The sequence below is a fragment of the Nuphar pumila genome, chromosome 14 (assembly GCF_984573655.1).
Source record: "Nuphar pumila chromosome 14, dmNupPumi1.hap1.1, whole genome shotgun sequence".
In the NCBI taxonomy this organism is placed as follows: Eukaryota; Viridiplantae; Streptophyta; class Magnoliopsida; order Nymphaeales; family Nymphaeaceae; genus Nuphar; species Nuphar pumila.
Window position 1 is genome coordinate 7647434 of NC_143262.1, and position 144179 is coordinate 7791612.

At 38.2% G+C, this 144179-nt stretch overlaps 3 protein-coding genes, 1 non-coding gene and 1 pseudogene across 9 annotated transcripts; 1 reads left to right on the top strand and 4 right to left on the bottom strand.

The window, feature by feature from the left end:
* Positions 1–6179: 6179 nt before the first annotated feature.
* Positions 6180–19964, bottom strand: LOC149816235 (Pentatricopeptide repeat (PPR) superfamily protein). 2 transcript variants are annotated; one of them, XM_089986545.1, is made up of 13 exons: positions 19464–19964; positions 18655–18818; positions 18052–18129; positions 16768–16847; positions 14869–14953; positions 13954–14373; positions 12380–12487; positions 12125–12192; positions 11898–11985; positions 11747–11818; positions 8165–8218; positions 7980–8073; positions 6180–6606 (listed from the first exon to the last, which is right to left on the bottom strand). In XM_089986545.1, exons 1-12 carry the CDS (start codon positions 19918–19920, stop codon positions 7993–7995), a joined length of 1755 nt encoding a protein of 584 aa, XP_089842671.1. In that variant the 5' UTR covers positions 19921–19964; the 3' UTR covers positions 6180–6606; positions 7980–7992. The 2 variants fall into 2 exon arrangements, with proteins under 2 accessions (XP_089842671.1, XP_089842672.1); XM_089986546.1 differs by having other exon boundaries at positions 6380–6582.
* Positions 19965–23686: 3722 nt separating this feature from the next.
* Positions 23687–65528, bottom strand: LOC149816236 (uncharacterized; annotated as a pseudogene). Its single transcript, XR_016427754.1, has 6 exons — positions 65059–65528; positions 62341–62764; positions 60588–60930; positions 58979–59620; positions 58701–58879; positions 23687–24044 (listed from the first exon to the last, which is right to left on the bottom strand). The product of XR_016427754.1 is annotated as an uncharacterized LOC149816236 (transcript).
* A 197-nt stretch (positions 65529–65725) lies between these two features.
* On the bottom strand, positions 65726–65828 carry LOC149816237 (U6 spliceosomal RNA). Its single transcript, XR_016427779.1, has one exon. It is a non-coding gene; the product is annotated as a U6 spliceosomal RNA (small nuclear RNA).
* Positions 65829–77338: 11510 nt separating this feature from the next.
* Positions 77339–119181, bottom strand: LOC149816238 (uncharacterized). 3 transcript variants are annotated; one of them, XM_089987216.1, is made up of 9 exons: positions 119011–119070; positions 118545–118630; positions 116774–118320; positions 114461–115829; positions 113944–114223; positions 113527–113634; positions 113145–113423; positions 78565–78708; positions 77339–78033 (listed from the first exon to the last, which is right to left on the bottom strand). In XM_089987216.1, the coding sequence occupies exons 3-9, from the start codon at positions 118257–118259 to the stop codon at positions 77845–77847; spliced, it is 3855 nt and encodes a 1284-aa protein (XP_089843342.1). In that variant the 5' UTR covers positions 118260–118320; positions 118545–118630; positions 119011–119070; the 3' UTR covers positions 77339–77844. The 3 variants fall into 3 exon arrangements, with proteins under 3 accessions (XP_089843342.1, XP_089843340.1, XP_089843341.1); XM_089987214.1 differs by lacking the exon at positions 118545–118630 and having other exon boundaries at positions 119011–119181; XM_089987215.1 differs by lacking the exon at positions 118545–118630 and having other exon boundaries at positions 116774–118361; positions 119011–119136.
* An 18159-nt stretch (positions 119182–137340) lies between these two features.
* On the top strand, positions 137341–143862 carry LOC149816239 (transmembrane 9 superfamily member 3-like). 2 transcript variants are annotated; one of them, XM_089986583.1, is made up of 8 exons: positions 137341–137714; positions 138139–138179; positions 138284–138869; positions 138966–139103; positions 139193–139349; positions 139447–139931; positions 143181–143425; positions 143530–143862. In XM_089986583.1, exons 1-7 carry the CDS (start codon positions 137551–137553, stop codon positions 143398–143400), a joined length of 1791 nt encoding a protein of 596 aa, XP_089842709.1. In that variant the 5' UTR covers positions 137341–137550; the 3' UTR covers positions 143401–143425; positions 143530–143862. The 2 variants fall into 2 exon arrangements, with proteins under 2 accessions (XP_089842709.1, XP_089842708.1); XM_089986582.1 differs by having other exon boundaries at positions 143181–143862.
* The last annotated feature ends 317 nt before the right edge of the window (positions 143863–144179 follow it).

Genomic DNA, 144179 nt, shown 5'->3' on the forward strand with positions numbered 1-144179 from the left:
TTTTATTATTATACTGTCGCTCAACGGCGACAGTCGCCGGTGCCGGTGACCAGCAGCAGGGTCACCCCACGGTGACCTGCGTTTCTGGTCAAAACCGGAGCACACCCCGCGCAGCAGGAAGCGGGGTGTGGGCCCATAACCCAATGTTGGGTCCGGCGGGGGTTTTCCGGCGAGGCGGCATACCAGACGGCGTCACTGTAGCAGTGGCCCTGCATAGCAAACAGAAAACACGCAAGGCGTACCTGAAGCGGCCATTGAAGGAGGTTGGAGGTCGTCAGAGAAAGGAATTCTTCAACTCAGCCTGTCCGCAGCCACCACAAGCGCACGCCTCCTTATGCAGACGGTGAGTCGACCTCTTCCCTCCTCAAATTTTTGTATTCTCGCTCATGGAAAGGGTTGTTCATGAGACCCTTTTATAAGCCACGAAATGGGAACGGTTGATTAACCGTTCCCTCTGTTTTCAGGTTTAACGGAAGGAACACTTCATGTGGGAAGCGTTACCCACATCGTGGGTAACCACCACCAACGTGGTGGTTTAACCCAACACCGTGGGCTTAGGGCTTGTTTAGTGACCCGTCTCCAGCATGATTTGAGATGACACATCCACAAATCACGTTAGGGCAACCAAACATTGGATCTGGCAGACACGCAGAATGTGCATCCACTGCATCTCTGGAATGATGTTTTATTGTTCCACACAACCCCTTATTATAACGAGAACAGGGACGAGGGGGCATAAAAAAAATCGGGTGGTGGGGGTCTCCCTGACCCTTTCATTCTCCCCCCCCCCCCTTACTTTCTTCTTTCTTCCCCTTCTTTGTCTCTCTCTCTCTCTCATGTGCAGCGGCCGACGGCAAGGCCAATGTTAGCTCTTTCTCTCCACCCCTTTCTTCTTTCTTTCCCTTCTTCTCTCTTCCCTCTTTTTTTGTCACTCCCCCTTCTTCGTTTTTCTCTGATTAGGGTTTTGATTATTTTTTATCTTCTTAGGTTTTTTTAAATAATTAGAGTTTTTCTTTGATTTTTATTAATTAGGGGTTTTTCTTTTATTTTTATTGATTAGGAGGGTTTTCTTTGGTTGTCTTTGATTAAGGTTTTTTTCTTTGATTTTTTCTTTGGTCTTCTTAGAGTTTTTTAATAATTGAGTTTTTTCTTTGATTTTTATTGATTAGTGTTTTATTTTTATTTTTACTTAATGGGGAATTTTTCTTTGATTGTCATTAATTATGGTTTTTCTTTCATTTTTTTATTAGGATTTTGATTTTTTTCTTTAAATTTTTTTGGTTTATTTATGTTTTTTTTGTATTTTAGGATTTTAAGATTTATTTATGGTTTTTGTATTTATATATAAAAAATATGAATTCTTATTTTTTCTCAAATTACCCAAAATTTAAACTTTTTTTTTGTACTTGAATCCAGTTTGAAATCCATATTTGGGACTAAAATCTATAACTTTTTTATAAGCTTTCATAATTAGATCCAATATAACTCTGATTAAAGCATTTATATATTAATAAAATATCAATTTTTACTTTTTTCAAATTACCTAAATTTTAAATATTTTTAATTTTTAGATCTATTTTTGAAGTTAAACTCCATAATAAATATGTTAAAACACTCATATGGTTGGGCGGATCGAGTAGTATGATTCAAAACGAAGTTATCCAACCCATAATTCATATGTGTTCAAGTAAAAATCAAACACTGACACAACGAATACTTGTTTGAAAATAACATTGACCGTATTACAATTGTTATAGAGCTGATGTGTTATGTCTGTTATGTTCTGTTGTTCTGTCCAATCTTGAACGAGCCGCCAAACATACCTTAATGAACAAAGTCGTGGGCTTAGTTTTTATCAATGAACCGACCACACAATAAATTGTAAGAGAACGTTCAAAAAGATCTCCACAAAACTTGGCCAACCAGGAAAAATCACCCACCTGATTTCAACCCTAAAAAGAATATACTTGATATGGTTCTCAAGTAGTAAAAAGATGTTTGTTAAGGCATGTTAATAATTGAAAAGGTCAAAAGAATTTGGACGCTTTCATCTCTCGGGGGATGGTTCTCCAATATGAGTATCAGCAAACATATACCCTAAGGGGCAGTTCGTTTCCATAGAATCTTTTTCTCATGTAGAAAGCGATTCTAAAAGCCTGAAATCTCATGTTCAAGATTCGAAATCATGGCAACCTGTGAATCTCACGGGTTGCCTTGGGATTTAGAATCCGAATGATTTAAAATCATCCAAATGCCGTCGAGTTGAGGCACACCGGAACTTACCTTAATTCTTTTCAACAGATTTTTTTTTACAGAAAATATGTCCTGATTCCTTTTTTAGGCAGACCCCTACCAGTTATACAATCATAGGGGGTTCGAACTTGTTATGTCTCAACCCAAGGTGACGTGCACTAACTACTCCTGCCAGACAAGCAGAGCGATGGTAATTCTTTTTATAATTAGGAATCATACAAAATACACGTCTCTCTCTCTCTCTTACTTTTGGAACAAAGAAATTTTGAATATTTTTTGGATTAAGAGTCTCAATACCATTTATTTTGAGAAAGGTTCCATCCGTTGTAGAGACACAAGATATTTTTTAATTTATATATATATATATATATATATATAATGAGACACATAGTGAAGTGGTACCGGCTTGGACCAGATATTCTACTGAACTGAATTCAAAGGGATTTGGTAAACAGTTGGATCCAACTAGTTAGCCAGGTATGATTTGGCTTTATGTTTAAACATCTAAAGTTGAGATTGAATCTGAATATGCCTCTATCATCTTTGGTTACACATAAATGTGAATCCAATTAGGGTAAATAGCTAATTGAATCTAGATTTGTAAATGTTTTCTTTATCTCATTCCTGACCTAAAACTGAATCTGATTAGACTAACATCCGGTTATGTCTATCCTGATATGACACACACAACACAAGCATACAGAATTGGGTGTTGAGCGGGTGAGATGGTCCTGAGCAATGTTGTCTGTATCGGAATCGGACCTGTATCGTTTGGCCAACTATTCAGGTGTATCGTCCGATACTCAAGTGTATCATTCTGAATGGGCCAAAAAAATAATTAAAAAATATTGTGTCAATCAGAATGTGACACATGTTAAAATAATATTAAAATAAAAAAAATTAAGTTATTTTTGTATATTTATTCAAAATACCTGATTCACGTTATCAATTTTCTGGCGATACTATAAGTGTCAGCCGATACGCACGAATACTGACAACACTGGTCCTGAGGTGAGGGCTTGTTCAAGTGGGAAGGGAAGGGAGGCAAGGAAAAATGGATAGAGGAGATGAAGACTTAATTTTACATTAATTATATTCAATATGATTCAAATAATGACAATTATGGTGGGTATGAATTTGGACAAAGAGAAAGTATGATTTTTAATTATTATGTACCAATTTGAATTACAGAAATAAATTACTTTTTTTTTTCAAATGACATTAACGAGATCACAACAACGGGATGGCAGTGGATCGGGGAAATGGCACGGGGATGGAGGTTAAAATCAAAACCCTTGCAAGGATGGAATTACCCTTTCCCCCGTCCTACCTCGTCCCCATCTTGCCCCGCCCCGCCCCGCCCCATCCCCAATCCTTCTTTAAGAATGGCAATGGACCGAGGGAAAACGGGCCCCGCCCCACCTTGCCCCATTTGGACCGGGGATGGAGGACATAAAACGGAGATGGAGAGCAGGATTTTGAGACGGGGTGGAGGTGGAGACCTTGTCCCCTGTCCCCGCCCCGGTCCACTGCCATCCTTATGGGTCATCTTTATCATTACTAGAAAACAGTCCGTTCTGACCTTACGGATGGGTCAAATGGTGGCCAAGAAACATGTATATATAGACACCTTAAACTCGAACCAATTTATCATTGTTGAAGATCTAAAAAATATAGATGATATTACATCAAATACGATTTGCTTGTGGATTGTTAAATTTTAAAGCTAATGAATAACCTGCTTATATATTATAATTACATGATTCAAAACATATTTCCTATTAAATAAACCACACAGCTCACAATGGCTTAGATACATCATATTTCTATTAATATTTTTTTGAAAACTAGACGATAAAGCAAAAAATTGTATATATTTAAAACAAATTATGCTGTATCTTAATTAAAATCATATAATTAAAAATAGTGAGCAAATAAATACGTCTTATTTGAAACATACAAATAAATAACATGATACGAAAAATTGCCTAATCTTGTTTACCCACCCATCTAGCAAAATAATGAACAATAGAAAAAATAAAAGTAAATTATAGTTAAGAGCTTAAAAGGTGGAAAAATGTTTCGTATATGCCTTATTAAATTGAAAATGTAAAAAATAAAAAACCGCGTACTTACCATAGGAGAGGATAGGCTTGCTTTAACAAAGATTTATCCATTCATCTATTGAAAGAAAGTAAAAGAGAAAAAAAAGAAAGAAGGTAATTTAAATATACTTGCATGAGAAAAGATAAAAAAGAAAACATCCATACAACTTGCAAAAACAACTTACATAGAGACTTGATAAATTCTTGACTATGGACGGTGGTGTCCGTCCATTTTAGACGCTTCAAAGGGGACAAAAAAAAGCGAGAAGCTTCAAAGGGAGATGTATTTGTTTGAGAGAGAGAGACGTTTTGTATTCTTTTAATGAAATCTATTAAACATGTAACTCTTTATCTTGTGCAAAAATTACATTGATGTCAAGTAAGTAGCACCCCTAATTTTTGAAAAATGAAGTACAAACATGTCCAAACAAATTTGTACTTCACTTCAATAGACACATGGCATAGATGTCCTTTAGGAAAAAGTTATAAGGCTTTCATTTTTTTGCACCTATTGCCCTTGCTCCTGCTTTTATAATATTTAGGATTTAGGATTCATTAACCGCACAATGATTCATGTATTCATTGTTCTTTAGCCCATAAGGCGTCACAATAGTCATTTATTTCTCGCCAAAATAAAGTCGATGATTTGCTAAATACATATGGTCAGAAGAGAATAAATTTTTTTTTGAGAGAAAACCAAAATCATTAAAACATAATAAAACAATACATAAGCAGGGGACGAGGAGTCACCCAAATGAGAAGAGAGAGGAAATGCAAGGTAGGAATAGCAGAGTCCAAAAACATATTCTATTTACCATGTCTTTGAAGGGAGGATTGGGAAAGAGAGATAGAAAGACTTGGTATTCACAGGTGACCTCAACAGAAGGAGTTCTTCCAAAGTCAAAACACCATCCTATATTATCCCACCACATGGTAGCCACATAACGGTTAGAGCCAACCACAACTTGAAATAAATTCGAGAACCTCTGCCTTAATGTTTTTTATCTACACCCAAATATCCCACCAATAAATCGTGGAGCTTCCATCTCCTAACTCTACCTTGATAAATTCTAAGAAAACCGGTAAAACTGTGGAAAGTCCCTTACAAAAGCTTGAACCATTCTTCCACTTTGAGTCATAAATCGATTGTCATGGTCATCCTTTAAGGCACTTGGCTATCATGGTGTCTTCTACGCATATGATTCACCAACATTTTACCATAAATGCTGCATTAGATAGATGTAAGTCTAATACCCAAGTCCACACATTTCATGGGCATAGTGATTGTCTTCCAACATACCAAACTACTAGTGTTGGCTTCCTTCTTACCAGTCCAAAGAAAAGTTTGAAAGGTTCTCTATAATAGAAGAGCATAAATTCATTTATAAAAAGCTCAACATTTTTTTTTGACAAGCATTTTTTTAAAAGCTCAAGATTTGACAAATCCTCCCAAGTCTGTAATTGTGATCTATCAAGTGCAATGAATAAACTAGTTTTGGAGCTATGAAACCATTTGGCAAGATCATAATACCACAGACCGCTAGGAAGGTGGGATGGGACCTAGGCCGCTAGGCAGGTGATCCAGGTTCAAATTTCATGGGTGTCACTCCTTGAGCAAGACAAAGTGTGGTGACTCCCTGGGGGGCAAGAGGTAAGCCCACAGAGATTTACGCTGCCAGGACAGCAACTGTAAGTACGGCAGGCAGAGGCAGTGCGGCAAGGTCTCTGATCCTGGGGTGGTTCCTCTGTGTAAATATTAAAAAAAAAATCATATTCGGACAGATAATTTATCTTGCACAATTCTTGGAGGCACTACCAACCAAAAAAAAAAATCATGCATTAAGATGGACAATTTTCCAATCAACATTCTAGAAGGCCATAAGACCAAGGATGAGTCATGCATGACAAAGTAAAGCTTATATCAATTCCAGACTCGATCATCATTGTTGTAAAGATGACTTTGACCTCTCAAAAAGTATCACGAACTGCAGTAATCAGGTAAAGAAAACGAAGGGCAGATGTATTCAAACGCAGTTGATGACCTTGCTTTTCAAAAATAAATATGGATTAATCATCTATTAGTTATCTTTTATATACATGTGGATGTGTGGATGTTTGAGGGATGTCTTCCTCGAGAGGTCCTGCAGGTCTCTGCATGACAGCCAAAATCCTGTTACCTTCATCTGCACAAGGTTGTCACTTCGAACTTTCATCTAGAAGGCTCCTGCAGATGTACCATCGTCAAAATCTAAATTATACAAGCAATGTCAATCATTAGGGAGAAGAAGAAAAAAGTGTCACAAGAGCTGCAAATGCCACTGCTCTCACCAAAAAAAAATGAAATTGACATATAAACATACCTAAAAAATGAAATTAACATATAAACAGAGTGCCGAGGAGACGAAGCAAAAAAAAATAGAACTTTAGAAAAGAGTGATTGTGTAACTCCCCAACCATAACTTGGATCGCTTATCAGTTCCACTATAGACAAAGATCAAATGCAGAGAAGTTAATGGTAGTGCAGAAGCAAAAATGTATATTTTCACACTTTAATATGCTCCAAGTAATCTAAAATATCACACAGTCGTAACAAGCATAGTACAAGAAGCATCATCTTGGAAGCACAGAACTGTATGAATTAAAAGTTTTGCTACGGTTCCTGATAACCGGTTGCAATCAATAGTCAATTTGTTAAACATTGGGGGAATTGGCTAAATCCACTTCTTCCATGGAACTGTTCAAGTGGTAGAATTCAGACCAAAATCCAAGAAATTCCTACAAACCGACCTTAGAGAGGGGAAACAGGAAAATGATTTTGGAAGCATTGTCTTTATTTGAGTTACTACCGTTTAAAACAAATTTGGTGACTTGATGTCTATCCTTGTCCCATTCTAACTTACAAAGAATTTGTTGGAACAGTAGCATATTACTCCATGAATCTAAGGTCCAAAATAAGGAATAAACAAGTGTTTCCACTTTCTACCACCCCAGCAATTTTGTTTCACTTAAGCCCTCTTTCACAGCCACATGCAAAATTTTATTTTTGAGTTTCCCCACACCCCCTCCACAACAATTTGTTTTTTTCTAACTTTTACATCTTTGCAGCTAATGATCAACATGCTTCAATCCCCACCTGCTTACCATCAAAGTCTTATGTAGTTGGTTAGAATTTTCGGATGATCCACTCCATTAGATTTGCTTATGAGGCCAACAAACATATTATTCCCTCCACAGATATCATATTTTCCATATCCTGGAGCAACAGCAACCACGCAGATTCTATAGCTCATACTTGGTTTTGTAATTTAGGCTATGTCCTTCCTTGGTGAGACTTGTGACAAAAAGGAAAAGATTCTTCACTTTTACAAGGTAAAAGAGAAGCAATTTTTAAATATGTTCACCCACAAGAAATTGACTTAAAATACATCCAATTTCATGCCATTTTGTGATGAACTAGCATCCAGCAGTTTAATTTTCAAAGCTAAAAGACAATATTGTCATCCTCTAATGCCAAACATTCTAAAACTTAAACCAGTCTTGTGACTGAGAGTCCAACCCTCCAATCAGAAACATCATTGTCAACAACTACAGAAATCTCAGAAAAGAATACAAGAATATTACCAGATAATGCAATCTACACAAGTTCTGCAGAGAATGATTGAGAACTGAGAAGCCTCTCCAATTCATCATTTGCCTCAGCTTGTTCCCTCCATCGCTATAGATACATCAAAATGTTATAGGAAATTGTGCTATGATGCAAAGCTATAAACGGTAATGCAACTTTTGTACACATAATTCTAACAAACCTGTTCAAGATTTTCAATCTCCATGATGCGCTCTATTTGTTCTGCAATACCTTCCTGCATATCGGAAATGGGCAGATGAACTTCTTGAATACTTGAATGAATTACAAGCAGTAAGTGTTAAATAATGTAACATAATTTCATATGTAATTTCATAGTTTTAGTTTACTTTTATAGTTTAGTTAGGATTAGGTTAGTTTATTTAACTAAGTTAGGTTTCTTTTACTTTTTAGTTTCTTTTTGGACATAATAGGCTTTATGCTTTTTTGACCAAAGTCAAAAAGAATAAAGTAAAAGAGAGAGTCGTTGGACCCCCAACGGCTCTATTTAGAGCCGTTGGGAGCTCAACGACTCCCTCATTCCCTCTCTCCCTTGTATTATAAATATGGGGTGTTACCCCCTTGTAATTCATGCTTTTGTAGGGTGTGTTACCCATTCAATAAATATATTTTTCTTCTCTCTTTTGTATACCCTTTTTCGGGTATTGTTGTATGAACCCTTGTGGTTCTTGTATGTGATCCTTTTTCGGTATTTTGGTTGAAGCTATTTGAAGCTTCGTTTGGTGAGGATTCAAGAACTCGTCTTCTTACATGGTATCAGAGCTCGGTTGTAATCAAGCAACTCTTATCGGTGTATCAAGAAGCATGCCATTCAAAGGTTAGGAAGAAAAGTGACATTCTTCTCAAGTATATGTGAAGTTGTTTTCATGCAAAAGCTTGGAGGAGCACTCGTACTCACTATTCTCAGTGGAGTACATTTTTTTTCCTCTCTTCCTCTGCTCTTCTTCTTCTCTTTTCTTTGCCATTTCAAACTTAACGATTCAAACTATGTTACATGAGCTTCAATTATGAAGCACCTTATATGAGGAAAGGGGTTGTGGGGATTAGTAGATGGGATCGATTTAGAACCTAAACTAATGCTTACAAAGGTTAAGGAGAGAAGGAAATACCTCTTACAGAGGTTGAAAAAACCAAAGTCATTACCACTTATGAGAGAAAGTGAAAAGAACGGAGAATGGGACACGCCAAGATTATGTCTTGGCTCATAAGTAACGTTGACATCAAGAAATGTTCAAGCCTTGCAAAATTTGAGCATGCCAATGATGTTTGGGATTATCTTAAGAGAATGTATTCTCTTAAAGATATTGCCCATATATGCAATTTACAAAACCAAGTTTGGAATATGGTTCAAGGGGACAAAAGTATTAGAGAATCCTACAATAGTTTGTCCGAATTATGGGAAGAGTTAGCTCTTCTTGAGCCAAAGTGGCATTGTCCACAAGACATTAAACTCTGCCAAAATCAAATTAATGCGGAGCACTTTTTCAATTTATTAATGGATAAAGATCGGAATTTAAATCTACCAAGTCCATTCTTCTTCATCGAGAGAAGATTCCCTCAATAGAATACACAATAGAGGAATTGAGCATGGAGGAGAATATGCTCAATAATAGAATCATCAAGAGTGTCAGTGACTCGATTCTAGCCATATCTATACCAGGAAACCATGTACGTACATACATACCTCCAAATTATGGGAGGACAAATGATGAGAGAAATGAAAATAAGTTTCAGAAAAGAAAAGTGATTTGTTACTATTGTCGAGAACCGAGACATGTAAAAACCTTTTGTCCAAAATTGAAGAAACCATATGAAAAGAAGGTTGCTTATGTTGGACCTTCGCAAGAATCAAGTGAACCATCCATTGGAAGCATGTCCTTAACCCAATTGGTGAAAGCACTGCAACCTCTGCTCAAAGGAGTATCTTCATCCACTAGAACCGCAGTATCTTCCGTAGGCATCTCTGATCCTGGTAAATCTCTTTGGCTCCTTGATTTAGGTGTTTCATTTCACATGACACCAAACATTGATATGTTATCTCAATGTTATAACTCAAATGGATCAAATGTTTTTACTGCTGATGGAACATCTCTTGAAATCAAGAGTAGGAAATTTTGAAAAAGGTTTTCAAAACTCAAAAAGATTTTGTTCTATTTTGTAGTATATGTTTCTAGTTGATATATGTTCCTATTTTTTAGTATATTTTTCTAAAGCACATGGTTTCTCTAAACTTTTTCGCCTGGAATATTGAGTTGACAATATTAAAAAGTTTCTCAAAACACACTTTGAAATGAGTGATTTGGGTTTTCTAAAATTCTTTCTTGAAATAGAAGTTGCTTATTCTTCTAGAGGCTATTTACTAACTCAATCTAAATTTGCTCTAGATATTGTTAACAGGTCTGGTATCTCAGATGAACGTCTGGTTGACACTCTCAAAGTTGTAAATGTCAAAATGAAGATTGATGATGAAGAACCACTTGAAAATCCAACACCTTACAGACAACTTATCGGGGCACTGTCTTATCTTTCTATTACAAGACCTGACATTGTGCATGTCGTTCACACAATAAACCAATTTAAGCATGCTCCTACCACTGTACATATGGGAGCTGTGTTACGCATTATTAGATATATCAAAACTTCTATCTTTTGAGGACTTTTTTTATCTGCTTCTTCCTTTTTAGATTTAATTGATTATACTGATGCAGATTGATGAGGTGATCCCAATGATCGACACTCAACTACTGGCTTCTATGTATTTTTAGGGGAATCATTGGTCTCTTGGAGGTGCAAGAAGCAACAAAAAGTCTCTCTTTCGTCAACTGAAGCCGAGTACAGAGTAATGACCACAACTACCATGGAAGTAGTCTTGGTAAGGCGATTGCTTCATGACATGGGTATTAGGAGTACAGGAACATCACAGTTATGCTGCGACAACAAAAGTTTTATTTACATTGCCAGCAATCGAACATTCCATGAACATGCTAAGCATATCGAGATAGATTGCCACTACGTACCAGAGGAATTTCTACACGGCACCATTGATCTCCCATATGTCTTCTCTGAATATCAACTGAGAGACTTCTTTATCAAACCTCTTGTTGCTCACCGATTTCACTTTCTCTTGGACAAACTTTCGGTTGTTCAACCGTAAGTTTGAGAAGGAGTGTTAAATACAACAACAACAACTACGCCTTCATCCCAAAAGGGGGAGTGTTAAATAATGTAACATAATTTCTTATGTAATTTCATAGTTTTAGTTTACTTTTATAGTTTAGTTAGGATTAGGTTAGTTTATTTAACTAAGTTAGGTTTCTTTTACTGTTTAGTTTCTTTTTGGACATAATAGGCTTTATGCTTTTTTGACCAAAGTCAAAAAGCATAAAGTAAAAGAAAGAGTCGTTGGACCCCCAACGGCTCTAATTAGAGTCATTGGAAGCCCAACGACTCCCTCATTCCCTCTCTCCCTTGTATTATAAATATGAGGTGTTACCCCCTTGTAATTCATGCATTTGTAGGGTGTGTTACCCATTCAATAAATATATTTTTTCTTCTCTCTTTTGTATACCCTTTTTTGGGTATTGTTGTATGAACCCTTGTGGTTCTTGTGTGTGATCCTTTTTCGGTATTTTGGTTGAAACTATTTGAAGCTTCGTTTGGTGAGGATTCAAGAACTCATCTTACAGTAAGCATCTAAAACTTTATAGAGCTATTGATAGCAAATAAGTTATATAATAATACTCACAGAATTATTCACTGCTTCAGCAGCGAGAACATCAGAGTCCATCTCCACTTCAATTTCAATCATTGATGAAATCTGACCAACCAAAGCCAGAGTATCTTGAAACTGTATGATGATTGAATTTAGAAGATGATACCTCTGCTTAACAACTCACTCTTGCATAGCTATCAATCAGTTCAATTCTTGCCATGAGGGAATTCTCCAAGCTTTCACGTACCCTCCTGAGTCTACTTCGTCGTGCACTGAGGAGTGTCTTAAAAGATTGAGATTTACAAAATTAAACCAGCAAAAGGCAATCTACTTGGAATGAAGGATTACTAATTAAAAAATACTAAGCCATACTAAATTCAGATAAAGTGCTTAATGTGGCTTAGGAATTACCGATAAGAAGCCTCCCCCACTGCAATGATTTTGTTTTCCAACTGGCACATACGAGCTAACATCCAGACCTTAAGGGAAAGATGAAAACATAGCCAAACTTCAGCATCTAATATGTTACTGTAACTAATCTCACACTTATGAGAGGACTACTGTGTGGACTTCATGCAAGCATCACCACTTTATCACCACCTCAGCATTACACATGAATTAGTGAAAGCATTGCAAGTTATGCAATTTATCTACAAGAAATAGCACCTCTTTTTCTGCAGCTTGAGTCAGCTCCTTAATGCGGGCTTGTAGCAAATCATATTGAGATAAAAGTTGTTGCTTGATAGCAACTGCATCAACTGTCCTTTGAGGAAGCTGGAAAGATAGGAAAATATGAGTATCAGATAAAAGATGTGATTTGATAAGAAACAGGTTTTTTCTACCTTAGATTTGCTTTATGAAATATTGTCATCCTATGAGCTGATGAAGCATTCTTTGGAGTCAGCATAAGAATCGAAAACTGAAAACCTCACCACCATCATGCATCATGCATTATTCTCTGTTTCCATGTTTGTCAGCAGGAAAGTTAAAACTGAAGCTTTTAAACACAGTGGAAAGTCCAAGTGAACGGCTATATCACATTTATCATTGGTTGTTTAGTTCCATTGATTACTGTCCAAATAGGTGCCCATGTCAGGCCTCCTTCAATCAAATTGTGAAAACAAGAGGGCTGATTAGGCTCTGGAGGGGAAAAACCCAATGCAAATGGACCACATCCAAGAGATTGATCATAGCTTTGTTTGTTTCACTTGCCAAGGCTTACTTGTGGAGTAGGTTCAGATTACTTTCTTCATGAAGTTGAAGGTGATTGACAAGTTCCGGATATGATATCAACCTATTTTCAGAATATTGGCTACATCTGTGACCACTAGTCCTAACCAATTTAAAGTCACCTTATTGGCTTATTGTTAATACTTGAGGATAACTTTGGTGTTGGGTTTTATTTTCTGGTACAGGTTAATAAATTCTCTTATATGCCAATGGCTAGCTTATTCTTCTATTTTAACCTAAAAACCTTCCCTTATCATGAGGGCTACATTTATTCAAAATCAACTCAATGTTTCGAAATTTAATGAATGTGTCATCTTTAAATTTGAGAATGCCGGACTGTAAGTGGACATGGATGGTGATAGCATTATTAGGTTCCCACTTATGTCACAGGGATACTTCAATTTGCATTCACGTTGTGTCCTTTTATATACTATTCCTAATGGACAAGTGCACAAAAATGGCATGTTCCATGTCCTTTTGTGTGTGTCAGTGTGACATTAGTTCCCACACTAATTCTGAAAGAAAACAGAGAATATCATGAGGCTGACAAAATTATTGACGCACACACTGGTCACCTTCAACTGAAATTGTACTTGGCTTGCATAATGAAGATGAATGCAGTAATATAGTAATATAAGATTGGTGACCCTTCTTTGGAATTGATTTAGCAAGAATTGACATATAAAGCCAACATGTTGACAATGATTTATATTGGATCAAGATTACCCACTGACTATGCAGAACCAGACAAATATCCATCTTATTTTGACTGTAAATTTAACCTATCTTAGTTTGTGATGAAGCATGAAACCTTGTCACAGTTTGGGCCATCTCAAATATGTCACGTGATACAGATAGAAAGAATGACAACCATCGATATTTAAAATATTAAATATGAATTACATAAGTAAGAAAATGTAAAATTTTCAGCCAAGACCAAGAATAGTTTAGTGAAACGAAAACATTATATACATATGCATGCATTCAGATCCAGACAAGATTATACACACCTTTCTCAGCTGCGGCAAAACAATCATGTTCACAGTTGTGCCCAAAAGAAATGAACCAGCAGCAGCTATTGAAATAAATCTAGGCAGTGCAGGATCAATAATGCCTGATGCAGCATCTCCCGTAGCCAGCAAAGCAAGAAGTGGGAAAAGAACAGAAGGGTCACGAAAAAATGAGCCTCCGCCTTTTGCAGGTGCTGTTAGTAACTGTGACTCTATGCCAGTTGCATGGTTCAATAAACTTAAAGGTTCTCCAGGACTATACCCAGGAATGCCTGGAGTAAGTCTAAAAGGACCCATCTCCCGACTTGAATATGATGGTGCTGATAGAGCGATAGTTACTCTCTCCCCCTCTTGAGCAGGAAGTTCAGCTGTTTTAGTGGCAAATCTTTGAGTACGGGCAGTCCCACTAGGTGCCTGAACCTGATATACATACAAAGTCATTAAAAAATCAAGCATAAGTGACTCCACAAAAAAAATATTAATCATTGACCAGAACTGCAAAAGAGGCCACTTGAAATACAAGAGGAAAGGCAGCAATTTTGACAAGGATAATTCAGTTTGTCAGTTTACTTATGGTTAGACACCATGTAGTAACAATATTAAAGTCAGTCAGCTGTGCATCTGGAAACACTTGATTGCTTGACAATGCCAGGAATTTCACTGAAAAGATCATTTCAGAAAGTTCAACGATAAACTTCAGACTTTTTCTAAAATTCAGGTTTCCTCAGTGCTTTATGCATGGTTTGGAACTTTGGGCATATTTTTCGGACATATAAATTCAGACTAGAACCTCAGAGATGGAATGGATGCATGCCATATTACAATAAATAGCTCGGAATGATTCAGGTCAATAATTTTGTATCCTTAACAACTAATGGTTTCATTTACAAATTAATCCAAGTTAAAAATAGATACCACAATTGAGTGCACAGCAGCAGGAATGCTGTTTTTGAGTATCCGCAAGAACCTCAATCCTCTTTCCCATGCTGGAATATCCATGCTGCGATCGGCAGGAGGAGATCCTTAGAAACAGCAAATGTGCTACAATCAACATCATACGCAAAAACTATGAAAGCTATGTTTTCTGAAAATCATTCAAAAGCAATCCATAATTCCATATACAGGGTTTTTTGGTGCCTTGCTCTATACTTCTCAAAAAAAAATTAGATTTTTGGGAAAATACATGGCTTATGTTACTATGGACGTGAACTAAGGCCCTATTCCCTGAGATAAGACTATCACTAGTGAGAGCCCATCTGAATATCCTTACACTTTTCCCCTCCTAATATTTTAAACACTTGAGATATGAGATGGTTGAACTTTTACCATGGTAATATGGGGTTTTTGAGTATTAAAAGTTGAAAGGCTTCAAATCAAGAATTTGATTATGTCATTTTGGTTGCATCTTTCCCAAAATCCATGTTGAGACATTTTTGTCCGAGTAAACAAATGGCCCCTGAAAGAACTATGCCTTTCAAAATGTCTAAAATGATAGGTGCATCATGACTTCATCAAACATCAATAAGAGTTAAAAAAGGAAGGAAAGTTTTCATAAAACAGCCCTCTTACAACTTAGAAACAGCAGATACCATTCAAAATTACAGAAATGAGAGATTTTAATGAACATCTGTGAAGCCAACATTAAGGAATTTAGTTACAATTGAACAGATAGCATGTCAACTAGAAATTCCTAGTTCAACAAGGAACAGGCACAGCTTTGACGAACCAAGAGACTTGAATCTTGAGTTTAGCAAATTTATGGCTTAAGAACAACCATTCACAGACCAGAAATGACCATCCAATTTGTGATTTCTAAGCTAGAAGCCATTTAAAGAAAGGTCTAAAGACCTCTTACTCAGTCTGACTAGTTTCGCCTTTCACTTATAAATCATGAAGGTTAACCAGGAGAATCAGGTTTTGTTTCTTTTTTGCTCCTTTTCCATATAAAAATTACAAACGACAATGGAAAAATGGCTTGCATGGAAATTTTGAAATAAAAGGTGAAGGACTAGTTATCATAATACAGTGATTTTGATTAATGCAAATGCCTAAAATTAAACAGATATATACTTGAACATCATATGGCTATGATCAACATAATAGTCAAATGTGTGAGGTGTGAGACAAACCCATCATCTTCACCAATTAAATCCACACATTGTATTCACGAAATCATTGGAATTCACAACTTACTAATGCAGGAAACTGCTCTTAACTATACACTTACATTTTATACTTGACCAAAATATTCCATATATATTTGCTACGGACAATCTAACACTTGCCATTTTTTATGTTTTGCTTTTTTGGTAAATCTAACCTTACAGATGTGATCTACATGGTCCATTTAGTGGAGAATTGGTTTTTGATTTCACCAAATTCCAAAGTGCATGTGCAGGGTTTTCCAGCAATTCAAAAATCAATGGCTATAAATGCATCAAGATTTAATGACTTAAAAGTATATTTTTTTCATAGTGAAAAGTGCAATCTAAGGATCGATGCCTAACAAATCAACCATGTCGAACACATTTACAGGGTCAGGTTGAGTCAAAACAACTTGCAACTATGAGATCCTAGGTTGATTGCATGTGCAGTCAACCATGACATATATAAATATATCTGTCTATGTGAACACATTCAGAAAACATAGGAGAAGCACATGACATTATGAAATATTAGCTTTGCAACAGCTTATTAAAATTAACAAGGGTAATACCTCTCTATAACAAATGAAAGTATAGATACAGATACTGCTGCAATGCATGAAAAATTCTTAAAAAAATATTAATTGCAGACAAAATTCCAAACACTAACCTAATAGCTTCAGAGTCGATGCTCACAATATCACCAGAAAATAGCTCATATTGATAGCGGCATTTTGAGCAAGAAGCTATCTGCATGAAAGATGTTTATAATTTAAAGAGAAATACTTAAGGCAACAAAAGTGACTCTAAGATAGAGAATTCTTGATGCAGAACTTTTTCTCGTTGTAATCTAGGACCTGATCTGTTGCCATTTTTCCATTAGAGGAAGAGAAGGGGGAAAGAAAGAAAAAGCTTCAGCTATATTGTATAGGACAAAGATATTCTCCATCAATATTACAGTATGGAAGTAAATAAGCATAACGAGGTATAAAATAAAAAATACAGATTTTAATATATGAATAAACAATGGTCCTTAGGATGACTAGATACATATGCAAATGCAAATGTTTTTATTATTAACTGTGAATTATCACTTGGACACCAGTTGTGCTGCAAGTAAAGATTATCTGGCACAGTTTCAAATGAATAAAAGTGCATTGACCTTTTGATTTTTGGAAGGTATTCTAAGATAGGAAGAAAAAGACAAAATTAAAGGCATGGATAGTCAACTATATGAACATTTCTCCTTCCAGACAAAGAGGATCAACTTGTTTTCTCTTGCTATCTGATCATTACTTATTGAATAGTTAGTAGCAGTTTGTAATCTAAATCTGTCTGGGCACTTTCTGGCCTGTGATTTCTAACAATTTAATGCAGTATTCAGGAGGGAAAGAAAGGGATGACTTTCAAGGAAAGTTGATGGCCACCATTAACCACAAATACAGAAGATTCATACACTGATAAGACATCTTAAAACCTCCAAGTCACAGAGAATGGTCATTCCTGTCCATGGAATAAGTCTGAAAATGAGGGGAAAAAAAAGTTTTGGAAATAAACCATCAAATGATCAAAGAGTTTACAGTTTCATTGTGTCATATGACTCATATCCAAAGTGTTCATCTAGGATACTTGAGGCTAAGTGATATAATTGACCAGAAAGCATGTATTGATTTAATACTTAAAAGGATATTATGAGGAACAGGAAAATCATTCTATAGCATGCATTTTCCTTTTTTTACTTATCTTTTACACAAACAACTTATAAAAAATATATAACTTGAAGTACAGAGTCATGATAAAATGTAAAATCGGACATAAACAAATGATAGTGGCTCAGATCACCAAGGAAAAAATTACACTTTGGAATCTGAGAAATGCTTCATTGCATGACATAGGAAGCAGCCTAAATGCACGAACAGGAGTGCTAGAGCAAGAAATACCAAAATATACGCACTTGAGTTCCATGTTGAGGTTGTGCAACAGCAATGGCTATCATACAACTTGGGCATCTTACAACCTTTCCAAAAGGCACCTGCAAAGCCATTCGAATTCTCAGATGATATGAAGAATTTGAAAACATGGTTAGCAGCCAGAAATCCCAAAACATTGAAAATAAGAAATGTAGGCAAATTTCAATATAAAGAAATAAATCAACACTTGATAAGTTGAATGACAGTGTTACCTTCATAAGGAAAACATAAAGCAAAACAGTTGTCAAAACTACTGACGTCATGATATTAGAGTCGAAAAAGGATTTACATATTAAAAAATGTGAGCTTTCTTGAAGAACCACAAGAAGGATGAGCAGAGATAAAATTCATTTAGTACAGTTTTGTCCACTTTGATGGAAGGTTTAAAACGTTTATAAGGATCTATTCAACAGATTAGAAGTCCTTTAGCCAACACAGTGTACACCATCATATTCATTAATAGCTACCGTGGTTTCAAAAAGAAACTCCACAAAATAAATGCAGGCATTACCAAATCAAAATACAACACAAGATTAAAAAATCACCATAAAATTTTCCTAGTAACCAGCACAACATATCACACTTACCTCCTCCCCTGAGAAAACCCCAACACGGGAGACATCTGAAATTGTCTGTATTGCATCAGAGACACGCATACATACTGCCAGACCTTGAACCATACATGCATAAGTCCTAACATCAGGCCTAGGCCACCTCCAACTCTGAACCGAGGATCCTATCTCTTGCATTTCTGTTTTAGAATTACAAAATACACGTCAAATTCAAACCACTGATTTGCATTGTGTCATTATGACTTGCATCAACTCAAAATCACAAATCACAATTTACTGTTTGCGATGTTGCATTACTGCATGGTTTACAAAATTTAAGTCACTAGTCAAATAGACAATTTCATTGCGTTAGTGTTACATGTTTACTAATCAAACAACAAATTCTAATCCATAGATTGCACTGCTGACCACACAAAGCATACAACTTTCAGCATTACACAGTATACATCAAACGCAAAAGGAAAAGTACTTAATATTTCAGGATTATGAAAAGGTAAATCACCAAACATACAAAACCATTATTAATGTTAAACACTGGAATTGCCAACTAAAGTGGAAACTTACTAATCCTCATGCATGATTCACATTGCAAATGCAATTACAACAACTTACGAACAGCACTATCTTAATAAGCGGGTACCGTTTCAATTACAATATACATTGCCCACATATAATACCAGCAAAAATAATGACTCGTTTTCCAATTGCACTACCAACACAAAGCATCAATCTTTCATCATGTTTCAGAATGCCATCGTAATATCCACACACAAGATACGCTAAATCTACTACATAAAAAAGAGAGTCGATAGAAATTACAAGACCTCCTGATTGCCCGCCAGCCGGCTCGACGCTCCGGCGCATTGCCGAGAAGATGGAAATTGCGAGGTCGGTGTTGTTCCTATCCATCGCTGCTGCTAGAATAGCGCAACAATCGGAAGCGCCCACTGTCCTCCCTCCACCATTCTCGGGACGTCTCTCCGCGATGAGGCTCAACGCCTCTTCTGCGTCTCTGGCACCCGAGATCCGCCTCAGGAACTTGTCGTCTAACAAACCGGAGTCGCTGCGCTTTCTGGGCTCGGGACTTCCGGCTTCTACATTCAGTGAAGCTCTGGCATTCGAGTTTCTCGTGGAGGGAAAATGGGAGAAGAAGAAGTTGGTGTTGGTGCGACAAAAATGGTTGGTGTGAGCCCTGGAAGGGACGCTACTGCCATTGGTGGCAGTGGGCAGGGGACTCAGTAGAGAGGAGAGCCTCCCAGAGGTGCCCAAATGAAGGGCCATTTCTTTGGAGGGGTGCCCTAAGGAGGAGAAGGAGGCCTTCTGCTGCTTCTGGTTTTGGCTTTGGTTTTCCTCTTCGTATATAAAGAGATGCGATATGAATGGCTGTCTGTTTGCCAAATGGAAATTGGGATAAGTTGTGATAAAAGGAATAGTTTTTTTTTTTAAGTTACAAAAGCTGAGTAAAACCAATCAGCTATTTTAAAAAAAACCGACCTAGCATTTATCACATTTTAATCGCATCATTTATATGTAAATTATGTTCCAACCTGGTCCTCAAATCATTTAGTTGTTCTTTGTTTAATCAAACTAATTGATTACAATGCCCTCATTGTCGATTTATTTTAACAAAATCCGTAAAATGACATAAAATGAGTTGTTAGGAAAAAACAAAAATATGATTTTACCCTCAGGTGGTATTTGAAAATGTATCCAGATAAAGTAGGCAACTGAGTGTAATAAAGCAAACATTGGCAGGTTTTCAAAAATAGCTTAGGTAGGTTTTTGTAAATTACTCTAAAATTCAAACGCTAACGGCAGGCAGGGCTGTGAACGGGTTGGATATGAATTGGTTTTGGATCAATCTACATCCACATCCATCTAAGATAGTTACAGTGGATTTGGTTTCGATCATATGAAAAATACATTTAAGTCAATCTATGTCCAACTATATCAATCCACATTCAACATGTTTATATTTTTTAGAATTGTATATATATCATAACATAATCAGATATGGTCGGATATAGAGCCAGGTTGGGTTTAACTAGCATTTTCAAAAACCATATTCCATGTCCATTGGGTATTACGCCAGACATCCATATCTTACCCACATTTTTATAGGTCTTTTTTTACAAAAATAATATTTGGTTTAACAATGATTCGTATTTATACTTGAAAAAAATATAATTCGAAATTATACCTGGTTTATATTCAGTTATCCAAATTTAGACACTTGGTAACTGTGCTTCCATTCATTTAACTATGGTTAATAGTTAATAATTTAGAACTGAAACATCTTTATCCTCATTGAGTAAGCCCATTTTACCCTCATTAATCTACTCTCGAGATATATAAGGGTAAACTAACTTTCTTAAAGGTAATCATAAATTCCAATGAAAATAGCAAAGACCAACTTAAGAACTTACCACAAGGATGTTTTTTGTTAAGCATAAAATAAAGGAGGCATGCATATGAATTACCTAATCTTTTGCGTATAAATCTGGATTCTAAAAAAAAAATTGTATACGTTCTTGTAAATAACCCCTTTTCATTTGGTTGGCATGATTATACTATATCCTGGAAATGGGAATGGGTCAGACCAATCTCCTAACCTTGTCAGCCCTAAGTTCTGGGCATGGTTCTATCTGGAAACAGGTATAACCAAGTTTGAGCTGACCAAGTCCACTTTTTCTGATCCATGTTCAGGTTCTTTTTTTATTTTTTTGCTTCATAGATTGCATAGTAGGTCCAACTCACCCTACCTACAATTATCCATCTCATTTACATGAAATCCAAAACACCCAAATGTGGGCCTCACTCAAACCAATACCATGTGAATGGTGCCATTAATCATTTAGGAGTGCATTTCGATCAATTTTCATTACTTAAATGTTAAAATTTAATTGTTTGTAGCTTTCAATATGATATTCACAATGTTGATGATTAATCATGATTTGCAATTTAAACGATTAATCACGATTCAGCAAGGAGTTTGATGGTTTTTTCTGACGATTAATCATGATCTGCCGAGGAGGGTAAGCACCAAGTAACCGTCGAGAATGAGTTTTGCCACTATAGGCTGAGTCATTAGAGTCATCCTGGCAGAGTCACCGAATGGTTTCTCTGTTCAATCGGATCCCTTGACTCAAATACACGTATGGTGATTTGTGAGGTTAGAGATTCTTAGTTGTCAGATCTCTCATCCTTTTCCTATGGGAAACCAACGGGATTGAGTTTGAGCTTTGAAGAACAAAGTGACGCAGCTGGCAGTTTGCAAAGGATGAGAGCTTCTCCTAGGGTCCTCTCACCTATAATTAGGGGTGTCAACGCAGGTCGGGTTTACCCGGACCAAACCCTTTAGGGTCTGGGTATGGTGACAAATAAAAAGACCCGGGTCGAGACCCGAAGGTCTGACTAATACATGGACCCCACTATAGTTTGTGAAATTGTATACCAGACCGCCCAGCCCAGCGGCTGTCATGGTTCCCCGTCCCGCCGGAAAGACAACCGAGGTCCAGGCCTGACCCGAGTTCCAATTAAGACCCACAAAATTTCAATGTAAAAATGATAAAAAAATATTATTTTTCCGGGTATGGTCCAGGTCTGGTTCATATAGTTCTTATCGGGTCCAGGTATGGTTTCTCTTATAGTAGACCTGGGTTCAGACCCAATACCATACACAAAAATCTGGTTCTACCTGAGTCCAAACCCGACCCGTTGACATCCTTACCTGTAATACTCTTTCTTCTGTACACGTGGCAGAATGATGTGGTGAAACTTGACTTTAGAGGACCCAAGGGGTTTGGCATAGTGGGATGTGGCCTAGACCCTGTGAAGGACGGTCTAGGTTCAAATCCCATGGCATCACCCCCTGTGTAAGACAAAGCTTGGTAACTCCTTGGGGTTAAGGGGGTACGCCGGAGTTTTATGCTGACATGGGTAGAGACCGTAAGTACAGCAAGCTGAGCTAGTGCGGTTAGGTCTCTGAACCTGGAGTGTTTTCTCCAAGTAAAATTCAAAAAAAAAAAAACTTGACTTTAGAGTTTTATGTGTGTTACGCTCAGCGCTTGATGGATGGTTCTTGTGCCCGCGAGTGGGTGTTCCTGTGGGTGATGCGGTAGCATCTTTCATGATCATGTTCATTTTTAGACGTCAAAGCATTTGAAATTAGGAGGAAACTAAAACGCCAAAAATATCACTTATTTATGCACAACGTCTTAACATTTTTATCATTACATTCAACCTTTTGCTTTCGTAAATTCTCCATTAAATAGTCGCTTAAATCATTAGGGAGCGTTTGATTCACCGGACGAAGGCCACCCGGAACCTGTGACCCTTTTAAAAATATAAAAGTGGCAACAAAGCGGTCCCGTGTATCAATATCAAATGCAGACAGCACCCGCACAGGAATCAGTCTGTCCTCCCCACCCTCTGGTGTATCCCGAGATTCAAACACACCCATAAAGTAAGTTTTTTTTATAAAAGCAAGCTGGGGTAAGGCAGATCCCTACCAGTTATACAACTATACCATTGGGTTTTGAACCTGCAACGTCCCAACACAAGGTGACGTGCACTATACCATTGGGTACCTTTTGGACTTCTTTCCTTGATGAACCAAGTAGATCAACTCATCGGTCTTTTGTTAACAAAATAAATGTCAAGGGCGTTTCATTCATTTTAATTGATTAAACCGTATCTAACTGATAAATGTTACAGGCGAAAAAACTTCATACAGGAAGATAAGATATGACTATAAATCATGACAATGACGACTGACTCACTTGCCTTCAAAAAATGAGCCTCAAAATGGTAAACAAAACAAACACGAATTGACCAACGGGGGGCTCTGCCTGGCTGGAAGGAACTGTCAGTTCACGTCTCCATGTGGTGAGACGTTGCAGGTTCAAAACCCCAGTGGTACGATTGAACAATAACCGGTGGGGGTCTGCCTAACCCCAGCTTGCCTTTCAAAAGAAAAAAACATGAATTGTGCCAGAATCTTCAGGGATAATTAGGCTTGAAACAGCGTGATTTTGTAAAATTTGTATAGGAACAGCAAAACATAAAACATGCATGCGGTGTAAAATTAATGCCAGAACCACAATCGCTCGTTATACCAGGGGCTACAAAAGCATGAGAAACCGCAAATTATTAAAAATTTGCTTTTATGAACTGCACATTTTACAGACAGCAAATACTTGATGCCATTTACAAGTGTACAGATCTCAGAGTGGCACAAGCCCTCTAAGTATCATGTGCTAATCTCATCCTGCAATAGGATCTCATAAATGTCGGTCCTCAAGTTAAGTTCCTTATCTCGCATTACCTCCTGGAGATCAGCCAGTTCCTTGGCAGTCAAGAAGGAGCTTAGCCTCTGAAATCCATCCAGCCATAGCTTCTTGGACCTGGAAAACCAAATGAAAAAAAAAAAGAAATAGAAAATTCTTCAAGGGCATACCCCAAACAAATGTTTTTGTTTCATAACGTACAGAAAATGAGTATCAACATTTACCCTATCTTCAAAAGCCTGATGAATTTCATATGTTGGCCAAGTTACTTCCAGTCACAGCTTACACACATGATATAAAAAGCACAAAGCCATCACAAATGTTTTGCATAAAAACTATGACTTACCCCCCTTTTTGGATCACTTTATAAATTGTTCCTTGCCATTTATACTTATTTTAAATAGCAAGTTTTGCTGTTTGATCATTTATTTTTATCTTTTCAATGAGATTTTATAAATTTCACCCCCTTTTTCAAAAAAACAGAGGGAGACCTTTATTTTTTTTGCAAGTACATATTTTCTTCCATCCCAACCAGTGTTGTGAAAAGCGTTGAGGCGTAGCGAGGCGCTCCACCAAAAACCGAGGCGAGGCGTAAAGCGTAAGCCTCAAAAAAAAATTTGAAAACTTTAAAAAAATATCTAAAAATACAAATAAATAAAAAAATGCTTTATTGATGAAATTGTCAGAAATATCCACCTGCAAGGGTTAGAGATGAGGTAAAAAAAGAAGAGAAAAAAAAGAGGTGTTGGCGGCAATAGGGTTTTCCCTCTTTTACTTAATATTTATAAGTGTTGTACATAGTATGACATTACACAAGAAGTAAAAACTAATTACAAACATGCCACCGCCCACGCATCCCAAGATGGATCCTTGGAATGTAGTGCGGGTCGGATCCATGATCCAAAACTAACAGCCTCCCTCAAGTTGAGTATGGTCTTTGATCATGCTCAACTTGCCTTTGAGTGCCCAAAACTGATGAGTGGATAATCCCTTGGTAAAGATGTCAGCAACTTGCATATCTGACCGAACATATGCAGGTTCAATTTCTTTTTCTTCCACCTTTTGCCTAACAAAATGTTGATCGATCTCGATATGCTTCGTGCGACAATGAAGGATGGGATTGAAGGCAATATTAATAGCACTCTGATTATCGCAAAGAAGCAGAGGACGAGATTGGTTCTTGTAATTCTTGCAGTAGATGTCTCACCCATGTAACATCGGTTGTTTCTGCTGCCATTGCACGATATTCTGCTTCAGTACTAGATCGCGCCACTGCCTTTTGCTTCTTGCTACTCCATGTTACAATATTATTGCCGATAAGAATGCAATACCCCGAAACTGATCTTCGTTCGTCAGGATCACCCGCCTAGTCCGCGTCTGTGTAGGTGAATATTCGATTCCCTGACATATAAGTTGTGTCCTTGGTGTACATCAAGCCATCTCCAATCATACCCTTTAAATACCGAAAGATCCTTTTTACTCCTTCCATATGTACATCTGTAGGAGCATGCATAAACTGTGAAGCCTGATTGACAAAGTATGCTATGTCAAGCCTAGTGAATGTTAAGTATTGTAACATCCCTACAACTCGACGATACAAAGTAGGATCATGATAAGTAGTGCCTTCTTTTGCACTTAGCTTATGATTTAGAAGGCAAGGTGTGCTAATTGGTTTACAATTCTCCATCCCTGGAGCAAGTAAAATATCAATGGTGTACTTATGTTGGCTCAATGTAATAGTCTCATGTCGACTATCAACTTCCACACCCAAAAAATATCGCAAAGGACCCAAGTCTTTCATCTTGAATTTAGCCATCAGCATAGACTTAACCCAAAATATGTGAACCTCATCACTCCTGGTAATAATGATGTCATCAACATATATAAGCACCCAAACAATAGCTGAATCACTTTTGAATATGAACAATGAATGATCTAGGACACTTTTAGTGAACCCATGATGTTGGATCTCCGTGGAAAAACTCTCAAACCAAGATCGAAAAGCTTGTTTCAAGCCATAAAGAGAGCGTCGAAGTTTACATACCCAATTGGATGAATCATGCATACTATAACCAGGTGGCTGCTCCATGTAAACTTCTTCCTTTAGTTCACCATGCAAAAAGGCATTTTTAACATCAAGTTGACTGAGTGACCATCCATGTTGTAATGCCAATGCAATGATAATCCTGACGGTGCCCAATTTTACGACTGGGTTGAACGTTTCATCGTAGACATTTCCATACTGCTGTGTGAAACCTCGTGCGACCAGACGAGCTTTATAGCGCTCAACACTGCCATCCGGTTTGTGCTTGATCTTGTACACCCATTTGGACCCTACAACATTCTTGTTATCTGGCCTTGGTACAATTTCCCATGTATTGCATTCATGCAATGCTTCCATTTCCTCATTCATCACCTCTACCCAGGCACGGGAATGTACATCATGAAAAGAGGAAGGTTCTGTTTCTTTGGACACTCTGGTTAGAAATGTTTGAAAATCCAAAGAGAAATTGTTATAACTTACCCAACGATCTATAGGATGTCTAATCCGAGTGGAACGTCGTAGAGGAGTCTCATCATTGACTGGAAGGGCTCTACGAGAATAAACAAGACCAGAAAAATGTGAGGATGTTGTTGTAGGAGGAATGTCTTCCATATGTGGTTCCACATCGAAAGCATAGGGTTCATTGTCTGTCAATAAAGATGAATCCTCATAAGGCAACGAGTCATATAAAAGTGAGTCACTGAGCCAAGGATCATAATTGTCCTGTGTATCTGTGGAAGACGAACCCAAAGTGTCAAAATTTTCATCATCAAAAACAACATTTCTAGATACCCGAATTTTGCTTGTATGAGGATCATAACACCTGTATCCCTTATATTCATCTGCATACCCAAGAAACTTGCACTGTACAACTCTGTCTTGAAACTTATTTCTCAATGAATGATCAATATGAACATAACATATACAACCAAAATGATGTAGTTCTTCATATGATGGATGACAATTATAAAGAACAAAGTATGGAGAATTATCTTCAAGGATGGTCATGGGCAACCTGTTGATAACATAAACAGTTGTATGGAAAGCCTCGGTCCAAAGAGAGAAGGGAATACCCACAGTGTGCATCATGCTCAAGGTTGTCTCAACAAATTGCCTGTGTTTTCTCTCAGCTACTCCATTTTGTTGAGGGGTATGAGGGCAAGAAATGTTACGTGTAATGCCATGCTCCTTCAAATATTCACTAAAATCATGAGATATGTATTCTCCCCCCTCCCATCACACTGGAAATATACAACATTGGTATTGAATTGGTTTTGGACTAGTGCATGATGTTAGATTTTGAATCTCCAGGTCCTTCCACGCGTGAGATCTGAAAAAACAGAGAGAGAGAGAGAGAAAAAGGGAGAGAGAAGTTGGGAGAAACCGATACCCCTTCAGCAATAGGGTCGGCTGCTGTGTATTCCTTCATATTAACATGTGATTACAAAATTTTAGGGTACTAAAATACCCCACATTACAATAATCAATATTACATAATGCCATTAATGAAGAAGTGGATGTCACGGGTCCTGGATCTTCAGATCCATGACCCGTAACCAGAGAAAACACTTCTTTTCACCCTCCCTCAAGTTGTGCATGATCTTGAATCATGAACAACTTGCCTTTTAACATCCAAAATCTGTCTTTTGTCAATCCTTTTGTAAATATATCCGCCACTTGATCTGTAGTTCGAACAAAATCAGGCTCAATCTCTTTCTCTTCTACCTTTTGTCTCACAAAATGCTGGTCTATTTCAATATGTTTGGCACGACTGTGATGGATTGGATTAAAAGACATACTAATGGCGCTCTGGTTGTCACACAAAAGAAGTGATCGAGATATCGATTCTCCGACTTCTGTCAGTAGATGTCTAACCCAAGTAGCCTCAGCAGTGGTGGCTGCCATTGACCTGTATTCAGCCTCTGTACTGGATCTGGCAACAGCCTTTTGTTTCTTACTACTCCAAGAAACCAAATTCATCCCAACAAATACACAATAGCCGGATACTGATCTGCGTTCATCTGGATCTCCCGCCCAGTCCGCATCAGAATAAATAGTGATCTCATGTGCACTTTGCTCATTTGTCTTTCGCTTATATGTGAGACCATCCCCAACCGTTCCCTTCAGATATCGTAGTATCCGTTCAACTGCTTCCATATGCCCTTCACATGGGGCATGCATAAACTGAGAAACTTGATTCACCGAGTAGACTATATCAAGGCGAGTAAAAGTGAGGTATTGTAACATACCCACTATGCTACGGTACTGTGTGGGATTATCAAATGGATCTCCGTCTTGAGAGCTAAGCCTTTGATGAAGAACGCTAGGAGTGCTCAAGGGCTTGCAGTCTTTCATACCCGATTTATTGAGAACATCAATGGTATACTTATGTTGAGTGAGAGTCATTTTTTCAGAGGAACTGTCGACTTCAATTCCAAGAAAGTACCGTAGTTTGCCAAGGTCCTTCATTTTGAACCTCTGATTCAAGAGATGTTTGACTTCTTCAATGTGCTCATTGGAACTGCCAGTGATGATAATATCATCCACATATATCAACAACAGAGTAATTGTATCTTCGTTCTTAAATATAAATAAGGAGTGGTCAAGAAGAGATTTCTTAAAACCATACTTTTGTATTTCAAGAGAAAAGCTGTCAAACCAAGATCGAGATGCCTGCTTCAATCCATATATCGCCCTTTTTAGTCTGCAGACATATTTTGTAGGATTACCTTCTGCGTAACCAGTGGGTTGTTCCATGTAAACTTCTTCTCTCAAATCTCCATGAAGAAAAGCATTATTCACATCAAGTTGGCTAATGGTCCATTGGTGTTCAATGGCTAAAGAAAGTATGACTCGGATTGTCCTCATCCTCACAACTGGACTAAAGGTTTCATCATAATCCTATCCTTGCTCCTGTGTAAAACCTTTGGCTACAAGTCTCGCCTTGTATCGCTCTATAGTCCCATCTGGTTTATACTTTATTTTGTACACCCATTTCGAACCAACAACGTTTCTGTCAGGTGGTCTTGATACGACATCCCACGTACCACATTCATGTAGAGCTTCCATCTCCTCATTCATTGCTTCAATCCATCTTCTGGAATTTGATGCTTGAGAGAACGTTGTGGGTTCATCTTCTTTATTCAAGGCTGTTAGAAAGAGTTGAAAATCTAATGAGAAATTTCCATAACTAACCCACCTTTCAATTGGATGGCGAGAACGTGTGGATCTTCTAGTATCAACAATGTTGGATGTTGAGGATGCGTCCATGTCTGAATCAACTATGGTGGGTGACTCTCTTTCTCGTCGAGTGTAGACAAGGCCTTTATACCTTCCTGGATTCAAAGTTGAGTCTGTATTTTCATGATCAATCATTCCATCAGTCGACACAAGTTTCTTATCCTTTTGAATGCAATTTAAGCAAGCATCACTAGCTCCTGAGAGAAGTTCATAATTCAACCAAGGATAATAAGCCTCAACTCTATGTTTTGATTCTGAAGAACTAGTACATCGACAATCAAAATTCAATTCATCGAAGATGACATTTCTTGATATTTTGATGTGCTTGCTCACCGGATCATAGCACCTGTACCCTTTATAGTCATCAGCATAACCCACAAACCTGCACTTTAAAGCCTTGTCCTGAAACTTATGTCTCCTTGAACTGTCAACATGAATATAGCATAAACATCCAAAGACATGCAAATCATAGTAGTTGGGGTGTATACCAAAAAGAGACAAGGAGACTTGTTTTCCAAAATAGTCATGGGGAATCGATTTATCACATGAACTGCAGAATGAAAAGCCTTTGTCCATAAAGTGATCAGAAGATTACTGTCATGCATCATGCTCATCGCACTCTCAACAATATGGCAATGCTTCCTTTCAGCAATCACATTCTGCTGAGGTGTGTGTGGGAAAGACACCTTTTTTCTTATCCCATTACTTTGAAGAAAGTTAGTAAAGTCAATGGAAGAGAATTCGCCTCCTCCGTCACATTGGAAACTTAGGATGTTTTCAGAAAATTGGTTTTTGACAAAGGAATGGAAGTTACGGAACAACTTGAAAGTCTCGGATTTATGTTTCATGAAAAATATCCAGGAATAGCGAGAATAACTGTCAACAAATAAAAGATAATATCTAGTTCCAGACATGGAAGCAACTGGAGCAGGCCCCCAAACATCAGAACAAATAGTCTCAAAAGGTCTTGAAGCTCTTTTATTGATATAATGAAATGGTAAAACATGACTCTTACATAAGAGACAACTAGAACATTTATTTTCATTGACATTTATTCCTAAACTTGACTTGGGAATAAGATTATTCGAAACAAGCTTTTCAATGAAACTACTACTGCAGTGACCTAGACGACCATGCCAAAGATTTGGCTTATTGATTTCAGAGACACTAAAAACACAGGTAGGATTTTCAGAAGACAACGATGATTGGAGCTTCAAGTTTGGATTTGCAGAGCTAACATGTGCTGAAGGATCTTCTTGAAAAACATACATATTGCCTTGTCGTTTTTCTCTAGCGAACGTCTCCTTCGTGCAGAGATCCTTAACAAGAAATTCAACTGAGGCTTTGACATCATCAACAAGTTTAGAAACTGAAACAATGTTTTTCTTGATATTAGGAGCATAAAGAACATTTGAAAGGTTGATGGAAGATTCGGGCAAGGGTATGATGGAGTTTCCAATATGCGAGACAGAGTGGTGTGATCCATCTCCAGTAACTATAATACTTCTACCAATGTAAGGAACAAGTTTTAGGAGCTTACCTGCATCACCAGTAACATGAGTCGCTGCGCCAGAGTCCACATACCAAGTACCTTGCTCATTCTGTTTCAGATTCAATTCTGCTAAGGCTGACAACAACAACTCTTTTACTTCTCCATTGGTCCTTGTACTGTCTGTGCCTCTTTTTGCTTCAGTTTGTGTTGATTTTCCTTTATTTAGGGGATTGAACCAGCAATTGGCTTTGATGTGCCCCCTTTTATTACACATAAAGCAAGTAGGAATTGGCCTCTGTCTTTGTGAGTTGGTATATGAGTTGGGTGTAGGCAATAATCCACGACCGCCATGGCTACTTCTCCCTTGTGCTCCTTTTCCCTTGAAATCATAGCTTCCTCGTCCTCGTGCATAAGTAACCCCTGTAGCAAGAACTTCTTGTGCCCCAGTATGCATAGATGATTCTTCAGAAAATCCCTTTAGATTCATCTCATATTGTAACAATTTTGCGCGCAGATCTTCAAAGTTGGGCAGCTCAGGTAAACATAATAGAGAAGTGACAATCATATGATAGTCGTGTCCCAATCCACTGAGGGTTTGCTGTACCAAATCTTTATCAGAAACTGTACTTCCAACAACTGCTAACTGATCTGTGATAACCTTCATTTTGTTCAAATATTCCATGATGGACATAGAATCCTTTCTTAACATTTGAAATTCTCTTTTAAGAAACATAATCCTGGCCTGAGAAACCTGTGAGTATGTCTGAATTAGTCTGTTCCAAAGTTGCATGGCAGTGCAGTCATCTGGAATGGCTACAAGAACCTCTTGTGACAGTGTTGATGTAATATATGCAACAAGCGCTTGGTCTCTTTTCACCCAAGCCACAAATTCAGGATTTCTAACATATACGGTAGTAGCTTCCCCTTTGCTGTCCCTTTCTTCTTGTGATAGGAACTCAGGAGGAACTGGAATAGATCCATCCAGGTGTCCAGAAAGATCCTGACTCCTAATGAAAGGTATGATTTGCCTCTTCCAAGTCAAGAAATTACCATTATTTAATTTTTCAGACACGAGTTGACTGAGGAAACTGGAAGAAAGAACTGATTGACTAGGAAGTGAATTCATGTTTCACAGAATTAAGAATGTATTCAGCACAATCTGCTCACACCTGCAGTTTTTTTTTTTTTGCAGGAACTAACTCAGATCGATGGCTATCAGACTGCAGAAACTAATTCAGATTGCTGATATGAAACAGAAATTGAATGTCAATCAGATTTCTGATTTGTATATGAAATGGAATATTTGATATGAAAACAAAAAAAAAATGAATGTATCGGCTTGATCAAGGATGCAGCTGAATCAAAATAGGACCCTGCGTGATTAGATCACGCTGCTATCAACAGCAATAAACTGGATATGCTAGTGACAGAATGAGAAATAGGACCCTGCGTGATTAGATCACGCTGCTATCAACAGCGATAAACTAGGTATTTGGGTCGAAAATCTGGATTGAGTTACTCAAGGGATAGAAAAAAGGCTGCCACCACCGAAGTAAAAGATAAATAGAAAGAGGCGAAAAGAAGACTGTGGGAAGAAGAAGTCAGATCTGAATCAGATCTGATTATCTTCAGATCTGATTGATATCAGATCTGATAGAGAAGAAAGGAATGTGGGGAGACAAAAATGGGTCGGTCGTGAACCCCAAAAAAAAATAAAAATAGGGAACGGAGGGATATGTTCTTGACTTAGAAGAAGAAATCGAGAAGGATAGATCTATCGGACGTACCTTTGAGATCGATTTCAGTTTCAACTGAAGCGTGGCTCTGATACCATGTTAGATTTTGAATCTCCAGGTCCTTCCACGCGTGAGATCTGAAAAAACAGAGAGAGAGAGAGAGAAAGGGAGAGAGAAGTTGGGAGAAACCGATACCCCTTCAACAATAGGGTCGGTTGTTGTGTATTCCTTCATATTAACATGTGATTACAAAATTTTAGGGTACTAAAATACCCCTCATTACAATAATCAATATTACATAATGCCATTAATGAAGAAGTGGATGTCACGGGTCCTGGATCTTCAGATCCATGACCCGTAACCAGAGAAAACACTTCTTTTCACATGAAACTGTTTGAACAACTTGAAAACTTCATGTTTGTTTTTCATGAAGTAAATCCAACTAAAACGAGTGTAAGAATCAAGAAAAAGTACATAGTATCGAGATCCAGAAAGAGAGGCAGTGGGCGCAGGACCCCAAACATCTGAGCATATAATCATAAAAGGTTTTGTTGCTCTTTTATTGATACTATGAAAAGGAAGTACATGACTTTTGCATAAATGACAACTTGGACATTTTGACTCTACACTGACTGCGGGTATTAGACCTTTAGCAGACAACTTGTCAAGAAAAACTTGACTACAATGACCCAAACGAAGATGCCATAAGTCTGGCTTATTAAGTTTCAAGACTCTAGATGAAGAACTATGATCTGTGGATCGACTCAAAATGTTGGAAAGGAAGGAGTTGAAGAAGCCACGGCTACATCTTCAAAGGCACATTAGATTCTTCAAAGACGTACATGTTCCCGCGCCATTCACCTTTAGCGAGCGTCTTCTTGGTGTGAAGATCCTTAAGATAAACAGAAGGAGTAAATTCAACGGAAGAATTTGTTTCATCAACTAATTTAGACACACATAGAATATTCTTTTGAATAGCAGGTGTGAGTAAGACTTTTGACAAGGGTAATTGAGATTCAGGCAAAGAAAGGGAGACATTTCCAGTGTGAGATATGGGGTGGTGAGATCCATCTCCTATGACTATAGTGTCATTTCTAGTGTAAGGAGTCAAGTGAGAAATTTTACCTGCATCAGAAGTAACATGTGTTGTTGCCCCTGAATCAATATACCATATACCATCATCATTTTGACGCAAATTCATCTGATTAAAAGTAGTCATAAGGATATTTTGTACGTCCTGTGGAAGAACCTGTCCCTGAGGAGTGCGTGCAAACATCTGAGTTGCCCTCTGCCCTAGCCTCCCTGTTTTGTTCCGGTTCTGAGGATTGTACCAGCAATTTGCTTTAACATGTCCCCACTTGTTGCATAGAAAACAAGTAGGAACACGTCCCCCTCGTGGTACACTGCTTGAGCCAAGGCCTCCTCCAGCTGGTGTAGGTAGTACTCCTCCTTTGTTTATAGTTGTTCCATTTGGACGAGGAGTAAATAAGGCTCTTGTTTGAATAGGCATATGTGCCATCATCACAGGATGAGTATTATCTGACGCGTGTTCCTGACTTAAACTGACCTCATATTGCAAAAGCTTAGATTGAAGATCATCAAAACATGGAAGAACTGAGACAACCTGGAGTGTTGTGCAAAACATGCGATATTCAGGTCCAAGGCTACCTAATACATGTTGTACCATGTCCTTATCTGATACAGGACTTCCAATGGCAGCTAACTGATCTGTAATAACCCTGACATCCCCCATGAACTCTGTAATAGATTTGTTTCTTTTTCGCATGGATTGGAATTGCCACTTGAGTTGCAAAGCCCGAGATTCAGAAACCTGAGAAAAGAAATGAGCTAGTCCATTCCACAACTCGGCAACAGATTAATCATCAGAAATAGTTTGTAAAACACGATCAGAAAGTGTGGAAGTTATGTAAGCAACTAATGTCTGATCCCGTTGTACCCATATGTCATAAGCAGGATTGGTGGTTCGAAGTTGACTCACCTTCCCATCTTCACCTGTTATTTCTTGCATGATATGTGTAGGTGGGGCAGGTGATCGCCCATCTAGATGCCCATAAAGACCATGACTGCGAATAAAGGGTACAATCTGACGTTTCCAAAGTAAGTAGTTATCATGAGATAACTTATGGGTCATAAGGTGAGTAAGAAAACTAGGGTTCAACTTGGAATCCATGGATTATATGAAGAATGAGAAGCCAAAACTGTTCTAACAGTGTATTGAAGAGGAGACAGCAATGTTGTGTGCTGAAAATAATATCAGCACACACGTTATTCAGAGAAAGAGGAAAACAGCAATGCTGCTGTGTGCTGAAAATGATACCAGCACACACGTTACACAGAAAAAAAGATACAGCAATGTTGTTGTGTGCAGAAAATGATATCAGCACACACGTTACACAGAGAAAAAGATACAGCAATGTTGTGTGCTGAAAATGATATCAGCACACACGTGAGAAAAGGAAGCAGCAATGCTGCTGTGTGCTGAAAAAGATATTGGCACACACGTTACACATAAAATAGTAACGTGCGAACCAGAAAAAGGGAAAGAATCAAAAATATTTTGGGGAGAAAACAAAAACTCGACAGACTGAAACAGGATGTTAAGACGTGTGTACCAGAAATATTGAGAATGAGAAGAACCAAAAAAGAAAAACTGGAATGACGTGAAAGATTTATAAGAAAAAAGAGGAAAGAAGCAAAACTGATTAAGGAAGAAGGGACAGAAATAAACCTACGTTCTTTAAGAGCACGTGTTGGTCTTTAGAGGCCTTCTAGATGATTGATTTCTGTGCCTGTGCTCTGATACCATGTCTGAAATATCCACCTGCAAGGGTTAGAGATTAGGTAAAGAGAGAAGAGAGGTGTTGGCGGCAATAGGGTTTTCCCTCTTTTACTTAATATTTATAAGTGGTGTACATAGTATGACATTACACAAGAAGTAAAAACTAATTACAAACATGCCACCGCCCACGCATCCCAAGATGGATCCTTGGAATGTGGTGCGGGTCGGATCCATGATCCAAAACTAACAGAAATAACAACCAATAAGAAATAGAAAATCTCAAATAAGTACTAAAAAATATGAGATTAACATATAAAAGTAACTAAAAACTGATTATATAATTGAAAAATATATGAGATTAACCAAAAAAAGATAAAATATACTAAGAATCTTATTACATAACATAAATAACTGGAAAATATATGAGATTAACCTACAAAAGTTAAAATATATGAGATTATTCTAAAAAATATGAGATTAACATATAAAAGTAAAAAAATGATTACATAACGGGAGAGTATATGAGATTAACCAATAAAAGAAAAAATATATTAAGAAACCGTTTACACAACTAGAAAATATATGAGATTAACCAACAAAAGTTAAAATATATGAGATTATTCTAAAAAATATGAGATTAACATATAAAAGTAACTAAAAAACTGATTACATAACTGGAAAATATATAAGATTAACCAACAAAAGTTAAAATATACTAATAAACTAATTACATAACTGAAATAACTGGAAAATATATGAGATTATTTTAAAAAATATGAGATTAACATATAAAAGTAACTAAAAACTGATTGCATAACTGGAAAATATATGAGATTAACCAACAAAAGTTAAAATATACTAAGAAACTGTCACATGGGTGCGGGTGCAGGTACGGGTGCGGCACTTTCAAAAACCTTGGGTGCGAGGGTGCGGCAGGGCAAAAAATGTATATATATATATATATATATATATATATATATATATATATATATATATATATATATATATATATATATATTTGAAGTTTTAAGAGTTAACATTGTCATAATATCATTCATCATGCATGCAATATATCAACCTAAATATCAATCAAATAATTAAAGCAATTACATAAATCAACCTAAATATCAATCACATAAGAAAAGCACAAAAGAACTAAATTACATACCAAAGTATATCCCGATGAAGTAATGGATCGTAATAATTTTCTTCTTCATCATCAAATGCATCATTAGAAGGAATATTGGGCTCAGCTAAATCCATGTTTGTTATGTTGAAATCATGCTCTCCCTCGAAGTCACACTCTTCTAGGTTTACATCCCAAATTTGGATGTTCTTTGTCTGTGTTACAAACCCAATTTGAAAATGTTAAAATACAATACAAGTATATTTAAATGAAAAACTAAGAAAATAATCAAATAACTAAGACACCAAATTAGTACATGTATTCATCATTGGTTCGCGAAAGTAATCGAAGATTTGAATGAACATATATTAAATTCTTTGCACGCTTGCTGATGAGTTTGTTTTTCTTTATGTTGTGGATTTGAGAATATGTGCTCCAATTTCTTTCACAACAAGATGAACCAGCAGGCTGCGATAGCAATCTTAATGCAAGACGTTAGAGAAGAGGTGTTTCTGATCCAAATTTGGACCACCATGTTATAGGATCTATATCATCCTCTTCTCTCGCGAATAATGTCGGTCCATATCATCTCGAAGATGAAAACTTTTCAAGCTCTTGTGTGACTTGATATAGAAGATATGTTTATGGAAAGTCTTTTCATACACATATTTCTATGTCTTGATAGCTCTGAGTCTAAATTTGGAGGGACACGACCAATACCACCAGCCCGTCACTTATTTGCATAATATTTTGGATTAAGAGAATGTGTCATGCAATGCAAAGAAGTGTTGCTCTTATCCCATCTTCTGACTAAAATTGAATGAATATGATTAAAAAATTTGAATCATCCAATATAAGATTTTTTTCTTCATGCTTGAAAACTATAGCTTGTATTTTTTCAATCATAGTATTCCACATTTCATAAACTCTATGAAGCATGGACCCATCCTTATCAACTTCTCTTAACATTTCTCAAATAGGTTGCGTAAATTGAAGGAAGTATACCACCATGTCCCAAAACTCATCATAAAGAATGAATTTTTTAATTTCTTGAGCGTTGATAGCAACATCAGCACGATAGAATGTCCAATTTTCATCAGTCATCATGTTAGGCAAAGCATTCTTCACTCTTTTAATCATCTTCACCATCACAATGATGGATGCAAAATGTGTTTCAACGACCTTCAACAATTTCAAGTCATAATGCCTATTAAATATAGCATTAGCACGATGGTGGTTAACAACAAAATTTCTAATGCTTTTGACATTTCTTTCTAAATCTTCAATTTATGAACATAAAGCATATGCTTGTAAATTTTCTTCTTCGTTGGGGTTGCAGATGCTCTTTGGGGTCAGATTTAAGTTGTCTGCTACACAGAGAGTCCAAAAAATATGAGGGTACTCACTCTTCAAACTGGAGCGTTGTCTGTAATGATTTGTATCATTTTCTGATCACTCACTTCTTTTATGATTTCTATAAACAACTCCTTCAAATACTCTGCATTTTTATATTCCACAGATGCATCAACTGCTTTCAAGAATATTGTGTCACTAAGCGAACAAGCAATGAAATTGATCAGTGGATGCCTTTGAATCTATGTCACAGGGATTCGGCTAGCAGGGTGTCGCACCCGCGTCGACGCGGGTGCGGCACCAGGTGCGGTCAACCCGATCCTGGGTGCGTCGACCGCACCCAAGATCATTTAGGTCCATTTTTTTTGGACTTTTTTTAAAAAAAAAAATTACCCTATGATATGGGCTGCGGAATTTTTTAAAAAAAAATTCTGCTGACAGCTGCTATTGCTCCTGCCTTTTCAATCCTGATCCTTCTTTTTCGTAAAGGATGTTCTCTCTCCATAATAAATGATAATGATGGTGGTAGCCTTGCTGGCTATTAGTATTCATTGTTCTCCTGACGAGATGGGTGCGCTATCGTGCAGTTGTATATAAAATGAAATTTGAAAAAACCCGCGTAGGGGGAACCCCTGAACCCCCTTTATATATATATATATATATATATATATATATATATATATATATATATATATATATATATATATATATATATATATATATATATATATATATATATATATATATATATTACATTTTTGCCCCTACCGCACCCGGGTTTTTTGAAAGCATCGAATCCCCGCACCCGCACCCATGTGACAGCTTTGAATATTTGTCCATCAATCAGACACTTCATTTTGCTCCCATGAATATTTTTTAATCTCCAGCAATCTCTCGACATTTGCCCTCTCTTCTGCAAGAAGTGTGGTTCGTATTTTTTCTGAACTTGGAAGCGCATAGCCACTCAAATTACAATTTCTCAAGGATGTTACTAAATCCTTCCAATAAGGATTTTTAGCCGCATTAAATGAGTGACAACAACAACAACAACTACGCCTTCATCCCAAAACAATTGGGGTCAGCGATATGAACCAAAAAAGAAATTCATTTTGGGTCTTCCACATGAATCCTTTTCCTCCAATCATTTCTATCCAACGCCATGTCCTCGGTGAGGTTCAAAGCATTCATATCCTTTCCTATCATCTCCATCCAAGTCTTCCTAGGCCTACCCCTACCTCTTTTAACTAATATATTTTCCCATTTCTCCAACCTTCTAACTGGAGCATCATTAGGCCTTCGCCGAATATGTCCAAACCACCGTAAACGATTCTCTCGCATCTTATTCTCAATGGGTGCAACACCTACCTTCTTACGTATCTCTTCGTTCCGAATCTTATCTTTTATTGTATTTCCACACATTCATCTAAGCATCCGCATCTCAGCTACACTCATTTTTTGAATATGATGTCTCTTGGCAGCCCAACATTCCGTACCATATAGTAAAGCGGGTCTAATAGTCGTCCTATAAAACTTTCCCTTCAACCGCAATGGCATTCTACGATCGCACAGCACTCCAGTAGCACTTTTCCATTTCATCCACCCAACCTTTATCCTATGATTTACATCTCCATCAATTTCTCCATACTTTTGAATGATGGATCCCAAATATTTGAAATAATCATTCACCGGTATATCTTGCTCACCAAGCTTCACTACACTCCCATCACTACTTCGTTGCTTACTAAACCGACATTCCATATATTCAGTCTTACTCTTACTCAACTTAAAACCTCTAGCTTTCAATGTCTGTCTCCATAATTCTAACTTAGCATTAACCCCAGCTCTAGACTCATCAATCAAAACAATATCATCAGCAAACAACATACACCACAGTACATTTTCTTGAATTGATCTCGTAAGCTCATCCATCACTATCGCAAATAGGAAAGGGCTTAAAGCATATCCTTGATGTAACCCAACCGTTATCGGAAAATTGGTTGTCACCCCTCCACAAGTGCGGACATTGGTTACTACTCCTTCATACATATCTTTAATTATACTAATGTACTTGAGAGAAACACCTTTCTTCATCATTGTCCACGTGAGAACGTCCCTATGTACTCTATCGTATGCCTTCTCTAAATCAATAAAAACCATATGCAAATCTTTGTTCCTCTCTCTATATCTTTCAATAAGTTGTCTAAGAAGATGTATAGCTTCCATAGTTGATCTTCCAGGCATAAAACCAAATTGATTCTCCGATATCATGACAACCTTCCTCAACCTAGACTCAATCACCCTCTCCCAAAGTTTCATAGTATGACTCATGAGTTTTATACCACGATAGTTTGTGCAATCTTGTATATCACCCTTATTCTTATATAAAGGCACCAAAGTACTCTTCCTCCACTCATTAGGCATCTTATTTGTTCGCCAAATCAAGTTAAAAAGATTTGTCAACCATTCTAAACCTTTCTCTCCCAAGCATTTCCAAGCCTCGATAGGTATACCATCTGGGCCAACTGCCCTTCTTGATTTCATTTTCTTCAAAGCCTCTGCAATTTCTTTCTTTTGAATCTTGCGCATGAAGTCACGATTTATCTCATGAAAAGGAATGGAGAAGTCTCCAAGATCTTGAGCATGACTATCATTAAATAGCTTATCAAAATAATCTTTCCATCTCTCCTTAATCTCCTCATCTTTGACTAAAACCCTTTGCGTTTCATCTTTGATACATCTAACCATACCCAAATCCTTCGATTTCCTATCTCTCATCTTTGCAAGCCTATAAATATCCTTCTCGCCTTCTTTGGTATCCAACTTGTCATAAACCTCCTTATATACCTTAGCCCTCGCGTTTCGAACAACTTTTTTAGCTTCCTTCTTTGCTATCATATACTTCTCCAAATTCTCATTATCACGACTCATACTTAGATTTCTATAACACTCTCTTTTAACCTTAATAGCTAATTTGACATCCTCGTTCCACCATGATGTATCCTTACCTAGTGGTGCACCGCCTTTAGACTCACCCAATACCTCCTTAGCTACTTTTCTCATACCACCCGCTATCTTATTCCACATTGATTCTGAATCCTCCTCGAGACACCAATCAACTTCCTTAACTACCTGCTCTACAAACATTCCTTGTTTAGCTCCTTTTAGTGCCCACCACTTAATTCTAGGATCTATCCTATGTCTATCCCTTTTGCGGCATTGTCTAATTCTAAGATCTAAAATTAAGACTCTATGTTGTGTAGCTACACTTTCTCCTGGTATAACCTTACAATCGATGCAACAACCCCTATCTCTCTTTCTAAGTAGGAAAAAATCTATCTGACTCGTATTAACCCCACTTTTAAATGTTACTAGGTGAGACTCCCTCTTCCTAAACCAAGTGTTTGCTAAGATCATATCATAGGACAAACAAAAATCTAAAATCCTTTCTCCACTTTCATTTCTTTCTCCTATACCATAGCCTCCATGGATATTCTCAAATCCATCTCTACTAATGCCTACATGTCCATTAAGGTCACCGCCGATGAAAAGCTTTTCTCCATAAGATGTCTCTTGTACTACTCCATCTAAATCTTCCCAAAATTGATGCTTAATGGAATCATCTAAACCTACTTGAGGTGCATAAACACTAATAATATTAATAATATCCGTACCTAATACTAATTTAATAAGTAAAATTCTATCACCCTTCCTACGGACCTCAACTACATTATCTATAAACTGACGACTCATAACAATCCCTACTCCATTCCTATTCCTATTTATTCCTGTATACCAAATCTTATATCCCCAAGGTTCTATCACTTTAGCTTTCTCACCTACCCATTTGGTCTCTTGAAGACATAAAATATCAATATTTCTCCTACACATAACATCTACTAACTCTACCAACTTACCAGTTAAAGACCCTATGTTCCAAGTGGCTAACATAATTTTATGGTCTTGGACTAACTTCTTTACCCCCACCCGTCCAACAAAGTGAGGGAACCCTTGCCTATTTGACACCACACCCGGGCGCCAGTGTGACGCGTCGCTTCTGGGCGACGACCTAGCAACCCTTGCACATTTATCACTGCCTCCGGGCCTAGAGAGTATAGCCGCATTAAATGAGTGAACTAGAATAAAATATCTCCCCAACTTTTCTATCCAATTCTTCTCTTCCATATACATTGAATGTTGCATGTATCGTTCATCTACCTCCTACGTTGACTTTTCTTTTCTTTTCAGCATCTTCTTGGTGGCTTGCAAATGGCACACTAATTGCACAAGAATCGGCTATTGTCTTTCTCTTCTCATATTCTTCTTGTATTGTTTTCGCATTGCCTCATCAACTTTTCTGCATCCTGAAATGTCATGTCCTAGTATCTTCAACAAATGAGTCTTCATTCTTGTGTAAGACCCAACAAAATCTTTTTCGCAGAGCTTGCATCGAAATCTCTTGTTTTCACCACCTCCTTCTCCAGTTTTTGCAAATTTATCTAGATGTACCCATAGTGGCCCCACATCATCAATCTCACTACAACTATCAGCAAAACTAGCAGTAGAACTCATACGTTGGGATGAGGATGACGCAAGTCCTTTCCCTTTATCCGCCATTTTTATCCTGAAAATACAAAAAAAAAATGCATTCAAAATTTCAAATCAATATATATATATATATATCAGGAGCAAAGAGGGAGGATCTGCCCCTCTCCTAAAATAAGGAGCAGGGACGGGGTCTCGACCCCCTCCCCTGATGAAAACAGAGGGAGAAGGGAGGGCTCAGCCCCTCTCCTGCCGACCCAACAAAAGAGCAAGAGGGGGGGCGCGGCCCCTCTCCTGCCGAAAACAGAAGGAGCAGGGGGGGCTCAGCCCCTCCCCTGCCGACCCAACAAGAGAGCGAGAGGGCGCGCGCGCGCGGGGGGGGGGGCTCAGCCCCACCCCTGCTAACCCAACAAGAGAGCGAGAGGGAGCAGGGGGGCTCGGCCCCTCCATTTCCGACACAAGAAGAGAGCGAAAGGGAGCCAGAGGGTACGTACCTGCGACGAGAGAGAGGAGGAGCCTAGGAGGTGGCGTCGGGAGGAGAGAGCTCGAGCTGAGCTGCACGGGAGAGGAGAGGAGAGATTAAGGTAAAAAAAAATCCCTAATCCTCCTTTTCATCGGGTTTATTTATTTATTTATTTTTAAGTCTGAAAAGTGGACGAAAATGACCATGGGTGCCGGTGTCGCACGCGCACCCGCGTCGACGCAGGTGCGGCACCTGCTTTGCCGAGTCCCTGTGACATAGCTAAGAAATTGATTACATAACTGAAATAACTGGAAAATATATGAGATTAACCAAAAAAAGTTAAAATATATGAGATTATTCTAAAAAATATGAGATTAACATATAAAAATAACTAAAAACTGATTACATAACTGAAAAATATATGAGATTAACCAACAATAAGAAACTGATTACATAACTGAAATCACTGAAAAATATATGAGATTAACCTACAAAAGTTAAAATATATGAGATTATTCTAAAAAATATGAGATTAACATGTAAAAGTAACTAAAAACTGATTACATAACTGGAAAATATATGAGATTAACCAACAAAAGTTAAAATATATTAAGAAACTAATTACATGACTAAAATAACTGAAAAATATACGAGACTAACCAACAAAAGTTAAAATATAATAATATACTAAAAAACTGATTACATAACTGAAATAACTGGAAAATATATGAGATTAACCTACAAAAATCTTTTTGATTACTTCTCAAAAGTCTTGTTGTAATATATATATATATATATATATATTTGTGCCTCAGGCTTGCTCCTTGAGGCTCAGAGGGCCGCGCCTTTTGCGCCTCAAGGCGCGTTTTTTATAACACTGATCCCAACCTTATCACCACTAGTACCATCATCACCACCACCATTTTTCACCATTAATATCATCACCATTGCCACCACAACACTGCCACTACCATCACCACTAGCACCATCACCATTGCCACCACCACCAACCTTACCATTGACACCACCACCATCCACCACCATCACCACCACTAACTAATCTTCTTTGCTTGTTCATTAAAATTTAAATAGTTGGTGATTGAAACATTCACTTAATTAAAAATAAGGGCAAGTATCTTTATAAAATGTATTTTAATTTATTTGTCTAAATTCATTAAGTATGAGCCATCCAAAGAGGTGGAAATGGCAGCTTGTTAAAATACATGTAAGTATATATACCCAATAGGGGTATTTTAGTCTTTTTACATAGTTGTTTCTAGAAACAACTATTTTAATTAGGTAGATTCTTTTTTATATATTTTACTTTTTATTTCTTGTTATTTTCTCTTTTTTTAAATAGCATTGGGGGTCCCAACAACATAGAGTCGTTGGGACCCCCAACGGTCATAAATATGACCTTTGAGGTCTCCCAACGATTCCATGTTGGAGCCCCCAATGGCCTCTCACTCTTCTTTTGTGTATTTCTCTTGTGCCATAGTGCTTGTTCATTATTGGACTTTGTGAATGATTTTGCACTTGAGTTATATTTTTGCATACTTCATTGCATGGTATAAGAGCAAGGTTGTGCTCTTGATTTTTGTTAAAACTACCCATTGATAGTTTGTGATTTGAAAACTTCTTCCACTCTTTTTGCTCATCCTCTTTCTAAGCCACTATGAAGAATGAGCACAAGATTGATCTCTCTTTCAAGTTAAACGGCACCAACTACATGAAGTGGATATCCGCTATGGAGAACAACCTCAAGGGAAAAAAGCTCTGGGGATATGTGATGGGCTCCATTCCAGAACCACAACTCAAACTTACCAAAATGGGAGGACAAGAAAAAACTCTAGAGGGAAATGTGCGCACTAAAGCCAATTATATATCAAATCATATCTAATAAGGGTTAAAATCTAAACCAGATCTGGATCTTAGAAGGATTGTCCACATGCCACAATAACATATACCATATGCAATAAGGGTTAAAATCTAAACCAGATTTGGATCTTAGAAGGATTCTCCATATGCATGTCTAGATCTGACCAATTTGAAAACCCAATAACATATACCATATCCAATAAGGGTTATAATCTGAACCAGACCTGGAACCTTGGAAGGATTCTCCATATGTGTCTAAATCTTAATCTGACCTATCAAGCAGTATCTGATCATGTAGGATTTAACAGTGCCTAATTCAAAAGGCTCAACCAGTTTGCATCCCTGATGCTGTGTGTCATGAATCAATATTAAATAGTGATGCCATCAATGACAAGCTATAGGATTTAATGATGGCAATTGAGAATTATATTTTCCCAAGTGGTTTAGGTAATTTGGAGAAAAATTAATATGACCAAACCTCTGCTACACATTTAGCAAATATACTCATGCCAGTTTTGCTGTATCTACACCAGTTTAAACTCACCATGGGCACGCATGAATAGCTCTGAAGAAGACACGTTTAGCTGCAGCAGGATTACACACATGAAGTTCATAAGCAAGATAACACTGCCAAAGTATCACTGACTTCTGCAATTTGTCACTTGCCAATGCTCTCTCAAACAATCCATGAATTCTATGCTGCAACCCTGCCTTCCCCAGCTCACTCAGTAGAGCAAAAAGGCAGACAAAAATAGAGGGTTTCCTGAAAAGAATAGCAGATGGCATGGAAATTGTATTGCAGAATAGGATAAATAATAGATGAACATTTAAAAATAGGAAACTAGATAAATCATGCATAAGATGATAAGAAATTAAGAACATATAGTCTGTCTTTGGTGAAATCATACATTTTATGCAAAAAAATGTTTATCAATTATCACAAGGTGCAAGTGGATTGCATTTAATAAATGTGAATCAACAAGCTCTTCAAAGAATCCAGACAAAATTAGTGAATTGAGAGCCATGAGATCTCATAAAACAGAAATTTACTCATGCACGTGCATTTAATCAATAATTCATCAATAAAACAGTAAATCCAATTGTCTGTGTTGTTTTGGGGGATTTTGGTGCCGAAGATTAGGGTCGTTTTTGACCCAGTAATCATCTGGTATAACTCTTAGCCAATGGTAGGGTGTCTTGGTTGAGTTTTGTGCAAGTTTTTTAGTGTCATTGCTGACAGTGACCGAGTTTTCAGCTACTTTCTTGGGGTTTGACAGATATATTGCTTTTGATTAGCTGTAGTTTTGAGGCTGGATCAGTTGAGTATATGTGTTGTGCCCTTTGAGGGTGACTAGTGAATTTGGGATTGATTGAATCTATTGCTTGCTCAGTATAGGCTGTCGGCTTTGTATTGGCACTACTTACAGCATCATAGCTAGTATTTGGTAGTGCCTTTTCAGCATATCAGCACTCATTTTGGTGTTTTGGGTAACTGTTACATTGGCTCTTTGTGGTGATTCGGGAAGCGATTGCATTGTGGGTGCAGTATATTGACATTTATTCTGGTGGTTTGGGTGTTTGTTGCATTGTGTGCTTAGTATTGGTTACATACCTTTGGTAGATCTTGGCAACTTTGTCAATCTGAAATATATCAATGGCTGCTCATTATTGCTGCTGTTCTAGTGCTTCGCTTCATGTTCTTGTGCAGCCTTTTGAATATTGTAGTTGGGGGTTGTGTGAGGTATGGAGAAAGAAGGAACTCAGCTGATAACTGTCAAATTGGATGGGACCAATTATTCATATTGGTGTGATTTTATGCTGGCTGTGATGGAAGGAAAAGGACTCGGGATGGGACAAGTGAGCCCAAATCAACGGGAAAAAACTGACAGTCTGTTGGAGGAATGGAAGAAGAATAATGCCAAAATCAAAGCATGGATTCTGGGGTCTGTAGAACAGAGGATTGCTGTGAATATTTCAAAATATAAAGAGGCAAAGGAAATGTGGGGATATTTGAAACAAGTATACAAGCAACAAAACTGGGCAATAAAATATCAGTTGATGCAAGAACTTCATTTTGTAATCATGACAAAGACATTAATTTAGATCTTTGGCATAAAAGATTAAGAAACCCAACTATATCCAAATTATCTCATTTTCAATTTTTGGAAAAATTTTGTAAAGATAAAAATTTTGTATGTGAAGATTGTATAAAAAATGCAAATGACGCATTTTGGATCTAGAACCTTTGTATCACATGAAATTTTTGAATTAGTGCATTTGGATGTATGGGGCCTCGCTCTCGTTACATCAAAAGGTGGTTATTCGTATTATGTTACATTTATAGATGATTTTAATAGACATACTTGAATTTACTTCCTAAAACTCAAATACGAAGTTTTTTCGTGTTTTAAAATTCTTCATAATCTTGTTAAAAATCAATTTAAAATAAATATTAAAGTCTTTCGCTCCGAGTCTGGGGGAGAGTTTCTTTGAAATGAATTTCAACTATATCTAAAAAATCATGGAATTGTCCATCAAAAATCTTGTCCTAGGACCCCTCAACAAAATAGCATTTCAGAAAGAAAACATCATCACATCATTGAAACTACTATAACACTACTTATTTCAAAAGAAATTCCAAAACAATTTTGGGCCGAAACCGCCCTAACCGCAGTATATTTAATAAATAGAATGCCTTCTCAAACATTGGAAAACAAATCTATTGAAAAACTTTTTAAAATTCCTCTTGACATGAAAAGACTAAAGGTATTTGGTTGTAAATGTTTTGTGCTTCTTGAAAAATATAATAAACTCACTCCTAAAGCTATAAAATGTGCCTTTCTTGGATATGCTAAAAATAAAAAATGATATCGATGTTATGATCAAACAAACGATAAGCTTTATATTTCCAAAAGTATTACTTTTTTGGAAAACGAAAATAGATTTGATTTTGAAAAACCTAAGGAAGAATCTGAATATGCCTTGTTATTTGATTTGCTACCCAAATTAAATAATGAAATTGTTGATAATGATATTGAAAATTTTGAAACTATTAATGACTCAAGTGAAGAAAGAGAATCATCTCATAATCTTCTACAACACTACGAGATAATAAAGAGCATCAATGTGCCCTTAAAAGATATAATCAACTAACAAATGTTGAAGAAACTAGTGTTAGAAGATTGGAACGAATATATAGGCCTCCAAATAGGTTTGTCTCATACGAATCCTTTTCTCCAAACTATAGGGCTTGCCTTTTAGGCATTCATTCGTATCACGAACCATATAACTACAACAAAGCTAAAAACATAAAGAAATGGGTTGAAGCCATGAAAATAGAATTAGATGCGTTACACAAGGCTCATACTTGGGCAATTCAATATCTTCACATAGGAAAAAAGACAATAGGGTGTAGATGGGTTTTTAAAATTAAAACAAAAAGTGACAGGTCTCTGGAAAGATATAAAGGAAGGCTAGTTGCAAAAAGATACTCTCAAAAATATGGAGTAGATTATGAGGAAACATTCGCCCTAGTGGCTCGTATGACCACAGTTAAGGCTCTAGTTGCAGTAGCATCCATTAGAAAATGACCTATATATCAGTCAAATGTTAAGAATGCATTCTTAAATGGGAACTTAAATGAAGAAGTTTACATGTATCATCCCCCTGGTTTGACAAATGAAAATGGCACGGTTCTTCGTCTTCAAAAAACTTTATATGAGTTTAAACAAGCCCCTAAAGCATGGTATGATTGATTTAGTGATACTGTGTTAAAACTTGGATTTAAATCTTGTTATACTGACACTCTTGTTATACTGACACTGCTCTTTTTGTTAGATCTAGAGGTACCTCATTTATCATTCTCATTTTATATGTTGATGATATGTGTGAGAAATCACACCAGAATGTGTTTACGCAGAAGAGAGAGAAAACGTTATGGAGGAGACGCTGACTGAAGATTATTTTCTCTGTATTATGTATTGTGCCCTATATTCTCAATATATACATAACATATGGGTCGGGTCTGGTATGTTATATCAGACCCAAATACAATAAACAACCTAGACCTATCAATGACATAGACACATATGGATCGGGTCCCAGACCCGAATGGGAACAATACACCAATCTCAATACCCTTCCTCAAGTTGTGCATGGTGTTGTACCATGGACAACTTGTTCCTTAAGAACCAAAATTTTACACTTGTAAGTCCCTTGGTGAACAAGTCAACGACTTGATCTGCTGTCGGAATGTAAGTTGGCTCAACTTGCATGTCTTCAATTTTCTGTTGAACAAAGTGTTGATCAATCTCTATATGTTTCGTGCGACTATGATGGATGGGATTGAACGTGATCTCTATAACACTCTGGTTGTCACACAAGAGTGTAGTGGGAAGAACATTTTCTCCTATTTCAGTTAAGAGATGTCTCAACCACGTAGCTTCTGTTGTGGCCGTTGCCATAGACCGATATTCAGCCTCAGTGTTGGACTGTGCAACGGCTCACTGTTTCTTGTTGCTCCAAGTGATAAGATTCCCATCAATAAAAACGCAGTACCCTGACACCGAGCGTCTGTCATCCAAGTCTCCAGCCCAGTCTGCATCTGTATACACAACTAGTTGGTGTTGTTCACCTTTAGTTTTAGCTTAATGATAAACTAGACCATCCCCAAGGGTTCTTTTCAAGTATCGAAGAATCCTCTTAATGGCATTCATATGCTTTGTGCGTGGCTCATGCATAAACCACGAAACTTGATTTACTGCATATACAATGTCTGGTCTATTAAATGTGAGATATTAAAGCATACCTACAAGACACCGATATTGTGTGTGTGGGATCTTCATATACTTCCTCATCCTGGGAACTGAGCTTATGATTAAGCACACTAGGAGTACCAAGAGGTTTACAATCTTTCATGCCTGCCTTATCCAATAGATCCAAGGTGTAATTATGCTGGGCTAGTAAGAGACGTTCACCCTATCTATCAACTTCAACTCCCAAGAAATATCGCAAATCGCCCAAAAATCTTGAACTTCCTACTTAATAGAACCTTTGTGAGTTCTATGTGGTCATTCGAGTTCCCAGTGATGATAATGCCATCCACATATATAAGTAGGAGAGTGGTTACTTGATGATCTCGAAAGATAAAGAGAGAGTGATCCAAATGAGACTGAATGAATCCATGCCTTTGAATTTCAAGAGAGAAACTATCAAACCATGAGCAAGATGCTTGCTTTAACCCATAAATGGACCTTCGTAGTTGGCAAACATGTGTGTTGGAACTATGTTCTGCATAACCGAGAGGTTGCTCCATGTACACTTCTTCTTTCAGACTGCCATTTCTGACATCTAATTGACCGAAAGGCCATCCATAATTGTAAAACAAAGACAAGATTAACCGAATGGTTCCCATTTTGAACATTGGGCTAAAAGCTTCTTCGTAGTCTTGACCATATTCTTGTGTGAAGCCCTTGGCTACTAGCCTCGCCTTGTAATGTTCGATAGATCCATCAGGTTTGTACTTTATTTTATAAACCCATTTAAACCCAACAACATTTTTATCTAAAGGTCTAGGGACAACATTCCAAGTCCCGCACTCATGTAAGGCCTCCATCTCCTCATTCATAGCCTCCACCCACTTGACTGAGTTAGATGTTTGTGAAAAGTTGATAGGTTATCCTGCTTTTCAATTTGAGACATGAATAATTGTAATTTCGTGGAGAAATTATCATAAATGACCCACCTTTCAATGGGATGACGCACCCTCTCAGACTTCTTGGGTAACACATCAAGTCTCTAAGCATTATTCATGTTTCGCCGCGTATAGACAATCCCTTGAAATTTTGTGATATCTGAGACAGATCTAGTAATGATTTGTTTGTCTCGCGGTTGTTCCTTTGTGCTTGTACATCGGTCTCATTCTGCTCAATAGGTTGTATAAGGCTTGGCAAAGTACCTTGTGTTTATGTATGGTCAAATAGCTCAACAACAAGCCATGGCTGGTATCCTTCAACATTTTTGTTGGGCCCATATGTACTCATTAAGACCTTAGTATTAGTCTCATCAAACACAACATTCCTCGAGACCCTGATGCAGTTAGTGACGGGATCATAACAATGATATCCTTTGTATTGAACAACATATCCCACAAATTTACATTTACACGCTTTATCCTGAAACATGTTACACTGGGAACTGTCAATATGAACATAACACACACAATCAAACACATGTAGCTCGTTGTAATTAGGGTAAACTTCAAATAATGTAAAATAGGGAGATTGATTTTCTAGTAATTTCATAGGCAGGCGATTTATGATATACACGGCAGAATGAAAGGCCTTTGTCCATAAACTGAGAGGGATATTGCTATCATGTATCATACTCAATGCACCTTCCACAATATGGCAATGTTTTTTTTCCGCTATACCATTTTGTTGTGGTGTATGTGGACAAGATATGCAACGACTGGTTCCATTATCTTGAAAAAATTCAGTAAATTTCTTTGATAAATACTCTCCCCCACAATCACATTGGAAATGTTGTGTTTTAGACGAAAATTGATTACGAACTAGAGCATAGAACGAGCGAAAGAGCTTAAATACTTCGGATTTATGTTTCATAAAATAAATCCAAGTATATCTTGAATAGCTATCAATGAAGGTAACCTAATGACTTCCAGATAAAGAAGCTTGAGGAGCAGGTCCCCAAACATCAGAATAAATAATTTCAAAAGGAATAGAAACTCTTTGATTTATTGAATTAAAGAGATAACATGACTCTTACACAATTGACATCTAGAACAAAGTGAAGCATCTAACTCAAGATTCAAACTGGACTGCGGAACAAGCCCTCTTGACACAAGTTTTTGAATAAAGGAACGATTACAATGAGCTAAACGATGATGCCAAATTTCTGGCTCATTACACTGAGAGAGACTAAAAACATTTTTAGATAATAATGACGCAGTTGACTGAGTTATTTGCAGGCTTGGGAATTTATCACGAATAGAAGAGGCTTCCTTAAGGACATACATGTTTCCCTGTCGTTGTCCTTCAGCGAGCGTCCTCTTCATGAGAAGGTCCTTGACACATACAGAAGGAGTAAATTCGACCAAAAAAATTAGTATCGTCAACAAGTTTAGAAACAGAAAGAATATTTTTGACAATGTTGGGAGAATGATAAACATCAGATAAAAATAGGGAAGAATTAGGTAATGGAAGAACAACATTTCCAGCATGAGAGATAGGATGGAAGGCACCATCTCCAGTTTTAATACTGGATTTTTCATGATAAGAAACAGGTTTTGAAATCTTACCAACGTCTCCTGTGACATGGGCGGCAGCCCCACAGTCAATATACCAAGTCCCTTGCTCACTTTGTTTGAAGCTTAATCCTGAAAGTGCAGATATGAGGAGATTCTTCACATTGTCTTTTTTATCATCCTTAGATCCTTCCCCTGGCTTTCCTTGAGCAGAAGTCCCAACACCATTGAATCTACTTTTATTATGCGGGTTGAACCAACAATTCGCTTTAATATGCCACCTTTTATTGCATTGAAAACAAGTTGGTACATTCCTGAAGTTTTGGTTCTCCGTAAAAGAATTAGGCAGCATGTTAGGGGTAGGAAGTAATCCACGACCCCCTTGACCAATCCTTCCCTGTCCACGTCCTTTCCGGAAACCTCCATGTCCCCTGCCTGACATCATCCATGTGACTAGTACTTCATGGTTGTTTGAATTTAAAGTCATCTCCTCGCCTTTGATAGAGATTTCATATTATAGCAACTTTGCACGAAGATCTTCAAAACTAGGCAATGAAGGTAGACCCATAGGAGAGATGTGACTAACATGTGATAATCATGGCCAAGTCCATTTAGTGCCTCTTGAAAATTTTGCAACCCACTATGGCTAGTTGATCCGTAATGATCTTGACTTTATTCATATACTTTGTGACAGATAGAGAGTCCTTTCGCAAAAGTTGAAATTCTCTTTTCAAATATAAAATTCTAGCCTCTGAGATCTGAGAATACGTTTGTGCCAATGTCTGCCAAAGCTCCATGGCTGAACACTCATCCGGAATGGCCACCAATACCTCATGAGACAAAGCAAAAGTAATGTAGGCCACAACTGCCTCATCTTTTCTCCTCCACGTCACAAAATCTGGATTTCGAACTAATTTGCTGGTAACTTCCCCTTTGTCATCTCGTTCCTCTTGCAAAACAAATTCTAGTAGGACATGAACTGTCCCATCAAGGTGTTCGGAGAGATCCAAGCTTCTAATGAAAGGCAAAATTTGCCTCTTCCAGGTTAAGTAATTTGAATTATTGAGTTTTTCAGAGATGAGTTGGCCAAGAAAGCTCGATGGAAGAGAAGGGGAATCCATAAAGAAAGAAATTTAGAGAAGGATAATAAAATACAATAAGGATCAGGCCGACGCAGGAAGCAGTCTCACACAGCAGCAGAGGTCTATCTGTCACTTTTTTTTAGGCGTCAATGTAAAGTGCTACTCAGACGTTACATGAGAGGCGTCCAGCAATGAACCCTCAAATATAAAGTGCTCCTCAGATGTTACGTGAGAGGCATCCAGCAATGAACCCTTTCTTGTATTGAAAAGACTACACAAACGATGGCTCTGATTTGCATCGATTATGATTAGACTTGAGATCAATTCCAAAGGTGTAACAGAAACAAATTGAAAATTTGATGTGGATAATCGTGACAGAGAAAGGGCCAAAGATTGATTTATGATAAAAATATATATCTATATTTCTGAGATGAATAATCAGATCCCATGTTTGAGAAAGTAACGCAGATCTGGGAAAAACAATCAGATTTCATATTTCTGGAAAGAATATGTAACAACAAAAGAGACTTTGACGAACTAATCAGGTCATGGTATGAAAACGATGTTATTTACGAAATCAGGTCTGAAAACAAGAGAGAAGATGAAGACACATATCTGAAATCGAAAACAAATCTGAAAGATAGGATAAAGATGCAAACAGAAAACTGACAAAATCTGTCTTGAGAAAGAAACGATGATAAGAATGAAACCCACGATGAGATACGATAGGAGTTGGAATAAAGGGCAGAATCACGTTAACCTAGAGTTTAAAGGTGAGCAGAATCACGTTAACTTGGAATGTGAAGACCGATCAATCGAGACACGTGCTGGGATCAACTTCACGCTCTTGAACAGAGGTCAGATGAAGCCCTGCTTTGATACCATGTCAGAAATCACACCAAAATGTGTTTATGCAGAAGAGAGAGAGAGGAATCGTTATGGAGGAGGCGCTGACTGAAGATTATTTTATCTGTATTATGTATTGTGCCCTATATTCTCAATATATACATAACATATGGGTCGGGTTTGGTATGTTATATCAGACCCAAATACAATAAACGACCTAGACCTATCAATGACATACACACATATGGATCGGGTCCCATGCCCGAATGGGAACAATACACGAATCTCAATAATATGATCATCACTCGAAATGATCAGAAGGAAATTGAAGATATTAAAATTATGTTTAAAAAATCTTTTGATATGACTAACCTTGGTTTCTTGAGATATTTTTTAAGAATTGAAGAGGGTACATTTTATCTCAAATCAAGTTTGCAGCCGATATTATTGCGTGTTCAGGAATCACTGACACAAAATATGTTGATACTCATGAAGTGATAAATGCAAAATTGAGAGTTGAAGATGGAGTGTTATTAGATGATCCAACTCCTTATAGATAACTTATTGGATCATTAATGTACATGTTCATTACAATGTCAGATATTGTGCATGTCGTATACACTGCGAGTCAATTTCAACATGCACCCACGACAGTTCACATGAGTGCAGTATTAAGAATAATTCGATACATCAAGAAAATCATATCTAAAGGGCTATTCTTATCCTCTTCATCATTTTTAAATCTTATTGCTTATACTGATTCTGACTGGAAAAAAGATCCCAATAACTGTCACTCAACTACAGGTTTGTGTGTGTTTGTAGGTGATTCTCTCATCTCTTGGCGATGCAAAAAACAACAGAAAGTGTCTTTATCTTCTACGAAAGTTGAGTACAGGGCAATGGCTATAACAACCACAGAGGTTGTGTGGATGAAAGTGTTGCTTTCCGATATGACTGTTGATGTCTCAGAACCTTGAAAATTGTGTTGTGATAACAAAAGCGCTATATATATAACCAACAATCACACATTTCATGAGCGAACGAAACATATTGAGATGGATTGACACGCACTCCATTGTCTTTCAGTTGAAAAAGGCTACGTATGGTTTTAAATAAGCATCTTGAGCCTGGTTTGACACATTTAGCATGGTGGTTCAATCTCTTGGCTTTTAGCAGAGCCATTGTGACTACTCTCTTTTTGTTCATCATGACAAAATTGATCTTACTATTGTCTTAGTATATGTGGATGACGTTTTTTTTCATCATGACAAATTTTTCAGAGCCAGAAAAGTATCGCAACATTGTTGGGGCTCTGTAGTACTTGACTTTTACTCGCCCCGACCTAATTTTTTCAGTGAATCAAGTTTCGCAGTTTATGCATAAACCTCAAGTGAAGCATATGGAAGCTAAGAAACGAATCCTCGGATACACTAAAGGTACTCTTCCAAATGGGCTTATATATTTTAGACCAGTATCAGGTTCCACACTTGTATCCATTAAAATTGTTGTATACTCTGATGCGGATTGGGCTCATGATCCTACCACCCGTCGTTCTGTCACCAGTTATGGAGTGTATTTGGGATCCCATCTTGTGTCTTGGGTAAGCCGCAAGCAGAAATTTGTTGCCCACTCTAGTACGAAAGCAGAATATCGTGCTATAACAGCGGTGACGGCCGAAGTTGCATGAATTAAACATGTTTTATTCAACCTTCATAAACCCATATCAAGTTCCTTATTATATTGTGACAATCACAGTGTTGTCGCCATCTCCACTAATCTTGTTCAGCATGGTAGGATGAAACACGTGGAGATTGATCAACATTTTGTCAGGGAACAAGTAGAGGCTAAAGAAATCGAGCCACTTTTTATTCGCGGAGAAGACCAAGTAGGTGATCTTTTTACTAAGGCCCTTACTGTAAATCGGCATTGGCACTTGAAGTTCAAATTGTCCATGGTTCTCCACCATGCTCAGTTTGAGAGGGCGTGTTAAGATTATATTGGATCACATAAGATTCGAATACATATCCACATAATAGAACATGTGTATTTAGCAAAAGGGCAATGTTGTAATGTGTCACACACATATATAAATACAAAGAGACGTCACCCTAAAGAGAGGGTTGACTATTATGTTTCTTCTTCTTCTTCTTCTTCTTCTTCTTCTTCTTCTTCTTCTTCTTCTTCTTCTTCTTCTTCTTCTTCTTGTCTGTTTTCTATGCAGGACATGATTTCCAACGGACATCTTCACAAATATAACAGCATTTTGTCAAGGAAAAGATTTCTCAAAGGCAAGTTGTCCATGATTAGAAAGACAAGTGCAACTTGAGGGAGGCGGTTAGGTATTCACGTTGAGTTATAAGAGATATGTTTGTAAATTTGACATTGTATTTGTATTATGTTGTTCATTTTGGTAAAGTACCAAAACATTATGTAGCCTTAACACTAGGGATGGCAGTGGACCGGGGAGAAACAGGGCCCCACCTCGCCCCATTTGGACCAAGGATGGAGAACATGAAACGGGGAATGGATCGAGGATGGAGGTTAAAATCAAAACCAAAATCAAAACATGGGCAGAGATGGACTTACTCTTGTCCCGCCCAGTCCCGTCCCGGATCCCCGTTAAGGAAATTACTATTATACCTTTATACATATTATAAAATCTTATATATATATATATCCTTAACCCTAACATAAAACTCTTTCTCGAATCTCTCCTCTCTCCTTCCTCTTCTTCATCTAACAAGTTGTGTGATTTCTCGCATCTCCTTCCTAACGGTGGAAGGCGGCAGCGGCGAAAGGATCGAGAAAACAGGGCCCCGCCTCGCCCCGTTTAGACCGGGGATGGAGGACATGAAACAGGGAATTGACCGAGGATAGAGGTTAAAATCAAAACCCGTGTTGGGATGAAGGCGGGGATGGAAGGCAAATTTTTTAGACGAGACGAGGGTGGAGACCTTGTCCCCCGCCCCCACCCCAGTCCACATCCCTAACAGTTATATATACATTAAACAATAGCATCTGACCCCCATAGAGAATACAATAGAGGTCGGCTGACTTGCTTTCTCCCACTTTCTTCTTCTCCCTTCTCTTATGTATGACAGCTGGGGCAAACTTTCTTAAGTATAAAAAAACAAAGCATGAATAGTTGTAGGGGTTATAAAAGAGACTTTCTATTATCAACAATTTTTGGTGAATATACAGGGAATAGATGTGTGTTCCCTATCTATCCTTTAGCCAGTCCTCATGAAAAATTGAAAACAAGATGCCTAGCAGCAATCATACCCAAAACCTCATGAAACAACAAGAGATCACTTGATTTCCCTTTCAAAGAATTTGCACCTCACAATCAATGTGCGACATAAGCTTTTTGTTTTGAAGGAAAATGTCTGACATAAGTTAGCCTGGCCAATTCTTTCATTTGGTTGTAAACTGATTATCATGAATTTCATCAAGTGATTTGATTACATACATGCAATAAAGAAGTCACAACAAACAGTGGATCACATACTAATGTAACAAATATGAATGTAGAGTTATAATAATTTGTGCACAATTTCATTACAATACATAACAAATACCATGGCTAACACATCATGTCAATTATGTAACTTCAAGTTTACCAAACATCACCCAATGTTCACATCTGCAAATCTAAAATTCTACCGATCTTTTTATATGGAATAATGCTGGAAAATGCTCCCATCATGTTTCACAAACCAATAGGGTTGAAAATCACCAAAATGTGGAACCCTACAACTATGATTTCCATGATTTTCACATGGTGGGACACAAGGTTAACTAGGAAGGAACTTGCATAGTAAAACCTATGCATTGAGTTAGCTCAACAATTCCAGAGTTTGGCACCTACCAAATAGAGTTTGACCTGGCTTGGCCTAGATGGATTAGGAAGTCACACATCAGCCTCCTAATAAATGTAGGAGTAGGACCAATCCAATTACATATGGAATACCAGCAAGATATTTCTTCATAATACCTTTTGTTTTTTCATTATAAACTATTCCTTGTATTCTGCTGAACATAGTTCATGTGACATTCTTATTAGTATTTTGTAGACTTAAAAGAGGGATAGATTCTGCTTGATACATTTTAAGCAAGACATGCATTCTCAATTTCAAACCAGACCTTCTTGTGTGTATCCAAACAAAATTCGCCTGAAAAACTTGTGTATTAATGATCTTGTACTTGTTTTATAATATATGAGTAAGGCACAATATAAAAAGTAACTCATAATCTTTTATATTTTAACTAGATTTTTAAAAAATACCTTGTATCATATGGTGTTAATGTAGAATGGATAAAGAAGTTATCCTTCACTGTGTTAGACATGCTAGAAGAATGAATGCAAAAGGAGCTTGGGATGTGATGGTGTTTTTCTTAGGCAATTACAAGCTAACACTCAATGCAATTAGGGAGGATGCCAAACAATGCGTAGGCTTCATATAGAGAAGGGGAAGAAAATGAACCCGAGGGAGATGGGTCATCTTCTCACCATTGCTCTCCTCATGGATAGAACAGTCCATGGGAGACAATAAGGAACCCTATTTTTACAATTTACACTTGACAATATAGCATGAATACTCTGATAAAACAATATAGCATGATTACTCTGTTTGATGCTTTATTTTCAAAGCGGTGGTTTGTCTAAAAATTTTATTTCTATCTTCATGACAGAGTTCTATAAGTAGTTAAAAATATTAAGTGTCAACATTCTGAAGTAGAAAGCAAATTGGCAACCAACAAACAAATATTAAACTTAACCGAACCAAGAATAAAATTCAAATCTTATAAAATTTAAACAGATCTAGAATACAAAAAACTGACAAACTTTACACGCAAGTGTGACATAGTATCACACTACACACACAAAAATGCCAACAGTCACTAACCACTGTGTGATAGGTCCATCAAAGAAATCAATGAACTGAGACACCAAACTGAAACGTGCATCGTCAGAAGCCAAAGAGAAAAGATATTCTCCCACATCTTCAAATGCAATAACCCGTGAAAGTTGTTCTTCACCATCCTTTTCTGCAGCAAAAAATAATCCATTAGAGTTGTACACCATCTTCCTCAAACAGATGCCAGACTTTAAGTGGTACCTAGCAGAGTTGTTGCACGGATGATGGAATTTCTAAACAATAAATTGGAAAATTCATCAAATGACATGCAAGTATTCACCAGCCTTTTCAGGCAAAGGCATCCACTGTTCAGTGTCCCTCAAAGCCTCCTCCTCTGACCATTTCTTCCAGACAGCTGTATCTATAATGTATGTATCTGCTTCAGTGTTAATGTCTATACCAAGTTTTTTCATCAAGGCTGAAATATCCTCTTCTTGTGCGACAGTATCTGACTCAGGTTCCTCAATGTTACCCTCATCATCTAGGGTACTTTCAAGTACCTCATGTGTCCTTTGACTGATTTCAGGGTTCTTGGATATTGGTTCTGACCAGCCAGTCCAGCCACCTCGTTCAGATTCCTGAATTGATTCTTCCAACACTTTTGCTTTCTGTCTGCTTTCCTCCTCCTTCTCCACCCACTCACCCCATCCAACTGCACCATCTTCACCAAGCCTTGCACCATCACCATTCCAAAAATGCTCAAACAGCAGCAGCTTACTCTGCTCACTGAGGAGCAGAGAAGGACAGAATAATCTATAGTCCATCTCAGCTTGAAATAATCCTGTAGCTAACTCTTGATGTCCAGTTTGCCACTCAAACCGGCATAAATTCACAAATATGTCAACGAGCCCTTGTTCTATTTGAACAAGTTCTGGAACACTGATGGAAAGTTTACCAAGTTGATGGGCCTAGAAAAGAAGGAAAACACAAAACAGCAAAAGGAGGTCAGAGAAAATTCAGCATCACATGCCTTTGACTGACATGCTCAGCAACTAAGAAATATTCAATTTATATGAAGTCACATAATATGCACTAGATTCCGAAAATGAAATGCTATACGCTAGACCAGATATAGAGAAAATGTCTCTTCACAATTTCTAAAATGCACCACTTCTAGAGAGCTGCATGAGTGACATGAACAAATGAACCAAATTCCATAGAACAATAACAATGCAACCATGCCCAAAGTCCAAAGAACTGTTAAAATAAAGCAGGTATCTTTCATATATAACACCCAAAAAATTTTAAAACGCTTACAAAAATTATACAAGGCGCAGAAAAGGATTTCATGCAACAATGAAACAACATAGCAAGGAAATGAAGATTTTAAACCAAAGCACAAAGAAAAAAGACAACCATGCAACTACACAAACACCTGAACTGGCAATGCAACTCAAAGCAATCCCAGGCCAGAGAAGGATAGAAACTCAATGATATCCAATTGTCTCAAACTTAAAAAGCCAAAACAAAGAAGATATCTAAGCCAGTCACCAACATTGCCAATTTATGAAATTATGCATTCTTAAAGGTCTTTCTTTAAAAATGAAAAAAGCTACAAAACACTACAATAATTGAGAAAAATAGCAACCATGATAATTTCATGATATTTTCCCAAGAAATTCAATTTTCTATCACATCGATTTTGAAAACTTCCCAAGATTTTCCTAAGAAAAATATTTTAGTTTAGACTGATGGTCAGAGCTAGCACCAAACAGTAGAAAAATGGTTCGCCACCAATTCTTTTCACACAAAGTAAAGCTTGAATGCCGTCCACGGACATTAAATTTCTGAAGTAAACAACAATGAACGTAACAAGCATACATAGTAAATCTCAATCCATAGTAAATTTCCATTGAACATGTTAAAATAGTAGACCTGCCTACACAGCTTCATAGATGTAGCAGATAAAACCCGGATAGCATGAGCATACATTTTCCTCATGTCAGATGTTTTAAATCTTGAGAATTCACTTTGACATGCATGCAGAAACTCTTTCCACAGCTTGCAGCTACTGGGATGATGTGTCAGTATCCTCTCCCATCTTTCAACAAGGACTGAACTGCTGTCCCGATTTTTATAAACCTTTATCAGGCAAAGCAATAGTTCTTCATTATCTGGATTAAGATCAACAGCCTTTTCTAAAACACTATTTTTTTTTCAAGTGCTTGAACACGAGCTGCCTTAGTTGACTGCATATCATGATATCAGCAATCTTGTCCTGAATATCAACAACAAGAGAAATGCACATCAGCACACAGCAAGCAGAAATAATAATTCCCAGAAGAGAAAGTAAACTGGTAGTTGCATGGAGTTTATGCATTTGGAAAAGTGGCAGCTACCACCTCTAGGAGGTAGTAGTTACCAAAATCCAGGATTTGGTGCAAATACAAAGGGGACAGTCTTCACTTCCTTTCCCAAATGCATAAACTCCCATCCCAGGAGCCAGTTTTCAAATACCCACCACCAAGGTAGTTGGACCAAGTTTTTACAAATGCACAAAAACCCATCCCAGCTACCAGTTCCCAGAGCCTAAATCAATTTCATGGTAATTGGAAAACTGAGAAAGCCTGAGTACAGAGAATAAGGCCACTTTGAAAGAGAAATTAATGGCACCATGACTTGCTGCAACAAACCAACCAACCAACCCCTCCACCCATTACACCTTGAGCCAAAAGGTTAACTGAATTTCAATTTTGACTTGAATGGTCTGTCTGAATGCTCCAGGTCATCAGATTATTCAAAAAAGATTGGAAATAACTACTATTTTTTTGTATTAATTCAACTAATGTCAAAATAGTGCCTTCCAAAGTGAAGGTAAAAGATTTTTACAATTTACACATTTTCGTACAACATATATTCTCCAGACAGAGAGAAATCCCGGGGCTTTTTTTTGTGTCTTGAAGATGCCAAAATACAAAATCAAATATTCATCATCAGGTTGACCTTATGGGTACTAGACGGCATTTTTGGCCAAAGAACAGCTCTTTGTATTATTTTCTTTACTTGATACCCAACTAAGACAAGAACACTCTCTGATTTAAAGATGCATCTGCAGATAGAGTTTTCCATTCTTGTTGAGAAGAAACATTAATTTCTGTTTGATGACTCCTTATGCGATAAAATAGAGTACTTAGGTCAAAGTTGTAGTATTTAAAAAGAAGAAGCCCCAAGCACAAACATATGATAATCTGGAGCACCACTTGTGCCATGATTAACATTACATTTTAAATAAGTAGAATTTGAGTATTTGAATTATAACATTTACTGTAATGAACTACAGTAATTTCCATTGTTTTAGTTTCTTTCTTTTATATCTTAAAATTTATACATTGTCTTTCTATTAACTTTTCATGTAATTTACCCCTTTTTCTGGTCATCAATTCATAAGTGTCTTGGACTGATGACTCTTCCCAGTAACAATCACAGGGAGATTTGAGTCACAGGCCATGGCCGCCCTTGCCAAATCAAGGTGGTTCTTCAGTTTAACATTTAAATTGATTGCAGGAGATCACCTTCATAACAAATAAGAAAGGAAACATGAACAGAACTAAAAACTAGTGTGATGATCATTGTAATTCAGCACTATTTTAGACAAAATTCATGAACAAACCAATAAATGCAAATGTACCTGATAATCAGTAAAAGCTATCCATGCTTTCTCATCATGTGGAAAATCCCTGGTCATTTTGATGAATTCCTTTGTTTTGCGTATCACTTCATCCTCCCAGGATTCCTCGATTTCTGCATCCAGTTTTAAGCCAATGCTACTGCTTTCAGAAGTTGACAAATCAGTCAGAGGAATGAAATCTTCAGGAATTATATGGGACCTCTTTGCATGCAAAAAACGGATGTGCTTCAATTGCTTATGTCTTTCCAAAGCAGAATACTTAATAGAATAATAGCGCCCTATAGATTTTGCCTTGCCGTCCAAGACATCAGCATCTCCTTCTAAGTTCAATGCTAAATCCCATTTTATGAATGGCTTTGAAGATAGAATATGAAGATCAGATAGATTCAAGACATCGAAACGACTGAACCGTGCAATATCCATTCTGCAATTGTTTTCAACAGTTAGATTTGAAATCAGACAATGAGCACAGTGCACAATTTTTTATGTGAACATTGTTAAAGAAGGCCCATCTTCCTGTGAAACATATGGCTACAAGCAGGTGAAGCCAGATAACCAACAAGGCAGCAAAGAAAGAGATGCATGAACTAAAGCATCAATATCAAATATGATAGCATTTCTATGACCAGTTCTGCTTTGCAGACAAAAGAAAAAATGGATGTTAAGAATGAATAACAATTCTGTGAAAAGCTTAAGGTGAGGTGTATCAGAAGGGTTGTGATACAGATATTGTTGTATCATACCGTATAGTAAGATGCATGGAAAAAAATATCAAAAGGAAAGCTATAAAATTCAAAATAAACAACAAAAGTTTTTCTAGATGTTTTAATTGATCACAGGCAGAGAAAAAAAACACATCTGAGCAAGAAACCATAATATGAAGTCTAAGTATGAAAAAGAAAACAGAATATGAATAAATATGTAACACTTAGAAAATAATACATACCATCAATAATATAAACAATCATAAGGGTCCAAGAAAGATTAAATCATTAAAAAATGTTGGATAAGCGATAAGTCATGCCACATGACATTATAAATAAAGCATCAACCATCGAATATTAACATCAGAAATATAATAAAGTAACTAGTATTAAGTAAACTACATAAAAAAATAAAGAAGTCTATAAATGTATCCTACTAAACACAATAAATACACAAATTAGATAGTTGGTCTTTTTCCATTGCCATGTTTCTCTTTCATGTTAAGTCCTACATATACCTGGTAATAAGCTAAGAGATTTTTTGGGGGGCTGTGAATACAGTGAATGAGACCTTACAAAGTCTTATTTATTCGAGAAAGACTTACTAGAAGTTGAACACAAAATGAGGTTTTTGCAAGATCCATGATCAGCACTTTGGTTTGTTCCTCGGACTATGAACACTACGAATCACAAATCTGGTACTTCATGATTCTTTATCTTTTAATGACTTTCCAAATAGGGTCCAAGGCTCCTAGTCTTATACGTTTTTTACTGTTTCTAGAACAAAACTTTTAACACCCACATGAAACCAACCAGCATTTCCTTGATATTGCAGACATGGCTAGTAAAGTTAATTTTTTTGCTGTAGAACATCTAATACTTTAATCCAGTGCATGCTTATGGAAAAGATGCTTTCAAGTCAAATTTTAAAAGTTTCTGCACACTAAACTGCCTTCAGTAGTTCAAAATTGTAGTTGAGAGTCATTATATCAAACTTTAAAATATAATGACCACAACGAACACCTCAGTTTTAGCAGAGAAATGTTCCTAAAAACAGAATCAATATTCAAGGACTTCAACAATGATTCTGTTTTTTCATACTTTCCTCTACAGTTTGCCTTATAATCAACCAACAAGGGCAATATATTTCAAACTGCAAAGTAAAATTCTTTGTGATTCAACTTTAGTTGAAAATCTTTTCTAGATCTAGTTTAAGAATGCTTTATCAGCAAGAGGACAAGCCTTCGGCATTGGATGAAATTAGCCTATTAGAGTAGGTTTAATGCCTTACCAGTAAAGGGACAAGATTTTGGGAAATGAATGGGACTAAAATTAATTTGTCAGTTTTAAACCATCAACCCTAATCCCAAACCCAAGTTTCTAGAGCTCAATGTGGTACATCTCATAATTTAAAGGATCTAACCACGCAAATTATTCAACAATTACCTGATTCAGAGTATCTAATCAACAATAAGAACCCTACCTCATTTGAAATTCCACTGATCAAATCTGCAACAGCTTCCACAGAGAACAAAACCAAACTTCCACTGATATGCACATGACAAATGAATACAATTATTCAAGCTCCCAGTCACAATCATTTTTTGCTACTGATATGTTAAACGACTTAAACCCTAAACCCTGATCACCAGTATGCCCCAAGTCCTATATCCCAAACTCTAACCACAGCTTTGAGTGTCTACAGTTTGCAGTAGCACAGTTCATCATTTAATCATTTATCCGCAGCTAACCAAATAAAACGTATAATCAACAAGAATAAAGAGAGCTTCATCTGCAACGGCTCTTCTTGAAACCCGGTCGTAAAGCAAAGTAAAACTACATTCTCATGCTACTTCAGGCTAAGAGCAAAACCCTAAACCCCCTCAATTGCTCACAACAACAAGTTCAACAATTCTAACTTATAGAAAACGAAATCCGAATCACTAAACTAGGGCACAAAAAAAAAGGAAATTTCGCAAGAACTCCAAAAAAAATCCTATCAAAAGGGAATTACCTATAAAGGCATCCGAACGCCAGAGTATCCCGGTCACCGCGAACATCGAAGTAATAATCCTTCTCCGACCTCCTGGCCGATCCAGCCCACTCCCAGACCGCCGATTTCCTCGATGCATCTTCGGTCACTTTACGTGACCTCCTCCGTTTCTTCTTCTTCCTCCTCCTCCGCCTCCTCCTACCCTCAGAATCCGACAACGACGACGGCGACTCCAGAATATCGTAAGAAGGACCGGTGCGAACATCTCCGCGCTTCTCTTCATCGCTCCCTTGCCCTAGATCGTAACTTACCGCGCCACCGCCGGAGTCGGGGATCTTGGAGACGTCAACCGAGAAGCTCGAATTGCAGAGCCACTGAGGCTTGTCATCCGATGCCGATCGAGGGCTTGAGATGGGGAAGAGCAAAGGGACGGGGAACAACGACGCCTCCCTCGCCTCGGCCTCCTCTCCGTCGCCTTCCTCTCGCTCCATCGTTCTGCATTCCTAAGGCGGCAAAACGCACATAAATAACCCCAAAAATATATAATTAATTAAAAAAAATCCGAAAAATAAAAGGAACATAGATGAAAATTTTGCAGCACACTTAAGGCGGCAAAACGCAAACAGATAACCCAAAGAAACAAAAAAAAAACGGAAAAATAAAAGAGTAAAGATGAAAATTTCGGCAAAAAAATTTGGACCATTTCTCGATTTGTGCGTGTCATCCTTGCGCAGGGGCCATGCTAATCTTCTCTGTATCGTTCCAATTTTATCAGATGTCTCCGAAGAGACAAAGCAAAGTGTCAAACTTAAGTATTTAAAGAATGAAATTTTTTTCTTTCTCTTCGATATGGGACTATCTCTGGTATCTCGTTTGTAAAATGGTAACCAGTATGGATCGGATATCCAACCGACTTATTGTTTAGCAAGATTCGTTAAAGCAATTCGGAATTAACATTCTGTTAACTAAACGGGTTGGATTCAGTTTCGGAGTTACACATCCGAATCTGAATTTCGGATACAAGTATAAGTTTGTCCAATTAACTTAAATAGTTAATCATACCTGGATTTGGTAATGCTTTCTACATTTATATCTGAATTAAAGTCCGGAGATAATTTAAGTCTGACCTGATTATGTTGGATCTGGCCCGTTTGCATCCCAACTGTTTCACATAAGAGAAGCTTTGGGCCGACCCATAATGGCCTGCCAAGCTTCAAAGGAGGATTGACATTCTTCCACTAGTAATAGTATGTAAATCGGATTCGGTTTGGATGTAACATTACTGGACACAACATAACTGGATCTAGCATATTTAGTTTCAAGCTGAGATTCAGATATGGATTGGATGCTATTGCTGGATCCAAATTTGCACAAGTTAATGGGATATATTTCACATGTACTTGGATTATGATGTTTATGGGTCTGGATTTGGATGTAAAAAACTAGAAGAGAATCCTACCTGTTAAGTTAATTAGATATGGAATCATTTACCGAATCTAGTCAAGTGGTGATTGGTCAGTCAGATATCCGAACCAAACCTGACCCATTGACATCCTTATCTGCCAGGCCTGGCCCAGCCCTGCACCCACCGTGCTCAGTTTTGGCTAAAATCCAATCCCGTTTACATGCACTCTTGGATGGTGCTTGAGCTGAGTCAGCCAGGCCCAGTGTTTGAAAAACAATTGGTCGGTCAGATATTCGAACCAAACCCAAACCATTAACATTCTTATTTGCCATACTCGGACCGCTGCTTATCCAGCTCGAGCTAAACCCTATCTCATTTACCTGCATTCTTTTTTTATATAATAAAGCTGGGATTAGTTACAACCCTACCAGTGAGCGTTTGAATCCCTGTCCGCCGCACCGAGCGCGAGCCCCACGCATGTCCATGCACCCACACACCCGCCCATTCACGTCCGTGTGCGGATGCTACTTTGGTGCATCCCGCGGACACGGAAACAGCATCCGCCGCTGCGTCATCTCCCCCCCACCCCACCATGAAACAACGGCAGACAAACACGAACACCCAAAAAACAAAAAACATATGGCATGTGGACAGAGCAGGACAACGCGTCCTATCCTGTTTGCGGATGGGTCAGGACATCCCATGCTGTCCTGTCCACCGTTGTCTGTCATTCAAACGTGCATTTGAATCGTGGATGTGCATGGACAGGACACACCAAAATGTCCACGCACATCCGCAAAAAGGACAGGACACACTGTCCTGCCCTGTCCACGTGCCAAAAAAATGAATTTTTTTGTCGGAGAGTGTCCGTTCTCTACTGTTCCGTGGGGGGCAAGGAACAGCGGCTATCTCTACATGATATCTCAACATTGATCACTCGAATATGGTGAAATTGCTAGAGATTTTTTTTTTTGGATACTGACCATTGATGAACTCTTGAGTTGAACTTCCGGCAAGAATGCCAAGTCTTGGTTGGTACGAGCAGTCAGTTCATGTCACTTTGTGGTGGGACGTTGTTGGTTCAAAACCCAGTGGTACTTTGAATAACTGGTGGGGGTATGCCTAACCCCAGCTTGTCTATCTAAAAAAGAAAAAAGAACGCTGAGTCCACATTAAGACGAGTAAGAGAGACCACTTCTCGCCTCGCCTGTGAACGACCAAGACCTCTAACGTTCCATGCGAGGATTTTAATGGATTTGTTGACGATGAGGAACCACTAGTAGCAACAGCAAGCCATGGTCTCCATTTTCTTAACATGAGTAGCCTCAGATCTTAAGGAAATAGCCAGCTCATGCTCATTGCAAACACGACCTCCCAACGAAGATATAAGATGGAATCATCATGAGTCTTTTCCATCTCCAATTGAAGAGCTCTGTTGGAGAAAGGATCTTTATGTTTTTTCAGAAGAGAATTTGGACAAATCTCAGGAGGGACAATCATATTGTTTTTGCTATTTTTACGGAGTTTGGATCTGATCAATCCCCTCTCTAGACTGGAGGAACCCAGATCCATATTGACAGGCAAAGGAGATAAAGTCTCTCTCCATGGTGTGTAGAACCCACCTGAAAAGGAGGGGGACTTCTCCCAAGTTGTTAACCGCACCCTTAGTCTTTTTGCCTCATTAAAGGAAAGGCTTTACATAGAAATGGGTGCTGATTGATTTCTAAAAAATAATGTCAGTTCAGCTCATGTGAAAGCTTTGATGAGAGGAAATATCAATTGATTCACTCACTTTTATCAGCATGACACTTTTCCACGATGATGATTTGAGATTTGTATCTTTCATGGTAAGAAAGGATTACATCAAGGTTGTCAGTTCAGTACTTTCTCGCAAGAATACAAGTTGGATTTAAAATTGGTTCGAACTAGTTGTCACCCAGATTATGCTCATTATATTGCCTGTGAAACTGGTTCGGAGGCTCCAAACCAGTTTCAATCTTCATTCAATACCTCATACCATGTTTTGGACCCAAACTTGACCCCAAATCCCTTAGATCTGCCCCCACTTTGGTCTAAACCCTTGTTTCAACCATTTAGGTCAACACCAAACCCCAAACGTTGGACCCAACCCACTAAACTTTGATCCAAATTCGACCTTGACCCAAACCCATATCCAAACCAGTCCTATGTAGACCCCACACCGCCTTTACCTCCAGAGTGACCTAGTAAGCCCAACCTCCAGTTGGATGTACCTGAGTTCGTGGACACATTGGATGCGGGGCTTCATTTCAGTTGAATCTACTCGATAAAATCATCTTTTGAAATGCATCATGTGATAGAGCATCAGATTACATGGGTGCCTTCATCACGATTGAGGAGCTTGGCCCAGATGTAGTGGGATAAGTTGCAAACATACCGTGAAAACAAGGGACATGTGGCTTAGGTTTGCGAATCAACAACCTTTTACTTTTGATCATAGAACTTCTACTGAATCCCAAGTAGGTGAAACTAAATTAGGATCCAATTTAGATAAGTATTTCTTAGAACCCACCCAAGACACTCCTAAAGACCCAAATTCAACAACAACAACAACAACTACGCTTTCATCCCAAAACAATTGGGGTCAGCGATATGAACCAAAAAAGAAATTCATTTTGGGTATTCCACATGAATCCTTTTCCTCCAATCATTTCTATCCAATGCCATGTCCTTCGTGAGGTTCAAAGCATTCATATCCTTTCCTATCATCTCCATCCAAGTCTTCCTAGGCCTACCCCGGCCTCTTTTAACTAATATATTTTCCCATTTCTCCAACCTTCTAACTGGAGCATCATTAGGCCTTCGCCGAATATGTCCAAACCACCGTAAACGATTCTCTCGCATCTTATTTTCAATGGGTGCAACACCTACCTTCTTACGTATCTCCTCGTTCTGAATCTTATCTTTTATTGTATTTTCGCACATCCATCTAAGCATCTGCATCTCAGCTACACTCATTTTTTGAATATGATGTCTCTTGGCAGCCCAACATTCCGTACCATATAGTAAAGCGGGTCTAATAGTCGTCCTATAAAACTTTTCCCTCGACTACAATGGCATTCTACGATCGCACAGCACTCCAGTTGTACTTTTCCATTTCATCCACCCAACCTTTATCCTATGATTTACATCTCCATCAATTTCTCCATACTTTTGAATGATGGATCCCAAATATTTGAAATAATCATTCACCGGTATTTCTTGCTCACCAAGCTTCACTACACTCCCATCACTACTTCGTTGCTTACTAAACCGACATTCCATATATTCAGTCTTACTCTTACTCAACTTAAAACCTCTAGCTTTCAATGTCTGTCTCCATAATTCTAACTTAGCATTAACCCCAGCTCTAGACTCATCAATCAAAACAATATCATCAGCAAACAACATACACCACAGTACATTTTCTTGAATTGATCTCGTAAGCTCATCCATCACTATCGCAAATAGGAAAGGGCTTAAAGCAGATCCTTGATGTAACCCAACCGTTATCGGAAAATTGGTTGTCACCCCTCCACAAGTGCGGACATTGGTTACTACTCCTTCATACATATCTTTAATTATACTAATGTACTTGAGAGAAACACCTTTCTTCATCATTGTCCACGTGAGAACGTCCCTATGTACTCTATCGTATGCCTTCTCTAAATCAATAAAAACCATATGCAAATCTTTGTTCCTCTCTTTATATCTTTCAATAAGTTGTCTAAGAAGATGTATAGCTTCCATAGTTGATCTTCCAGGCATAAAACCAAATTGATTCGCCGATATCATGACAACCTTCCTCAACCTAGACTCAATCACCCTCTCCCAAAGTTTCATAGTATGACTCATGAGTTTTATACCACGATAGTTTGTGCAATCTTGTATATCACCCTTATTCTTATATAAAGGCACTAAAGTACTCTTCCTCCACTCATTAGGCATCTTATTTGTTCGCCAAATCAAGTTAAAAAGATTTGTCAACCATTCTAAACCTTTCTCTCCCAAGCATTTTCAAGCCTCGATAGGTATACCATCTGGACCAACTGCCCTTCTTGATTTCATTTTCTTCAAAGCCTCTGCAATTTCTTTCTTTTGAATCTTGCGTATAAAGTCACGATTTATCTCATGAAAAGGAATGGAGAAGTCTCCAAGATCTTGAGCATGACTATCATTAAATAGCTTATCAAAATAATCTTTCCATCTCTCCTTAATCTCCTCATCTTTGACTAAAACCCTTTGCGTTTCATCTTTGATACATCTAATCATACCCAAATCCCTCAATTTCCTATCTCTCATCTTTGCAAGCCTATAAATATCCTTCTCGCCTTCTTTGATATCCAACTTGTCATAAACCTCCTTATATACCTTAGCCCTCGCGTTTCGAACTACTTTTTTAGTTTCCTTCTTTGCTATCATATACTTCTCCAAATTCTCATTATCACGACTCTTACTTAGATTTCTATAACACTCTCTTTTAACCTTAATAGCTAATTTGACATCCTCGTTCCACCATGATGTATCCTTACCTAGTGGTGCACCGCCTTTAGACTCACCCAATACCTCCTTAGTCACTTTTCTCATGCCACCCGCTATCTTATTCTACATTGATTCTGAATCCTCCTCGAGACACCAATCGGCTTCCTTAACTACCTGTTCTACAAACATTATGTACCCACATATCACATCTGAAAACCCAAATTTGAGTAAAGAAAAATTGGATTCAAAATCCCTTATTCCTGGTCCTCCTAAACCCATTATGTACCCACATATCACATCTGAAAACCCTAATTTAAACTTCAACCCAAATCCAATTGATCCAGTCCCAAGTGGACCTCTCTAAGAGTTACCTATACTCAAACTTGTTTTGGATTAAAAAGCTAATAATACAAATCCAAACCCTAACTACCTTCACCTCACTTGAACCAATTAAGCATGCCCCAAGCCCTGAACTTATTTGGAGCACATCAACAACAACTTGTGGAACGCTGGATAATGGAGTGAGGTTCAAATCCTCTATTCATGGCCCTCTTCACATTGGATCAAGCCCACATTGAAACCATTTGATCCATTTTATCTGTGTCATCAAAAGAATTCAGAAGACTATGGATGGTTTGGAAAGAATACTTCAGGCCTTGTCACACAATTTTGGGCAAAATTCAATAAGCCTTTTTTATTTTGAGCAAAGAAAATGTCTAGTTCTATATTGTAGACCCATAACCCACAAGGTGAAGCGGGATTAGAAAAAATGCAAGTGGAATCAAGACTTGAGAGCAAGTCTTTTTCAATACAGTGAGAATGATGCAAGAGCGGAGCAGAAGAACCGGGTCTATAAGGATCCATTTGGATCTGATTCATACTTTAAATTTTTATCATTTGAATTTTTTATATTTGGGTCATTTTTGCAATTGGTTCATTTATAACAGATATTGAATTGATGTATTATTAGCTCTAATATCCAAATTTTATTAAATTAAGATAAGTTTTATTTTTTTAGAGGGTTATCAAGGTAGGTAGTTTACTTGGTTTAGAATTATAAAAAATCTCATCTATTTATAGATGGAAAGATCTCTATAGATGGCCAGTGGAGTTGATTTGAGATATTGAATTTAGTTATTTTCTTGTTTTTAGTTATTTTTTAGCATTTTCTTAGATAATCGTAGTTGTGTAAAATTTTGGTGTAAATCGAGACCCTTTGATTTGCATCAAAATGGGCAAAGCAGAAGACTCGGGGCGATAAATATCTATTTAAATCCTTATAGATATGAGTCTTCTGCTGTCCTCCTGCATAAAAAAATCTTATGAAGACCAAAGCCCAGGTTTGCCCTATCTTTTACAGAGCTTCAAACAACACTTACAACCTTGGTCCAAGCTTGTGTCTCCCCCACTGCAAACGGTCAATTTCCTAAATAACTATGCTCGAAGTACATTTCAAAGTCCTCTTTCCTCCATAGGCAATTTTTTCCCCCCTAAAAAACTACAAGTACTTGTTCAATATTGAAAATTAGATATTAACTTTGTTGGACCACTTAGAAAGTTATAAATTTTTTATTTGAAATGCAAGCTGGGTTTAGGCAGACCACTACCAGAGATATATGTTTCAAAAAAAAAACATTACATTGTCAATATATCATAGTATTTGTTTCAGAGGAACCAATCTGGGGGACGATCTTTCCATATTTTCTGCATGTCCCCCTTACCTAATTGAGGTACTTAGCAATGGTCTGAGATTTATATTTGGGAATCTGTACACTAATCCTATAGAAACTGTACAAAAGATCCCTCAATCTTGAGGTATGAAATTACTTCATTGTCACCCTTCCAAAAATCGGTTAATAGAGGAGCAAAGATCAGCTCTACCAGATTCAAATATGACGTTCATCTTAGGATCTACCAACTGCAAGACATCTGCCCATGCTATTTTTTGGCATTTTTGGATAGGATACACTTTCCTTATTTTTAGCTGGTTGTTATTATCTTTAGCTGGCTATTTTTCTTGTATTCCTATCCTTGATACTTACCATGCTTATCTTGGTAAGTCATTTTTACTTGATCGGATGCTATCCTGGCAGATCAAGTTAGCTATATTTATTATGAAAGAGTGTAACAATATCATAAGTAAATATGAGAAAGATCAGAACGTTCCGTCCGTGGATGTAGGCAAATGTCGAACCACATAAATCCTTGTTTCTCTATATTGTTGAGTGTGTGTATTATCTTGTGATCCTTCCTCGTGTTTTCCAACATGGTAAGAGAGCACATCTTTCGATCCTGTATGGCAGTTGATTGATCATTGGAGTAGGTTTCTAATACTTATTTTGTTTTCTGCTTCAACCCTTCCAAGGTATCTCTACGATCTAGTGTGTCATTATGGATGTCCCCTTGCAAAGCTCTGTGAATGCTAAAATGGCGGTTCAAGAATAGAATCTCACCATTAAGATTACCACTATTCCATTAAATGGAACAAATTATCTTAGCTGGTCTAAGGCAGCTAGTCTGTTTCTTAGTGGCAAAGGGCAACTGGGACATGTAGTGGGAAAAATCCCTTGTCCGAAACATAATGACATTGGTTATGACGAATGGGAGTCTGCAAATCATTTAGTGATGTCCAAGAGATGTATCACAACTTCATGATATTCGGTACACTATGGAAAAATTTGTATGCATTGTCGATGGGAGCAAAGTCTCGGTAGAAGGAATCGATACAACCAAATTTTTTGATAAACATGTTGCTTCAAGAGTTTTTTATATTCCAAGTTTTCCCACTAGCTTATTATCTGTTAGTCGCATCACCCGAAGCCATAGATGTGTAGCGATTTTTTCAACTTACAATGTGATTTTTCAGGATCAAAGGACATAGACAGTTATTGGTAAAGGGCACCAGCACGATGGCCTGTATTTTTTTGATGATAGTGCTAAAGTGCGTGTCTCCTAAAACTCCAAAGAATTAAGCATGTTGTGGCACACAAGATTAGGCCATCCCTCATAAAGAGTTTAAAACCAGTTATTACCACATTTACCTTTCATTTCAAGTGCATGTGATGCTTGTGAATATGCTAAAGCAACTCGTCTACTCTTTTCTCATTCTCATAGTAGATCTGAGATTATGTTTTAATTGATACATTTGGATGTCTGGGGACCTGCCCAAGTAACATCACATTTGGAGTATAACTACTTTGTTGCATTTATTGATGTTCACTCATGAGCAACTTGGATTTGTTTTCTTAAAAATAAAAGCAAAGTTTCAAGAGTTTTTTTAGAATTTTATCAACTAGTCTTCACCTAGTTTGATAAGAAAATCAAGGTCTTGCATTCTGATAATGGGGGTGAATTTGTTAACACCATTATAGGAGATTTTTTTTACTAAACATGGGATTTTACCTCAAAATTCTTACACAGGGACTCCACAACAAAATAGTGTCGCGGAGCAAAAAAATTGGCAGTTACTTAATGTTGTCAGAGCTATCATGTTTGAAAAAAATAGCCCCAAAGAATATTGGTCTGAGGTTATTGGAACAATCTACTATATTTCAAATCGTCTGCCCAGTTCCTCTATTGAAGGACGTGTGTCTTTCGAAATGGACTATAATAAACCCATATATATTTCCCACTTACGAGTTTTCGGATACAAGGTGTTTGTTCACCTTCAAGCCAAAAGTAGAGATAAACTTGAACCTAGATCAGTAAAATGTGTTTTTCTGGGTTATTCTACAGTTAATAGGGTTATCAATGCTTTGATCCACATCAGAACAAATTTTATATCTCAAGATATGTTCATTTCTTTGAGCATGAATGTTTTTTTCATGAACTTGTTACTTTCTTTGATGAGGTTCATCCACAAGAGGAGATTGGAATGGGAATCAAATTGGTTTTTTCAAATGTTCAAAACTGTGATAAAAATTTTGCTGCAGAACATTAAAACTCACCTAATCCAACTTTTAATACCCAAATCGAGTCCAACCCAAACATTGCTGATGAACCAAACTCCAATGAAGTCAGCCTTGCTCCCACAGTTGCTCTCACTAGAAGATCTAATCACATTTCCAGGTTACCTAAATGTCTGAATGACTTCTACACCTATTAGGCGCCATTCTCATCCACACATTCCACTTCTCACCCATCTAGAATTATTTCTCACTTAAAGGCCTCTCATTGTCTTATATATCCTATGCCCTAAGTGTTTATGTTCATCGTGAACCCAACACTTTTCAAGAAGCCAACCTTGACCCCAAGTGGAGGAAAGTTATGGCAGAGGAAATCCAGGCTCTAAAAAAATGGTACTTGGGAAATCGTCTATCGACTTGAAGAAAAAAAACTTGTAGGATGTTGTTGGATTTGCAAGATCAAGTATAACATCAATGGCTCCATTGAAAGGTATAAAGCAAGATTGGTTGTGAAACGCTACACTCAAATAGTGGGAATTGACTATAATGAAACCTTTGTGTCTGTAACTAAAATGAATTCCATAAGAATTCTTTTATCAGTGACCGCGAATAAGAATAAGAGACTCCTTCACAACTTTGAGATAAAAGACCTGAGAATGCTCAAATACTTTCTTGGTTTAGAAGTCGCCCACTCAAGCAAAGCTATCTTTGTCTGCCAAAGGAAGTATATCCTGAATCTTCTTAAAGATACAGGGATGCTAGGCGCCAAGCCAATAGACACTCTTGTTGACTCTAGCTGCAAGCTAAGGGAAGATGATGGAAAACCTGTGGAAGATGTTGGCGAGTTCCAAAGGCTTATTGGTTGACTTATTTACCTCACTATCACTCGGTCGGATATAACATATGCAGTTAACTTGATAAGTCAGTTCATGCATGAACCCAAAGAACCACATCTTGAGGCAGCTTACAGAATACTCAGGTACTTAAAAGGGACGATAGGAAAGGGGATCTTGATGAAAAGAAATGCTAATTTAAATGTTGTTGGGTATACTGATGTTGATTGGGTTGGGGACCCAAATGATAGGAGATCCACATTGGGATATTGTGTTCGTTGAGGGCAATTTGGTAACTTGGCATAGTAAGAAACAAAATATTGTTGCTCGATCGAGTGTTGAAGTTGAATACCGCTCTATGGCTCTTGGAGCCTGTGAACTCATTTGGATCAAATCTCTGATGTCGGATATGAGAATTAAAGTTGATGAACCTATGGAATTAAGGTGCCATCCATATTGGAGCCAATCCAGTTTTTCATGAGCGGACAAAACACATTGAGCTCGACTATCACTCTGTTCGTAAAAAAATTTAGACCCAAGTAATTAAAACTCCTCATGTCAAAAGTCAATATCAGCTTGCCGACGTATTTACTAAAGCCATGGGAAAAGAAAAACATTTTGATATCATAAGCAAGTTGGGATATGCCTACCAACTTGAGGGGGAGATTGTTGGCATTTTGGATAGGATACACTTTCCTTATTTTTAGCTGGTTGTTATTATCTTAAGTTGGCTGTTTTTCCTGTATTCCTATCCTTGATACTTACCATGCTTATCTTGGTAAGTCATTTTTTTACTTGATCTGATGCTATCCTGGCAGATCGAGTTATGTAACAGTATCATAAGTGAATATGAGAATGATCAGAATGTTCCCTCCGTGGATGTAGGAAAATGCTGAACCACGTAAATCCTTGTTTCTCTGTATTACTGCATATTATCTTGTTATCCTTCCTCGTGTTTTCCAACACTATCCACCCTTTGTCACTTGAATTCCCTCTTGTTGTAAAGCAGCCTGCGTGATGGAAATCTCCCAAATGCAAACTTATTGTGAAGCCCATTCTCCAGTTCTCCTGAGACACACCCTTGATGCTAACTAACACCTACCCAGGATCAGGTGGGTAACAGTGAGAGAAATCTCCACCTTTGAGTGACTGGGGATCACACCTGAAGAATTCGTAGGAGCGGTTCTCTGATCAAGCAGATTCCTGCCTTGATTAATTGCTCCTGATCTTTCCTTTCCTAGCAAAAAATCTGTTGGTTTCCACTCTTCCACAGCAACCCATACAACCAGTTGGAACAGAAACGTCCCAGCTCCTCTTAACAATCTTCTCCTTGAACTTATGGCCACACTACCTTTGGAGCTCCTCTCGTAGATTTCCAGATGGGACCCATTTGATATAAAAAAAAAAAAAGATGAGCTTTCCTTCCAAATATTCTGGGTTACTGGGCATAGTGAGAAGAGGTGTGTGGCCATCCTCTGTTGCTGATTCACACATGGTTCGCAACCAGAGGAAAACTGGAAACCTTTATGCTGCAAGCGGGCTAGAGTGAGTAATCGATTTTCAATGGCCCATCTCAAGGATAGGGCAGTTCGCGGGTGCTGGTTTTTTATCCAAATAGGTCTTTTATGAGAGAGAGAGAGAGAGAGAGAGCACAAAGATTTAAAAGAAAAGGGCATTGCTTTGCCATTTCAAAATAATATCAAAACCAGAGGTACACGTATATCACCCGCATCAGCATCAGCCTTACCGAACGAACCAGTGATACAACAAGCAGACATAGATGCATCAGCTATTATCAAGGCCTGAAGGAAAAAATAATCACAGAATATACACAAACGGTTCGCCTCAATGCACGGAGCCGTGAACACTTGGTGCATGCCAATTACAAAATACATTTCAAGCTAGGGTACAACATTGTTCCCTTGCCAAGATTCATTCTGATATAGCTAGCAATCACAAGTATGGAACATAATGCCTGCGTGCAACAAAGGCTGAGCCCCTTCAACTTCTAATGTACAATTCTCCACGACTGTCAATGGGGGAGCTTGCAGGCTAACATGTTTTAGGCAGTCATGCCCGTCCAAGTGCAGCAGCAACAGGCACCAGAACTAAACAGCACCACCATATCCCATAATCTATGACCACCAAAACAAACCCAGACATATCAAGATGAAATTGGCTCATATGGATACGATAGCCATGCATGTTTAAGAGCTTCAGTTGCTGTTGTCCGCTTCTTGGGATTTACTTCAAGGAGATGTGAAACAAAGTCTATAAAACCCTGATCCGCCATAGGCAACCGGTGACGTAAAGATGACTTCTTTGGAATCAAGTATTCCAACTTGTTTGTATCCTGAACAGGAAGGCATCCAGCATGATTTAGAGGATACAAAATTTTAATCCTGTAACAGTGTACGACTTGAAAAAACAAATTCTTGATGAATATGTATAAGATAGAAGTAGAACACACTTCAGATATTGGACACAAAGTATGGTTTGGTAGAAAAAGTTCTGGGCCAGCACCTACTATTTGGCTTGAAAACCCCATAATTCACGATGCAAATGCTACTCTAGTCATGAACCATTTCATATTAAATAATATCTGATTGAGCACATTTCAGAAGAATATCTGAAACAGATGAATTCATTCTTCTGGAAGGACAAAATATGCTATGTTCTTTTACCAGTCGCCAAAGAAAGTAGCATCAAGATTTCTTAGAACTAGAAATCTGCAAGTTTTCTTTATATCAAGATCTCTAAGTTTCAAGGGAATAAAGAAAAAAGATCGAATAATCTAAACAAACAAGAAACTATATCATTATTTATATCAGTGTGATTTTCTTGAAGTGAAAAGTTCATTCAACGAAAATAAATTTGTAACTACCTGATTGCGCTCATAGAGCATGTGGTTTTTCGTAAAATATTTGTATGTATCACGTCCCTTTGCAAGCATGCTTTGGTCGATTTGCCCAATGATGCCAATGACTCGAGCAAGTAGTGTTGCTGGTGAATCATTTTGGAAGAGTACCTGCAGCAGTGAATAATTTGTCATTGTCAGGTATATCCAAGAGATTCCTTCTCGGTTAGCAATATGTATTTTCTTTGAAACATGAATGACAAGACTATGCACATACAGTTGATAGACTCCAACACAGTAAAACTGAATCAGTGGTTATCAATCAATAGCTGCTCTTACAAATCATTACATGTCACATCACGACTTTCTATGCATGATAGAATCAATTTCAGCTCTTCCATATGAATATAACTAAACTTTTGATCACTGGGATAATAATCGTCCCCCTTAGAATATATGAAACAAGCAGGTTAAAGTAATATTCGGAAGTCAAGCATGATCAACTTCATTCAGTCAATGCTGATGTCCAACAGAAGAGACAATAAAGCACTGAACTTAGTCAAGTTCTTCCACACCTTACACAATGATATACAAGAAAAGGAAAATTGTAGGAAAATTCATTATGACATCAGCAATGATACAATACCAAACATCATTGTAGAAAATGTAAAGATAGGTCCAGATCCAGATCAAGTAAATGATGTCCTGGATACTGATATCCATTAAGATGATCCATATGTTAAAGTGGACCCCGGTGATTGTCAACTACAAGGAAACCCTTCTCGCAAAGAGTCCAAGAAGATAGAAAGAAAGAGTCCAGTTGAAATTGCATTGAAGCAAACCTGTAATAAGGAGTCCAAACCAAATATGAACTCCTTGTGCTCAAGAATCCATGTACATCATGTAAGTCTTGACAACATCTATAAAAAGGGAGGAGGCCTGAGACATATATATATATATATATATATATATATATATATATATATATAGAGAGAGAGAGAGAGAGAGAGAGAGAGAGAGAGATCCCATCAGTGGACGCAGGTCAAGTTTGGACCGAACCACTATAAAATCTGTTTTTCGTGTGTGTGATTTAGTATTGTGTTGTTCCTCAGTGCTAAGTAATTCTTACATGGTATAAGAGCTAACTGACTCTTGTGAGCTTTAGTAACCCGTGTAGTGTTTTCTCATCCCCAAGTAAGCTACGGCGTCAAATTTGTCCTCCCTGATGCCTAATCCGACAGTTCAATGAAATGCATATTTCTCCCTTGTGTCTGCAAAGTTGGACAAAGATAACTACCTATTGTGGCGCTCTCGGATTGAGTCTGTCATGTATAATTTCGTGGATGGTTCCCATATTGCGCCAACATCGTTCATTAGAGAAGGTGAACAATTAAAATCAAATCCTAATTTTATAATATGGAAACGTGTTGATCAACTCGCATTGAGTTGGATCAAGGTCACGGTTACCGAGGACATATTAGGACAAATCATTTGTCAGGGAGGCATGGATTGCATTAGAGCAATCATATGCATCTCATTCGAGTGTGAGAATCCTCCAGTTGAAACATGATCTTCATAATGTGAAAAAAGAAGACAAGAGCATGGTGGAGTATCTTAATCATGCTAAATTCCTTGTGGACTCTCTTTGCGCAATCGATGAACTTGTCTCTGATGGAGACCTGGTTCAATACACTCTTAATGGTCTAACCCGAGAATATGAAAGTCTCATTACAATAGTCACCACTTCCTCTCTTAATAAGCTCCATAGGTTTTAAGTTTTTTTATACTTTGACTAATCAAGAGAAAGGCTTCAGATGCTAAATCATAAGTCCCCCAACAAGCAGAAATGTTTGCTACCACCTTCTCTCAAGGAGGGCGTGGTTGAGGTCATGGTAGTCGTAATGGTAGAGGAAGAAAGGATGGTTGCTTTAACCCCTTCCAAAATTTCCAAAATTTTTGTGCCAGAGATAATCAAGGGCACCCCAATGTGACGGTGGTCAAAGAGATGGTCAGGTGATATGTCAGTTTTGTGGTCACATAAACCACACAGTTCACACTTGTTACGATATTCCTAAGGTGTTTGCAGCTATGACCCTAAATAGTAGGCAAGATAGAAAAAATTATTATTAGTTGTTAAATTTACTCGAGATAATAATTGTGTTTTTGAATTCAATGTCATTTCAGTGAGTGAGATAGTATGGGACGTCGCCCATACTCTCTCACCAATACAATACCTCTTGTTTTTTTGTGAGCCATGGAGAATTACGTGTGCTCGATAAAGGGGAGGGGAAAGCTTGGGCCCAGGGATACAGACAGAGTTATCCTGTGTTGAGGACTATCACCCAAAAACACACAAGGATATAATTTTGATGAAATTTTGTTATACCTAAACCTTCTTGGTCGTCACCTTGTCCACTTGGTTGTGGTGATGGAGGCAAGGGTGGCCATGCCACAACAGGAATTGTTTGGACCTCAGCATCCTACGGAGACTACCCTAAGGTTCAGGCCGGATTGTAGGAAGTGGGTGATATGTTTTTGTATTTCTATGAAAAGCTCTACGACACTCCATACAAAGGTGGTAAGATAGAGGGAGCAGTTCCCTCGTCCCTATGTGGACTCGGATGCCGTTAAAAGTAAGTCAAAAAGCTACCTAAGAATTAGAGAAACGAGACTACTCTCCTAAGAGGTCTAAATAGAGGAGGATTATACCCCTAGTCGTCCCAAACTCAAGGTGAAAAGAAGAGTTCAAGAGTTGTTCTGGGTGAAGCTAGTTTTGCTAGAGCTTCGCATAAATTTTCCAAGGATGTTTGGCATTGTCGTTTGGGGCATATTAATTCAACAACAACAAACAACAACAACAACAACTACGCCTTCATCCCAAAACAATTGGGGTCAGCGATATGAACCAAAAAAGAAATTCATTTTGGGTCTTCCACATGAATCCTTTTCCTCCAATCATTTCTATCCAATGTCATGTCCTCGGTGAGGTTCAAAGCATTCATATCCTTTCCTATCATCTCCATCCAAGTCTTCCTAGGCCTACCCCGACCTCTTTTAACTAATATATTTTTCCATTTCTCCAACCTTCTAACTGGAGCATCATTAGGCCTTCGCCGAATATGTCCAAACCACCGTAAACGATTCTCTCGCATCTTGTTTTCAATGGGTGCAACAGCTACCTTCTTACGTATCTCCTCGTTCCGAATCTTATCTTTTATTGTATTTCCACACATCCATCTAAGCATCTGCATCTCAGCTACACTCATTTTTTGAATATGATGTCTCTTGGCAGCCCAACATTCTGTACCATATAGTAAAGCGGGTCTAATAGTCGTCCTATAAAACTTTCCCTTCAACCGCAATAGCATTCTACGATCGCACAGCACTCCAGTTGCACTTTTCCATTTCATCCACCCAACCTTTATCCTATGATTTACATCTACATCGCCGAATATTAATTCAAGAACTTTAAACCTGTTTGAGCAAAATAAATTAATTGCATGTGATGGTGATAGCTTTAATTTATGTGATAATCGATTATGCTCTAATTGTGTTGTGAATAAGATTCACAAACTTCCTTTTGAGAAAGCTGATTTCTATGCTCGTTCTTTAAAAGTTATCCATGCTGACCTATGGGAGCCGGTCTCTCTTTCATGAGAAGGATATGCTTATTATTTCCTGCTAGATGGAAATCAACTTGGAAAGAAAATAAAAAAAATCATAGTGATGGGGGTGAAGAATTTGTTAGTGTGTGTCTTTTCTGATTTTTTGAATAAGCATGAAATAAAAAGGTGGTTGACCTGCCCTCAGACACCCTAAGCATAACAAAATTGTTGAGAGAAAACATAGACATGTTCGAGAAAAAGGTACAAGTCTTTTAATATATGCTTCCTTAAATCATAAGTTTTGAGTTGATGTTTTCCGTAATCCGGTTTACTTGATTAATTGTCTCTCTAGTCCAAACTTGAGTGAGAAGTCCCCATATGAATTACTACAAAGTTGTGTCCCTAGCTATGATCATCTTAAAAATTTTAAATGCACATGCTATCCTTATTTAAGAACTTATGTAAATTCAAAATTATTGCCCATATCCAAAGCCTTTGTTTTTATAAAGGTTATGTTTGTATGACCCTGTGGCAGGTAAAGTCTTTATTTTCATACATGTTATATTTGATGAGTCAAAAATTTATATGCTCGAACAAAAGATCCTATTGTAGACAAAGAAGTTTCATCTTGGATCCAGGAACAAAACCAAACCCAGTTAACATTAAAAAGCTATATCAATGTCCTACCTGGAACTCCCACAAGTGTCGAATTTCCTGGTTCCTTCTTACCAAACCCAAATCATGTTTTGTCGCAAGACCCTAGGCTCCAAGGTGGAAGACCAGGAAAATGTAAGTCCTCAACCCGGTTCTCCAAGAGAGTCTCATGTTATTCAAAGTCATGTATCTAGTTTTGAACCTCCTCTTGAAATAAGTATTGTGCTCAACAAAGGTCCTGTCACCCATCATAAAAGAAGAGGTCTTCATGATGCAACCTCCAGGATTTGAGGATAAATGTCACCTTGAGTATGTGTGTAAGCTTAATTGAGCATTATATGGGTTGAATCAGGCCCCGCGTGCACGGTTTAAACGGTTGAAGGTATACTTAGAGAAACTAAAATTCGTGGAGCCCCAGGCTAACTCATCTTTCTTCATTCGACATAATAATGGAATTAAAATCTTTGCCTTGATATATGTTGATGACATTATTGTAACAAGGAGTTCCTATCAAGAACTCAAAAATATTATTCAAGCTTTCAGTCAAGAGTTCTCAATCAAAGGCTTGGATCAATTGCACTATTTTTTGGGCATTGAAGTTATTCAAGAGTCATCCAGAATTGTCTTAACTCATAGGAAGTATATTAAAGATCTTCCCATTAAATCGGATATGAAGATTGCAAATCAGTTACTCCAGCTGCTGCAAATGTTTCACTTTCGAAATATTCTGGAGAATCAATGGATAATGCTATACAATACAAAAGTATTGTAGGGGGGCTATCATACACCACGTTTACTCGGCCAGATATTGCCAATTCGGTCAACAAGGCATGTTAGTTTATGCATGAGTCCACAATGGACCACTGGTCTCACGTCAAAACGCATATTGAGATATCTTAAAGGGACACTTAATTATGGTTTGCATATTAAACAGTCTAACTGTCCTAGACTTCCAGGGTTCTTTGATGCTGATTGGGTAGGATGCCCATATGATCGAAAGTCCACCGGCGGATATCTTACCTTTCTTGAAGTTCATCTAAGCAACACATTATTGTTCGTTCCAGCACAGAATCTGAGTATAAGGCTATAGCAGGTGCAATTTCTGAGCTAATGTGGCTTAAACAACTCTTGAAAAATCTAGGGTGTGACTCACTTGAAGTCCAACAACAACGCCTTCATCCCAAACAATTGGGGTCGGCAATATGAACCAAAAAGAAAATCATTTTGGGTCCTCCACATGAATCCTTCTCCTCCAATCATTTCTATCCAATGTCATGTCCTCGGTGAGGTTCAAAGCCTTCATATCCTTTCTTATCATCTCCATCCAAGTCTTCTTAGGCCTACCCCGACCTCTTTTAGCTAATATATTTTCCCATTTCTCCATCCTTCTAACCGGAGCATTATTAGGCCTTCGTCGAATATGCCCAAACCATCGTAAACGATCCTCACTCATCTTATTTTCAATGGGTGCAATGCCTACCTTCTTACGTATTTTCTCGTTCCGAATCTTATCTTTTAGTGTCTTTCCACACATCCATCGAAGCATACGCATCTCAGTTACACACATTTTTTGAAAATGATGTCTCTTGGCAGCCCAACATTCCGTACCATATAGTAAAGTGGGTCTAATTGTCGTCCTATAAAACTTCTCCTTCAACCGCAATGGCATTCTACGATCGCACAACACTCCAGTTGCACTTTTCCATTTCATCCACCCAACCTTAATCTTATGATTTACATCTTCATCAATTTCTCCATTCTTTTGAATGATAGATCCCAAATATTTGAAACAGTCATCCACCGCTATTTCTTGCTCACCAAGCTTCACTACACTCTCATCACTACTTCGTTGCTTACTAAACCGACATTCCATATATTCTGTCTTAGTCTTACTCAACGTAAAACCTCTTGCTTCCAAAGTCTGTCTCAATAATTCTAACTTAGTATTAACCCCAAGCTCTAGACTCATCAATCAAAACAATATCATCAGCAAACAACATACACCACGGCACATTTTCTTGAATTGATTTCGTAAGTTCATCTAACACTATAGCAAAAAGGAAAGGGCTTAATGCAGATCCTTGATGTAACTCAACCGTTATAGGAAAATTGTTTGTCACCCCTCCACAAGTGCGGACATTGGTTACTACTCCTTCGTACATATCTTTAATTATACTAATGTACTTGAGAGAGATACCTTTCTTCATCATTGTCCACTAGAGAACATCCCTAGGTACTCTATCGTATGCCTTCTCCAAATCAATAAAAACCATATGCAAATCTTTGTTCCCCTCTCTATATCTCTCAATAAGTTGACTCACCTGAAGTCCCTATCCTCTAAAATCTGGGAGCTACCTACTTAATTGCCAATCATATCTACCATGCCGGGACAAAGCACATAGAAATTGATTTTCACTTCATCAAAGAGAAGATTGCTCATCTAAATATATTCTTACCAAAGCTCTACCTGAACCGAAATTTCAGCACTTTCGAGACAAGCTTAATCTTGTAGAGATTAGCTTGAAGGAGTGTGTAAAGATAGGTCCAGATCCAATAAATGATATCCTAGATACTAATATCCATCAACATGATCCATACGTTAAAGTGAACTCTGGTAATTGTTGACTACAAGAAAACCCTAATCACAAAGAGTCCAAGCAGATAGAAAGAAAGAGTCCAATTGAAATTGTATTAAAGCAAACATGTAACAAGGAGTCCAAACCAAATATGAACTCCTTGTACTCAAGAATCAATGTACATCATGTAACTCTTGACATCATCCATAAAAAGGGAGGCCTCTCTGTCGTGTGAGACAGATATATATATATACAGAGAGAGATCCCAACAGTGGACGTAGGTCACGTTTGGACCAAACCGCTATAAAATCTGTTTTTCGTGTGTGTGTGATCTCGTGTCGTGTCGTTTCTAAGTGCTTTGCGGTTCTTACAGAAAAGGCCAAAAATATGTTGAAATTACATACATAAATGTTTAGAGTTTTAGACTTTAGACCCAACCAACAAGACAGCACCCGTCCTATCACCATAACCAACGTCTTGAAAACTGAAGAACATTATCAAGTGTAGAAAAAAGAACAATATTCAGTCATATTACAGTATACATTAAGGCTAGTAAGTCACACATTAAACTGTGTCCAAAGTTTACTCAGAAAGCCAGACCCAAAATATTTCCAAACAATTTGAACTTTGAATAAAGTACAAGAACCTAAGCCAACCTGGAAAAAGTGCCAAGGAGCTGAGGGTTGAGGTTATACTCATGCCTGATTTAGCAATTAAGTAGGGTGTCGGCATCCAAACCCAAAGAAAGAACAAAATACTGCTGGGAACACAGATAGTCCGCAACGCAGACTAGTTGGAACTACAATTATGTTAATCTATTGCACTTTCATGATGTCTTATCATATATATCTCAGATTTGAGTAGATCTGATAATAAAAAACTAAACCAACTTTTGAGATATATTGCACATGGTCTATGACTAGTTCTGTAAAACCAAAAATTTCATAGGATCCAATTTTCAAAAAACAAATCAATGTTGCAAATTAAAACATACCCCTCCTTTACAATTAGTAACATGGACACCTCTAAAAGGGACACACACTCAGGTTTCACCCGCATCAGTGCGGCTGCAACACTTGGACATGGCTTCCATGGTGTCAGGTGCAGACTACAGTCACCAGACCAGGGTCCATTTTTGTCCAAAACAGGACTCGGTTAACCCTAAACAAGTTTAGTATTATCTGTATTAACACATAAATACATACATACATACATACATACATACATACATACATACATACATACATACATATATATAATCAGTCACAGATATTGCCGAGATTTTGAAAATCTCACAATATTTTCACTGTATATTCAAGAACTGTATTATTCCTCATTATATCATGAGATTTTCAAAATCTCGGCATTTTTAAATGTATTGTGATATTATCGCAGCTAATATTTAAATTCATAGAGAAAAAAGTTAAAGGGAGGTTTCTAACCTTTGCCCTCAGTAAAATCCCTACAACCCATAGGATGAGAGAAACTATTTGGGAAAATGTCCCTACAAGGCAGTGAAAAAGTCTATTTGTCTATGTATTCTTTACTTGTATTTGTTATTTTGTATTCCGGGTCTAGATAATATATCAGACCCAACCCATAATGTAAACGAAGGATATATATACATGTTTTAGGTCACGATTTCATTATTGAAAATCATGACAACCGCAACTCCTTTCTCTTTCATCTCTCTTTCACGCGTGACAGATCGTAGTGAAATCTAACATGGTATCAAAGCAGAGATCCATCTAGGGCTTCGAAGCTGCTTCCAGAATGTCTGACCTGAGAGGTTGACCTGAGAGGTTGACCAGAATCCAATCAAGAGGTTTTCTTCTTCCACACTTTTCTTCCATCTTCTTCTTCTTTCATTTACTCTACTATTCTTCGTGCCTGAATATTCAGATTTGACGTGAATCTGTGTTAGACCTGAAAGACTTCGGTTTTTCTTTCTATTCTCATCTCACGGTTCGTATTGAATATTCAGATCTGATCGTGTACATGCGTCAAATATGAAATATTCAGTCCTTGCGTCATATCCCAAATTTTCTTGACTGTGCATATTCTTTGTCTCGCACTTCCTCGTTCTGTCAGATCTGATCGTGAATATTCTTAGTCTCGCAATTTCTATTTCTGCCAAACATTGTCTGAAACCATCGAATTTGATCATCCATCAGTATCAGATCTGGAATACCATATTTCTTGATTGTTGAATCACGCAAATCGTTGTGCCTATAAATCGTTATGTCCACAAATCGCTATGCCTATAAATCGTTGTGATTGTAAATCGTTATGACTGCAAATCGTTGTTAATGAAATACACATGTTCTTGAACCAGCATAGTTCACATATGCGATTTATTAAAGTCTGTTCAGCGTGAGCTGTTCTGCTCCCTTTCCTGCATTTATCACAACAAAAAAAAGGCAAGAAGGGACGACCAGCAAGTTTCTCAAGCAGTGGATTGTGCATCTCATTAACACCTTGTTAACTTTAAGCTATGGACTCCTCTCATTCTTCCTAATCTGGTCTTTCTTCGAGTTTTCTCAATCAGCTTGTTTCTGAAAAGTTGACCACCTCAAACTTCTTGATTTGAAAAATACAGATCATTTCTTTTATAAGGAGTCAAGGTCTCTTAGGTCATCTGGATGGAACCGCTTCAGCTCCACTGGAATTTGTTGTGCGAGAAGAGAAGGATGATAAAGGGACAATCTCAATTGTGTATGTCAAAAATGCAGAATATTTCAACTGGGAAAAGAAAGATCAGTCAGTGGTCGCGTACATTACCTCTACACTCTCTCAAGAGGCACTTATTGCAATTCCTGACAATTGCACAGCCATGCAACTTTGGGAGAGATTGGTTCAGACATGTTCACAAGTTTCTCAAGCAAGAATGGTTTTTCTCAAGAGAGAATTTCAGCTACTGAGAAAAGACTCCATGACTATCATGGAGTATCTAAACAAGATGAAGACTATCACAGATCAACTTGCGGTTATAGGATGTGCAGTGAGCGACAGTGATATGATGCAGCAAACCTTCAGTGGATTGGGATCTGAATATAACATGATTGTTACATCATTACTGTGTTTGCCTACTCTTCCCACCTTTGATGAGCTTCAGGCTAAATTAATTCAGTATGAAATGACTCTGAAAGGCTTTTCTGAGGATAATCACACTCATACGAATACCCAAGAGGTCTTTGCCACAGGAATAACTTATGGTTGAGGACGAGGGCGAGGAGGACAAGAGAAAAATGGACATGGGGGACGTGGATTACTTCCCACTCCCACCGTTACTAGGATCAAGACCCATTCCCACATGCTTCTTTTGCAACAAAAGGAGGCATATCAAGGCGAATTGTTGGCATAATCCTAAAAATAAAGGAAAGTCTCATCCGGCAACATCCAAAAGGAAGTCCAACAACACCAAAGACAATGGAGACATTAAAGAATTGTTAATATTTGCCTTATCGGGATTGAATCTAAAGCAGAATGAACAAGGAACTTGGCTCGTTGACTCTGGGGCAGCAACTCACATGACCGGTGATGCAGGTAAACTTTTCAAACCTATTCCCTATTTTGGAAAAAGTAAGATTGTCACCGGAGATGGATCTTACCACCCTGTTACTCACATTGGAAAGTCTATCATCCCCATGTCACATTCTACTCTTGAACTCGCCAATGTCCTTCATACTCCCAATATCAAGAAAAATATTGTCTCTGTTTCTAAACTTGTTGATGATAATCATGTTTCAGTCGAATTTACTCTCTTCTCTGTGCAGGTCAAGGACCTTCGCACGAGGGAAACATTCGCTGAAGAAAAGAGACAAGACAATATGCATGTCTTTCAAGAAGATTCATGTCATTCAGTCTGTCCTGCTCACTCGGATTTGAAGTCTCCATTAGAGTTATGTCTTTCTGAAAATGTTTTTGGTATTTCTGAATGTAATAAGCCTTCTCTATGGTTTAGTCGTTTAGGGCATTGTGGGAGTCATTTTATTGAGAAACTTGTCTCTAATAATCTCATTCCAAAAGAAAGTCTCAATGTGGAAGAGAGAAGTCAAAAGTGTTCAAGTTGTCTTTTATGTAAGAGTATGTATTACCTTTTCATTACATTAATAAGAGAGCTTCAAAGCCTTTTGAGATAATATGTTCTAATGCATGGGGGCTTGCTCCAGTCATCTCTGGATCTGGAAGCAAGTACTATCTATTTTTTGTTGACATTTACTCTCGATATACCTGAATATACTTCATGAAAAATAAGTCTGAAGCTTCTGAGTCCATTCAATTTTTCCAATGTGGTGGAGGAGGGGAGTTCGCATCCAGTGACTTCATTTCCTTTCTTCAAAATAATGGGATAGGAAGAAGAGTGTCATGCCTACACACACCACAACAAAATGAGATTGTTGAGCGCAAACATAGGCATATTGTTGAAAGTGCGATGAGTATGTTTCATGACAGTCATGTTCTCATTAATCTGTGGACTAAAGCCTTCCATTCTGCTGTACATGTGATAAATAGACAGCACATGATTGTCTTAGAAAACAAGTCTCCTTATCATTGTCTTTTTGGAATTCATCATGATTATAATGACTTACGTGTTTTTGGATGTGTTTGTTATATGCATATTGATCAATCCTTGAGAAACAAGTTTCAGAATAAGACTCAGAAGTGTAAATTTATGGGATATGCAGATGATTACAAAGGATACAGATGTTATGATCCCATCAGCAGACGCATCAAAATCTCGAGAAATGTTGTTTTTGATGAGTTGAACTTTAATCATAAAATTGGCACAGGTGACATGTTCTCTGCCTCAGTTGAAGTTTATTCAGCTGGGCTGAATTCAGAGCTCTTTGATAGTTCGAATGAAGAATGTCATTCGGACTATGTGCAACACGAAAAAGAGTGTCCCAAGATCGTTGGTACATCGGAATCGCAGAACTATGGAGCAGCACCACCATTGGAATCGGGAAGGTATAAGGGCATTTCCTACACTAGACAGAGAACGGCTGCTGCAGGACTCCTAAATCGAACTCAAGAAGCTGCACCTACCTCCTCACACACCCTTGACGTCAGGAAATCCAGTCGCATGTGGCATCCTATTGATAGATGGGTCAGCTACAATAATTTCTCCATAGATTTTCAACTCTTTTTGACTGCTCTCAACAAGAAAGATAAACCTATTATGTACTACCAGGCAATCACTTCTAAGAAATGAGTAGAAGCCATGAATGACGAGATGCAAGCCTTGCATGAATGTGGAACCTCAGAAATTGTTCTCAGATTGCCTGACAAAAATGTGGTAGGATGCAAATGGGTCTACAAAATAAAATATAAATCAGATGGGACCATTGAACGATACAAGGCAAGACTCGTGGCAAAGGATTTCACACAAGAAGCATGACAAGACTATGATGAGACTTTTAGTCCACTGGTAAGAATGGGAACGATTCGAATCATTCTTTCCTTAGTTGTTGAACATGGATGGACACTGAGTCAGCTTGATGTTAAGAATGCATTTTTGCATAGAGATTTGGATGAGGAAGTTTACATGGAACAACCACCAGGATACTATGAGGAAGATTGTAAGACAAATGCATGCAAACAAAAAAGGGCTATCTATGGCCTAAAGCAAGTATCTCGCTCTTGGTTTGATAGCTTCTCTCTTAAGATTCAGAAGCATGGCTTTGCTCACTTCCTACTAGATCACTCATTGCTCATCTTTAGAGGGCAAAATGTGATCACCTTATTGTTAATTTATGTTGATGATATTGTCATCACAGGAAACTCTGAGGATCATATCAAAGAAGTAAAGAAACTACTGAGTCAGAGATTCAAAATGAAAGACCTTGGTGCCCTGCGTTATTTTCTTGGAATTGAAGTTGATAGCCGAGCTGATGGATTGACTCTCACCTAGCATAAGTATATGATGGACGTTCTAAACAAAGCAGGTATGAAGGATTATAAACCACTAGGGACTCCAAGTATTTTTCACCAAAAACTGAGCACTCATGATGGAGACTTGTGTGAGGATCCCACCAGGTACCGCAGACTAAGGTACCGCAGACTAATAGGGATGTTACAGTATCTCACATTCACTCGACCTGATATTGTTTATTCAGTCAATCAGGTGTCTCAGTTCATGCATGAACCACGTACGGGGCATGTAGAGGTTGTTAAAAGGATACTCAAATATCTGAAAGTAACAGTTGGGGATGGATTGATATATTCTCCAAAACCATCTGGCAATGACATGCACGAGATTACTATATATTGCGATGCGGACTGGGCAGGGGATCTAGATGAACGAAGGTCTACATCAGGATATTGCATCTTCATTGGAATAAATTTAGTATTCTAGAGCAGTAGACAACAAAAGGCCATTGCTAGATCAAGTAATGAGGCTGAGTACAGATTTATGGTTGCCGCTACTGCTGAAGTCACATGGGTCAGGCATTTGCTAACTAAAGTGGGAGAAGTGATATCTCGGTATGTCTTGCTGAGCGACAATCAAAGTGCTCTCAACATGTCATTCAATCTGGTTCATCACAGTCGTGCCAAGCAGATTGAGATAGATCAACATTTTGTGAGACAGGAAGTTGAAGAAAAGGAGATCGAGCCCGAATTTGTTAACACTGAAAGACAAGTTGCAGACATATTCACAAAAGGCTTGACCAAGGATCGTTTTTAGACACTTAAAGGCAAGTTGTTCATGGTTCAACACCATGATCAAATTGAGGGGGGAGGGGGTGAAAAAGTCTATTTGTCTATGTATTCTTTACTTGTATTTGTTATTTTGTATTTCGGGTCTGGATAATATATCAGACCCGACCTATACTGTAAACGAAGGATATATATATACATGTTTTAGGTCACGATTTCATTATTGGAAATCATGACAGCCACAGCTCCTTCTTTCTCTTTCACGCGTGACAGATCCTAGTGAAATCTAACAGGCAGCCCCTCTTTAAAAGCACTCTTATGTTTCCAATGTTTAGAGAAACAAAAGCATTATAAAATTTTGAGAAGAGGTGCCTATGTGGCAACCTCATGTGAAGCATCCTGTGTGCCTTCCTGATATTAAGACTAACTGGATTGTTGTATCATTGTACCTATTATGGGTTTGGATCTGGACCCGAAATCCATGTATTTATTCTATTGTTTGTATTGGGTCTGGATCTAATGTAACATAATGTAATATCCAGACCCAATCTAATTTTAATATAAGTATAACATATAGGGCACGATCCTGCTATTGAGGATCGTACCACTCATTGTCACAGCCTCCCTCTCTCTCACAGGCGTCTTCTCCCTTCTTTGCACCAAACCAACGACGTTGGGCACATTCTCACATGGTATCGGAGCGGGATCGCATCTGATTTCGGTTCAAGGGCGTGAATCTGATTCCAGAAAATAACTCGAGAGATTCATCTTCTGTTCCAGGTTAGTAAAACCACACAAAATATTTTTTCTGATTCTTTATTTAATCTTTGGGTTTTCAGATTTGTGTTCGTTCCAGATCTGACTTTGTCCCATATCTGATTTCGTTCTAGATCTGTTCTCGTCCCAAATCTGAGTTCGTCTCTTCCTATTAAAACAAATTTGTTTTCGATTCTTACATTCTTTTTTTTAGATCTGCCTCTCTTCTCATCGATTCTTTATTTCCATTCCATCTTCTATTGTTCCAGACCTGATTTCGTTTCAGCTCTGATTTTGTTCCAAATCTGAGTTTGTGTCTTTCTATTGCAAACAAAAAAAAAATCTTTTACCCCTTCATCGCTGCTTCTGGATCTGATTGGTGCATCTACCTTGCATTAACATCAGTTCTGACTCTTCACGTCAGAACTCTCATCTTACAACATCTATTGGGTTTCAAACTCGTATACCCAATTTTGTCAAACCTGACATTGCATTTTGTAGTCTGCGATAATTTGTGGCGCTTCTGACCAGTACTAATTGTGCAGTCCACTAAAGGTATTCGAGAAGCAGTGACCCGTTCCTAAAAAAAAAGGGGGGGGGGTGAACACCGATTGTTTCTCTAACTTGTGGGACTGTCTTGTTGATATATTTCCTGTCCAATTCCATTTATTCTTATTCCCTTCAAGGATTCTCCTTCCCTTCCATCTAGCTTCCTTGGTCAACTTATTTCTGAGAAACTCACCCACTCGAATTACTTAACTTGGAAGAGGCAAATATTGCCTTTTATTAGGAGTTTGGATCTCTCTGGATATCTTGATAGATCTGTCCCTACACCACCAGAGTTTGTTTTGCAAGAGGAGAGAGATGATAAATGGGAGGTTTCCAACAAATCAGTTCGTAATTCAGAATTCACAGTATGGAGGAGAAAGGATCAGGCGGTTGTGGCATATATTACTTCTACTCTTTCCCAAGAGGTATTAGTGGGCATTCCCGATGAATGCTCCGCTATGGAGCTATGGCAGAGGTTGGCGTAAACCTATTCACATATTTCATAGGCCAGAATCCTACATTTGAAGAAAGAATTTCAGCTCTTAAAAAAGGAAAACTTGTCAGTCACAGAGTGCATGAATAAAGTCAAGACCATCACTGATCAACTCGCCATGGTGAGCTGTGAAATTCCTGACAAAGAGAAAGTTCAACAGGCACTAAATGGTCTTGGATCTGATTATCACATGTTGGTCACATCCCTCCTATGCCTTCTTTCTTTACCAAATTTTGAGGATCTTTGCGCGAAGCTATTACAATATGAAGTTACTATTTGAGGAGAAGAGATGCACTCCAGCCACCATGATGTATTGATTACAGGGATGATGTCAGGACGAGGACGTGGAGGCTTTCGAGGTGGACGTGGACAGGGAAGGAATAGTCAAGGAGGACGAGGATTGTTGCCCATGCCCAACGTGTCACCTAATTCTTTCCCAGGGAATCAGAGCTCTAAAAACATACTGACATGTTTTCAATGCAACAAAAGGGGGCACATCAAAGCTAATTGTTGGTTCAATCCACAGAACAGGGGAAAATTCAATGGTGCAGGATCCTCTCACAGAGGAAGAATAGTAGAAGACTCGAAGGATGATGAAAAGGATAATGTGAAGAATCTTCTGATATCTGCCCTTTCAAGTTTAAGCTTCAAGCAGAATGACAAGGAACCTGGTGTTAAAATATAAACTATAATATATATATATATATATATTATTTAATATTATTATATTTTCTTTTATTATTTTCTTTTTCTAATTTTCTTTATTTTCTTTTTTAGCATCTAGTTCAATAGAAACTAGATATTTGATCCAGTCAAGTTCCTGCTGGAACTTGACTGTGCAAATAGCTGCTGGACTGTAGTCCAACAGCTATAATAAATGTTGTTGGACTATAGTCCAACAGCTATAATAATAAATGTTGTTGGACTGTAGTCCAATAGCTATATTAAGAGACGTTGGAATCCAACGTCTCTTTTTGGAGAGCTCAAAATGAGCTCTCCTCTCTCTTCCACTTTTTTGTATATATAGGGGTGAACCCCTTCAATGTAAATTACAATGCTTCTTAAGCATTTTGTTCATGAATAAAGTATTATTTATTTTTCAAGTGTTCCTCCTTTTACCTGGTACATTGATTCTGGGGCTGCAGCGCATGTGACAGGTGATGTCGGTAAGATTTTAAAACTTGTTCCTTATCGCGGAAAATTTCATATTAAAACTGGAGATGGTACTCTTCACTCTATATCTCACACTGGAAATGTTAACCTTCCCCTCCTTAATTCTTCTCTAAATTTGTCCAATGTCTATCATTCTCCAAGTATTGTCAAGAATATTGTCTTTGTCTCTAAACTTGTTGATGATACTAATTCTTCTGTTGAATTCACTCCTTCTTCTGTATGTGACAAGAATCTTCTCACGAAGAAGACGCTCATTGAAGGAGAACGACAAGGAAACATGTATATTCTCAAGGAACTTTCTTCTTCTTCTGTTCGTGGTGCTTCATCAAATTCATCTATCGTTCAGTCAGTCCAGCCAGTGTCGTCTAATGATTGTTTTAGTTTATCTCAGTGTAATAAGCCAGATATTTGGCATCATCGTTTGGGTCATTGTAATGTTTCCTTCATCAAGAAACTAGTGTCGAGTGGACTTGTTCCAGAGTCTAGTCTGAGTGTGGAGTCTGATACTTCACTTTGTTCCAGTTGCCAAATATGCAAGAGTCATGTTCTTCCTTTTAATTCAATAAATCAAAGAGCTTCAGTACCTTTTGAAATTGTGTATTCTGATGTTTTGGGTCCTGCCCCACAATCTTCTTCATCCGGAAGTCGCTATTACGTAACCTTTATTGATAGCTACTCCATATATACTTGGATTTATTTTATGAAACATAAATCTGAAGTGTTCAAACTCCTTCGTTCATTTTTCGCTTCGGTTTGTAATCAATTCTCGTCTAAAATTCAGCATTTTCAATGTGATGGAGGAGATGAGTATCTATCAAAGGAATTTACTGAATTTCTTCAAGATAATGGAATAAGTCGTCGTATATCTTGCCCACATACACCACAACAAAATGGTGTGGCGGAAAGAAAACATCGGCACATTGTAGAAAGTGCCTTGAGTATGTTACATGACACTCACGTTCAGTGAGTTTGTGGACTGAGGCCTTCCACTCAGCTGTGTATATCATAAATCGTCTACCCATAACATTACTAAAGAACTAATCCCCTTATTTTGCTCTTTTTGGGACACAACCCGATTATAATGAGTTGCGAGTGTTTGGCTGTATATGTTACATTCATATTGATAGCTCTCAACGAAATAAGTTTCAGGACAAGGCATGTGTGTGCAAGTTTGTGGGATATGCTGACCAATACAAAGGGTATCGATGCTATGACCCCATCACTCATCGCATCAGAGTCTCACGAAATGTTGTGCTTGATGAAACCATTGTTCAACACCCAGGAAGTGTAGATGGACACAACGAGGTCGTTGAGTGGTACCAGTCGTGGCTTGCCATTGAGTTGCTTAACCAGATAGAGACATATGATGCTTCCTCATGTCACATGCCACCTGTTGAACCGAGTGAGACCGGTATTGAACCTCAGACCACGCCACCTGTTGAACCGAGTGAGACCGGTATTAAACCTCAGACCACGCCACCTGTTGAACCGAGTGAGACCGGTATTGAACCTCAGATGGAAGAATTGAGAAATGCGCAGGTTCCTAGCATATCTACTTCAGATGCCGCAAAATTTCAAGGAATCATCTATGTACGACGAAACAAGAATAATGATCAGCCAATTGATGTGCAGCCCAGACGAACTGGAAGAATTCGCCATCCTATTGAGAGATGGGTCAGTTATAACAACTTCGTGGATTGAAGCCATGAATGAGGAGATGGAAGCCTTACATGAATGTGGAACTTGGGAGATTGTCCCTAGACCCTCAAACAAAAATGTTGTAGGTTCTAAATGGGTCTATAAGATCAAGTACAAACCTGATGATCCATTGAACGCTACAAGGCGAGACTTGTAGCCAAAGGCTTTACTCAAGAATATGGGCAAGACTATGATGAGACCTTTAGCCCAGTGATCAAGATAGGAACAATTCGATTAATTTTATCTTTGTCGGTTTCGTATGGTTAGACTCTCAGTTAGCTCGATGTCAAAAATGCATTTTTGCATGGCAGTCTGAAAGAAGAAGTGTATATGGAGCAGCCCCTGGTTATGCAGAATGCAGTCCCAACACTCATGTTTGTAAATTACGAAGAGCCATCTATGGGCTAAAGCAGGCATCTCGTTCTTGGTTCGATAGCTTCTCTGTCGAAGTTCAACGACATGGATTCATTCGATCTTATCTCGATCATTCCTTATTCATTTTTCGAGATCGTCAGGTCAGTACTTCTCATATATGTAGATGATATTATTATCACTAGGAATTCTGATGAACATATAGAAGTTACAAAGACTCTCTTGAGTCGAAAGTTCAAGATGAAAGATTTGGGGGTTCTGCGTTATTTCTTCGGGGTTGATGTAGACTGCCGGGATAGATATCTTTCGCTAACTCAACACAAATATACCTTGGATTTACTGGATAAGGCAGGTATGAAGGATTGTAAACCTTTGTCCACTTCTAGTGTATTGAATCATAAACTCAGTGCTCTAGATGGGGAGGCATATGGAGATCCCAGACAATATCGCAGCCTCGTGGGTATGCTTCAATATCTCACTTTCACTAGACCTGATATTGTGTATGCAGTGAATCAAGTTTCGCAATTCATGCATGATTCACGCACAGAACATATGAATATTGTCAAGAGAATTCTTTGGTACTTAAAGGGAACACTTGGGGATGGCTTAGTTTATCATCAATCTAAGACCAAAGGAGAGCAACATAGACTAATTGTGTATGTAGATGCTGACTGGGCTGGAGATCCAGATGACAGAAGGTCAGTGTCTGGTTATTGTGTTTTTATTGATGGAAACTTAATATTATGGAGTAGCAAGAAACAGTGTGCTGTTGCACGATCCAGTACAGAGGCTGAGTATAGATCTACGGCAGCAGCTACAGCAGAGGTTACATGGCTGAGACATCTTTTGATAGAATTAGGAGAAACCATTCTACCCACTACTCTTTTGTGTGATAATCAGAGTGTCATCCAGATTTCCTTCAATCCCATTCGTCACAGCCGTACAAAGCATATAGAGATTGATCAACATTTTATTCGGCAAAAAGTAGAAGACAGGGAAGTTGAACCAACTTATATTCAGACGACTGATCAGGTGGCGGATTTGTTCACAAAAGGTCTTACCAATATACAATTTTGGTTCTTGAAGAGCAAGTTGTCCATGGTGCATGACCATGCACAACTTGAGGGAGGATATTAAGACTGACTGGATCGTTGTATCATTGTACCTATTATGGGTTTGGATCTGGACCCGAAATCCATGTATTTATTCTATTGTTTGTATTGGGTCGGGATCTAATGTAACATAATGTAATATCCAGACCCAATCTAATTTTAATATAAGTATAACATATAGGGCACGATCCTACTGTTGAGGATCGTACCACTCATTGCCGCAGCCTCCCTCTCTCTCACAGGCGTCTTCTCCCTTCTTTGCACCAAACCAACGACGCTGGGCACATTCTCACAGGGTGGGGAATATAGGACCATTCCTTTTTATATGAGAAACTAATTTATCTTAATTCACCAATTTTTACCAAACCAACTTAGTTATTAAATTACTTAACACTTATTTATCATGTTATAGTTTTACTTTTAATATATAATATTTTCTTATTACATATTTATTTATAATGTTTCATAATATATTGAGATTTCCCTAAGAAAAATAAACATTTTAAAATTTTCCCGAGATATTCACTTGCTGAGAAATTCCCAAGAACGGTATATATATATATATTTATATATATATATATACACACACACCCAAGTTTTTTTAAAATTGCCATGTCACACCCTTCACACCCACACTCGCACCTATGTGACATAAATCTTAACCATAGTCACCAATATTTTCAAAATATCACGATATTATCAGCTTTTCAAGGTCAGCCAATATTTTCCTGAGATTTTCAAAATATTGTCAGAACCTAAAACATCATGATATTTTCCAGAGATATTCCCAAGATTTAAAAAAAATATATAGTTTAAAGAAACTTTTTTGTTTCTTTTGTATTTTAAAACCTTTTCTAATTGTTTCTTTATATTTTTGCAAGAAAAATACTAATAAAACCTATTATTTCTTGTCTTTTTTATTATGCATAGCTTCCGATAATTTCTTGAGAAAAAACACTTTTTTAGAAATATCTCCGAGAAATTACCTTGAATACTACAGGTGACTATGATCCTAACTATACAATCAAATCATTCTTAGAATACCTGCATGTCAAAAAAGTGATGTTATTATGTTTGATATTTGGATCTAGTCAATGATTGGCAAAGGTGGACAGCAAGCCAAGCCCCTTGTGAGAAGCCGAAGCTTCACGCAATAGAAGTTGAGCTCATTTGTTTCATAAATGAGCCTAACTGGAGGCTAATCTGAAGCTCACTTAGTTAAACAAGCTAAACTTGAGCCTGAGCTTATGCTTATTAAGAACTTAATTAGCTCGTTCAGTATACATACATAATATACATGAGTCCATTAACACAAAAACTGAATAGAAAGAGTGAATTTGCCTCACCTGCAAATAAGACATTATGTGTGCAAATCCTGTTTCTTCCTTCCTCAATAAATTCTTTTTTTTCCTCAATGAATGGCTCAGCTTGAGCTCAGGCAAGCTGAGCTCGAGCTACTCAAGCTCAACAGACCAAGTTAGAACATTTACATCCAAGTTCAGTTTAAGCTCGTGCTTAGTAAGCAATGTACCAAGCCAAGATTGAACATCCTATGCTCTGCTCATTTACAGCCCTAAAGATCATAGGTATGCAAATCCAAGTCATGGGCACAATAGGATAAGAAATGAGAGAGAGAGAGAGGTTAACATTCAATTATTTTATAAAAAAGAATGTCTTCAAAGATCATCTAACCAGTTCTAGTTCCAGTCCTATTTTGTTTATCAACGTTAGCTAGTGGTACAACAATCTTAAAAAAGGTTAAATATATAAATACATGTATAATTATCTTATCATCCCTGTTACTGCATAATTTTTCTGAATGTCTTCAAAGATCATCTAACCAGCTTTAGTTCCATTCTTATTTTGTTTATCAACGTTAACTAGTGGTACAACAATCTTCAAAAAGGTAGTATATATTATATAAATGCATGTATATTTATTTTCTTCCCCCACCCCCACCCTATTACTGCATGATTTTTCTGAATTTTACCATTGCATACTTTGTAGTGGCATTACAGAGCATCCAATTCTATGAGCATCAGTCTGTTAATTAATTATTATGGATGAAGCAACAACAATTTCCCAATTAACATTTGGTCTTTTGTATATCCTCATCTTGATAAAATATGAGAGAGGATAAAATATGAGAGAAAGAGAGACAGATCATCAAAAGAATGTTTTTAGAATGAAGCATGACAAAGAATGGAGAACAAATCATTTTCATGAGAAGCCACATAAATTGGATGGAGTAAGTACTTGGATATGAGAAGCCTTGTCTGTGCTCTGGCCAGATTTCAAAGCACCTAGAGTAGCAAACTGAAGACTTGATTGAGTGGCATGAAAGCTTCTATTTGTTTGGCAACACTATACAAGAATTTAAATTATGTGGGTGTCTTCTGAAAGGGCTCAATAAAAAAATAGATGGCCAGACCAATTATATAACCAGAGAACAGACAAAAAGAAATAAATCAAGGTGATGCATGTGGTTCTTAACCTAACTCTAATACTAAATCAACTAAAGGTTCAGAGACAAACATACATTAGGGCTGCACACAGGTGGGGCACAGCCTGAGGCTGGGTGGTTTTAGTGCAACGCAATGCATGATGCACCAGCTTGAGATTGAGCCTGAGCACAAGCTGAGATTAAACGTTCAAGTCCAAGCTCAGCTTGGTCAAGTTTGGCTTTGCTACTAAAGCTTACAGAATGTTATCCTTTTAGTTTTTTGAAAAAAAAAGGACACAAGAATGGAACCCATCACCACTTTTTGCCAAAAAATGCACACAAATTATAATAAAATATTTATATCTTTTAACATGAGCATATCAAGCTCCTAACAAGCCTAAGTGAGGGTTGAGATTGGCTCATTTAACTAAACCAGCCTTGTGTTGAGCTTAAGCTGGACTCATTTATTAAATAACGAACATGAGCTTCTTGCAACAACTCAGACTCTTGCATACCTGTCCTTACGAAGATAGATACTCAACATACCTGTCCTTACGAAGATAGATACTCAACATGCAACAATGACAGACTCAGTGTTGTTGAAAGCGTGCCTCAAGGTGAGGGGCTTTTTGCCTTGTGGCGCAAGCCCAAGGCACAAAAGTGGTTGAGGCGTGCGCCTCATACGCCTTTAGTGTAAAACCCGAAAATTTTATAAAATTAGGCAAATTGGGCCTAGATCCAAATTGCAGATTCAGGACCCATAAAGGGGTTTTCCGCATATATTACCTCGTAAATTTGATATGTACGTATAAGTACAATAATTTTAATTAATTAAATAATTCGGAGAATAATCATTCAATAGGGGTGCGTAGATGGGTATGGGATCCATATACCGGATCCATATATATATATATATATATATATATATTTATATATATCTAAATATATATATATATATATGTGTATAATCATAAATAAATAATATTAATATTGGTAATACTATAGAAATATAATATACATATATATTAAGTGGACTCGAGGATCCACAGTTGGACCCACATGGATCCGACTTGCGGATCCATATTGATGGGGGTTAAAAAAATTTATGTATAATGTTAAATTCGGAATTTTATAAATAATTAATATTAATTATAAGAAAATTTTGGAACAAGGGGGTCGGACCCACAGTTGGATCCACCCGGATCCAGCTAAGGATCCGTTACTATTGACGAACCGGGTCCATTTTGATAATGGACCCAGCGTCGCGGGTACAGGATGGGACCCGGACCCGACCCTCTTGATTTTAAAAGGGGGAAGGTAGGTTTTATTAAGGCAACCCGATAAGGGTTGCCCGATACCTTCAGCCAACGTTAGGGTTCTGGGAGAACCCTAACCCTGATCGCAGAAACAGCAGGGGGGTTATGCAGGGCGTAACCGACCCCGCGCCCCTCGGCAAAGGGAGAGGGCTTGGGGCCGATAAAGGGGGGAGTGGAGAGGGGGTCTTGCCCCTCTTCACTCAGCCTTTTCTCTCGGGCTCTCTCTCATTTCCCCTGTCTCTCTCTCTCTGTCAGTGTGCATCGAAGAGGAGGAGGTCGCCGACGAGCAACCAGCAGCCATCAGCGAGCTCCCCGGTCACGGCAGCAGCAAGAAGCGACGCCAGTCGGTCCTGTTTCACGTCCCCAACCTCCAATCACCGGAAGGATCGCCGGATAAGGTACGGTGCTCCTTGGAATCGGGGTGAGGAATCGAACATAGGTTCGATTCCATGTGGGGGTTTGAGTGTAGGATTTGGGGTTATGTCAACCCAAAACCTAAAACCCCAAATCTATGATTTGGGGGTTTCGGATTTTTCCTGATGAGGGGTTCGAACACGTGTGTGTGTGTGTGGAGGGGTTACCGTGAGTAACAAAACAAAAATTTTGTTTTTGGGGGTTTTATCTTTGTTATTTCGGCTGAATGGTTGCTGGAAATCCACCGTGAGGGGAGGATCTGGGGTTTAGGTGCTTGGGGAGCCCCAAACCGTGAACCTTTGGTAGTAAGGTGGTTGTGCTTTTACATACATATCTATTTCAAGTATGCCTTGTGTGGTTCGAAATTTCTTTTGGGGATTTTCGATTATAATGTAGGATCTGTTGGGATTTCTATGTAACTTTTATTTCCAGCCTGTTGTTATGCAAAAATCTATATCTCTTTAATGATTAATTCTCGATGTTTAGCATTTTTTTTGTGAGTTTATTACTTTTCTGTATTTCAATATGTTGTATGTCATAGTGTGGAAAGGGCTAAAGATATTTATGCTTTTTTTTGGGTTTTTGTATCAGATCCTTTGTTTTTTTAGTATAAAACTTATCCTTCATTTTGTGCATACAGATTTGATACATTCTTGTTTAACATATCAAATTTAAAAAGAAAATATTTGAATCCGTGTAATGTTCATCATTCAAAGATGATTGTTGTGATATTCTCCTTTGTTGGAATGATGTAAATGACTGTTGGATGTGGGAGATATTTTCTGGAGGTTGATATTTTATGTAGGTAAGGGCGGGCTAAAAGATGAGATTAAATTTTAGAGTACAATGTAACATTGAGTCATAGACTTTGAAATTGGCAGCAGGTTTTGTAAAATCCCATTTTAAAAAAAAAAAAAAAAAAACTGTTTGGACCCGGGCCGGGTCGGGTCCGGACCCGACCCGGGCCCCTTTTTATTGTTAGGGTTTTGCGTAACCCGACGCAGGGTCCCGAGCGCCGCACTCCCCCCCCCCCTTCTCCCCCTTCTCTTGCGGGAGGATTTGGGAAACCCACCAGGGGTTTCCCCTTCCGATGCCCCCCTTCGCCTTTAAGAGAGAGGTCGGAGGGCGAGGGGAGTCTCGCAGCCCTCTCGAGCTTCCTCCCCCGCGCCGGTCTCCTTCCCTGCTGCGCCTGCCGCCGACGCCGGGAACCCCCCCCCCCCCCCCCAGGTACGTCGTTCTTCTCTTCTCCTCCCTCTTTTCTTCCTCACCCCCCCTCCTTGTCACCTCGCCGGGAGGCCGGCAGGCTCACAGCCGCTGCCGCAGGCCTCCCACTGCCTCCCTGTACCATCGGGGCCCCGATAGGTGGCTTACGCAGCCCCTGTCGTCCCCTTCTCTCGCAGGGGATCGCCGGGGTGTCGGCAGGGGACCTGAGGCCCCTGCGACCCCCCTCCCTGTCACCTCGCCAGGAGGCCGGCAGGTGGCTCACAGCCACTGCCGCGGCCTCCCACCGCCTCTCTGTGTCGCCATGGCCCCGACAGGTGGCCTACGCGGCCCCTGTCGTCCCCGTCTCCCTCTGCGAATCGCCGGAGTGCCGGCAGGGGACCGGTGGCCCCTGCGGCACCCGTTTTTGCTGCCACTGCGTGCTGTCGGCAGGGGTTGGCCCCTGCCGACCTGTGCCTTCGGCAGGGGCTGGGCCCCCTGCCGTCTGGTGCTGTCAGCAGGGGTGGCCCTTGCCGACCTGTATTGTCGGCAGGGGCTCAGCCCCTGCCACTTCGTGCTGTCGGCAGGGGTTGGCCCCTGCCGACCTGTGCCTTCGGCAGGGGCTGGGCCCCTGCCGTCTGGTGCTGTCGGCAGGGCTGGCCCTTGCCGACCTGTGTTGTCGGCAGGGGGCTCAGCCCCTGCCACTTCGTGGGTTGGCCCCTGCCGACCTGTGCTTCCGGCAGGGGCTGGCCCCCTGCCATCCTTTGTTGTCGGCAGGGGCTCAGCCCCTGCCACTGTGTGCCGTTGGCAGGGGCTCAGCCCCTGCCACTTGGTGGCCGTCGGCAGGGGTGACCCCCTGCCACTGCGCTATGTTTAGGTTGGGGCTTGTTCCCCCACCGCTTGTCTGTTTTCGGCCAGCAGGGGCACACCTCTGCTGCCTCTCTTTTTCCTATAGACAGGATTGTCCTTCTTTTGCTCCGCATTATTATTAACATAGCACTGTTGCAGACCTCGCATCGGACCCTCGCTCTGGCTCCGCGGCCCGAGCCTCGTATCATCTACACGCGTAGACGCACGCAGCTGCAAGACATCCCGAGGTAGGGGAAAGTCGCACGAATAGTATATATGAACAAAATAAAATAAGACTTCTGAGATAGAATAGTTATTTTGCATACTTGTGTATCTGAAGAAATATTGACTGGTCAAAGTTTACTCTTTGTGATTCTTTTGAAATTACATAATGTAAATTCTTTGGGTAGACTCATCAAGTAGTTTAATTGGCATGCCTGTTTACGTGTAGGATTACTTAACTGATAATTGTCTATGTTGCATGATTACTCCTTTGAGACTGCATACTTAAGGTAGACTTTGTGAATAGAATCAGAATGCACTGCAATTGCTATTGTAATCGAACCTTAAGGAAGGTACGATCGTACTTTTGGACAAGTACGTCCCATGTGGGTTACGATGGTGGGATGATGAGGTTGTGGCAACCTCGATGAGTGCAATTAGCAAAATGCTGAGATCACATAAAATGGTGACTATTTCGCCTTCACAGGCAAGATGCTCGAGTGGGTCTAATGGACCAGAGCATATAGGATGGGGCGGCGGTTAAGAAACCCCCGTCGTACCCATCTGATCTTCACGGTTCATCAAGGGAGAGGATGGATGGTACAAAGACTCCGATGAACAGGTTGTTAACAACCACCCCACGAGCAAAAAACTCGATTTTCCCCAGTCATCGGAGTTAGGAGAATTGGGATTACCATAAATTATCCTAGGTGGTAATTCCCAGGCACTTCTGCAGAAGTTGGATGCATCCTTGGGCCACGAATGCCTTTGGGGATTTACTCTCTTGGTCACTGACCGTCCCCTTAGGAGCGGACTCAGTCAGCCATCCGGGTTAATGAAAACACCTGACATAATAAACCCCCGGATTGGTCTCGGCTGTTTCTACATTTCGCGTCTGTGCGTACCCACAGGCCAGTTAATATCAGAACTTAAATAATATATTCATGAATAGATATAGATGACTGAGACTTACACTGCTTCTCTTTGCACTTATTACATTTGCTAGAATAGACTACAACTGCTTTAACTGCTTAAATATCATAATTGCTTATCTTATGAATGTCCTGTTTTATTTTCATTCTACTTATCTGTTCGTGCACCTACTAGTTTGTTATTTTCATGGGCAGGTGAGGAGTAGGACTTCACTGGCGGCCGATGGCGTGGTGCAACGTGGATCAAGATTCATTTCCTTTCTGCTGGCGGATCAGCTCTGGGACTTTTTGGAGTTTTTCTTAGATTTATTGAACTTTGGAATAAAAGACCCATTTTGTAATAAACTGTAGATTTTAATCGATTGCCTTATTTCTTAAATTCTTTTAAGATGTTGTACATGTGAATGATGGTTTTTCAGCTAACGTACCCAGGATTGTTGACTTGTGTCCCTTTCTAAATGTCTTCCGCTGTTGTTTTTTAAATAATAAACTTTAAATCTTTGAAAGGTTTTTCGATAAGGTTTTCGAAATCACAAGTCGAAATTTTGGGGCGTTACAGGTTTGTTGAAGCGTGCAATGTTGGAAGTCTTGATGGGTTAGGGGAACCCAGAACTCTTTTTAAGTGTTAATAGAAATGAGTCTGGTCCAGGTGTTGTGTGTGTGAATAAAGCAACAACTTGTTCTATATGTTTGGCTATCGTGTGAAATCGTCAGTCGTATGGTGTAATAGGTATATATATATATACACGAGGATAAATGTAAATGATAACATATGAAGACTGAGATCTGGATTGACATCTTCAGGATTTGGAAACCAAATTTAGTTACTAGGAAACCTCTCTAACTTGGATGCAGCAAGGATGTTGGTTGCCGACTTATGCATTTACAATATCATTAATTAGGGTTATTATAAGATGAGAATTCATTGGTAAATTTGAAGTTAAATCATGCTACAATGAGCAGTTGTATTTGATGTTTGGTCTTATTGGACATGCACAGGAATGTTCCAGTTCTAGGTATGAGGTATTTATGTGGCTGGTCCTATTTGGGAACTAGCAATGCTGTAATATTCCTTAAGTCGAGGAAATGGATCATACACTATAGAGGTAAGGCTACAACTACAAGGTTGCGACAGTGCTAGCAGCTGGGTTGTGATCCAAACATCTATTAACAGGATGTGTCTATGGCATATTTGTGGTGAGCCCAGAACTAAAGGACAATCACATGAATTAACCGCAACATTGAAGAGTGACTATGGAGGGCTAGCATCCTTTTATCTGAAATTGATGATGAATAAGCACATTACTTGTGAGATGCAAAATGGTGCATCTAAATGGCAATGTCACTATTGTGAAGAAGAATACCAATCAAATCCATAGTGTTGCTGGGTATATTTTTGTAAATAAACTATAAGTCATTTTATGTATAGAAATTCTTTTATAAGTGCGCATTCGGCTACAGTTAGCATGACCATTATGCAGTTTTTGACAATTTTAGTCTTGTTGTTTTGTTATAAGTATTGAGTGGAAGGATAGCATAAGATCATGGGTTGTGTGGAACCCTGCCAAGCCCAGCCGAATGGTGCTGGACTATATTTTTACAAAGGAAAATATGGTAAATGCCATTTCCTAAACTGTCCATGCTTGTGGACAAATGACAGGTCGATTGAATCCTTGTTCATGTATAGTATGGCTCATATGGAAGCTTAGCTTAGCACTTTAATTTTTCAGAAATACTAGCTAATCGTGTTAGACCTGGCTCCTTGCATACAAGTGAATGAAAATGCTAATATGCTTAGACTTGATTTGTTATGCTTGATTTGGATATCGTTGTCTAGTTGTTTTCATGGGCATGAGAAATCATGAAACTAATGCTTTATTGCTTGAATCTACATGCATGGGTGTTCACATGATATAATAAAATTAATCAAGGGATGACAACATATATTTTGGTATAAATATGTGAATCCTTGCACATGAATCTTTGAAACCATGCTTGTGAGTGTTGTTGTTTCATGTCCATGGTTATATTGGCATATATGGATGTGCATTGGGATACACTTGTCGTGGAGATTTATGTTTTCACTTGACTGTTATGACTATGGTACGCATGAGTGTGAGCATGATTCAATTATTAGTAAGTCTTCTTGAACATGTACACTTGATTTATATGTGAAATGGTACATGTACACTCACACCCTTAAAGAAACCATGGATTGGTTAAGATCCATATCTGATGTAGGTAACACACATATTGTAATTGCATATGAATGAATTATGACATGCATATGTTTGGGTTTATATTTGCATGAATATATATGCTTTTGGCATTTTGGCCAAGTGTTGTAAATGAGACACTACTTGGTTTAATTATGTGATGCACCGATGGCCTATGGGACCATCACCGGCCTGGAGAGTCGTGGGTTGGGTTTTCTTTTATATATGTTTTTAGATGCATCACTTAAACCACATAAGATGGTTTGCACTTTACTACACTGTTCTAGTGGTTTATACGGGCTGGAGTCCCGAATGGATCCCCGCAAGGGAGGATGCGGGTTTTCACTTTTCTTTTGCATATGGTGTTGCAAACTTAAAGAATGAACTTTAAATAAAAATAATGAATAAGAACAGTGTAATATACATTCTGGGATATCTCATCTGGAGTATGAGAATCTTAGTTATCCGGTCTTGGGGAGACTGTGAGGATACAAAAACTCTGTGTTCATTGTTGCCCCTGAACCCGATATTGAGGTTCTTCTCCTGGCCACGGTTTTAGGGAGAACCCGCCACTTTACCCGGGAGTGGTGTGTTAGTCACAACTGTGAGTTTATGGTACCAAGGAAGTGGCACTTGTGGGCGTGGGGTGTCCCTTGTGTCCCCGACATTAGATGTGGAGGTCTAATGTTCCGATGGATGGTGTTGTTTCCTGATATCGGTCGAGGGCTAAGTTGGAACCCAGTAATAAAATACAAATTGTGTGTTAAGCTACCCTGGGAACCGACTTAACCTCGGGGTTTGTACCCGTTTGGTGTATCCGCGGGCCACGGTAATTAAAAAGAGGAACTTAAGGATGTGTGCATCTAATAGGGCATGCATATGGAAAGATGGAACTTAAATAAAAGATAACCGAAAAAATCATACATTGCACATAATCATGCATTTTTCTGTTATGCATTAGATCATGCATGTTTGAATCATTCTTGATATCATGGCATGATTTGGTGGTAGCATATAAATTACTTTGTGAAATCATGCTGAAAGGGTTGATTATTTAGTTATTAATATATGACACTGTTTACTGTTCTTGACTGGTGAGTAAATGCAATTATTGGTAGTTATGGATATTTAGATGTTGCAAATTTTATATCTGCACTCACTCAAATCACTGCATGAAATCTTATCCATGTTCTTTTTCTCACCTGGTTTCTTTAGAAGTAGTTGTGCTCAGAATTTCGGTTCTGACACCCTACTTTGTTGGTTTTTCACAGGAAATGGTGAACAGGGAAGTTGGACATGCATCTGGGGATTGATGAGTTATACTTGGGCTTGTCAGCTTCAGTGGAGGACATAATGGCTCTTTCTTTAGTCTTTTAGTTCTTTAAATTTCTGTAATTGTTACTTTACTTTTAGTGGAAGAAAACCTTGTCTTTGAAATTTTCTTACTCATTAATAAAAGAGTTTTAGTTGGTTGATATGGATGATAATTGCAACTTCGTTTGTGGTGGATGGGTTATTCAATGGAAAGTGGAACTGTGAGGACCCCAGATCTCTGGGAAGGTTTCCGCAACTCTTAGAAGAAAAAAAATCCGCATTTTTAAAGGGTATGGATTGGGGTCGTTACATTTAGGCACAATGCCTCAGGGTGAGGCACACATCTCATTCATAAGTGGTCAAATGAGGTCCCCGAAATCAATTTAAAAAAAACACAAAACAAAAGGGGGGAAGGTGGCCCGATGTTAGGGCACCCCCACCCCTCGTCTCCCCTCTTTTGCTCCCCAGTCCCCACCGGCGGCAGACACCATCTCTCTCTCTCTCTCTCTCTCTCTCTCTCTCTCTCTCTCTCTCTCTCTCTCTCTCTCTCTCTCTCTCTCTCCAGAAAGAAGAAGAAGAAGAGAGGAACAACTCGATTGAGTCCTCTCTCTCTATCTTCTTCTTCCCTCCTATGTCACATGGGTGCGGGTGCGACATGGGTGCGGCGCAATTTCAAAAATTTTGGACACGGGGACTCGGCTATATATATAATTTTTTTAAAATATATATAATTATATATATATAACAATAAATTAATAAGATAGCACTGGGAACGATCAAAGTAATAAGATAGAGCTGGCCATGTGACTGTGCACACAGGCTGGCTATATATATTTTTAAAAAATATATATATAAAAATTTGATTTTTTTAGTTTTTTGCCCTAAAAATGGACGAATATAGACTCGGTCAAAGTTGACTGAGTCTATAAAGTGAACGGACTCGGCCCAGGTGCATTGACCGAGTCTGCCCCATGTCCGAAGCCGCACCCGTGTCTGCACCCGTGTCAGGGCGTGTTGACGCGAGTGCGTCGACCCCCTAGCCGAGTCCGTGTGGCATAGCTTCCCTCCTTTTCTTCGTCTTCCCTCGTCCTTCTTCCCTCCTCTTTTTTCTTCTTCCCTTTGTTGCTGCTGCTTCTTCTTCTTCCCTCCTTCCTCCATTTTTTCTTCTTTTTCTTCCCTCCTCCTCCTTGATGTGCAATTAATTGACTGTGACTGTAGGTTTGTAAAGACTGTTTGTTAGTGACTTCATTGCAGAATTTGACCATCATTTTCATTTTTTTTTTATTTTAAGATTGTACAGCATCTGTAATATTGTGATATCCATGTCATATCAATGTACTAGAAAATGATATTGCTTAATGTTGTTATCTACGCCTTTCAGACTGATTTTATCTCTGTTCTGGACTTGTTGAAACTGTTCATGTCATTCAAAATATTTGAATTTTTTTATGCATCATGGAACTAGAGCCATTTTAGAATTTTGTTTTTATCATATAGAAAAATCTTTTTGGGGATCTTTTGTTTGACTTCATTATGGTAGGCAATGTTCTTTGTAGAATTCACTTCTAAATTGTCTTATGGAAACTGTTCTATACTACCGATAATGTGATGTTTATGTTGTATATTTCCTTCCTCTTCTGTCAGGTTATGTTTTCTCTATTTGGTCATTGCATACTCCTGGGAAGATGACATTGGCTGAATGCAGCAATTAATTGACTGTACATGTGATTATGTTCTTCTTGATGTGAAATTAAATGACTGTGAGTACAGGTTGGTAAAGATTGTGCAATTAATTGACTGTGCATGTGATTATGTATGAACATGTAATTGAATGTGAATGTGTTGGTTTTTGTAAAGATTGTGTATATCAAATTGTGAATAAAATTGTGAAGTTAAAAATATATTTTTGAGGCTTACGCTTTATGCCTCGAGGCTTACGCCTCGCTTCATATTTGGTGGAGTGTTTGCTACGTCTCAACTCTTTTCACAACATTGGATAGACTACAATACTAAAAGAAACCTTTAGTAAACAATACAAAGTACAAGACTGATCGGGATCAATAATATGAAATTCAGGAAGAGAGTAGGGTTAGAAGGAATATAGCATGAAATAAAACAGGAAACTAAAGCAAAATTTGAATCTTACAAATAAAATTATTTAGCCCTTCAACATCTACCACTTCTTTTCCAATATCTAACATACCCATTTCAGTAAAAAGTAATTAACAGTTGATCATCGCAAAAAAAATGATCAGCCAAAAAGTAATCAACAGTTCCCAAACTATGTCACATTGACATTTTTATGAAGTTTTTAATATGACTAGTATATATGTGGAGGCTAAAATGAAGTATCCATGTGACATAGTTCCCAAACTTGTGTTTAAATAAATAAGAGGTTAACCCATATTTCATGAGTTTCTTCAACCGATACTAGAACTTAGTTAAAAAAGTCGCAAAGCTCAAAATTTACAGCAGGCAGCAAATAAAAATTTGCATGGGACAAAATTATCATTTCCAAAGTTGTGCTAACTGTACTGCTTAACACTTCTATACATTTAGGCTTTCCTAAACATACACTACCACATTTTTAGGTTTTCCTAAACATACACCCACATTTTTATTCTTCATAAGAGCATCAATGTCCCTTCCAAGTGTAACAATAGGTGGCATAGAATTGTCAAGGTAATGTGTTTTTTTTACTTGATTTACATTTTTAAAGTAAATATCATCAAAATAACTCATATATCATCTATTTTAGAAGGAACTTCATTTAAAATTGTCAATTAAAAAGAACATTTTTTCTGCTCCATACATACCAGAAACATGATACAACATTTCTATATTCATTTAACACAATAGGATTCTTGAAGAATGAATCATACACACTGTTTTTATAAATTACATTGTTAACTACGTAGCAGGTGCATTCAAATATAGTTACTACAAATAGTAAATAGAGTCATGACCAGCATAACCACGTTAATGCTGGTACTTCTGGGTGATGTGTGCTTAAAGGTGCTGCCACATATAAAATATAAACATATTATATAATACACGAATTTTTTATTTCTACTTTTTTTTCTTCATATTTTAGTGGAGTTCTCTATTTGCATTATATAAAAATACTATGCATATTATGTGTTATATATACAACTAAGTTGCTGCACCCTTGCACACCTTTCTACAAAACGGCCATGTTGTACCACATATCAGCTCCAGTATATGTGACATGGCTTACAAACTAGAAAATTTATACACTCGGGATCCCGTGCCACATATAGCAGGTCACAGCCCAAACCAAACAACACAATGACTGGTTACATCATAATGGTCAACATCAATTTTGCAAGTTCTGATGCTCATCGTGTAGTAAAATGTGAGACTAGACAAACTCTAGTCAACTGGATGCCTTGCGGACTAGTTAACCAATTGGCTTGTGAAGGTAGCGTAGCATATGTCTCTATGATAGTAGTGCGCACTTTTAAAGATGTATTTGCTACTTCATGCATAAACTCTAGATTTGATTTGTTCTCTTTTATTTCTTAGTTGTTTGTCTACCTTTTTAACTGTGTTCATGCTAATCTGCATTTTTGTTTGTTAGTTTTCAGTTAGATACATGACACGGTTCTCATGTTCTAAGGCAGAATATTACGATTTTAAGGTTCAATTTGAACCTTAGAACAAATTTCATGTTACTTTTTAGATTTATTTTTTAAAATTTTTGAAAAATCTTGTGTGTACAAGGCTAAGCTTTGGCTAGTCCACACCTACGGCTAGGGAAAACATGGTTGCCCAGGCTCTCCCACCATTTTCGTTGCAAAGATGGTCAACATATTCTGGAACTAGGAAAATCTAAATAGAACGTGGTGATTTCAATGTATGATAGATGAAACAAAGATATTCAAACCAGAAGACTAGAGATACCAGACCACCAAGGCACCATGAGAACCGAAATGACAAAATCAAGTTTCAAGATGCAATATGTGTTTCATTAATTGCTAATAGAAAAAACAAACAAACAAATAACGAAAAAGTAAAGCATAATCAACTTACATTTCCAGTGCAAAGTTCCGCCAAGATACAACCAAGAGACCAAATATCTATCTTTTTATCATAGGGAAGGCCCAAAATAACCTCTGGTGCACGATAAGACCGAGACTGAACATAGGAGCACAGGTGATCTGTTTCGAAGCAACTACTGCCAAGATCAATGACCTTAACTTCACATCTACTATAGCTCTTCACTAAAATGTTCTCAGGCTTCAGATCACAGTGGATGAGACCAAGGCCATGCAAGAACTGGAGAGACTCCAGACATTGAATGGTAATAGACTGCAAGAGGAATTACCAGAGTAGGATAAACAATGGACTTCAAAGACAAAATAGCAAAATGAAGGATCGACTGGCCCACCAAACAAACTTTCAGCAAATATACCTGTAATCTCGGCATCGTGAAGTACACCTCCCCTCCAGATTCTCTGTTGAATTTGTGGAATTCATACAAGTTTGCCTTGAGAAGTTCACACACAATCAACAAATGTTCCTGATCAACAAGGAAAAGAGGTTCACATAAACGTACAAGAAAACTATTTAAGAATCCTTTCAGTTTCATTGTATTTGACAAGACTCATCTTGAAAATATTAAACCACTTGAACATGTGGGTATAACTAACACATCAAACTCATAAATAATGATCACACAACAAGAGTCACTGTGACAGATTTAGTTATAGCTAGCCTAACAAACGATGACAGGCACCTTCAAAGTAACTTGATTAGCCCGGTAAGACAGCTGCATATATGAAGGTGTAAGTTTATAAACAGATAGCAGTGAAGAATGAATTCCACTCACACGATAGTAGAAGTAATCGTAGAGCCGAAGAATATGGTACTTGTCAGCAGGATCATGCTTGTTGACAAATTTAAGCAGCTTTATCTCATCAAGACTCTGGTCAAAAAAATCTTTGTTGTTCTTGATGATCTTGACACAGACATCCATGCCAGTGTGCAGATCGTGCGCTTGAATAGCTTTGCTGAATGCAGCAGAGCCTAAATACTCAGTAACATGGTAACGGCCAGCAATCACTGAGTTCAGGACCACATGGAAATTTTTATCTTCCTCAAAACCGGTCCTAACCAAAAAGATAACAAATCAGTTACGCAAGACATAAAGTAGCCAAAATCAGAGCAGGAAAACAGGTAACTTAGAGGTACTCTTCTTAGAGAGTTACCAGACCAACCCAAGCTATGCATGCACTCCAGCAGGAGAAAGACGCTAAATTTGTTAGATATAACAATTACCAATATTCATGAACACAAAATATCAACTAACCGATTGTGGAATGCCAGAATCAAGAAACAAAATTCACCTATTTTTTCTATGGACAATCTTGAGGTTGAAGGTCTCGAATTCCTCCTCCTGCGCCTTTATCTGCCTCACTTGCTCTTGAACAGCAGCTACTTCTTCATCCTCCAGGGATGTTGCTGCATCTTCTTCCCTAGCATCACTTACTTTCTCATCTTGCGCATTGCTCGCACACTCTCTTTCTGCATAGCCATAATTTGAATTTGAAAATGTTGATGATGTAGATTGTGCTGATCTTGTGTCAGAGATATCTTCATCCCTTGAGCTCTTACTAGATGATGATTCACTGGTTTTCCCCTTCCAAGAAGCCACGATGTCACCGTTCTCAGTTAACCTATTACCACAATCATCAGTGTCATCATCACCAGCCATCCCATCGCTCTTTCTTGACCAAAAAACCTTACCAGATCCGGACTTCATCATCTTCTCAGCTCTCAAAGGAGATGGGAATGAAAATCCACCAACATTATAGCCCATTCCAGGAGCACAACTATCATTCCCAGGCCCAGAAATGTCTTTATTTGAAACTGGTTTAGATGCCCTCATGTTGTCCATGCCCAGCCTCTCACGTGACCTTTCAGATTTTTCTTTTTGTGCCCGTTTGGATCCACAAACACTTATTTCCTGATCAGGAAAATACTCCAAGTCTCCTTCACTGCTTTCTCCAACCAAACTTTCCCGCACTTCACTGCCAAAATCAGCTGCATCACTGTTAATCCCTACACCTATAGACCTAACTGAACCATGTTGGTCTTCATCAAAGCACAGGTCATCATGCCGAGGGTGTCCATGCTTACTTAAGACTCTTCCATTTCCCAGCATAATAAGTTCATTTGTTTGAGTAACAAAACCCTGCCAAACAGGTTCTGCACGCATCAGGTTTAGCTCTTCTTCATCCATCAACTGCCCATCATATTGAGCAATCAGATCATTTTCATCAGTTCTTCCATACATTTCAGTCATAGATACTATTGGGTCCTCAGAAGCAACAACCTGCTCAATGTTCTTGGCCTGCAAATACTGCTCACCAGAAAAGTAAGAGTCCTCTTCTGTGAAAGATTGATCATCATCATCTTTCGTTGGAGGCCTTTCCTGCTGATCAGGAACACTACCACGCCCAGTTCCCTTCTCATTATCGCTTGGATAATCTATTTCATGGGCCAGAAACCAAGACTCGTCTTCAATGGGCTGTCTCATGTAGCCAACATCATCATCATCTTCATACTCATCTGAGTCCCAGTATTCATTTGGATAGTCAACAGATTCACTCAATCCATCACCAGCTGTAGCAAACACGGAAACAAAATCAGAAGTATCCTCAGCAATACCTTGACTTACTGACAACCAACTGCTTCCAGCTGTCTTCCTTCCACCTGTTTAATTAAAATAACAAACTTAGTGCTTGAGAGAGAAATTAGTGAAATATGCAGCACTATGCAATGGCGTTAATTCTAAAATAATTTACCAAGGATATTTCATGGATTTAATTTCTACTGTAAAATAACATGTAATGAATGTGTGCAACCACCAAATGCCTAGTGTTCGGAGCACAAAATAAAGTCAACAAATATGAATCATGCAAAAGAAAGTAGCTGCTGCAAGCAAAGCTAACGGCAGTAAGATTGCTGAATTGCTAGTCACTATGTTTGAACTTCAAAATTCCTAACTACCAGTGGGGTTCAATAAACTAATAAAAGATTGCAAGAACCGACTCCAAATTGGGAATTATTTTGCATAAAAGTTGAACTATTCCAGTGGCATATGGACGATGTGCCCATGTCAAGTCACACCCTTAAAGTGCGAAAACAAGGCAAGGCAACCAATTTTAAGTGTATATACAACTATCCGGTACAGGTTATAGCTTCAATATAAAAGAAAAAGAAATAATTTAGGAATGAGATTGATGCTCGGTCAATCATGTTTTAGCAACAGCAAACAAACAGGTACATACACATCACATGTTAGGCAGTTCCAATATGTAGGTTTTTCTCTCTACTTAGCTTCAATATAAAAGAAAAAGAGATAATTTAGGAATGAGATTTTTGCTCGGTCAATCATGTTTTAACAACAGCAAACAAACAGATACATACACATCACATGTTAGGCAGTTCCAATATGTAGGTTTTTCTCTCTACTTAACCTGGAACATGCATGTACCTGTGTTTTTGCTGCTGCCAAAACATGATAAATATAACGTCAACCTCTTTGGTAAGTTATTCCAAATGTGGGTGACCAAGAAACTTCAAACAAGAGTTTACGCAAACTAACCAATAAAATTAGTGGGCACAATACAAACATCAGAAGTTATTGAAAGAACCTGAAGAATTGATGTCTTGCCCAACAGGAACATCCAGAAAGGATCCTAGTGAGAAGGTGGTATCCATGTTTGAAGGTCTTGGTCCTAGTTCATTGTGGCCCGCCTTCTCCTCCCAATGGACGCCAACTGACTTCTCTTCTGACTTTAGCTTGACAGGCGGTAACCTTGGCAGATCTTCCTTGTGATTTTCGTTGTTGATGGACAGCCCCAAGCTTCCAATACTAGTCTGTCCGAAACTGGCCTTAGACGTGGCTCTGAAAGAAGTTTGAGCAGTGCTAGTTTTTTCCGAAGACAAAATGTCTGTTTTTGCAGCTCCGTGCTTCCCTTCTTTGTTACTTCCATCAGAACGTCCGGAAGTTGTGCCAAGAACATTTCTGTATTCGGATGATGCTTCACCTATGGAGAATGGAAATACTGTCTTAACGGATGACGTATCACCTGCAGGGAATGGTAATACTGTCTTAATGGATGATGCTTCACCTGCAGGGAATGGAAATACTGTCTTAATGGAGCATTCTTTCCATGTCTCAAGAGAAGGATGTGAGGTCGCCTCGCTTTTTGACCATATATATTCAGGTAATTGATCATTAAAATTGCGACGACCATGCTTGCTCCCATCTGAGGATGACTTTTCCAAAGGAAACGGGTCCATCACTTTACATGCTTTATCATTTTCATTGTGTTCCCTTCCCTGTGCTCTCTCGTGATTTTCTCCAACTGCATTACTTGTACACCCTGGCCATGATGACCCCACCTCCGATGTATCTGCCTCCCCAGCACAGTTTTTTGAGCAAAGAGGCCGAGGTTGACCCAGCAGGCTGCTGCTATACTGACAAGAACCAGAACTATCTCCAGCAGCCTTCACACTTTTTGCAGAATTACTTTTACTCAAGCTATGAACATCATGATGCATTGAATGTCCAGATATTTGAAGATTTGAAAAACTCTCCACGATGGTGACAGAATCCTTCAAGCTGGCATCAGCTGCCGTGCGAAAATTCCATGAGTAAAGATCCGCAGATGCGTTTGGGATGCCGAAGCTTTGCAAGTTCGCCGGTCTCTGTGGGAAATCAAAGCTTTTCTCATTCATCCCCTCAGACTCATTAACTCTACTTCTCTCAGGCAAGCCGAAGCCCTTGTCTGCAACAGAAGAATTGTTCTCCCACATCCTTTCAGACCCATTTCTGACACTCCCGCATTCAACCTCCTTAACTATAAGCTCCGCAGAAGAATCGCTGCCTTGTCGGCTAACATACACTGGATTTTCAGGCTTTCCCAACCTACTAGATTCAATAACATTTTCGTTTCTCCCTGAGATACCATCATCTTTCCCCTCATTTAAATTACCCAAGTCTTCGATACGAGGATGTCTAAATCCACCATTCGAATCCTGACGAGTCACGAGCTCCCTCCTCAGAGCAGCTTCGGCCCGTGTGAACTGGTGCCGCCTCAAGTAATCCAATATGATATCGACCGTGTCCGCCATTCTTCAACTGCTGCTAAACACTCCACAACCGAGCTCGCTCGCAACGACCAACTTCCAGTAGCTGAAAATTTGTCCAACCATTCATAGCTTCCCCTTAAAATACTATCCAAACCAGTCAACCGCTACGCTAAACATTCATAAGAGACAAGGAAGCCAAAATGTAGCATAACGAATCTACAAAGATCTACAAAGCAGTAACAGGTCTTAAGAAAAAGAAACACTCGGAAAAATGTAAACGTTTCCCATTCAGAAATTTCTAATCTTCTCATACTAATTTCACCATACGTCAAAACAAAGTGCCTCGGAATTTTCAACAACAACTCGTGCACTAATGACACGCAACACATAGTCTTCCGCTTCTTCTCCAATTTCTATCAAAATAAAAAAGAGGAAAAAGGAGAGAGATCAGAAAACGACAACACACCAAATTTCCTCCAAACAAAATTCCCCTCCCAAAACAAGAACCGTTCCCCATACAAAACCCTAAAATCTCCAAACCACCACCATCCGCACCAGAAAACCAAATCCCATCGCCGAGATCGGCCGCCCTAAAACTCCAAAAAAAAACCAAAACGAATCAAAAAATGAACCTTCTCTCAAAAAAAAAAACACCGAGACCCGCATTCACGAAACCCTAACTCCAAACCCCCAAAAATCTTTTCCGATTCTCAACGAAATACATTCCGAAAGCAAGAAGGTTTGAGACTTTTGAGAACAAATAAAAAAAGAAATCAAGATTCGATGGACTTACAGATCGAAGAAAGACGCCCATCAGAACGACGAAGACAAAGAAGAAGAACAGGAAGGAGAACGACGAAACCCCAAGAGCGTCCTTCCGGTAAGGGCGGGAACGTAGAGAGGGGATCCGCCCATCGCAACGGCTAGCGGAGGAAACACAACTCTCTGTCTCTCTCTCTTCCCTGCGACGCACATTTGCTCCGCGAAATAATGACGATGCAAAAGTTGCACGAGATTTTACCATTATACCCTCCATTCGTGCACCTAGTACTTATTTTATACCTGAAAGATCACCTAAATACCGAAACTACCCGGGTTCTTTTCAGCGCTTTTTGTCCACCCACGCTTTCAATATTTTTCATACAATATACAAACAGAACACGACAATAATGGATCGGATTCTGTCGGACCTTCGATCCAAATCCGACATGTTATTCGTATGTCGACATGGATGTCAATGTCCGAACTCCGAAATCTCGCTCTCAAGAAAATTATCCGCAAGAAAAGTTCTTGTAATAATTAAAAAAACATGGAGAAAAATGTTTTGCTTGAAAAACTCTCTGACAGTATTGGCAAAGGTAAACATATAAAATAAGTAAATCTTATAAATTAATATAAAGATACTACAACATGATATTATCAATATAAACAATATTTGGATAACATCACATTCTTGATTCTTGCAATAGTATACTATACATTCAAAAACCATGATAGGTGTCCAAAGTCATGGGGATATTTCTAGCAATAGTCACAAACATCGCCATATTTCTCAAAAGATGTTGATTTGATCTCGAGATCTTCAAAAAATGATACAATCCCAAAAAGTATGATATTTTCACTGAATATCACAATTATTTATTGATATTATCATTTTGTTAATGCAATCAATTATTTATTTATTTATTATACTTCTCATGTTTTTTCTTACATTTTTATGTACTTTCTTGTATATTTTTTAAAATCTAAACGTAACGTACAGATATTTTCTTAAGAAACAAAATTTTCTAATTTATTACAAGTTTTTCATTTGCCGAGAAAATCCTGATACCCTTATGACTTCAAATCCTGATACCTTCATCCTGGATCGACCAATTTGTAGGGATGTCAACGGGCTGGATGTAACCCGATATCTGACTCAAATCCAAATCTGATTAGTCGAATTTGGTATTAATTTTTCATTAAAATCTGAATCTGAATCGGATTAGGTCAGACCCGATTAAGTCAGAATCCATAATGCCTAAATCTGACCCAAATCCGTCGACATCCTTACCAATTTTCATCCCTACTCCGTTCAGCGCAAATAGGCATTGCCTTGTTCCAAAACTACATCACGGGGACACAGCTATAGACTTGACAGATAAGGGTTACCGAAAATGCTATAGGAGCATAGAAATGCCTTTCCCAGGAAACTGTTTCCGTGTAATAAATGCCAAAATTGAGAAATGTGCTCCTTAAGCCATTTTCTCATTCGTTCTTCTTTTGAGAGGCCCATCCCAGCTACCTATCCCAAACAGGCCCTAAATGTTTCCCAAATCGTTTCTCGTTTCTCATTTCACATGTACCTGAGAAACCAGGTTTTCCCTTCCCGTTTCCATTTTCCATTATAGCAATCTTGGAACAGATACTGTAAGTGAGTTTGCAATTCATTTGAAAAACAAGAGACCGATACACAAGTTTTTTTATTCCTTACTTGCTTAACATATAAAAAGATATTTACCATTAAAATTATTATTAAAATTTATTAAAAAAAAGTAAAAGATAGTATTGCATAGGGATAGCAGTGGACCGGGGGACAACGGGGTTCCGCCCTGCCTCGCCTCGTTTGGACCGGGGATGAAGGGCATGAAACGGGGCTGGAAGCGGGTATGAAGGTTAAAATCTATCCCCGTGTGGAGATAGAGGCCGGGATGGACTTATGCTTTTTTCCGTCCCGTCTCAATCCCCTCCTAGCCCCGCCCCACCTCTTCCCCAATCCTTTAAAGAATGACTATAGACTAAGGGGAAACGGGCCCCGCCCCACCTTGCACCTGTTTGGATCGGGGATGGAGGACATGAAACGGGGATGAAGGTTCAGATTTTGAAACGGGTGGGGGTGGATACCTTGTCCCCCGCCCCGGTCCACTGCCATCCCTAGTATTGCGTGTGTCACAGCGTGTCTGCATGTTGTGTTGTGTCTCCTAGACGCCGGACCTAAAAAAAGAAAAAAGGGTGCATTCACTAAAACCGGATCAGGTCAGAAATACTGATTACTGGCCACAGGTCCAATATGTTAAGCATACGCAGAGCTGTCAACGAGTTGGGTACCCAACTCATTAGGGTATACCGTACCCAAATAACAAATAGTCGGGTTTGGGTTTGGGTTTTGTTTTAGTATAGGTCTTCCCGGGTCATGAAAATGAAAACCCAAACCCAGATACACATAATTTTTATAATTTCATTTTCATTAAAAAATACATATAAACTACCTGGGTCGAATACCCTTCAAAATTTGTGACCTAAACTTGCTCTGCATATTGCTCAGTCGAGTTCTCGTGCCAATGTTTTTCAGGCTCATACCCAAGAATTCAGATTCGGGTTGAGTAGATGATACAAACCCGACCTGTTGACAACCCTAAGCTTGTCAGACCCACTAGGTCCATTCTCATCTGAAGAGACAGACAGGTACGCCGAATTTGGTTCCAGTATCAATGTTATTGGAAAGATTCAAATTTCACCCTGAGAGAGAGAAAGGGGTTGGGCCCCAGGCCAAAGTTTAACTCTTTTTTACTCTCGTTTCCGTCTTTTTGTAATTGACAATTTCATTCATTTTCCTTCTTGACTTGGATGTAAACCCTTCGGGGTGGGTGCCTTTCGTGCATTTATTGTTGCACATTCTGTCCCAAAACTTGCCTTTTCCTTATAGCCAAACACCAACCACACAAAGGCTTTCTCCTTACACTTCTGTATCTAAGTTGGAGTCACGACAGCCATACGTGAACTCAATTCCTCGATAAATCAATTATCCATACCCGCATACAGCGTCCTATTCATCACATCCACCGTTGAAATTTTGAAATATACTAAAAGAGTGAACGCATGGGGTCCTTCTCCTGCTCAATGTTGTCAGCATCGGGTATCGGCCCTGCATCGTTTGGCCAAAGATTCGGGTGAATCGGGCGGATACCGATACTCAAGTGAATCATTCTGAATCAGCCAAAAAGTAATTAAAAAAATATTATATGTCAATTAGAACATGAAACATGTTAAAATCATTAAAATAATATTACAAAATAAGTTAGTATTTTTTATATTTATTAAAAAATACCCGATTCAAGAGTGAAGCATATCGATTTTCTGCTGATACGATAAGCACCGATACTGACAACATTGGTCCTGCTTGAAATATTGAATTCTTGATTAAGAATATTTGACATGCATACAGAGGCCTTGCACTAACTACAACACGAGAATGCCAATTGCCAACATGTGGCGTTAGTGTACTTATTTTTTCATGTATTTATGGCTGGTGCAAGTAGGGTATCAACGGGTCAGGTTTATTGGGACCCGATCAGAACCAAACTTTATAGGGTTTCGGATATGATGATAAATAAGAAGACTCGATTAAGACCTGGGTCTGGACTTGAAGGTCCGATTAATACATGGACCCAGATATAGTTTGTGAAATTTTATACTAGACACGGACCTGACCCGAGTTTCGATTAAGATCCGCAAATTTTCAATGTAAAAATGATAAAAAAAATATGGTTTTACCGGGTTTGGTTCATGTAGTTTTTATTGGACTCAGGTATGATTTTTTTTTATAGTAAACCTGATTAGACTTGGTCCGAACCTGATACCATACCTGAAAATCTAGTTCTACTTGGGTCCAAACCAAACCCAGCCCGTTGTCACCCTTAGGTGCAATGCACATCCGTCAGGACAGGATCGCTTGAGTGGTAGCGAGCTTGGGGAGAAGGATTTAGCCCCTTCATCCCGAGGACGTGGCATTGGATAGAAATGATTGGAGGAGAAGGATTCATGTGAAAGACCCTGAATGATTTTCTTTTTTGGTTGTTGTTGTTGTTGTATCCCAAGTTTGTGTTTCACTGGTGGACTCCATAAGGGCTTGGGTGTCAGTGAGCCCATCCGAAGTTTACATGCTTTGGTGGGGAACTTCATCGTAAAAAAATTTATGGTTGGTAAAAAAAAAGTATTATATGCCATGAGATTTGTATTTTAGTGTTTAGACTAAATGACATATGCCATGAGATCTGTATTTTAGAGTTTAGAATAAATGACATTTATTAATAATATATGCGATGCCCTTATAAATTATTTGTTTGCTAGTGTTTATGCACTTAGTTTGGGAGAATGATTGCAACAACTCAGCGCCAATCAAGCTTGTTAATCACATATCATGATTTATCGAGTTTTAATTCTAATAGTAATCATGGCCTCAACCTTTAGACTGGATGCTTATATTGTTAATAAAATCAGGTGGAACTCATTTGAGGACTGTGTGAGTGAGAGAAAGAGAAAGCGAGAGACAACATGTTCACACGTGATGACTATGATTTCCCACGGGCCCGTTTGTTGCAATGGACCCAACGGAGTGCCTTTTGTGGGAAAGAGCATGCCCTTCAAAAACCACCGGGGCATGCCCTTCCCCACCACGCCTCACTCCTTTCCCTGTGGGGAGGAAGTTTCGTAGGAATAGGTGGGTCCTGGGAAGAAAAAGTCAGGCCCAAACCGGCCCAGCACTTTCTCGTGGGGCTCGATTCTTTCACGCTCTGCATGGAATTGCCCTTTTCTTAGGGGACATTTGTTTTATGCCTTCTTTTTTTTTTATAAAAGAGGCTCTCTTTCATAGGAAATAAGGCTTCTTTCCTACAAAGGGTGGAGCATGTCAATGAGAAGTATATGGTAGGTCTCACTTAATAAATGCAAAAAAAGGAACTTTCCTGCCAATGGTTTCATACCTCCACTTTGGGGAAGCACTTTCCCTCCAAACTAGCTCTTTCAATGGAAAGAGGCTTCCCTTGAGTGGTAGTGTAACAAACTAGAATGTTAACGGGACCTGATCCCCAGTCTGATTAGTCAGATTCGGCATTCAAATCCAGATTTAATTAGAAATTGAATTTGGGTTCGGTATTGAGTTTTTCTTTGAAACCCGACTGGGGTCCAATTAAAATCAGAATCTGACTAAAACCCAAACCCAAGTAAGTGTAAATATCAGGGTTTAAGCTAGTCGGATCCAGATTTGGTTTTAACATTTTTATTGCGACTCTTAATCTAATGATTAGGTCGGATCTGATTCAGTTTTATCTTTTTTCACTTGAATCCGATCAGCAGACATTCCTATAACAAACACCCCCTACGGTGGAAGCAGATAAGGTCATGCTGGACATGAGCGTTTTGGTTCATGCCGAGACCGAGACCGAGACCGAGACCGTGGCTATCCAATTTGTGCTAAAAAGTCAACAAAACAGTTACATGCTACGTGGTATTCATCCAAAATGCAAACAGACGGCCACGATGTTGGCATGAGAAAAAACGCTCATGTTCAGCATGACCTGATCTGCTTCTCCCAAGGGCTGCCTTACGCAGAAAATTAGCACTAAAAGCAAGGGAAAACTAGGGGTGAGGCCCCACGACCACCCTGCCTTACATGGCCCATTTGCAACCCTACCCAACCGATGTGATTTACATTCTTACTTTTATAGGAAAAAGCTCGCAGATCATTTGATTCTGACAGGTGAGTAAGCTTTTATAGAGTTTGAAATTTAATAACTCAATTTTTTTTTATAAACATTTAAAGTTTAAAAATTTGTATTTATTTTTTTCAAAATAATACAATTTGAGTGTCGTTTCTTAAGAACTGGATCATGCCGAGAAGTCAAATTTGCGAAAAACACATTGGAAGTGATCCATCGGGTCTTAGTACTTGGTTCACACTTACACCGCACTAGAATAGCCAAATTAATTTCCATGGATGGAAACTGCCTTGCATTATCAACCTTCATCTCTAAGGGTACCCGGTTTAATAATAGCATGGCATTTAATAATGCAACCACAAGATGAGAATATCGAGCTGGGTGTCTTCACATGGCCGGCCCTACAACCACATGCATGTGGTAAATCTTGCCTATATGCAGCTTCCTAATGGTACTTTATTTATATAATTTTTTTTTATGATGAAGGAACCTGCCTATGAGGTAAAACTCCGGGTTGAAAATACGTCCACCCAACCTTACGTGACCCAACCATGTTAAATATTTATATTGTGTGACCACTTACCGTAGTGACAAATGTTAAAAACGCAAAATCTAGTTTTTCAAAAACTCGCAAGAATTTGAAAAATTTTCATAAATCTCACATTTTTTGGCAAAATCTTGGCAATAATAAATACAAAATTTTTTATAAGAAATTATTAATAAAAATAAAAACATATGGTTTTTTCATAATAAATAGCTGATTAAAACATAAATATCACATTTAAATAAGGGTATTTATGTTTTTCATAAATCTCACTATATTTTGAAAATCTTGCAAGAAACTACTGTTTTAAACTTTCAGGCGATTTCTCGTGAGATTTTCATAAATCGCAATATTTTTGAAAATCTTGCAAAAACATGATCTAGGTATTGGTTCTTAGCAAATCAACCATGTTGAATATATATGCAAGGTCGTATTTGCAAAAAACAACCTGAAAATAATGGTTCAATTGCGGTAGGCTGATGGTGGCAGGAAGCTGTCACTTTTCCTATATATGCAGAACTGCTGATTTGAAGTCACTTTTCTTTTCATATTTTTGAGATGTTTTTAGATGAGTCCTTATGAATGTGATATACAAGGTTTGTTTAGTAGAAAACAAGTTTTTAGCCATGTGATTATGACATGTATGCATGTTTTTGAAGAGCGATTTACAAGTTTTTGGCCTTGTGATTATGACATGTAAGCATGATTTTCGATTGCTAAAACATATTCTAATTCATGTTTTACTAAGCTACCGAGAATACATTTGTTAATATAGTGCTGTTAAGAAAATGCCTTACACTTTATCCATTGACACTGCTTAGCACAGTTGAGAAAATGAGACTGTTAAGGCGATATTTTCAAAATAATGAATATTAAAAAAATACATTTTTTGGTATTATATCGGCTTTAGAAAGTTTCTTTATATAATATTGATATTTTCAAAAGATTGAGCTATTCTATCCCATCTCTAAGTCTGAGTTTCATCACAATCCCCCAAAGAGCTCAAAGATGGCTCTACTATCTAAATTTGTTATGATGGTGGTTTTTTTATATAAGCAAAAAGATTGAATTAATTTCATCACTAAGTAGATATAATATCCCATAAAATCCAATAACTCCCTCAATAATTGTTCTTTAGGTTACATGCAACCTATAAACACATTATTATATTCTATAATTTGGCTTAATGAGCATTCTTGTGGCTTTTGGGTTCCTCTTGTGAGACCTTAATTAGGATCATATCCCGATCTGGTACCAAGATTCAAGAATATTAACCATGTATCCTTTGTACCCGGTATTTTTACACTTGGGGCTGACTCCTGTGGAGGTGGGCCCATTAAGTAACTTCATCTCTAGCAAGGTTCCTCGCTATTAAAAATAAAATCGATGTATTTTTTGAAAGGAATAATGAGAAATACAATTATAATGCCCTGAAATCTTACCCATATTTTTAAGGGATTATATATGTATATATAACAGTGAAAACAAGAAATACTATAGGGTTAAGTATTCCGGAACATTACGATGGAGAGCAAACCAAATCACTTGTTTCATTCCAATATCGATGAAAATTAACATCAGAGTTTTAAATGACATGAGCAAATAAATTACAATGAACCCAAAGGATTCCGGGAACAGTAAATCAAAAACCTCGATCGAAGCCTCAGTCCGCAACCGCTCATATTTCATCACCTAAAAAATAGTAAATTTATAGAAATTATGCTACAACTGTCTAAGTAGGAATTACTACATATTTTTTTTCAGGTATATTATGTGTCAAGTATGTGATGTAGGTGTCATGTGTGATTTTAAGCATATACAGAAGCAAGCAAACCAAACTATGCAACAACAGTAATCGACATATATTTAAGCAAGTAAAGCAGATAATGCAACAACAGTAACAAGCATATCATTTAACTAACAACTACACATTACATGATTCAATATCTCACATGTTATAATTCTAAAGCATGCTGCAAGTAAAAAAAATACATTCAGAAATAAATATTAAACTGTGAACTACAAGTCCAACAATCCTACTCAGTGTGATACTTAAATGTTTATCTTTATTTATCCCGTGGGTACACGCGAGCCAAGGCAACGATAACAAAAGAGAACATTTAGAAGTATATTATTCGAAGGTATTTTATTAACCCGAACGTTCTAACTGAAACTGAAATCCCAAGGGAGCGGCTAGTGATCGAGAGAACCTCCCAAAGGCCAAAACCAAAACATGATACATCCTTAACTTCTACAAAAGAACATGGAGCTACCACCTAGGACACATTTGGTAGTCTGGGTCCCCCCCCAACTCTGAGGATTGGGGACCAATGAACTATTTTTTGCTCGAAACATAAAATGCATATCTCTGAAGTTTTGTACCACCTACCCTCTCTAAGGTAAGCCCAAATTTGAGTGGGTTAATCTTTTTATTTAATTGTTTTTTTGAAGTACAGGGGCATTTCTCCAACTACCTTTTACTACCATAGTAGTAGGTCCCCAACCTTATTCATTTTACCAAGGCATACACATCTCAGTTTTCTTTTCATATTGATTGCACAAACTCACTCATAGTACTCTGGTACGTTTAAACCAATCAAACACGGATGCCCCGGTACCTTTAAACCAATCAAGCACACACAAAATTTAATTCAAGTTTTTCACTAGTTTTATTGGCATTGCATACAAGTTAACAACCCAAGTACCTGCATCGGGTATTCAACCAATATTGCCCATTAGGCAAAGTTTCTCAAACGACCCACTCGTGAGAAGGCACTTATCCAAATGTCACTAAGTGCGCCATAATTTATTTAAACTCAATGTAACAACCTTAAGCATATACAAGCTTATGTGTACGTTCAACAATGGTGTATATGGTCAGTTATCACAATTCATCATGCAATTTTGCCATAAAGCAGAGAATTGAGAAAAAGTAAAACAATGTATAGGCATCAATTACGAGTAGGCTTATCAACATAATATCCTACTTAGTTAAGGCTACTCTTCATATGCTACAACATATTGAACAACATATTGCAATATCAACCAAACATAAGTTAACCAAATTAATGTGCACAGGTCCTAATCATGCTTCACATCAACAGTTCATATAAAACTTAAAGAAAGCTACACAAAATCAGATCGTGAAATCTCCAAAAATATGCACAAGACTAATTCGTGAGATTTCAAATATTTTGCATTCGAATATCAATTTTTTATTAAGTCAATATCTAACCCTTCAGTCAATAACAGAGTGCACGAAGAACCGAATAACACATAATCCAAATAATAGAATTAGTTCTGTATTTAAGTGTGTAGATTGTGTGTGACCTGGTTAAATACGAATCTATGTGTGTGAGAACCAATATACTATATTCAGTTATATTAAATGTATTTATACCATAGGTTATTCGCAAAATAGAACCCTTAATGGTGGTGCTAAACAATCCTTAACAATAACCTGTGAAACCTTACCTTAATCTTTATGGATTGAAAGACAAAATATGTTAGCATAAGGTGTAAGCAGAACCAGAATCATCTACCTTTAGGTTTGGACATGAAGTATCATATACCCATAAACAGTTATATCATACTAGTCATGAACTAAGGTATAATCAGAACCTGTAACCCATAATCAGAAACAATCACATGCATGTGGGACATTAAATATAGTAAACACGTCAGCATATGTTGGACATAATTATATTATCAACTAAATATGCTACTAAAATAAAGAACACATAGAGGCTACACACCCACAACCACCTCCAAATTTAAAGAAAGGCATAAAGAACTTGAAAAGACAAGGATCCTAATTAAGACAACAATAACAAAATCCATCATAAAGAGCCTCTTGATCATCTTAAAAAGATAAGCAGAGTTTGATATATGAGATTAACGTGTAACCAGGACTGATAACAATCATCAATAGATAACCGGATTTGATAAGAGTCAGTGAAATCATAGGTAATCCGAATTTATAGTAATTGTCAAGCGGTATGAAAGCAGATTTGGCAACATACTACCTATAATACTTATAGCCACGTCGATAAACAATATCAACATAACCAATCCTAAACTATTAACAGACATACAAATCATCAATATTCAGATAGGGTAACAGTCAACTAGACCAAAAAAAATCTGATTCGACACTATCAATTTAACATGCAATCAAACCCAATAGTTAATAGAAAATCATATATCCGACACACACACAAATCGTCATATTGTTCTGGTACCAATAGTGTGCCCAACAACGACCTACTCTACAGAAATCGAAGGGTACCCCTTAACAACAAAGAAAAAATCATAGGTTATTAGGGATCCGAGAATCCCATAATAGAACTCAGCAAAATTTTATCAACATTTGAAGCCCCCCTTTTTATTACACGAACACCCCATAGCGTATTTGGATTTTCACCATAGCTGAAATCGAAATCCTGTTTAAGGTATTTGTTCCTATGCAATTTCAGGGCTGCATAGCAACCGACATCGCACCCGATTTGCAGAGCTCGAAGGATAACCCCCTTGTAAATTGATCGATTTGGGGTTTCGAACAACCCACACCCCACACGAGCCCACGATTGACCTGTAAGAAAAAGTACAGAAACCCTACCTGTTCTGACGCTCAGAGGTTGTTGTCGCGGGTGGAGGGTCGCCGACGACATCGACTGCTGATGGTCAAAGTCGTCAACAAGGACGGAAGCGAGAGAGGGAGAGAAAGAGAGAAGCAGAGAGGGAGGAAAGCGGAAAGGAGTTGAGAGGGAAAGAGAGAGCGTGAGAGGAAGGGGGTTCAGGCGGGGATTTGTAGGAGGGTGGCCCCCCGAAAAGGAAGGACCCCGGCAGCTACGCTACCCCTCCCACCCCCCCCCCCCCACACACACACATCGATACAACCTGTGTTAGGGTTTTGAGAGAATCCCTAACGCCCTTTTTATCGGACATGCTCTGAAGCGGTCACCTAACTTAAAAAAAAAAAAATTTTCTTACACGGGGCGCAACCCAGGTTCGAGGCCCAGGATCCAGACTTGGTCTAGATCTGCGACGGCTTCGCGAAGTGGGTCTGCAAGTCGGATCCAAATGGGTCCAACCGCGGATCTACACACTAAGTTTAATTTATGTAATATATTTTATATTTCTATATATATGATATTCTATATGGACCCCTTTTATGGATTCTGAATCCAAAACGTTGATCCTAGCCCCAAACTCATAAAATTAAGTATAAATTCACATAATTAAAAAAAAATTAAGGTTATAAACTCTAACTAAATTTCTTTGGACCCAAATACTTAATTTATCATGGATCTCAACCACTTATTACGGTTCCAAGATCCATCAAAATCATAAAACCCTCTTAAGAAATACGGATCTAAGTATCCAAAATTTTCTTCACTCTATGGATCCGAATTACCATACCTAGATCTAGACCACTGTTGTGGGTCCAAACAAAAAAAAAATAATTGGATCTTCGCCATATTTAAATATTCGATATGCAGGATCCAAATGCAATATTGTGGATCCAAACATCCCATAGACTATTACGAATCCTCATAAGGTGTTATAGGTCCGACATAGAAATTTTCTCATTAACGTCTAATTTAAACTTCACGGATCCATTGAGTTCTTCCCGGAGCCAATATCCAATATGACCCTAATATTGAGGATCCAATATCAGAGATCCAAAACAAGAGATTGAAAATTACTACTAGGTATTCACATAATAGGTTTGTGATCCGATATCTATGATTCAAATAACAAATTTGGATTTTGACATTGAAGATCCAAACAAGATATCCGAGATCCAAATAAACAATAAAAATATCTTGGTACCATCTTAAGGACATGAATTTCAAGTTTATTTATTTGACGAAAATCACAGGTATTACAACAATATTTTGCATGCCATCTAAAACAACAAACTTTTTTTGAAAATAAATTTTTATTTTTTAAAAAATTATTCATTTATAAAAATCCGTTATTGAATTGTTTTTTCTGATACTTTGTTGATAAAATGCAAGAAAACGTTAAAAAAAATCTAATTTCTTAAAAGAAAAAGTTGACGGCTATGTACCGTTTTATAGCTTTTTTCACCACGGTTCATATCAAGCGAGCATCATTGTGCGACACGAGCATAGTGAATCATCGTAGCCATCCTTTTTCAGCACAACTCTTTCCCTTAGGTGTGTAGTCCAATTTCGCGGAGCAGATCCAGTGATCGGGCCTGTGTACTTTACAAAGCACTCGGCCTACGAAAAACACAGAGAATTGCTGCTCGTGTACCCATTTCCTGCATTTTGTGTTCTACATAGAAAATCGCTGCACCATTTTTTGCATTTTGCGTTTTACACAGAAAATCACTGCATGCGTTGGCGATTTTCTGAAAAAAAAAATGATCATTATTTTACGTTTTTGGGGAACCAATTTGATCATATTCAGTGTTCATCACACGACAGTGAGACGCATAACATCCATAAGTGAATTCCTAACCTTTTTGTGGCCAACTATGCAGGTCTGTTTTGTGTGGAGGATCTACATCTGTTTATGCCTATTGTTACTGCTGCTATTATTACTACATGCTCTCAAACATGTGGGGTTTCACGCAGACATCATTCTTCTTTAGTTACATGGCTTTCATCTGCTATTGTTTCTTCCTCGTGCTCGGAACTGTTTGTTGGACATTTTGGGTTTAGGTCCAACACTTCAGGTGACCCGGTTTGACACTGTAAATCTTTTTGGGTTCAGGTAGGGGTGGCAATCGGGTCGGTTTGGCGGGTTGGCGGGTCGGCATACCTCAACCCGAACCCGACCCGTTTATTAAACGGGTCGGCTGTGGCAAACACGAACCCGACCCGTTTAATAAACGGGTAACCCGACACGACCCGCCAACCCATTTAATAAATGGGTTGGGTCGGGTAAACGGGTTTTCAGGTTCGCGGGTCTAGGCAGGTTGGCGGGTCGGGTTGGCGGGTTGACCCACCCGCCTAACCCGTTTATTAAACGGGTCAGCCGGGTTGGCATACCCCCAACCCGAACCCGACCTGTTTAATAAACGGGTTACGCAGGTCGACCCGTTTATTAAACGGGTTGGCTTAAGCCCAACCCGAACCCGCCTAAGAGGCGGGTTGGCGGGTCGTGTCAGAAATTGCCACCCCTAGGTTCAGGGTCCTGCTCACCATCGACATAAGGCCTGGGCTCATCGTGGACATCGTTAGGTTGAGGAGAATGTCGAGCACCCGCATGTCAATTCATGGCATCTACAGGTACACATTTACAATTCGGTTTTGTTTTTGTGAAGATGCCTACACTGTTGGCTTTGGCTCATCATTGTTCTTTGTTCAACGCATATACCAATCCATTAGTTGTGATTAGTTTAAAGTAGTGTGAAACCTTAATTGGGAGACTTATACAGCATTTGTTGTACATCATTTTATCCATCACTTGCACCCACGGTAACAGTGAAAAAATCAGATGCAATATGATTGCAAAGTGTTTGTGCATTAAGCAGGGCCAAGACCGGATGGATGGCTAACAGGTCTTAATGCACAATTTTTGTACAATCATATTGCACCCGATCGTCTCTCACTGTAACAGATGTGGATTACATCATATGCAGGAATCCTAAGCATGGAAAAATGTTTTTGGTGACAGTGTAAACAGTCTCGGTCTTGTTCAGTTTAGAGGGCCCCTTGGGTAGGATCAACAATTCGGTTCATTCATCCCATATGTCATCCCTAGAATCGTAACCCATCTTGAGATCTTATTTTTATGGAAGTTGTTTTAATCGAATCTGATCCTATAGATGTGATCTACATGGTCGATTTAAAATTCTTCGATGATAAACCATTGTTACCTCGACTCCATGAGATGGAGATCTTGGCTAATTAGATCAATTATGTGGGTATGAACCTTGATGAATTATTTCAAGTGGTTGCAATCATTTATAGATTGCCTCCATCTTAGAAAGATTATCAAAGTGAATTGAAATATAAAAAGCGTTTACCTTAGAATAACTTTTTTAGCATGTTAGAATTGAGGAGAAAACTCGATCTCGAAATAAGAAAGATGTAGTAAAAGAAGTTCGTGCTAAGGTAAACACGTTTGAACCAAAACCAAATTTCAAACTTGGCCTTGAGAATAAGAACAAAGAATCCAAGTTCACTGCTAAGAAGAAAAATAATGTTTTCTGAGAATGCCAATACAGGAAGAAATCTCAAGGCAATAAAGCTAGTAAACCCGATAATGAACTGGTGGTTGTAGTTAGTGAGATATTTTTGATTAATTCAGATAAAAGATAGTATGTAGATTTTGGATCAATGATCCACTCATGCAATGATAAAAGTATGTTTAAAACATATGAAATTGTGAGAGAAAACTATATGATTTATATGGGCAACAAACATGAAGCTAAGGCTCAAGAAAAATGAAGTATGAAACTTTACCTCTAAGAAATGCTTAACCTTTCAAACTTTGTATCACGTACCTACCATAATGAAAAATCGTGTATTTGCCTATTTTCTTACAACCCATGGTTTCAAAGTTGTATTGGAACCCAACAATATTATACTGCCGAAGAACCACAAGATTTTAGGCAAAGGCTATGCCACTAATGGGCTGTTTAAACTCACGTTGAGTAAGAAAGTTGATTCTTTTTCTATTTATAAGCTTGACTCTTATGATTTGTAGCATGCTAGATTCAGACATGTTAATTATAAATCTTTTGGGAAGCATGGGTAACTTAGGAATTATTCTTAAATGCAAATTTCAATATGTTAGAAAATATGATATCTAAACTATTAGATTTAATGTATAGTGATGTATGCGATTTAAAAAATACTCAAACACTTGAGGGTAACAATTATTATTGATGATTTCATTAAATATACTTATAAAAATAAAAGATGAATCATTTGAAAAAAATTAAGATTTTCAAAGTTGAAGTAAAAACCTTTCATAATTGCAAAATAAAGTCTTTTAGATATGATAAAAAACTTTCAAATGAGTTCACTAATTTTTTATGAAATTCACCGTACAAACTGTTAAGGTCATTTTATAGTTTAAAATAAATCACCTAAACAATGAGATGGGAAATTTAAGAAGTAATCATTTTAGATGGTTTTAGAATTCATGACTTTCTTAAATGCATATATAACAAAGTAAAAAATAGTTATGTTATAATTATTTTTTTCTATATGAATGATATGTTAATCATGAATAATAATGTAAAATGCATAAATAATACTAATTTTTTTGTTATCTAGATTTAGCATGAAAGATATATGTTTACCTGATGTTAAACTTGGTATTAAGTTGACTAGACATGAGAATGATTATGCATTAACTCAATTCCACAACATTGAGAAAATAATCATTATGATTGTAAGGTTGTTGCTACTTCGATCGATCCTAGAGTTAAGTTATCAATTAACACTAGAAGAAACATATTTCAATTGAAGTATACAAGTATTAATAACAATTCTCTCTATACTAATAATGAAACTAGATCTATCATAGCTTTCAGTATAAGCAAGTTGAATCAATATACAAGTAATCCAGGATAAGAGCATTGAGATGCAATATATCGAGTCCTAAAGTACTTGAGAGGAACTCTAGAATATGAAATATTTTATAAAAAAAAATCTGATGTACTTGAAAGGTACATTGATGCAAACTGAAATTCTGATTCCAATGAGTCATTATTCATAAGTGATTAGATATTTATCTTTGAATCTAAAACAACTGCTTGGGGATCCAAAAAGCAAACTATGATAACCCATTCTACAATGGAAGTACAGTTGATATCACTAGCATTAGCCAGTATTGAATATGAGTGGTCAAAGAATATCTTAATGAAGATACTATTAGGATATAAGCCAGTACCCATGATAGCTATGTAGTGCGATAATTAAGCAATTATATACAAAGTAGAAAAAAAATTAGACATATTAGTCTAAAAACACAGTTATGTGAATAATTTACTTAAACAATGAGTAATCTCAATTGAATATGTAAAATCTTATCAAAACTTAGCTGATCTATTGACAAAAAAACTTTCTCGAAATATCATATTTGGCAAACCCTTTCCTTTCATGGGTCTAAGGACAATAGAACTCACTCCTTTTCCATGGAGGAAGTTAGCTAGAGAGGAAGACAAAGACTCTACAATGACATTGTAGAATAATGAAAAAGGTTCGGGTTGCCTTCGACCTGTGTGTAGGCAGCAGCGGAGGTAAGATCACCCTCCATCTTAGGGACAGGCCTGTCAGTTGTGGGGCCGAAGGCCTGATGGAATGAGAATCAGGTACTTAATGCACAAATTTTGTGCCATTTGATTGCACTTGATCCGGACTCTCATGCTGCCAGTCCATTGTGACATATAGTTACAATGTATTTTCCTATGAGCGGGTCAGCTTTAGCTTGGCTCGTTAGGTTTAGAGTTCAAATATTATTATTTTCAGTTTTGGAATAATGTATTTCATAAACGAGCAGCTCACTTAGCTGAAGATCAGCACGGCTCGTTCAATCACAAAAATGAACTGTGCTTTATGATCGGTTCCTTCAGCTCATTTACCGTTGCATGCAGATTAATGGATATGGAGTATTGCTTACAGTTAAATGCATATTAGCAACATCTAAGCCACCAACTTCTTCCTTTGCTGTTGATGGTTATCTCACATTATATTGAGGGAGCCACAAAGACTTCTCTCCAATGGCTAGGGATGTCAATGAGTCAGATTCGGGTCAGATCTAATCTTTACTGAATTCAACTTAATCAGATTTGGACTCACATGGAAGAATGACAGAACTAAATCTGAATCGGATTACTGCAAAACCTGATATGTAAACTTAATCGGATTCGGATTTCAACGAAAAACTAATACCGAATCCGAGATTTTGGATATCGGGTTACATCTGACCCGTTGACATCCCTAGCTTCGGTCTTGTGACAGAGGATGCACCCGATGTGTTCGAACTTGATATGTCCCTTAACACTTTTTTTTATTTGAAAAGCAAGCTGGGGTTTGGCAGACCCTACCACTTAGAAAACTATACCATTGGGTTTTGAACCTGCAACGTCCCAACGCATGGTGACATGCACTAGCTGCTCCTACAAAACAAAAACAAAAGTAACCCCATTGCTCCCAAAACAGGCTTTTGGTAGGAGAAAGTTGTAATAAAAATTGATAGGGTGATCTTCCAGTCAAACAAATGCGATGCAACCTAAACAAGAGAGAGAAAGAGAGTCAACTCTCACTATGGTTAATGGATTCGAAATGGGTTCTGGATATGTGAATCGGGTTCTGAGTCCAAAATCTGTTCACATCCAATTGCATTCCACCTTTCCATGTTGAACTCCCTCCCTGTTCACTGATTCTCTAATCCTACTGATACCGGCCATTTTTTCTGGTTCCACTTTTAGCATCCAACTCCTAACCCCTACCGGGCTATTTGTCGATTTGAATATAATATGGATCCAGACCATATATATCAGCTTCTTGCAGCTATCAGGTTGGATTTGGGCGTTGGGCATGAACCCGGATATGCACATTTAAAAGTACCATTGTACCGATCCAAATATCATTCATGTCGCTCCCACCTCAACCCGAAAGTTATTCAGGTTGGTCTTGAGCTACGATTTTGTAAGACATCCAACCCGACCCGACCATACCCAATATTTCATATGTATTCTGAATTATAAGTACATGGTTTAATTAAACCTCTTTAAATTGTATATAAGTCAGGTTTGTGACCCATTTTCTCTATAGGAGAAACCCTAACCGAAATACATGTCATATGACTCATATGGATGTATTTTGGTGGATCTCCAAAAGGTTGAATACCGATCCCTTCCGGTCATCTATATTTCGATACGGATATGGATTAACCATGTTTCAGTTTAGATTCGATCCATTTTAGATTCTTTGGATTTTCATTCCAACTGATGACCCACCACTACAAAGGAGTTCGGCGTGGTGGGATGGGCCAAGGTCGCTAGGTAGACGGTTCAGGTTCAAATCTCGTTAGGGGCGGTTTATCCGTGTAAATATATAAAAAATAAAAACTGATGATGACTCACGGGCAATCGTGCCCATGGTTCTTTGATGATAAGCAAAACGAAGAATTTGGTTGGGCGTCATGGCACGATGTCAACTGTAGGTAAAGTTCTGCAAATGAATGGAAGAGGAGTTGGGCGTAGTCCCTTAAATTGAAAAACAACAAACAAAACAGCACTCTTCCACCATTCATTCCAACTCAACGCCTCCCCTCTTTAAGCGAGCTCTATCCTCTCTCTCTCTCTCACACACACAAAATGGCGGTGAGGACGGTGGATCTGCCGGTCCTCGCCCTCTTTCTCACCCTTCTTCTCTTGAGTTCCGGCTGGCGAGTCAGATCGGAAGCGTCGGATCACAGATACAAGCCCGGAGACGCCGTCCCTCTCTACGTCAACAAAGTTGGTCCGTTTCACAACCCTAGGTGCGTTATCTTGAGACTTTGCCGGATCCGCCAACGTTGATTTCTAGGGTTTTCGAGTGGTTTCCTTTTTTTCCCTTGTGAAATCGATCCGTGTTTTGTTCCAGATCTGAGGATTTCTGCGGTTTTTCTGTTGCGTCGATGCGTCGGAATGGCGCTACCGTGTTTCCGTTTATAGTGTTTCAGATCTCTTTTTCTTCTTCTTCAATGCCTGTGCTAATGTAGTATTATGAGGAAACGGTTAGGGAAGATTGGGCCTTGATTGTTGATTTACGGAAAAAATCAGTAATGCGTAAAGTTTTCGCGCTGTATTGCTTGTTTTGGGTCGATCGGAAACTTTGATCGCTTCTGAAGTTGCGTCTTTGTTTCTGATCTCGTCTATGTCGATTGAGTGTTAAGCTATGTGTGGTTTTGTTTCTGATCGCAGCGAGACGTATCGGTATTTCGATCTGCCGTATTGTTCGCCAGGTTAGTAGTATCTTCTGTGTACTGGAGTTGTGCTTCTCCCGTTTCCGGTTTCCCCTTTGTTTCTTTTGTTCCTGGTTTCAATTCTTGTGGTGACGCTAATGTAGGTCACGTGACCGAGAAGAGGGAAGCTCTGGGGGAGGTTTTGAATGGCGATCGTTTGGTCGTTGCGCCATACAAGCTCGATTTCAGGGTCGATAAGGCGTCGGAACCTGTGTGCAAGAAGAAATTATCCAAGGAAGATGTTGCGACGTTCAGGCAGGCTGTTATCAAGGATTACTACTTCCAGATGTTCTATGACGATCTGCCTCTCTGGGGATTCATTGGGAAGGTTGAGAAGGACAGCAAGAACGATCCTAGCCAGGTCAAATACTTGCTCTTCAAGGAAGTCCGGTTTCAGATCTTGTACAACAATGATCGGGTCATTGAGATCAGCATCCAGGCTGCCCCAGAGACCGCGGTCGATATCACCGAGGATAAGGAGGTCGAGGTGGAGTTCACATATTCAACAATCTGGGCTGAGACAACGACGCCTTTTGAGGCGAGGATGGCGAGATACTCGAAGTCTTCCTCGTTGCCTCATCACTTGGAGATCCATTGGTTCTCGATCATAAATTCCTGTGTTACTGTTCTTCTTCTCACTGGATTTCTTGCTACAATTCTGATGCGGGTGCTAAAGAATGATTTTGTCAAGTAAGCTTGGTTCTTGCTGCACTGTTTGTTTTTTCACCTGTTATTCAAATTGCTGGGACTCTTGTTTGATGATTGCTCTACTCGTGGTTTATCTAGGTACTCTCATGATGAGGAGTCGGCCGAGGACCAAGAGGAGACTGGATGGAAGTATATTCATGGTGATGTTTTTAGGTACCCAAAATATAAGTCCTTATTTGCTGCTGTTCTCGGGTCTGGGACACAGCTGCTGACTCTGTAAGTGTTGTATTGGAACTTGGATTTGCAACGTTCATGAATCATTTTGCAATTGTATGACAATTTGATTCTCATCTGTGCGATTCCAGAACAATCTTCATTTTCATCCTTGCATTAGTTGGGGTCTTCTATCCATATAACAGAGGAGCTCTATTCACTGCACTGGTTCTTATATATGCGTTTACATCTGGTATTGCTGGTTACACTGCAACTTCCTTCTATCGTCAGCTTGAAGGAACAAACTGGGTATGTGTTTTTGTCCTCCAGAAAGCATGCCGTGTGCTTTACTTTTTTCGAGATGTTATACTGAGAGCACTATTGGACACACAATCTGGTTTTACAGGTGAGGAATTTGTTGTTGACTGGATGCCTTTTCTGCGGGCCTCTGTTCCTTACGTTTTGTTTCCTGAACACCGTTGCTATAGTGTATAGCGCTACTGCAGCATTGCCGTTTGGCACCATCTTGGTTATTCTTCTCATATGGATGCTAGTTACATCGCCTTTGCTTGTTTTGGGTGGAGTAGCTGGTAAAAACAGTAAGGCTGAGTTCCAAGCTCCAGTTCGGACCACAAAGTATCCCAGGGAGATTCCACCATTGCCTTGGTACAGAGGAACTGTTCCCCAGATGGCCATGGCTGGATTCTTACCTTTTAGTGCTATCTATATTGAACTTTACTACATCTTTGCGAGTGTATGGGGTCATAGAATCTACACAATCTATAGCATTCTATTCATTGTCTTCATCATTCTCATCATTGTCACTGCATTCATTACTGTGGCACTGACATATTTTCAGCTTGCTGCTGAAGATCATGAATGGTGGTGGAGGTTAGTGAACATAATTGGATTTTGTCATGTTCATTTTATCTCTGATCTATTTAACACCATACCTTTGCTGGTTTTTCTTATTTCTTTTGTTTATGTTTCTAGTTTTTTGTTAGTATCCTGATGCATCTCTGTTTCTTTTTTTTTTCCTTGTGTTCTTTTGACATGTGGTTTTCCTTTTTTGTTATTAAATTTCCTATTGTTTTCTTGTTGCAACATCACATAGTATTTGAATCTGACCTTCATAGAATCTAACTTTCTGTAGTTTACGTTCAGGTTCACTCCCTCTGCACTAAGAATTGTTCATCTTTAAATATTGTTAATTTTCTTTTTATCTATTTTTCCTATTGTCTTAGACCTATAGAGAATACAGTGGAAATTTAGTTTTCCTCTGCAACCTATGGTCAATGATTTTAATGATTGGTTATATCAATGATTGTGCTTGAATTAGTAATGTATGCTTTGGACCTGTTATCTGGTTTTTCTGAGTCCGATTTTGCTGCATTATGGGATCAGATGCATAGGCTACACATAAGGGAGGAACCAAGGTATTAAGATTCCGAAGTTATTTCAGGTAATGGTGCGTGAACAAAATAGAAGATGTATTCATGTAACAACATCATTCTGCTTTAATTTTTATTTTCTCTGAACTTCATAATACTTTTTTGGCATTGAAGTAAATTATCTTTGGAGTAATTATTATAAACCAGTTTTTTAAAATGAGAAGAAAGAAAAATTTTGTAAAGCAAGAAAAAACGACGACAAAGCGATTTCAAGCAAGGGGTTATTCCCTTAAAAAGAGGGTAAAACAAAATTATTAGTACAGCTGGTCCATACAGCTGTGACTGATCAAATCCAAATTATGTCCCTCCCATGTTTCTTGTGCACAGGTCAAAATGGCGAATTGTATTCCCGAGTGAATTACCAGAATTTCCCTTTCTTATTCTTTCTAACCAAGTATACCAGCATGATAAAGTTTGCTACCACTTCCAAATATACAGCATTTTTTTTCCTTTGGCCCTAACCCATGGTGCTATGATAATTTATCACATTTCGACTCCACCGTCCCAAGAGCCAGCTCTACTAAGTTTCTGGAAATGAGACTTCCAAAACAAGTGAAAAGCGGACACATGAGCAGTCTTGTATAGATAGCAACTGCTGGCCAATGCCATACCATTTGTCATGTCTACTTGAGTCAAAACACTGTCCCATGAGATCAATCATGAACAGACTGCTACTTGTTGTCTGGTCTCACTCCCCCACATTGACCTCTTCATTGGGGAAGCTTAACCTTTGTAATATTTTCATTTAAATTTAAAGTCAAGAAAAACATGTTTTGTATATTGTTTAGATGTTTTTTCTTAAATATTTATTCCTCTGCATTTTGTGAGTTTGTGTGTAATAAGATTGAGATCTTATCTGTTTTCTGATCTGATTCAAATCTTACGATGTTGATTCTAAATATTCTTGGAGAAATGTATGTCTGTTTAACATGTAGGTGCATATTAGCATTTCCTCTTGGAGAAGAAATTGTAATTTTTTGATTTTTTCAACTCTATCCAATCCAGAATTCAATATCCTTTTATGAAAGTATTTCTGAAATCTAACAAGCAGTGAAGTTGGAAATTAATGTTTACTAGCTCTTATGTAGATGCACAAATTTTCCATTGCACTATTCTAGATTCTGCTTTAAGGTAGTTGTCTAGTACTGGTTATTCAAATATAGATAGGAGAATTTTCAAATGCCTTTTTTATTGTAATCTGGTCTGGCTGGTGGATTAATTGTTGTGTTTTTTGGGTGTACATGCCAAGACAATATCCTTGAAGATGTGATAGCTTATTTTTAATTATCTTCTCAAGTTGATGACTTCGTCAAAATTTTAATGTGGCTAATCTATCTTGCATCTGGGTTACTAAAGTGTTCTCCTTGTACCACAAAGCTGCAGTTGATCTAGGATACCCTTATCTTGCTTGGCTGTTGTTGGATTTAGTCATACTACTAGTTTTGATTTCGTTAAATGTGATTGGGTCATGCCAACCACTCTATGACAAAGTGCTAGTCGTAAGTTTTTTTAGTTGTGATAGTCTTAGCTCGTAATGGTTGGCTCTAAATCATCACTCCTATAGGATGAACCGTTAGATTTTTTTTGGTATCAAATACCTTTGGTAACAATTACTTTCTGAAAATTTAAAAGTAGCTACCAAATTCCATCCTTATTGGATGAGATCTAATGGTTAGTTTTTGGTTCTCTTTTTCCTTTGGTTGAGATAACATGAAGTGGTGAAATTTGTGAATAAAATCAATGTCTTCTGTGGTTATGTTTTTCATTTTGGAAATCATATAATTGAATAAAGTCAATTAACAGTTATCTTATGGCTTTTGTTCCTTTGCTGCATTAATCTTCTGTTTTTCTCATCAATTGTGAATTTAGTGGATATTGTAGAAACGTTTTGCCTTGTCCCAAGTCCCCTTTGTTTGTGGTGTCATCCTTCTATTTTCCATTACTTGCCTTGACCTGTTTAAGTAAACATGTGCTACATGTTTTTTGTTTGCTTTTGTTGGAACTCTTTGTTTATTGTGCAAGATCCATTATTTGGGTTGTATATCTTTTTCCTTTTAGATTTATTCTGGGCTTTGATGAATCCATGACATTGTTTTGTTCCCGCTCTGACCAGTCGTGAGTTCTTGAGATTGTTCTACTTTTTGAAAATTACATTGCATCCGTTTCTCTTTTCTGCTGAAGAAGTGTTTATAAGTTTTTTTACCAAATTCTTGATATTTGTTGATTGACTAATAACAATTGGTGACAAGGCAATTTCTTTTGATTGTCACTGTGTTCTATCTAATCTTCAGTAGAAGGGTGTGTGTCTTATGTTCCATTTGCTTTCTTATCTTACAAGTCACTTGTGTGTATTGATACATGGATGTTCTTGCATATCTGGTGTTAATCTGTGGTAATTTTGTATTTAAATTGGCACTGCGTTTCCATAAGCATTACTAATTCTTTAGGTAATTTTACTTTCTGCCAAACTTATGGGTGAATTGAATTGCAATAAAAACTTACCAGAGAACTATGGTTCTCCAGTTCATATCTGTGGCTAGTGAGGGTATACTTGTGAATCTAGAAGACTGCAGTGTTGTTTGTATTTCTTTGCTTGGTAGTTTAACTGATGATTTGGGTTTTGAAAGCATATACTTGTGTGTTGGTGCAACTATTGGTGTTGCTGATATTTCTGTTGGGCTTGATGCAGGTCTGTTCTCTGTGGAGGATCTACAGGAATATTTGTCTATGTATACTGTTTGTATTACTATTACGCACAGTCTGACATGTCTGGTTTCATGCAAACGTCTTTCTTCTTTGGTTATATGGCTTGCATCTGCTATGGATTCTTCCTCATGCTCGGAAATATTGGCTTCCGTGCATCATTACTCTTTGTTCGCCACATATACCGGTCAATTAAGTGTGAGTAATGAAGGTGCTTCAAAGCCAAGTCAGGTAGTTTGCTTCCCTTTCTTTCAAGCTTCGATGTAGAGAAATAGTGTCAATATGTTTTGTTAAAGTAGGTAATAGGAGGGAATAACTTTTAACTAAAAAAACAGGGTTTAGGTTGAAGACATGTTTCCCAGAAAAGAGAAGGTTACTTTTGAAATTTACTTTGAGCTTTCATACCAATCGTTGTTTTTCTGGGGATGGTTGGGTATATTTTATTATCCCTCAGTCAGTTCTTGAGAGAACATCAAAGCTGTAGGGGTAGATTGTACCATTACATGTACCTGTATTTTCTGAAAAACAGCTTTCATTCTCATTGTTGCCTTTTCTGGACTACATTTCTCAAGAATTGATGGTTGTATACTGTAAACGGAGAAAGCTTTCCATATGGCCTTCAAAAAGGTCTCTGCTAAAATGACTGAGGATGGAATTCTCAGTTCTCCATATCTTGCTGCTGCTGTCTTTTTTTTTTGTGACTTGGTATCTTCCACACATGCACTGGTGATTCTATCTGTGGCGTAGTGTGATCCAAATATAACTTAATGCATGATAATGGGCTATTTTTTCTCTCAAGTCCTTCAGAATAATGACCGTATAAGTTGCGGTGAATGACCGTGACTCGTTCAGTTTTTTTTTTTGGGCTAACCCTCTCATGCCGAATGATTCAAGTAAATCCTTTTTAAGTTGTCGGTGATGTGAAGTCGCTGATTTTTCTATGACCGTGACTATGAGGTGAGAAAAGCCATTCTTTATCGTCAAG

Coding starts and splice junctions, on each gene's coding strand:
- LOC149816235 (XM_089986545.1), bottom strand. CDS start 19,920: ATGGCCCTTCATTTGGGCACCTCTGGGAGGCTCTCCTCTCTACTGAGT. Junction 18,130..18,654: donor GGGTTTTCTCAGGGGAGGAG/GTAAGTGTGATA, acceptor ATGGCTTTGCAG/GTGCCTTTTGGAAAGGTTGT. Junction 12,193..12,379: donor CTCAAGCTGCAGAAAAAGAG/GTGCTATTTCTT, acceptor CTTTCCCTTAAG/GTCTGGATGTTAGCTCGTAT.
- LOC149816238 (XM_089987214.1), bottom strand. CDS start 118,259: ATGGCGGACACGGTCGATATCATATTGGATTACTTGAGGCGGCACCAG. Junction 113,424..113,526: donor TCACGATGCCGAGATTACAG/GTATATTTGCTG, acceptor TTCCTCTTGCAG/TCTATTACCATTCAATGTCT. Junction 78,709..113,144: donor CGGAACTTTGCACTGGAAAT/GTAAGTTGATTA, acceptor TCACTGCTGCAG/GTACTCTTCCAAAATGATTC.
- LOC149816239 (XM_089986582.1), top strand. CDS start 137,551: ATGGCGGTGAGGACGGTGGATCTGCCGGTCCTCGCCCTCTTTCTCACC. Junction 137,715..138,138: donor GGTCCGTTTCACAACCCTAG/GTGCGTTATCTT, acceptor TTCTGATCGCAG/CGAGACGTATCGGTATTTCG. Junction 139,350..139,446: donor AGCTTGAAGGAACAAACTGG/GTATGTGTTTTT, acceptor CTGGTTTTACAG/GTGAGGAATTTGTTGTTGAC.